Genomic DNA, 116,015 nt, shown 5'->3' on the forward strand with positions numbered 1-116,015 from the left:
GGTGAAGGGCAGCTAATATATGAAAGAAGGGAAAAAGCATGAGGGGAGTGAATCCATAAGGTCCCTTAGTAGTTGGGTGGGCAAGGAGTATAGAAAAAGGACCTAACAATGAAAAACAAGTATTTTGATTCCAAGTAAGGTTACCATGGAAAGGATACAGCGTAACTCTTATTTTTAATGTGCCTTAGAGTACATTAACATTCTGTTTTGGTAAATAATAATAACAATAGTATGATGCAACTTTTAGTTCACAAATTTAACGGGGACAACCCGGAAGGAGCAATGGATAAATATGAAAAGCACATTCTCCCATTCTCCTTTTTGTTTTCTTTTTTCATTAAAAAAATTTTTTTCTAATGTTTTTGTTTATTTCTGAGAGAGAGAGAGACAAGGCATGAGCAGGGGAGGGCCAGAGAGAGAGGAAGATACAGAATCTGAAGCAGGCTCCAGGCTCTGAGCTAGCTGTCAGCACAGAGCCCGATGCAGGGCTCAAATCCACCAACTGTGAGATCATGACCTGAACCAAAGTCGGACGCTTAACCGACTGAACCACCCCAGCGCCCCTGTTTTCTTTTTTCTTGAAGGTGGTCCTTCTCTATCCAAAGTGTAATTGTATGTGAAACTCCATCATTTCTCTTTCTGCCTTTCCAACCCAATGGACGTCATTATTGTCATCATCATGCCATTCATCTGACGTCTTTTGCTAACTACCACAATTTATTAGGTGTTTGGTCTTCCTGAAGGTAGTATGTTTCAATAAAAGACACATTCAAGCTACTTCTCCATTCTCAGTTGAAGTGAAGGCTTGGTAATGAATCTATTATTTAAATTGAGTAATAGTTCTGGGACATTGGTTTAGAACATTGATCTTATTTTAGAATATAAGTGAATATTTTAGAATATTTTAGAATATATGCATAGCTTGGTCTGTTTTTCTCAGGAAAAGTGTTTTCTTCATTTTACAATATAGATACTTGAATTTTTCTTCATCCACAATTCACTAGACTTAAAAAAATAACAGGAGGTGTAAAAATGAACGAGAAAAATAAATAACAACACGCCAAGGCTTTTTCATTTTTTCTTTTTTTCTTTATGGAACTCACCAAAAATAAAAACCCCAGGCCTGATTAGTTCAACATTTTGAGCAAAGAGACATTGTGTGTAATGTCAGCAAAGCCACATCAGCAAGAGACCCCAGGATATAGCTGAAGGGAATGTTTAACAGACAACTGTGTCTCAAAGATTCTTGGTACTTGGAGGCACCTTTCCCACCCCTTCCTGTTTGCATTCCTCAGGGTCAGGTTTCAGCTAAGGGGATGGAAATTAAATAAAGGTGCATTGGAGAAGACATAATTAGTCCTTAAATCGTAGGATCTCAAATTCGTGAAATTTCATTGTAAGTTTAGCTTGAAGTCTTTAAAAAAATGCCTCTGGGGCAATCTCTCCAAGTTTCCTCTCAAGAATTTAATGTTAGCATGCACAAGTAATGGTTACTCAATAATGCCCTTTTGTGCTAGGCTAAGAATTTCCCTTAGCTGACATTTCCACCTGTGGAAGAAAAGAATTCACAGGAACACCTTTACCCTGACCTGTTTCCATGTGATGTTTGCTTCAAGTTTTCTCTCAGAGCATCCAGCCCTTCTCTCAGTTGTTTCTTGCAATGGTTCATACTGGCAAACATGTCACTGAACAACACGATGTCAATCTCAGAGCATCCTTGAGTGTCAGCCCCTTCATGTAAGAACCACCTTGTGAAGACAAAGGATACAATGTGAGTCAAACCTAAACTAACCTTGAGGGAAGCCCAGATTTCAAGTTGTATCATTTAAGGGTCAATTAACACTGTGGAATAGCTTAAATATGCACAGTTTAACCCCCTTCACCCTGGGGGAAAACAAAAACAGGAGAAAGCAATCTATCATGGTCTACTGAGAATTTAGGTTCAGTTATGAATAAAGTATAATTTGCCAAAAAAGCCTGAAAACCTTTATGAAGACCAAGAGCCACTAGTTCTCAGACTCTTTCTGCTTGAAAGCCATTAAATTATATGGAACCTACAGGGGTAGGAATCAAATTCAGCACTGTGCAGATGGAAGCTCACACCTAGCAGCTGTCAATGAACAGCTACAGTCACCCCTGGGATAAGTGTCCTAACACAGACCCAACCTGTGAGAGCTGGAACCACAAGTGACTGAGCTTTCTGGGGGATGGTAGTGTTCCATGTTTCTAAACAGATCTGGAATGCTTTAAATAAAGTGTTCTATAATTATAACTTCTGAGAATTTACCTCAAATCTCTCACTAAATATAATTTTATAAAAGTCAAAACTGGAAGGAATTAACAGTACTTTGTTGCCTTCTTTAGCACTCAAGGAAAACTTTAGGTTGCAAGTTCCCAAAAGAATCTCTTTAGCTGCAAAAGAAACCTGTTACTTATGATTTGGGAACCATCATGTCCCAAGTAAGGCAAAAGCAATCTGTCAAAAGTAGACTGTGACACACAAAATGACACTGTGGTAACATGTGAAGTTAGAAAACTTTCCAAAGCTTGGCTCCAAAGTCATTCTGTATCTGCTAGTCATGAGGACTAGCTAAAATGGGTGTCTCATGCCCTACCATCTCTCTCCCAACTTAATTCTGCTCCTAACATGGTTCTTCTCACTAGTGCAACTAATCTACAAAATCTATTCCCATTAGAAATTGTAATGACAGGGGTGCCTACAGGGGTGCCTGCGTGACTGAGTTGGTTAAGCATCTGACTCTTGAATTTGGCTCGGGTCATAATCCCAGAGTCATGGGATCAAGTCCCATGCTGAGTGTGAAGCTTGCTTGGAGATTCTCTCTCTCTCTCTCTCTCTCTCAAAAAAAAAAAGAAGAAATTATAGTGACAAAGAAATATGGGACATGTAGTTTTTAGTATCCTTAATCCAAGAGTTCTTAATACACTAAGAACATTACATTCTTAGTCATACATTCTTGTCACTCTCCAAGAATGAACTAAAGGGCACAACAATTCTTCAACCTAATCAATCATTGGCCCCTGTTTTTGACAAGCATCAGGCAGGAATAGGACACTGGCCCTCAATTTGTAGCTCTGTGCCCACACATTATCTCTGTAGAAGAAAATACATTGTTTCCTATTTGGGCTTTTGCCATAGCTATCTGAAGGAAGAATTTAATCATCCTCATAAATCATATTAGCTACTGAGTTATGTTAAAAATTGTTTTTGCGTTTAAAGAAATTTATGGCTAAAAGATGACTTTATAACAATTATATGTGCATTTTAAAAAATTTTTTGGAATCATTTCATAAGTTTTGTTTTTTTCCCTAAGCAATCTTTATACCCAGCATGGGCTCAAACTCACAAACTCAAGATGGAGTCTCATGCTCCACCTAGTCAGCCAGCGAGGTGATCCTATGTGTGCATTTTAAAATGAAGGAGTGGACACCCGAAAAACAAACAACCCAGTGAAGATATGCCCAGTGAAGAAATGGGCAGGAGATATGAACAGACACTTCTCCAAAGAGGACATCCAGATGGCCAACAGACACATGAAACGATGCTCAGCATCCCTCCTCATCAGGGAAATACAAATCAAAACCACACTGAGATACCACCTCACGCCAGTCAGAGTGGCTAAAATGAGCAAATCAGAGAACTCTAGATGCTGGCGAGGATGTGGAGAAACGGGCACCCTCCTACACTGTTGGTGGGAATGTAAACTGGTACAGCCCCTCTGGAAAACAGTGTGGAGGTTCCTCAGGAAACTAACAATAGAACTCCCCTATGACCCAGCAATAGCACTGCTAGGAATTTACCCAAGGGATACAGAAATGCTGATGCATAGGAGCACATGTACCCCAATGTTCATAGCAGCACTCTCCACAATAGCTAAAACATGGAAAGAGCCTAAGTGTCCATCAACAGATGAATGGATCAAGAAGATGTGGTTTATCTATACCATGGAATACTACATGGCAATGAGAAACAATGAAATCTGGCCATGTGTAGCAACATGGATGGACCTTGAGGGTGTTATGCTGAGCGAAATAAGTCAGGCAGAGAAGGACAAATATCATATGTTTGCACATATAGGAGGATTAGGAGGAACTTAACTGAGGACCATGGGGGAGAAGAAAGGGGGAAATGGTGGGGGAGAGGGAGAGAGGCAAACCATGAGAGACTCTTGAATGCTGAGAACAAACTGAGGACTGATGGGTGTGTGTGTGGGGCGGGGGTAGATGGGCATGGAGGAGGGCACTTTTGGGGATGAGCACTGGGTGTTATATGGAAACCAATTTGACAATAAACTATTTGTAAAAAAATTTAAAAAAATAAAATAAAAATAAAATGAAGGAGTGGAAAAATTATCAGCAGAAAATGCCCTCAGAACTGCCCTGTATTTTTTCTCTAAACACTGATGAGAGAGTACTCAGTGATGGTATTAGTGGTAAAAATAATAATAATAGGGGGAAAACCATCCCATCATTGCTCTTTGGATTCCTTTCCTGTGTTTAGGCCATTTTTCTTCAAGGAAATTTTCTGTGCTCTCTGGACAGCCCTTTCTGGACACAGTGAGTTGTCTTTAAGTTGACAGGGAGCCCATCAGCGCAGCACCTAATTACTTCCACAGGCCGACTGCTCAGGCATGAAACAGGGCCCTGGGAGACAGGCTCACCTCCTTTGCCTAAAATTCCCTTAAGCATTTACAAATATCGGTCAAGTGTAAGCCAATTCCTTGGTCTTGCCAATGTAAAGGCACTTTCATCCCTTGAGCAAAAATTGCCAACCTTAATGGACTCCAGCTGTTGCATGGTTGAACGCCTGCTTCACCAGCCTGAAGCCTGCCCTGGCATTTCAAAGAGCTCCTTGCGAGCTGTGTCACCCCAAACAGAAGGCAACACTGGCCTTTGAACATGTGGCCTTGCCTGGTTGACGTGCATTGCCTCCATGAGGAAGGAATGGCTTCCTCAGGGCTGTGTGGCCTGGCCAAGGGCTAGAGGCTCAGATTACCTGGATTACTCGGGAAGCCGGCACCGGAAAGCAATGCTGGATCAGCTTGAACAGGGCCCCAATTTCAGCCACACATGCAGTGCTCAGAGGACCTGAGGCAGGGTGGATATTTTTATCTGCAAATCTCTGCAGCTCTTGGGGACTTTTACACTCCAACATATTATGAGGTGAAAATCCTGTAGACATTTGGGCTAAATAGAGAAATGGTCAGCATTTGATATTCACTGCACAGAAAAAGATGTGTGTGTTTAAGGTAAGAATCTAGTTTTATATGTAAATTACATCTAGTCAATCACCAGGGCTACCTAGTTGTGGTAACAGGGAGACTGACTCTGCTGGTAGAGCATCAGGTGAACACCAAACTTCACTCCCGCCAGACTTAGCTGACATTGAACCCTAGGTCTGTATAGAGAAATTGCCAAACAGATATTCAGACACTCCTATACAAGGGGAAAAAAATCTTTGCTCCAACTTACTAAATCATTTTAAGTTCCCAATGAAAAACATATATGTTAACAAGTTTCAACAAAATGACTCCAAGGTATAGAATTCCAAGTTAAACCATCTATTAAAGGTCTCAAACTGTCAGCCCAGAGGCCATATTCTGCCTACGGAATTTTTGGTTTGGCCTGCACAGTGCTTTCAAGAAAGAAAACAACTGAGCCAACATCTAAAAATCAGGAGATAGTACTTTTTTTTTTCTTTTTTAAATGGGAACATCGTAAGTGTGTGTGTGTTTTGAGCCAGAAGAGCTGACAAGACAGACCACATCCTTCACAAGAAGGAAGTGAACAACTGAATTGCTAGGTTCAGTAAATGGGGCATGTGAACTAAACTGAAAACAGCAGATTAATAGATAAAGCATACAAATTTTACTGGTTAAATTTTTTCAATGTGCACAGGATTCTTTATAGAAATGAAAACTCAAAGTAGCAGTGAGACTTGGGGTTTGGACACCACTTATACAAAATACAATATGTTGTAGAGAAGTGAATAGACAGAACGAAGCGGGTCGGGGTCTTCGAAGGCCAATAAATTGTGGGAAGGTGACTAGGAAATATGCAGGGGGAATTATTTAAGTGCTATTAACTATTAACAAACTATTAAGATTTGTTTAGAAAGACTTATGTGCCTGCTCTCAGTCACCAGTGATAAAGGCTACTCTCCTCATCCCACTACAGGAGAGGGGGAGAATTTATGGCTTGCTTTTAGGCAGAAAAGGGGAGAGTGGGGAGTTCTTATACTTACTGTTTCTCAACTGCCTCAGCTCAATACACCAAATTGGCATAATTAGGGGTGGCATATCCTGATCCCCTTCAACAGCAAGGAAATTACAATTTTTGCATTGGAAGGATCAGGAAAAAAAATCCTTAAGTATCTGCAATCAAAGTGGCCCTCATTCAGGTTTATACAATAAATTCATATTATCACTGAGAATTCATTAAAAAATTTTTAATGATTATTTTTTATTTTTTGGAGAGAGAGAGGACACAAGAAGGGAAGGGGCAGAGAGAGAGAGAGAGGGAGACAGGCAGACAGACAGATAGACAGAATCCAAAGCAAGCTCCAGGCTCTGGGCTGTCAATACAGAACCTGACCTGATGCGGGGCTCCAGCTCTGGGGCAGTTGAGATCATGATTGGAGCTGAAGTCCGACCGTTAACGCACTGACCCAGCCTAACATTCCGAGAATTCATTTTAGAGTGGCCTCTGGCTAGAAAAGGGCTCAAGTGCTTTAAAGAATTCACTGATCCTTCTTGGGAATGAACTTTCAACTGGACTTTCCTTTTCAAGCACATATGGAACATTCACAAGAACTGAATGTATATTCAGGGAGCCTCGGTTCCTCTGTTGGTTAAACACCCAACTCTTAATTTCACCTCAGGTCATAATCTCGCAGTTCATGAGATCAAGCCCTGAGTTGGGCTCCGCACTGACAATGTGGGCCCGCTTGGAATTCTCTCGGCTTCTCTCTCTCTCTCTCACTATGTCTCTGTCTCAAAATAAATATATAAACATTAGCAAAAAAATTATATATATAATCAGCTATAGATAAAACTCAGCACATTTCAGAGGACTAATATCCCATAGATTACATTCTCTGGCCACCATGCAATTAAATGAGAAGTCAGTAACAAAATAACTAAAAATACTCCATGCTTTAAGAAATTTTAAGAACCACATATTTTAAATAAATCATGGATCATAGAAGAAATCATAATGGAAATCAGAACATACTCAGAAATAATCAGTAATAGGAAACTTTATATCAACAGTCAAGTGATACACAGCCCCTTGTGTAAGTTTTATCAATTATGCCAAGTTAAAATATTGTGTGTGTGTGTGTGTGTGTGTGTGTGTGTGTGTGAGTGAGTGTTTGATGCTTTAATTCTTTTGCTTGAAACAAAATATCCAATTTATATATACTCTCTTTAGGGGAAGTTCATCACAAAATGATTACTTTCCAGTAATATCTCTGTATCCAGAATCAATTATTATTTCCTGAAAAAAATTATATTTATTAAAATACTTTCATAGACCAGTAACCACCAGTTAATTTAGAGTGCAGACCACAAACATGAGAGGAAAAGCTGTAATATCATAGTTTTGTGGTTATTTTTGACCATTACCAGACTCCCACCTGAATTCCTGACTCTGTCCCACTTTTGACTTCAAGCCCACAGAACTGCATCAACTGTGTTCTCTTTGAATGATACCTTGGTTTCCCAGCTTCTTCTTCAAATTTAGCTTTGCAAAATTTTTCTTTGTCCCTGCCACTCCAAGAGAGGGTAGTCTCAAGCCACATCTGGTTTCATCCTCTATCGTTCTCTATTTCCTTTTCCTGGAAACAACCCCTAAAGCCTTGCACTGAGGGAAAACCAAAATATGGTTTCCATGTTGCATAAATGTACACAGAGAGAAAGAGCCAGGCATCTCTTTTACCTCTTTTGCTGGCTGTGAAGTGATGCTCTTGTATTTCATGGTTCTCCCGACTAAAGACAGTTCCAAATTGCCTAGCACACATCCTGCAGGTTTTTGATATTTCTGCAGCCATAGGCTTTATATTCCTTTCTTCTAGATTTTCCGAGTTGAATTTGTGTGTTTCCATGGTTGACCTGTCATGTAAAGACTGAAAAAAAGTAAACACATAACATAGGAATTATAAGAGCTATTTGAAAGATCTGCTTGTCTTCATCTGGCTTCTCACTAATGCTCCCATTCATGAGGACAGAGATTCTCATTCTGTGTTTTCAAAACATAGCAAAGTCCATTAGTTCTTTTGATATACATAGAAAACTACTCTAGATTAATCAACAAACAATGAGAATCACAGAGCTGGGAAAAAAGATATATATATACCTTCAAGTTTTGTTTTATAAAATCAGAAGAATAAAATCCTGGCTCTTTTTCTTCTATTAGGAGGCTGTGGACAAATCATTTAACCTAATCAGGGCTTTGTTCCATCATTTGTAAAATGAGACGGAGGAAGGAGGGAAGCATATTAATCTACCTCTAAGGTTACATTAAAAGTAAAAATTCTAGGGGCGCCTGGGTGGCTCTATCAGTCAAGCAGCCAACTCTTGGTTTTGGCTCAGGTCATGATCTCACAGTTTGTGAGATATCTCTCTCCCTTTCTCTCTGCCCCTCCCCTGCTTGTGCTCTCTCTGTCTCTCTCAAAATAAATAAATAAACTTAAAATAAAAAACACTAAAAAGCCTAGGATTGTGAAAATCCTATCACTATACAAGCATTTTGGAAAAATAATTACAGTAGTAGCAGCTGCCCTGAATACAACACGTATGTCCAGTGAACTCTGCTAAGTGTCCTTAACAGCAGCCCTACAAGATGGATCCTTTGTAGCAGGGACTGACACATGCAGCTTTAACCACTGCATCCTACCACCTGGCCTAGGACCATGAGTTTTGTTTTAATTTTTACTTTCCTGTTAATAAATCTCCATAAAGAGAATTAAAACCACAAGCCAACAAATAAAAGGTATTGGTATTTTAGAAAAAGTGGGAGAAAACCCCGTTTTCCCCTATTTTTTCCCACTTGTACCATACTGTGACCTTGGAGCCTCTCCCTCAGGACTTCTTGGCCACAGTTTTCACAGCGAACTTTTCCAAAATGCTTCTGTCGAAAGTGATACTTCAGAGCCTTGCAGCTGACAAAATCACTCCCACAGCACTCACATTTATAGTATTTAAGAGCCCACATCCTTTCCCAATGAAGTATTAGATCTGGAACCTACTGATGACAAAAACAAAAAGCATAAGCTCTTTGAAGAAAATCTAACCTCTCATAGTTAGCTAAAATACAGATATTACTTCAAGTATGCTTGATCACATGCATGCTTCCTAAGAAATGTATTCCTCGCTAAAATCAAACACAATATTATGAAAATACCTATTTAGATCAGCTGTTTGTGAACTTATAAACATTAAGGAGGCTGTAACATCAGTAAAAAACATATGCAAAATTGTGTATAGGCATATATGCGCATTTTTCTAAGAAGAATTTCAAGTGAATCTGTGACCCAAAAGATCTTAGCAACCGTTGGTTTAGATATAAATCTGTGAATTTAGAGTACTGGATTTAGATATAAGTCTGCTGATTTAGATATAAAAGTGCTGATTTAGAGTACTCAAGAATTCCCCAGAAGCCATTGTTTCTTTGATTTTTACCACCCCATGAATTGCCATATTTGAAAAAAATATCATGATTTGTACATGCCTTTTGAATCGCTCCCTGGATTTTTAAAAGTAGTTAAAAGCAAATAAAAAGCAGAAGTTTGTACCAAGAGACACAGTCAAGAAGACCTTGGCGATTCCAAGCTCCTGTGCATTGCTCCTGAAACTGTTTATTTTTCGTGTTGCCAAGTAACTCTACGTGCATTTGTAAAACTTATCTGAAGCTTAGAGCTCCTTCCTCCGAGGTTAGAATTATGGGATTTGTAGTTATCAGTTACTTAGTAATCGAATAGATCCAACATTTCCAACCCTACTCATAAATTATTTTGCATCTGCTGCTGTAACACATTGCCACAAATTTTAGTGGCTTAAACACACAAAACTATTGTCTTACAGTTCTGTAGGCCAGAAGTCTGATATAGGTCTCACCAGCTAAAATGAAAGAATTGGTAAGGCCTTTCTGTAGGGTCTAGATAGGATCCATGTCCTTGCTTTTTTCAGCTTCTAGAGTCAATGCACATTCCTTGGCTGGTGGCTCCCTTCTTCCATCTTCCAATGCACCAAAAGCAAGTGGAGTCCTGTGCACACTGCATCTTTCTGATCCGTCTCCCTTTTCCACTGTTTAATGTTTTCTTATTTATTTTTGAGAGACCACCAGCCACCAGCAGGGGAGTGACAGAGAGAGAGGGACAAAGGATATGAAGGGAGGTCTGTGCTGACAGCAGTGAGCCCTCAGCTCAATGTAGTGCTTAAACTCACCAACCATGAGATCATGACCTGAGTCAAAGTCAGGCACCCACCTGACTGAGCCACCCAGGTGCCCCTACCTTTTCCACTTGTGAGGAACTTTGTGATTCCATTGGGCCCAACTAGATAACCCAGGATACTCTCCCAATTTTAACGTCAGCTATTGACAACTTTAATGCTATCTGCAAATTTAATTCTCCTTTGCCATGTAAGGTAACAAATTCAAAGTTTCCTAAGATTAGGACATGGATGTCTTTGGGGGAACCATGTTTTGTCCACAACATTGTACTTCTAAACTTCAAAGAGAAATAGAAATGAATCCAAAATGTATCTGTATGAAATGGAAGAGAGGCAAACTGTCTCCTTTCTTTGCAAAAACATCTGTGCTTAATGGTTTTGGAGACTTGTCAAACACACAGAGTAGGTGAGCACCTGTGCTTTTTGCTGCGGTCTGGTCCATTTCTCCAGCTACAGGTCCTAACACTTCAGCAAGGTGTGAACACAAGTTAGCGGGTTGTGATTAAGATTTTAAAAATCAAAGAAGACAAAAATGGAGAATATTGAACATAGTGAAAGTAAATATGATTTGTGAATCATCCATTACAGCTAATCATAGACATATCTTTACTGGGTTGTCAGGTAAAATGCATTTTTAAAGAATCTCAATTACATGAATTAGTTTATCTCATATTCCCGCCTTGGTCAGCACAAGCTCCATCTCTTGTTTTATTTGCCTTAATTTCCCATCCTCCACTTTCATTTACCTCTTTGTTCCCCCACAGGTAAACACTGTAATGTGTTACATGTATTAACTTTATATACATATATATATGTTTTGGTAAAATATTCCTTACTTTGGGCTCCGCCTTTTTTTATAATTTACATAAAATTTAACAAACTTAAAAAACACTCTCTATACTCTGGTCCATTCCTTTTAATTGCTACAGAGTTACAGGGTAATCCACAGTGATATCTACTATATTTACTATATGTCTTTCTCTGGGTAGAAGTAAAAAACATTTGAAAGTCACAGGTCTAGTGTGAACATCCAGGACCCATTGGAGAACTTTTAGGATAACACTGGAAGTTTTCTTCATCCAAGGCACATGTCTAAAATGTCTGTTTAGTTTTCCTGTTCCCAGCCGTTAAGATCTATGGGTGTTACTGTTCCCAAACTTGGTCCCACAGGAAGACACTGGTTGACATATACCATAAACAGGAGAGTCTGGGCACTGATGCAAAGTTGCAGAATTTTAAAGCTGAAACACCCTCTTGCCCTCATCCCTGTCCCCTCCATCATTATAGCAGACAAGTATTTTAAGGATTGGTTGGTTGCAAGGAATAGAGACCTACTGAACATAATATGGAGTTTATTGAAAGGGTTTCAGATATCTTGGAAAATGCGAGTGGGAAGTAAACCCAGACCTCAAAGTCATCTCTGGCCTTACCAAATTGCCTAAAACAAGATGAATGTTCAATAAACTTTGGTTCAATAAATCGACGGATAGGTGGGTAGAGGAAGGAACCGGAAAATCATCAAAAATCAAGGCAGCAGTTGTCACTGAGCTGATTGGCCCTTAACTGACACCTCTTCTTACATATGTCTGCTTCCCTTGTCTATTTCTGCACGAGTATGTACACTTGCTCTACAATAGTGCCCTTCTAGGGTGAAAAACTCCGCAGTTTGCCTGGAACTCACAAATATTAGAATACAGACCTTACTTCTAGTGTGTTAATTTGTGCTTTATCACATGAATGTCTTCTAAGGAATTTCTCCCTCACTAAAATCAAACACAATGTCATGAAATTACCCATGTTTAAACCAGGGAAGTGTTAAAAACAGAGAAGTCTCAGGCAAACCAGAAGGAATTGGTCACCCTACCATTTCAGCAGAGTATGTCTTAAAAATCAGCTTCATAAATCCAGCCAGACACTGTGAATTAATGCATTGAGTCCCTCCAAGCTCCAATGTTGTGAAGTTTGGAGAACTTGACTGCATCTCCCCAAATTGTGATTCGTTTCCTTTATACCATGTGTTCATTCCTAGTCCAATCAACCTTGACTGAGCTACAGTGAAAGGGGTAGACAGGTACATAACTCATCCGTACGCCTAAGTACCAAGTTCCCTAAGAAAGGCTGTTGAAGCAATGTTTATAGTTCACAGATATGACGTAGCATGTCAGAGATTCCCAGAACAAGCTGTCTGTCTAGGATTAGAAGAGTAAAGAAATGAAGAGAATAGTGGAAGTGATCTATATGTCTGTCCTTACGCCTGTCCCATACTGTCTTGACTACTCTCACTTTGTAGAAGGTTTTGAAATTGTGTCATATGAGTCCTCCAAGTTTGTTCTCCTTTCAAGATTGTTTTGGCTATGCTGGGTTCCTTGAGTTTTCATGGAATTTTGGGATCTGGTCATCAGCTCCTACAAAGAAGACAAAGAAGCCATCTGGGATTCTGATAGAAATTGTGTTGAATCTCTAAATAAGTTTGAAGAGTATTGACATCGTTTTTAAAAATATTTTAACATTTATTCATTTTTGAGAGACAGAGAGAGAGAGAGAGAGAGAGAGAGGTGAGTGGGGGAGGGGAAGACACACACACACACACACACACACACACACACACACACACAGAATCCGAGACAGGCTTCAGGCTCCAAGCTGTGAACACTGAGCCCAGCACAGAGTCCGATGTGTGGCTTGAAGTCACAAACCGTTAGATCATGACCTGAGTCAAAGTCAGATGCTTAACCAGCTGAGCCACACAGAGTGAGTACTAACATCTTAACAATTTTAATTGTTTCGGTGATCCCATGAACATGGGATCTTTCTATTTTTTAAGGTCTTCTTTAACTTCTTTTTGCAGTGTTTTATAGTTTTAAGTGTACATATCTTGAACTTCTTTGGTTAAATTTATTCCTAAGTCTTTTAATTTTTGGATGTTATTGTATCTTAATTTCATTTTGGGCTATTCATTGTTACTATTTAGAAACACAACTGACTTTTGTACATTCATCTTGTCTTCTGTAACTTTTATGCTTGTTTCTTAGCTCTAATACATTTTTTTGGTACTTTAGCATTTTCTATGTGTAAGACCATGTTATATATAAATAGAGATAGTTTTTTTTATTCCTTTCTAATCTGGATGCCTTTTATTATTGTTTTGTTTGTTTGTTTTGTTTTTACCTAATTGCCCTGTCTAGAACCTCCAGTTTGTTCACATAGAAGTAGTAAGAGTAGGTATCATTGTCATGTTCCTGATTGTAGGAGAAAATATTTCAATCTTTTATTATTAAATGTGATATTAGCAATTGGTTATTCATAGATGCCCTTCAGCAGTTGAGGAAGTTCTCCTTTAATCCTACTTTGTTGTTTTATCATGAAAATGTGTTGGTTTTTGTCAAGTGCTTCTTTCTGCATCTGGTGAGATGGTCACGTGGTTATTTTTTAATTCTGTGTTATTGATATGATGTATCACATTAATTTTGGGGTGTCAAACCAACCTTATGTTCCTGGAATAAACCGCACTTCGTGATGATGGATAATACTTTATATATATTGTTGGATTCATTTTGCATATTTAATTTTTGCATCTATAGTTATAAAGGAGATTGACTTGCAGTTTTCTTTTCTTGTGATATCCTCTACTTCTACTATTTTGCTAGGGCCAGAACTTACTCCTTATCCAGAGTAGAAAAGGAGATAAGAGTTACATACAAGGATTTGGGGAACTGAGTAGTACTATTCACTTGAGATGTTACAAGATTTGATTCACCTGTCTCTCTCCCCCCACCCCCATCCCCAGCCAGTGGCCGGCCTGCATCAAGCAAGGGAGAGGGTCCCCTGCCCCAGGGATGCTTCTTACTCTCCTAGGAAAGTCTGCACAAGTGGACTGTTAGTGTGTATGGAGCATCAGTAAGTTTGGTATTCTAAATCATGAAGCGACTGCCTCAAAACATCATGACCTCGAACAAACCCTTGTGAAGACTGGAGCTACAGAAGTCACACAGGTCGTGTTTGCCAGACTGCCTTCTCCAATTGAAGTCTAATGCCCAATACCTTCAAATACCCATCCTTCTTATTAGTCTCGTCTACATGTATCTTCTCTGTTTTTCTACCAACTGTTTGCAGAGGTGGCCTGGTAAGGAGTGAGAGAGGCTATTTTCCCAGAGCAGCTGTGGCTTGAGGACCCTGAGCTGCACTTCTCTTCTGTATACTCAGTATGAAGTCCTTGGGAGCCACATTTCATGGCAAACAATAGGTCAGCCACAGTATGGACTGAGAAGGCTCATGGGCTAACCCAGGACAACCATCGGTAATGCAACCAAGGCACACCTCTGAGGACCACACTCTTGCCTAACCCACGAGAACCCTTATTTCATAGATCCTAGAGAAGACTCCTTGCCTGCGTAGGTCTGGCAGCACTTTCCCACCTGTGGGAGGGGGCAGCCTCCACCCGAGTTCATGCACTGTCTCCTCCCAGATGGGGTCTGATTGTTCTGGGAAAGCACCACCACCAGGGCTCCTGCTGGAGCAAGTCCTACTCAGGAGAACTCAACTGATTTCTTGGCCACTGGAGATTTCTGGGCTGCATAAATCAGATGACAGCTTTGGCCACCTTGAAGGAAGGTGGGATATATCCTTTAGAGCTAGTGAAGCATCTCTTTCAAACAGAGAAAAGGATTTCCTTTTTTTAAAAAAATTTTTAATGTTTTATTTATTTCTGAGAGAGAGAGAGACAGCGTGAGCAGGGGAGGGTCAGAGAGAGAGGGAGATACAGAATCTGAAACAGGCTCCAAGCTCTGAACTGGCTGTCAGCACAGAGCCCAATGCAGGGCTTGAACCCATGAGCTGTGAGATCATGACCTGAGCCGAAGTCGGACACTCAATCGACTGAGCCACCCAGGCGCCCCTCCATTTTTGGCCAGTCTTCATGAAACATTTTTTCTTTCATGTCCTCTCACAGGAGCACATTTTCCAGGATTGCTTCCATTTCACTCAAATTTCCCTAGTGTCTGCATGACTCTGGGATTCCTTCCACATGGGCTGCATGGACTCTAAGCCATCTCAGAGCAAACAAGTCTTCCCACATGCTCTTGGTCACTCTTAATGAGCCCTGGGCAAGGATGGAAGCCACTAGAGTTTTTCACCCACTTACTGCTGGCACTATATCCCAAGCATGTCCTAAGACTTCTGCAGCACTTGCTTGGGCAGCACAGACACTAAAATTGGAACGATACTGAGATTACAATGGCCCCTGAGCAAAGATGACGTGCAAACTCATGAAGCATTCTGCATTTTGTGCAGTACCCCAGTGAACTGCCACCCTTTGTGGATTAGCACAAAAATGGGAGTTTTGGAAAGGTTGCTTAGGAGATCTGCTCCAAAGTGAATTAAGCATTTCCACTAGCAGATGCAGACCCAGCACATCTGCCAGCTTCTCCTGGCCTTCACTGAATCTTCTGTCTTTGGAGGTGAGAGCTCACCTCAAGGGCCCCGCTGCCATCTCCATGGCCACTCATCATGTTACTATTATTAAGTTAACTAGGTAATCCTGATAGCTGCATCTGAAAGCTTGTTCTAATTGGTAAATAAATAAATAAATAAAAGACCTCTGCAGACTGTTCTTAATTTAAGGCAAGGACCTCAGAGAGGTCAAAGATCATAAGTGCCGCTAGAATTGCTGAGGCTAGCGGGCAGTAATAGAAACAATGGAGACACAGTGCCTGTCTTCTGACGTCAAGCAGACAAACAGCGTGTCTCCTGTATGGAGCGTTTAATCAGTCATACTCAGGGACTTCACCTATAGGTTTTCAACTACAGGCAGCGACAAGCCCTCTTCCTTTTACTGAACTGTGGTGTAAATGGAGACTCCCTGATTTAGAATTCTATCTTGAAACACTCTCCTTGTTCTTGCCTAGCTACCCTGAGCAACTCAAACAAGGAAGCATTCTCACAACACGGGCTGAGGTAAGCCAAGCTCATTAATTACTAATTAGAACTTAAGGGAAACCTGGAGTGAAACTGAAACAGGCAATTAACTTCCAGCCTCTTGTCATTCACCTGGAACACCCTCAGGAATGAATACCTGTGTGGTTCCTCAGTGCGAATCAAAAGTGCCTTTGGTTCCCAATCAGTGACATGAGGTGTGACGTGTGGGCACTCACGTGGCATCTGGTGCACCCCTGCAGGAGCAGAGGGGGGATTCTGGCTGGGGAGCCAGCATCCCCTCCCCCTAGCCTGTCCTCTCCTGGAGCTTGCTGTTCCTGAGGTGGCTGCAGAACTACCCACCTCGTAGCTTAAAACCTCCCAGGGGGATGCCCTTCACTTCTGTTCCTCATGAACCCAACTGCCCTCAACTATTTACCACCCACCACGCAAGCAGTGTTTATAAAACCCAGGTGGCATTCTCGCAGCTGCAGCCAGCTGCTCACATTAGAGTCAGGCATCATGTACCCACCTAGCACAAGGCCTGGTGCACAGTGGATGATTACAAATATTTATTGAGTGAATGAGCCATGAAAAACATTTGAGAAGTATGGCCTGGTTTCCTTCTTCTCCCGGTTCAACTTATGGCTGCTTTCTTTCACCCAAAGTCAGGACGTGTTCAGATATTATAAGCCAATCTTCATATTAGCTTAGAAAAACAGGAAGAAATTGGTTGCCAGTCAAAAGAGGGAGATAGTTTCCTTTTATGAGAACAATGTGCTTGTTTGAAATAAATAGGTGATAAGCTGCTTGGAGTAAGGGATAAGATTCCAAGGAGTGTGTCCAAATAGTAAAAGGCCACAGATGGGTCCTCTAATTCAGGGGACCAGCTGCTAACTGTAGGCCATTAGTTTCCTTGAGCTCCTGATGCACTTGGCCATGTGCATCTGGGTGAGGTGGCTGAGGTGCAATGCCACAGAGGAGAGACATTTCAAGTTCAAGGAGATGTCTAGGAGTAACAGTGAGAAGTCAGCAAGGTGCGTGCGTGCGTGTGTGTGTGTGTGTGTGTGTTTTGGATGAGTACAGGAAGTGAAAAGATCCCACAGAAACAACAGGGTAAAGGAGAGGCTCTGGAGAAGAGAAATATCAAGTGATGATGAAGCTGTTTGTTGTGGCATGAGGGAGATACTCTCCTACGTAATCCTGGGGAAAATCTGCATTGCTCAGTAATGCTCTGGCTGTAGTGAGCTTGTGGGAAAGAATCTTAAAGAGGTATTGGGTTCTAAGCCCAATTTGCTCAAGGCAGAAGAGAGTCCACGGGCATGGATGCAGGGCAGAGGAAGTCAACTGACATCCAGGCTATGTCCCCCATCCTATTCCCAATAAAGACTAAATATGTCAAGTGGATGGTTTTAAAATTGTGTTGTTGTTGTTGTTTTTATAATTGTGTGATTTTATTTTTCTTGGTATTTAAAATTTTTTTAATGTTTATTTCTTTTTGAGAGACAGAGAGAGGCTGGAGGAGTAGAGTGAGGGAAACACAGGATCTGAAGAAGGCTCTGCACTGACAGCAGAGCCCGAGGTGGGGCTTGAACTCATGAACCGTGAGATCATGACCTGAGCCAAAGTTGGGCACTGAAAACTGACTGAGCCACCCAGATGTCCTTAAAATTGTGCTTTGATTCTGGTCTCTTTTCCCACCACTGTAAACTTCCTTAAATTTCTGACCTTCTGGCAACACGGATTCTATAGAAACATAGGAAAGGACAGCGGTCAGCACCCACGGTTGAGGAGTCTACAACCCACTCAAGGAAAAAAGGCCCATCTCAGGCTGACTTCGAACTACCTCAGGAAAATGGTTCATTCTCATCTTCTACTTGTAGTTGGTGAAGCTACTATCTATGTTCCTACCCTCTAGTTCATCAACCATTACAGCACTTGGTCCCTCACCATTGTTAACCACACCTTCCTGCTCCCTGATATCTCTCTTAAGGGTGAGAGAGGTCTGTCTGAACCTCACTGACATTAGCATCTTCGACCTGAGAGAGGTTACTTCCTTGTAACCCATTTAGTTCAAACATACAAAAAAGGGTATATGATAACATCCCCACACCTACTCTTTTGAAATCATGGTAGACTGTTCACATTATTGAGTTTAAAGTTAAAATATTAGGATAATTCTAGCTCCACACTCTAAGTTAAAATAATGAAATACCTCTTTCAACAGTAAATTCTAATACTTGTTTCCAAGGAAATGGTATCTTGTAGGCATTTGCACATCCTTTATCCCAAAGGTGACAAGAACGTTTTCTAATACAAACACATGTACAAATTTAACATATAATGTTATATTTGGGGGCCATATCTAAGACAGAGCCTCTGGTGCCTTTTATCAGTAAAATTAAGGAATTAGACTATGTCATATGGAAAGTTCTTTCTAGCACTAACAGAGATCTTAACACATTTGGCCTATTTCCTTGCCATGCCCTAAGTTGTACATAATATTTTCTAGTTAGAATAGAGACTTGTGCATGCTTGATTCTTTTGCATATTGAAGGCAAATAAGTTATTGAAAGGAGAAAAAGGAGTATTTACAAGCACCTATGAAATACCAGATCTATTTCCCATATTCCAGTGCCTGATGTTATTACTGCAAAGTAGGTATTATTACCATCATTGCAGCTTTGTCAATAATCAGGATTTTATTTCGTACTAATTTATAACTAACCAAATTCAGTGACAGGATATTATTTTGGTTATGAAACCTATATAACTTCATGCTTTTCCTAATGTACAATAACTCTCAAATTAAACCTGCATACTTAAGGCTTAAATTTACAAAGAGTATTTCTCTAATTTCCTGACAAGTTATATAACCTTATTCAATTAAAAAACTCATTTCCATCTGTAACTGATGCTGTTAACATTCGTATACCCCAGAAAAGGGCAGGCAGTTTTAACAATGGCAGTTGGTATTTACCACATCATTGTGATATTTACAGGCACTGTGCTAGGTAATTCATAGATATTTTATTTCATTTATTTATTTTAAGTTTATTTATTTTGAGAGAAAGTGCAAGCAGGGGAGGGGCAGTGGCAGGGGGGTGGGGGTGGGGAGGAGAGAGAATCTGTCAGCACAGAGCCTCATATGAGGCTTGAACTCCTGAACTGTGAGATCATGATCTGAGTCGAAAGCAAGAGTTGGACGCTTAACCCACTGAGCCACCCAGGCAACACCATAGATATTTTATTTAATGCTAACAAACCTTGCAAGATAGGTAGTATCCCTGTTTTATTAATGGAGACAACTGAAGCTAATAGGAATTAAGTAACAAGTAGAAAATGACTGTACCAGGATTCAGTTCCAGTCCTGATTAATGCCAGTCTATGTTCCACAGCATTTCAAATATTTTAATTTTTTAGAAATCATCATCTTTTGCTACCATGTAATAATAGTGATATTCCAAGAATTCTGCTCATGTTAACAACCACAAAGGGCTAGAAGCAAAGTAAATGAATATATACTCAGCCATAACCACACAGGGCAGCCAATGTACAAACCTGCATGAAGTACCCAAGGATCACTTGGGCCATATTCACACAGACAAGCAGCATGGGAAAACATGGAACAAAAGGGTTTCCAGTTTCCCACACTTGGCGTCTATACAAATGGCATGTGAATAAGCAACATGCTGACTCCCCTTTATAAATAAGCCTTTCCTAAGCTGATGGGGCTTCTTGTCTGTCCCTGACTTCTTTGAATCTGTTATTGCCTCCTACTGCGACCTGCTCAATAGTTCAACTTTGGCAACATCACCTACTTTAACCACTCTATTTGGTTATGTTATTATGTTACTACATTATGTTTTTCCTTCAAAAAAAAAAATGAGTGGGACAGTAAAAGTTTTTACACATATAAGCAAAAGTCCTGATTATAATTCAGCTCAGCTAACAACAGAAATCACAATCACATAATTGACTGGGTGGCCATCCATAAGAAAAATAGTAAAAATGAAGAACAAGCAGAAAGCACTGGAAACATATCACTAATTATTGACTACAGAAGGTAGGCTGGAATGATTTAAAAGTATGTTTTTGTTCTCTGGTAATAACACTCCTATAGACCATGTATGTCAACTGTTCAACTCACAAGTTTTAGGAAGCACTAGATGCTTGTGTGTGTGTGTGTGTGTGTGTGTGTGTGTGTGTGTGTGTGTGTGTGTGTGTGTTGCAGGGGGCAGCTAGGGCTTTATGGTACAAATTGAAGTAAAGCAAAAAGGAAATATAACCAAACTTTCCTGTGCCATGGATTCTAAAATGATTTTGAAAAATGAAGTTTTTTTAATGTGTATTTATTTTGAGAGAGAGAGAGACAGTGTGAGCAGGTGGGGGGCAGAGAGAGAGGGAGACATAGAATCTGAAGCAGGCTCCAGGCTCGGAGCTGTCAGTACAGAGCCCGATGTGGAGCCCGAATCCATGAACTACAAGATCATGGCCTGAGCCGGTCAGATGCTCAACTGACTGAGCTACCCAGACACTGCTCTTCTCTACATTTATAATGGGTTTTAGTTCAACTGTTTACTGCAGATATCCATGAACAAAAAAGTATAAAAAATGTAACCAGGATGTTTTGATCAAAATCTTGGCAATTCCTAAGAACATTACCCCAGTGTATTATTATTATCTATTGAAGTATAGTTAACACAATGCTACATTAGTTTCTGGCATACAACATAGTGATTCAACAGCTCTATACGTTATGCTATGCTCGTAAGTTTAGCTACCGCCTGTCACCTTACAACATTATTACAATACCATTTACTATGTTCCCTATGCTGTATCTTTCATCTCTGTGACTTACTCATTCCCTAACTGGAAGCCTGTACCTCCCACTCCCCTTCACCCATTTTGCCCATACCCTACCTCTCTCCCCTCCGGCAACCACCAAACAGTTTGTTCTCTGTGTTTATGGGTCTCTTTTTGCTTTGTTTTTTAGGCCCACATATACGAAAAATCACATGGTATTTCTCAGTCTTATTTCACTTAGCATAATAACCTCTAGGTCCATCATGTTGCTGCAGATGACAAGATCAAGATCTCATTCTTTTTTTATGGCTGAATAATGTTCCATTATATCTCTATATTTCTATATACCACATCTTTATCCATTCATCTATCAAAGGGACACTTAATATTCCTTCCATGTCTTGGCTATTGTAAATAATGCTGCAATAAACATAGGGACGCTTATATCTTTTCAAATTAGTGTTTTCATGTTCTTTGGATACATTCACAGTACTGGAAATACTGGATCATATGGTAATTCTATTCTTAGTTTTGTGAGGAGACATCATACTGTTTTCCATAGTGGCGGTACCAGTTTACATTCCCAAAAGTGCATGAGGGTTCCTTTTTCTCCACATCCTTGTCAATACTTGGTATTTTCTGTCTTTTTGATATTAGCCATTCTGACAGGTGTAAGGTGATATCTCCTTGTGGTTTTGACTTGCATTTCTCTGATGATGTGATGTTGATCATCTTTCCATGTATCTGTTGGCTACCTATAGGTCTTCTTTTGAAAAATGTCTATTCAGTTCTTCCCATTTTGATCAGATTATTTGGTTTTCTAGTGTTGAGTTGCAGAAGTTATTCATATATTTTGGATATCAACCTCTTAACATCATTTGCAAATCTTCTCCACTCAGTAGGTTGCCTTTACTTTGTTGATTCGCCAATATATTAATGGATCACCATAGGAGATTTTAAGAAGGTATGACTTCAAGGTTGCTTTGTGTCCCCAGAAACAGGGTTTTGGGTAAGGGGATTAAAAGACACTGTATTTGCTGTAAAATGCCCAACTTTAAGCCCTAACAATTACTGGAAGAGAATATTGGTTATAGTTCCCATATCTGGAAGCCTAAGAAATTCTGAGTTCTCAAGACTACACATGGGGTTAGAACAGAGAAACTCCTTTTGTAGACCTGAGCAGGAACATAACTATGGCAGTGTCCCTTGATAACAGCTGTGCACTCCCACTCCAATTACATGTGAATCAAAGCAAGGGGTGTCCCTTGATAACATTCAGTGTCCTTTCACCTTCAGATAGTAAGAGTTCCTTGGTTTCAATGGCACAAGTAGTTACATGTCTCATACTGATTTACGTGCTGAATTATTACTGTATCAACTGGTACTGAGTGTTATAAGAAGCAATTCAGTCTAAAAAGTAAATACTTGCCCTACAGTTCATGTAACTATTACTGAGCCTCCTGGTCCAGGTGTCCACTCAAAGTTTTAATCTCCACCTCACCCCATCACAGGAGAAATTTGGCAATGTCTTAAGACATTTTTGGTTGTTACACTGGGGGTGGGGGAAGTGTCATTAGCCCATAGTTGCTACTTGCCATTAGAGGCAATCTAGTCAGCATGGAATGCATAGGAGAGTCCCAGATGTCAAATAGTGTGAGTCGGAGAAATGTTGGGTCATAGGCAGTAGAGATACTGGGATACTAGTGGGGTAGAAAGAAATCATGCCAGACAGTGAATATGGTCTTTATCCTGGTAAAGTGTATAATCTGAGAAGATGTACCACTTTATATATGCAAATAGTCCACACAATATTTATATTTAAATACTTTATTTTCATTTCACAAAAAAGAAAAAGCAACAGTGTTTGCAATTACACATGCCTTTCAGTCAGTGCTGGTCATATGCAAAACAAGTTATCAGAAGTATAAAGAAAAATAAGCCTTTATCCCTTTACAAGTGACACAACACAATTTGCATATATATATATTATATTATACATACTGTTTTCAAAAATTTCCACAAAAGACAGGTTATGATACAAATTTAGAATTCCACCCACAAGCTCAGATTCAAAGAAGTGAAGATTCGTATAGGTGTTTAAATACAAAAACGTAATACTTTTACAAGTTTCCAAATAATTACTTTTGAAAGTGTTTGAAAGAAACTCCTACTCTTCATAGCAATGTGGAACACTTGGTTTTAATCAAGACGGCTAGGAGACTAAGTTTTGTCTCAGTGTGAGTTTGCTCATTAATGCAAATGCTCCAATTATGCTGTAATTCTCATTTTAGAGATATATATATATATGCACATACATATATACACAAGTGCATTATTATACTGATGGTTTATACAGTGCAACTTCTGGAGCATTTCACTCAGCTAAGCCCATGACCTTACTTCTTTGAAGTGTTTCAAATTAAGAACTGTTCAGAGATATCGCTAATGACTACCATGACTAATTTCAAAAAGGTGTCCCTTTCTCTCTTATTTATGATCAAAGTTACATGTATCATGAAGAAACTTTTATTTTTTCTACAGCAGCAGGTATAAATAAGCAAAGTACGGGCTAATTTTTGAACACTAGGACCTGAGCGTTTGATACGGTAAATGACATCTCTTTGCAACTGTTCTAGGAGTCCTATCAATTGTCTAAAAAAATACATATATAATAAAGCAAAATAATATGGCAAATCTTCAGCATTATATTCATTATAAACTGCAGAACAAACAAAGATTGCTCAGAAGCTTGAAGGAAAAAAGCAAGGAAGAAAGAAAGGGAGGCAGAGAGGGACTGAAGGATTTTACACATGGATTTTCTTTGATACAGACAAATGTGGAGTCCCTAACATGTACCATGTGATGGCTGAACAGTCAATATGATTCAAGAATGCTGAAAGCGAACACACAAGTCTGGATGTATGAAATGCATGCAAAAACACAGAGCTGATGAGGCAACACTGGCTTACGTGTTTAAGTGTACTTGAGCATAACATCTAATATTGCAGGCACTGAAGAAGAGAAAAAGGACAAGAATGGTCCAGTTAACAGAGAATGGAGGGGGGAGATGCAGCCACACAGACGAGCTCTGGGTAGGAAAGGACCAACTTGCCCCACCGTACGTAGATGGATGATGAAAGACAGAAGGGCTTGCCTCCCCAATTCTTAAGGGAATGATTTTTAGGCCTGTGCTGTTATTCACTAGAACCATGGCAATAACTCAAAAGGTTCATTCCAAAAATCAAAACAATGTCTATTGGCTACACAAGAATATGCTATCTACAGAACTGGCAAGAGACTTTTGTAGATAAATCAGAATGCCAGGCTTCAAGAAGCAGCTAGTTTCAAGGGTCTTCAAACAAGTTCTACGCAGCACTTTTACTGGCTTACGAGTTCCTCAAAGATTAATCAGCAATGAACTTTAAACATACTTTTTACTTAGTATGATCCTCTTGCCTTTCTGGAATTTCCCAAGCACGGGTCCCTTCTCATCCTTTCCTTCAGTTTGAATCAACATAAGAAATGCTGAATCTGATCAGCTTTTACAACTTAACCATATCCAAGTGCCATCTCCCATCTTACTTGTTATCCCCTTGTTGCCATTAGTTACACCACCACAAGGCCTCTCAGGTCAGAGGGCAGGGATCTGGAGGGACTTTATTTGTGTTAGATCCATGCACAGCCCTGCAAGGGACTAAGTATTAATGAAAAATGATGGGGGAAAAAAAAGAAAGAGGCAGATTAGATATGTGCATATATATATATATATATACACACACACACACATATACATATATATATATTTTATACTTTTAAAGGCCTATTTCCTACAGACTAAAACAAAATAACCACAGAACAACTATACTAGGCACTGATAAATGAGGAAACATGTGGGGAAGGAAGAAGTGAACTGTCAGTTTATGAAACTCAATTTCCTTTAGGTCCCTACAAAGATAGCCATGCAAAAAACTAAACACAAAATTAAAGAAAACACATTCATATGTATTAAGAATATTCCCCTGCCCAAAATAGAAATCCCGCCAAAAAAAAAAAAAAAAAAAAAAGCAAAAAAAAAAAAAAAACAAAAANTTCTACTCACTATTGCCAACACAGGCAATAAGGGAAAGGGGAAAAGGGGAGATTTGTCATACACTGATCCTCGATTTTCATTCGGTACCTATACCTATATCCATGCTAAGACTAGGTATAAAATCAATTAATATGAAAACATTTATATACAATTTTTAAAAGTTCGTACCCTATCCTTATCCCTTCCCCACTACCCACCCAAATTATCTCTCCCCCTAAAAAAAAACCACCCCAAATTATAAAATTATTGCCAATGCAGGCAGCGAGGGAAGGGAAGCAGAGGAGATGTATCATACGTATGGACCTCCATGTTTCATTATGTACTTACAAGTCCCAGCAAAGGACTGAGTACTAAGTGAAATAACACACAAAATGTAGCAAACATTTATCTACATTAAAAAAATTTTTACACAAATCCCCGCACACACAAACACACACACACACACAAACACACACACTCAGACTTCCTCAGCCCCCCACCCCTCCAAAAAAAGAAACTAAACATCTATTCTTCTAACACTGCCAGCCAGGCAGTGAGGGAAGGGGAGTAGGGGAGATTGTTCATAGAATCAATCGCAACTTTCATTAAGTGCCTAAATAGTCATGCAAAGGACTAGATTCAAAATGAAGTGAACATCAAAAAGAGACAGAAACGTTTATATACATTAAAAAAAAAAATCACTGTCTTACTGAATAAGCCCATTCCCTGTTAAGAACCTCTAAAACAAAAAAACAAAAACCAAGTCCTAATGTACTCTGATGCAATTGTGCACAGGCTATCAGGGAAGGGAGAAAAGGTTTATCATATCTCCAGATCTGGGCCTCTGCACTACATTTGTCATCTACAAACCCAAACAAAAAAACTGGTTGAAGTAAAAAAGCAAGAAACAAAAACAAGCAAACAAAAAACATGCAGCATTTATATACATTTTAAAAAATGTAAACCCAGAAATCCCCCAACACCCTGACAAAAAAACTGTCTAGACAACTATGCCACTAGTCATTGCCCAGACACGCAATAAGGGAAGGAGACAAGAGAGGAGATTTTTTTTTTTCATAGAATGAACCTTAATTTTCATCATGTACCTAAATATCCATGGAAAGATCTAGGTACAAAATGAAGTAACAGAAAGAAGGAACAAAAACATTCATTACATTTAAAAGAGTACATATCCCCACCCTCTCAGGGGAGGGAGTGGTAGAGTAAAAAATTAATCTAGAACTACTCTAAAACTATTGCCCACAGAGGCAATAAGGAAAGGGGACAAGAGGAGATTTTCATACATCCGGACCTCCACGTCTCATTAGGTACCCACACGTCCAAGTAAGGGACGGGGTACAAAATGGAATAACACAATATAGTAACAAACACTGTATATACAGTTTTCAAAAGTATATATCTTGCCCTTTGTCCCTTCCCACCCACCAAAACTTCAAAAAAACCCAAGCTACTTTAGAACTATCGCCTACATAGACAAAACGGGAAAGGAAGAAGAGGAGATTGCTACCCATCTAGAATTCCATGGTTCATTAAGAACCTACATGTCCAAGTGAAGGACTGGGTACCCAGTGAAATACTGTAATAAGGCAGTAAAAACATGTATATGTATTTTAAAGTATTTACCCTCGAGCCCACAAAAGAATCCCTGAAACTAACTACTCTACTAGCCATTGCCCACGTGGGCAATAAGGGGAGGGGACGAGAGGAGACTGTTATACATCCGGACCTCCATGGCTCACTGGGTACCTTCCAGTCTTGGTACCCAATGAAGTAATACAACTTGGTAGTAAAAACAGGTATATACAGCACATACACATCCCTGTCCCCAACCCCACCCTACCCCCAAACCCCACTTCAACAAGTATTCTACCAGCTATTGCCCACATGGACACTAAGGGGAGGGGAGGAGAGAAGACTGTCATACATCCGGACTTCCATGTCTCATTAGGTACTTTAACGTCCTCTGAGAAGGATGAGAAGGACACAGTATGAAATGAATTAAGTAATACAAAGTAGTAGGAAATTTATTTATATACATTAAGTACATACCCTACTTCCTGCCCCACAAAACCCAAAGTATTAGCTACTGCCCAAGGAGGCGATGAGGAAAAGGGAAAAGAGAAAATCTGTCATACTCTGAACTTCAATTTTCATTAAGTATATATGCATACATGCAAAGGGATATATAAAAATGAAATGTAAAAAAGTAGCATAACATATATATATATACATATATATACACACACCTGAAAGAATGATCTATAAGCCCGAGCCCCCAACACTAGATCAAGGCAAGAGCACCCACAGCTACTCTATTAGTTACTGTCCACGCAGGCAGTTCGGAGAGGGGTGAGTGGGACAAGTGACCTACTTCTGGACCTCCATAGTTCATTAGATAGCTACATTTCCATGAGAAAGATGAAGGAAGTGCAAAATGAAATGACACCCACAAGATAGCAGCAAAAACATTTTGTACACATTTTTAAAAAGAACATACTCTGCCCTCCCCTCAATATCACCATCAACTTCCAAAAAAGAAACACCAAATAAGTACTCTGTATCTGTTGCCCACATAGGCAATTATGGGCAGGGCGGAAGAGATTTTTCATTGGACAGTATTTCACCTTTTATCAGAATAAGTATACAAAATTAAAGAAAATAAAAACATATCAAAACCACATATACACATTTAAAAAAAGTATATACCCCCAAAAAGCCACTCAAAGAAATTAATCAACTATTTTATTAGCTATTGCACATGCAGGCAATAAGGAAAGCAAGAAGAGGAAATTTAACATACTTTTGGACTGCTACTTTTCATTTAGTATTTACTTACCAATGCAGAGAATGAAGCACAAAATAAAAGAATGCAAAAAACCACAAAACTCAAAAAACAAAGCAGTACAAATGGGAGTGTCAGAGGAGGCAGTGAAGAAGCCCTTTATAAAAGAGTTAATTACAATAACAACAAAATGACAAAGGCAAAGGAGAGAAAAAGCTACATCATATCTATGAAATTCGGATCTCGTTTTGCAGACTCAGGCGCTGCAGTTCTTGGTGATGATATGTGTCCTGAGCTGCACAATCTCATGAAACGAATGGGGGTTACATGAATATTCAGAAGTCCAACTGCAGATTATGGGTCCAGGTGCTTTAGTTTGCCTAGACTCTTAAAACACAACTAACTCAGTGAGAGGCTACCAATAACTCAACAAACTCAGCACTTAGTTTTTATTTCTTACTTTGCTATACTCAGAAGGGACTCTGCTCTGTACCCAGTGAGACTGACGCAGCGCAATATCCTCTACATACCCAGAACTCTGCTGACAGCTTTTGTTCAATGAAATGAAAACATGAATATCAAGGAGTATTAACATTTAAGCAGAGTCTGTGCTGGTAAGAAAGTTCACAAACAACAGCAATGCAATTTCACTTAAAGGGATTTATGTGAAACAAGAAAATGGAGGAAGGCATGAGCGTGGGGTGGAGGCTGACACTACCTGTAGTTTAATGAATCCAATCTCTTGCTATTAATGGAACAAACTAGACTCCTTGGATTTCTACTTCCTGATCTCCAAAGCATAAGTTTTTCTTCTACAATTTCAGATTTCCAGTTCTACCTTTCCTAATAACGTGGTATGATGTGCCTCTTCTATTACTTTCACATAGATCGTCTCTCTGCAATGAACGTAATTCTTGAAAACCAGCACTTAGCTGTCAAGGATCTGTGTGCTTACGTAAACAAGCCTGCTGTGACTGCTGTGCTCCCGTCTGTTTGAACTCTCTGAGATTCAGGGGTGAAGATAAGGTTTGGGGTGATACAGCTTCAAAACCTACAGTTATACCTAGTATGTAACATGTTCTACTGGTTACTTAACCTTATATTCTTGACTTAGAGTTAGTTTTTCAAAGTGCCATACAGATGGGTTAGCTTCACATTAAAAATTATGGAATTCTCTGGGCAAACATGAAGGCAGGGCTGTTGCAGCTACATATAACTGAGGTGAGGCCTATAAATAACACTACGACCAGCGGTTCCAGCATCATGGGGATGAACAGCTTTGGAGAACAAAGATAGCAATGGATTACAAGTTACCTCTTTTTTAGCCCATGTTTTGATAAGGATTTACTTAAACATCACCTTCTCCCTATATAATACACACACACACACACACACACACACACATACACTCAGGAAAAATGATATAATTCGGGACAAGATTTGCCATATGTAGAGTTAACATTCATTACAGTAGCCATGTAAAGATGGGCAGGTAAAACTGAAAAGTCTGAACTGCTTTTGAGAAGTAGCAAAATTTAAACTCTGTATCAAAGTGGAATTTAGTAATATAACATATGGTAAAAAACCAGCAACCAAAAAACCCCTCAAAAGTTTGTATTTTTCCCCACTCTAAAAATGTAAAAACACATTAACTTCCAATATCAACTAAACTATCATTCATTTGTTGAAGCAAAAGACAAATAAAAACCTACAATCACCACAGTTTCAACAAGACATCTTTAGAGGATTCTGTGATTCTCAGGACATATTATTTTGTATTCTAGACTAGAGATAAATGTTTAGAAAAGACTAAATTGGGAGAAAACACACTAGGATTAAAGAAAGCTATCTTTTAGCTTGCCAGCATTTTTAATTTTGTTATATAAAAATATTTCATAAAGTAAAATATAATTTTATACACAATCCCACATATTTTCACTTTATATCTGCTAAAATAAAAAAGGTGACCTTTTCCATTGATTCTGTGGTGTGTTTTAAGTGCTTGCAAATAAGTATCTACCCTTTTTATGTACATAGAAGATGTTTTCAAACAAAATACAAAGTACTCAAAAATTATTAGGAAGAAAGCCTTTCCCTTAAGAATCAAAGAAACTCAACAATCTAAGTATTAAGTCTGCATAGCTCAAAAAATTCAAGTACAGGATTTCTCCTTTACAAGGAGTGAAAATGCCATACAGCTTTGGACATCTTCCCTTTTCTTTCTTTCTTTCCTTGGCCATTCCTTTTAGTTAGTTTGGCCATGATAAAGATAAAACAAAATAAAACCACTGATTTTTCAACTAAAAAAAAGTACTGATTTTGTCAGCAGAAAAATTTCAAAGCCCACCATATTAGATCTGAATCAAACTACTACTGTTCCACATTCTCTTTATTCCTTTAAGGTATTATGGTGAACTTCAAATAAAAATGCTCAATTTCTCAAAGGCCCTATCTTAAAATATGCTTCTACTATGCTTCTAATATACCCTATCATATAACATCAAAATCTATACGAGTATGATTCACAGAGAAAGTGTCTATGATCAGGTAATGTCAAAGGTAACTTAAACAAATTATTTTTAGTAATAGTGATAAAGTCAGGATAAAAGACACCAGTATGAACAAAAGGCTTTCCATAAATGTAGACATACTTATTTATAACATAAGGTATATCGATGGTGGGGAGTGGTAAAGGTGTACAGATTTGGAGAATATTGGAGTTCATAAATAAAATACTTATACTTAAAGCTAACTCAGTTTGAAACATTTTCCTAAAAGGTGAAAAAATAAGTATTAAATATTTGGAAAATTTAATCTTTTGTCCTTGTTACTTAGCTTTTCAATACAACAAAAATTTAAAAATTCTGTAGCACCTAGCTGTTCTGCAGAAAAAAAATATAAGTTATAGATCTTATTTAAACTTTTTTTCAGAAAATAAAGAGTTAAAGCCTCAAATCAAAGTAGATCTGCACACCTGAGATCAGTTTTTCTAACAGTTGTATGATTCATCGACTTCATTACCATAGTTTTGAAGCCAAGTTTTGTACCACATTCAAGTAACATCTATCAATAAGAAGCAACAAATGGCCAACAAACCAGCAGCCTGCAAAGATGATGGCTCCCACGGTACAGCTTTCCTTGTTTCACTGTGTCAGTGTTTTCCGGATACCGAGAAACAGAACAGAAGGCCAAAATTTTTCCTCCCCATTTGTATATCTTCAAAGTAGAAAAATTACTCACTGTTTTTGTAGATGTTGGCGCATGTAGGTGACTATAGTTTTGTAATAAATAACTACACACTGCCCAAAGACAATTCGAAAAAGACAGATGGAAAGTACAGACGGGCCCTGAGCTAACTAGAACTCCTAAGAGTGCAAACAACTCGGCAGCGGTTCTGGCTTCACCTTGGCTTTTTGCAAAAGCAGCGGAGCCCAAGTTAACAAGCCCTCTGAATGGGAGACAAGACGAGGTGCAGGTGTGCATGCTACAGCCACCACGTCAGGGTTTTAAGGTTCTTCTCCATCCATTGGATATTCAACTGAATGACTTCTAACGCCTCCTGGACACAATGGAGCCGAAAGGTTGCCTCTGACTGGTTTTCAAAGAAGGCCTGGACCTGGAAGTTGCATGTAGAAATATTTCAAAGGAAGAACAGTAAATCGGAGGTAACTCTGAATATCCGTTTCAAATAAGCTTTAACTTAGTCGTGTCTATGCTGATGTCTTAAAAGAAGTAGAAACAAAAAGTACTTTAATATTCAAAATATTTACAGCAAGTTCCTGATCAAGTATGGTGAAATCTGAAGTAATGTTACAAATGAATTCCCCTTACTCCCACAAGGATGAGTTTTTCCAATTTAAAAAAGAAAAAAAAAAAAAGCCAAGTAATAGTAATGAAGTAGTCTAAAGTTAGAATTCATGTCCACTTTTACCCTTGGAATGAAATTCTTTAAAACAATTTTAGGGGTGCCTGGGTGGCTCAGTCAGTTAAGCCTCTGACTTCAGCTCAGGTCATGATCTCACGGTTCATGGGTTCGAGCCCCGCATCGGGCTCTGTGCTGACAGCTCAGAGCCTGGAGCCTGCTTCAGATTCTGTGTGTGTCTCTCTCTCTGCCCCTCCCCCGCTCAAGTTTTGTCTCTCTCTGTCTCAAAAATAAATAAACGTTAAAAAAAATTAAAAAATAAAACAATTTTATTACCACTTAAAAGAAACTTCACATATGCTGGTTAATTAAAAAAAAATTTTGTTGTGGGGCGCCTGGGTAGCTCAATCAGTTAAGTGCCTGGCTGTTGGTTTCGGCTTAGGTCACGATCTCAAGGTTGGTGAGATCGAGCCCTGCTTTGGGCTAGGTGCCGACAATGTGGAGCCTGCTTGGAATTCTCTCTCTCTCCTCTCTCTGCTCCTCCCCTGCTCGTGCACTCTCTCTCTCTCTCTCAAAATAAACACATAAACTTTATTAAAAAAACAATTATTTGTATCAGGAAGAGAAGGGAATATTGTTGAGAATGGAATCAAAATTCTTCCCGATCAGAATTTTTCCTCATTGCTGACTATTCGCCCTTTGGAAGTAATTCAATGCAGAATCACTAGCATTGATCAAGGCAGACAGAGGAGGGACAGGAAATGGCATGAGAAGGCACCATGTGACTTAAACTGAGCAGCCTAAGAGAAAAGAGTTACCCAGTCTCCCTAACGTTTTATACAACCAACCTCAGACAAATGTGCCTTTGTTGAAAACAGATGCGTTGACCCGGCAACAATACTTTGTATGGTATAGGACCCCAGATGAAACCTGAAGAAACACAAATACAAGAACATTAAAAAAAAAGAGGCAGCTGTTGAGAAGTAAAGTTCCTGAATGCAAAGGAAATACTTTACTATAAAATACACAGGTCAAAGGCAAAGTGGAGTCCTACTCCCAAGGTAATGAAGCTCAGTATATCAGGAGTAATCCTACATATACTATCAGTGGGATAAACAGATGGGCAAAAAAAGGCAGGAGTTAGGGATATCTGGATAAATTATTAATCCAACTAATCTATTATTACTTTAAAAGAAATAAAATGCTCCATGTGCCACTGAGGTGGGTATGAGTTCTTAACTGATTCCCGGGCAATGAACAGGTACTTTTCAAAACACATAACTCAACAGCTATTCTCAGTCTGTGGCCATGTGAAGCTAAGTGGCCTAAGTGTCAAACATGGTTGACCTTAATTAGTACCCAAAAGGAGCACCACCATTAATGGCTCACGATATGGAATTACATTTACCAGGGTGAAAATTTCTGGGTGTGTCAGTTCAACTGTCACTGAAGCATTTTTTTCTCTCACAGCAAATCTTAAATCCTGTGTGTCAACACAACACTGGGAACATTTTCAAGTGCAGAACTGGAGAATACTAAAAATCAGGAGTTATCTGAGGAACTTACTTCTGTACAAGCTTATTCCAGTTCTCTTTGACAAAATCCCATGCCAGCAAATGTCCAGGAAAACGTCGGCCAACTGTTCTAATGATAAATGACAGCTTCTGTGTTCGGATGATATCTCCACTGAGGCTATTTTTCATTAACCTGGAGAGAAAAGCAGATTTAGTTTACAAAATAATTATTTACCATGAAGTGATCACTGAACTTAAAATTAGCATTGGTCTCCTAATGAAGGTTCTGAAGCAGTTCAAAGGAGGTAAGTTTTGGGTCCAAGACTGATCAATAGACTGAAAATTTGTCTTTTTTTTTTTTTTCTTAAATAAAGGGAGAGCTCACCAATGAGATAAGGAATTAAATATATTGTCACATAATAATAAATCATTCTTGATGTAGTAAGCTCACTTACAAAATAAATTCAAGTAGAATTTATTATAACTCTGAAGATTGGCTTTTTTTCTGTTAAAAACCTTATTTGGTATAAGTAGATAGGTATATAACTACTCTTTTTTTTAAGTTTATTTTTTGAGAGAGAGAGAGAGAGAAAGAGAGAGAGTACAAGTGGGGAAGGGGCAGAAAAAGAGTGAGAGAATCCCAGGTAGGCTCCACACTGTCAGTGCAGAGGCTGATGTGGGGACTCGGACTCGTGAACTGTGAGATCATGACTTGAACCAAAATCAAGAGTTGGATGCTTAATCAACTGAGCCACCCAGGCACCTCAAGGAATATTACGACTCTTAGAAAATTGGGCTGTTTGATGTAAAAAGCAAGATACATTTCAGAATATACTCAATATTAATAGCTAACATTTACTGATACTTTATGTACAATTTTATGTTCTAAATACTTGACACAACAAGGCTTGAAATTGGTAATCATTACGTATCTCCATTTTATAGTTTAAGAAACTGAGGTTATATAAAATTGGCATAGTAACACAGCTGATAAATACTAAAGCCTGGTACTTAAATGAATGCAGTTCTCATTTATCATGCTATAATTTCTGCTTATAGTGGGAAAACACATACCCCCAAGAGAATACAGAATGATTATTTTTTAAATTTTTTAAAATTTATTTATTTATTTCTGAAAGAGAGAGAGAGAGAGTGAGCAAGGAGGGGAGGGGCAAAGAGAGAGGAAGGAACAGAATCTGAAGCAGGCTCCAGGCTCTGAGCTATCAGCACAGAACCCGACATGGGGCTCGAACTCACAAACTGTGAGATCATGATCTGAGTCAAAGTTGAATGCTTAACTGACTGAGCAACCGAGGCGCCCCTGAAGAACTATGTTTAATAGGAGGAAAAACCCAAATGTCTCTCAAGATGTGTTGGATTAAATAAATTATGATTACAGCCATACTATGGAATACTTTGTAGCCATAAAAACAAATTAAATAAGCTTTATGAACTGACATGACAAATCTCAAAGACTGTCAAAGAGCTAAAAAGAATGTTACAGAGCATTGGGTATAGTATAAACCTATGTTTAAATATATAAATACACAGACCAGGACTGACACTGTTAACAGAGAAGACAGAATAAGAATGTAAGTGAAGGTCAGATGAGAGATATTTTCACATTTTAGTCCATGTTACAGTATCGATCATATTTTTTACTTGTTTGACTGGTTAAAGAACAGGTTTGGTCCTGTCCTCAGACATCTTGAGGGTTAAAATGTGAAAAATATATATAACAGTTAGGTTCATTTGAATGGGTTCCTGTTTAGTTCTCATTGTTTTTGAATAAAATTTATTATCTTCTATTTAAAAATACATACATACATACATACATATTTTATAGTGGTAATTTATTAGTAAAATACTACTATTTTAGAACAAAATAACTAGTTTATAAACAACTTTTCTCTGTTTGCTTGGGTTAGAGGCCGGCTACTACTTTAAAGAAAATGAATATTTCCAGTGTATCCTATGGAAAGTGGAACTGGGCAGGTGCTGAGAGCATCTCTGGAACACTATTAGGATTTCTCTGAGCAAAGTTATACAAGAGAAGCAATGAGACCCAAGTGCGTCTCCTTTCTTTCCCGCTGATTACTTTCAAGATACCTTCCTATTTCTCTCCATGTTCTTATACAAGCACATCCTGACACTGACTATTCTTCTCCCAGGAAGCCCTACTTATTGTCCTTCTTTCCCCCGTGTGAAATAGCCATCTCTAGCTTTTCATCAGCTGAGTATTAAAAAGGAAAGGTCAGACAAATTCACATGAATGTATAACCCACAAGCTTTTACATGTCACCTCTCACTGGTGTCTGCATTTTCAAAATCATAGCTTGGACAAAGCAATGCCTTGACAAAAAAACTAATATAATAATAAAATAAATAAATAAAAAGAAGCACTAAGTGTGGAATCAAAGACAACATGCCAGGCAGATCAAAATGTTTTTAAGTAGAAGGGAATTGTGATTTCTGGCATCTCCCAATCTCTTCCAGGCAAAGCACTTTCTACCCATCTGTACAGGTCCAACTCCTGAGATAAAGCCCAACACATGCGGGCTCCTCCCCACAACTTCCAAGTCAGGTCTGGCCCACAAGTAAAGGTAGAAAAAGGGTGATCTCAGAGAAAATGAGATCCTCAATATAGAAGCACAATGCTTTTATGCTTTTAGTTTCTATATATCATATTCCTTGGGTGATTTCATACCAGTAAAGTTTCCGTACATCCTCAGAGCTGGCAAGAGCTTCAAGTATTTTATTCTTTTCTGCTTCAGAGCCTATAGAGACATACTTGCTTAAGAGGAATGACCAGCCTTTCTCAGTTTTTGCTCCAACCTTGAACACAGTAGTCATGACATCAGTAGGTAGGCTGTAAGAGAGATACATAAATATGAGAAAAATAAGAAAAAAAATCCTGAATACAAAGGCAAGGAATTGACTAGTAGTGCTTTTGGAGTCAGAGCAGATAACAGAAGAGTCTTTAAAACTAATAGTCAAGAAAATATTTAATTCAGGCGGCTGCTACTTTCCTGGCTCTAAGGAACATCAATCCAATTTAATGCAATAATTATTTACTAAGCACCCACAAAGAACCAGGCAGGCAACTGGCTGGACACTGGGGAGGGGAAGAAGAATGAGACCTAGTCTCTGCCCTACAGGAACTCAGGGGCTATTGCAATGTATTACCATACAGTGTGATAAGTTCCACGGTGGAAATACAGCAGCGAGTGTGGGAAGAATGATGAAAAGAGAGAAAGAAACACAGTATTCTGCCTTTATTAAGGCCTCAGAGCTGAAAAGGTTATCCAAATCCCCCACCCCAACTTTCATCTGACGCTTGAATCTATTTCCATAGTACAAAATAAGAACATGGAGAAAACCAGTCATCATCAAAAACATTTCTACTAACTGCTAAGTCCACATGTTATGTTATATTTCTAAATTAAAAGAGACTTGTTTGACAGCTCACACCTATTTGGATGGGTGCTATCAAAAAACAGAAAAAAGTGTCGGTGAGGGTGTTCAGAAATTGGAACCCTTATGCCCTATTTGTGGGAATGTGAACTGAAGTAACCACTATGGGAAATAATATGGCAGTACTTCAAAAAACTAAAAATAGAACTATCATACGATGTAGCAGTATCACTTCTAGGCATATATCTAAAAGGACCGAAAGAGTCTTGAAGAGGTGTTTGTATACCTATGTTCATTGCAGCATTATTTGTAAAACCCAAAAGGCGGAAGCAACTCACATATCTATCAATGGATGAACGAATAAACAAAATGTGGTATATACACACAAAGGACTACTCAGCCATAAAAAGGAAGGAAATTCTAACACATGCTACAACATAGATAAAGCTTGAGGACACTATGCTAAGTGAAACTAGCCAGTCACAAGAAGACAAATACTGTACATTTCACATACATAAGGTATTTAGAAGAGAAAATAGAATGGTGGCTGTCAGGGATTGGGGGTTGGAGAAAATGGAGATATGTTTAGGTAAAGAGTTCTACTTTGCAAGATAAAAGGTTTTGGAGATTCACTGCTCAACAATGTGAATATATTTACACTACTAAACTTAAAATATGTTGATAATAAATTGTATATTTTATGTATTTTACTACAATTTGAAAAAAAATTCTTGTTTGACAATACAAGTGCATACAATTCACCTACATTAACACTTAGTTTCATAACATTTATGCCCCAGGATGAAAAGATTCTGGTTTCAGTATGTGATAAGAGTTAAGAAAGAAAGAGTTAAGAGAGTTAAGAAAGAGTAAGAGAGTTCATTGGAGTAGAAGCACAAGTCACCTTTGAGTTCCATTGGATGCCACCCAATCATCAAACAGCTTTGTGGCAACAGTGCTGCAGTTCTCTAGGTCATGGGTGCAGGCAAATTCTAGTAAGACTGACCGAAGCTCTCGAGTAGATGGGGTGCCTTCATCAGTCCAAGTTTGCTGTTGGATTTGACTTTGAAGTAATTTAAATACCCTGGACTAGAGAGACAAAATGTTAATAATAATTAGGACAACCAGAAAAATCAGAATAGCAGTATCTTTTTTTCCCAACATTTACCCAAGGAGAAAAAAGGAGGGCACAGTTATTCCCCTATAAATATCAACTGACACATGAAGCCCATGTACAACTGGGACAAAACCATTCAATATTAAAGTCTATACATAGGCTGCTATAGCCAAAGTGGGGGGGGACTCTTACTTATATAACAAAAAAAATGAATGACCTCTATGCGGTAGGGAGACTTTCTTCTGTGTGTACGCAGTTAAAAGATTTTTCCTGCCAAAAAGTATCACCTATAGCCACTGCTAGAAGCAAGTTGAAATGTTCTGACCTCGTGACTTTAGAATCCATGAAGCCATAAAGCAATGTGAGAAAAATACACTTCTTTACTGATAGGTAGATGTCTAAATGTTTCTGAATCTAGTATTAAAGGAATACTTAAAATATCAACTAGCTTGATGATCTAGCAAATCAATCTAAACAAAGAGGCAAGAAAATGAGGCCTGCATGGAAGAAGAGTTGTTTATAGTTATTTCCCCACCACCCTCAACTTTTTAATTAAAAAAAAAAAAAACTCAGATCTATAGTAAAGCAACAAGAATAGTGCAGTGAACACCTGTATGTTAGATTCACTGGTATGTAACACTCTTACACCCCAGGAAATAAGTTCGAGCTCTTCAGAGAGCATTATATTCTTCCAAAGTACTGTTGTTAATACCTAAAATGAATGCTACTTGGAGAGTTTTAACAGCTGAGGCCATTTTCTTAGCAGACCTTCCCTAAGTCAGTCTCTTGTGGAGATACGAGAATGAAAAGAAGAATCTGTGCAAGGAGAAAGACTCTACATTTATGATAACACGTCAACTCGTTTTTGTTTGCTTCAAAAGCAATGAAATAGAGAACAGACACCTTGTGGAATGTGTGAGTAACAAAGCCTGTGAGTCATTGAGAGGACATGAAGTGGAAAAATACTTGCCATGCTGACTGATAATCTAAGGAACATAAAAGCAATGCAGGAGATCCTATTGTATACACATGGCTGCATTGGACATGCTGTCTCCCACTGGCCCTTCTCAATGGCATGAGAGCAAACCATCCCAAATGAATAAAGAATACAAGAAAACTAAAAACCACTCCTAACTGTCAAGTAGAAACAGAGGAAGAATCAGAGAGAGAGAAAAAAAGTTACACGCTTGAAATACTATTAAAAAAACTCAGTGGAGAAAAATGTCAATGTTAATGAGAGCTTACTTAAACATCAAGAAACCAGGAAAAAAATGGGACTTTTTTTAATGTTTTATTTATTTCTGAGAGAGACAGAGAGAGAGAGAGAGACAGCGTGAGCAGGGGAGGGTCAGAGAGAAAGAGGGAGATAGATAACAGAATCTGAAGCAGCAACCAGGCTCTGAGCTAGCTGTCAGCACAGAGCCCGACGCGGGGCTCAAACCCACGAACTGTGAGATCATGACCTGAGCCGAAGTCGGATGCTTAACCAACTGAGCCACCCAGGCGCCCCAAAATGGGACTTGAAAGCACGGGAAGCAAGGGAACCCTGACTCTAGAAGATGCTAAGGCCAGTTCCTGAGCAGTTACTCCACTGGAATTATAGGGTACAATTTTACTAGTTATTTTTGGTACCAAGTAGTTAAGAGAAATTCCCCAAATAGTTGACTTTACATATACTTCAAATGATAAAATAATAGAGCAAAGGATTTTATTTTAGAAATAATTCTGTTTAGAAAATTCTTGCTGTTTTATAATTTTTATAATTTTTAATATTAAATCATATTGCAAATGCTTAAACCTAGAATCTGTTTTTCCATGGATCTAAATTATTATTTTTAATTTAAACTCATTAAACAATAGGATCCCATCCTATGATTTCATAAAATGAAAATGGCAAGTAGGGAGAGAACAAACCAGATGGGTCACACAAGCTACAAACACTGGGTATGCAATAAAATGCAAGAACAGTAACACAAAATGATTTTAAAAATAAAACAGACAGGAAAGATGGTGGCACTTATATTATGTATTACATTTGATTTACTGCTTTAATTTTACACTGATTTGCCGAGGGAGTTCTTTCTTGGGTCAAGTGAGCTTCTTAAACGTGAAGTGTCAGCTTTTATTGCAGAAGGTTTATCCCACCAATCCCTCCTATGTAAAAGAATGACAGCCTTGTAAGTGATGAAACAGGAATATGGCTGGGATCAGATGTTAACATCAGATGTGAACAATTTGACACAACTCAAAAGTGCCTCCAGACTTTATCCACCACAACACCACAGCATACATCACAAAATGTGATACAGAGGTGTGTGTTATGTAGGTATGCACAGTCTAAATAACAAAATGACCAATATATTTATACAATGCTCTGGTGACAACATAAAAAATTAATTAGACACCAGTCTTAATCACAAATACTATCTGAGGATTGGATCCAAGGACCTGGAAATGGCTGCCATTCTAATCTCCAACTCCAGTGTCAGATTTCATATTTTGAGAGTGTTGATGGTATCAGAATGTCCTAAGAATGGAATAAGAATTTCAGAGACACTTTCTCCCTCTTGATGATCTAAAGCTAATCTGACCTTTAATTAACAATCAAGTGTAAGAGATCTACAGCAGTAAAAGGGCCCATAGGCTCACACATACACACTAAGCCTGCAATTGCCCTTTAAGCATCAGTCCCTGGACCCCACCCTGAAGTATGTTCTTAATAAACACACGCCTGCTCAGGAAACTGGAAACCATCATCTGGGATGAAGACACAGAGTTACTCAAGTGTGAGAGTAAGAAAATATTCAAAATGTCTAACTCCTTAGACTGAATTTAACATCTGTGTTCACAGCACGGAGATGGCCTGAGGTAAGTATCAAGTGCTTTCTGACACTAGGCTCCCAAAAGAGTTACTGGAGAGAGGCAGGGGGAAGAATGGCTTCTGCCACAGTGAAATTTAACTAGCTGGGCAGCTTAAAGAATATTCTGCTAACTCTTAAAATATATTCACTACCAAACACTATCCTTCAGTAGTAAAAAAAAAAAAAAGTTAGTGGTATGTACAAATGTTATTTATTGCTATCTATACTAGGTTGAATAGTGTCCCCACCCCACTTCTAACTAAAATTCAGGTCTGCCTAGAATCTTTGAATGTAAACTTATTTGGGAATAGGTTTTTGCAGATGTAATTGATTTAAGATAAGGTCATACTGAATTATAGTGGGCTCAAATCTAATGACTGGTGCCCTTATAAGGACAGGAAAATTTAGACCCAGAAACAAAGGGAGAATATCATGTAAAGACAGAGGTGGAAATTACAGTGATGCATCTATAAGCTAAGGAGTGCCAAGGGCTGCTGGCAACCACCTAAAGCTAGGAGAGGGGCATGGAAGAGATTCTCCCTCAGAAGGAACCAATCTGCTCTCCCAACACCTCAATTTTGGTCTTTTAGCTTCCAGAACTATGAGAGAATATATTTCTATTGTTTTAAGACAACAGATTTCTACTAATTTATTATGGCAGCCCTAGGCAACTAAATAACTACCCCAAATGGTGTTGATTTGATATGGCACTAATAACCTCCAAAGTAGTTATAAAAACTCAATAATAGAAAAATCTCTGTACACATTGAAGTACACTGGTGCTGGACCAACTTAGCCATATCAAAACCATGAATCTTTGTGTCTCACTCACAGCATACACAAAAAATCAATTCCAGATGGATCAGAGACTAAATTTGTAAGGTAAAATAATAAAGTCTCCAGAAGAGAACAATGGAGAATATCTTTGGGTTGGCAGATTTCATACACTAAAATTAAGAATTTACGCTAATCAAAAAGCATAATTAAGAGATTGAAAAAGCAAGCCAGAGGGGGAGAAGATACTTGTAAATGTACAAGAGCAACAAAGGACTCATTTCTTGAAAATATAAAGAGCTCTACAAACGAATCAGAAAAAGACAGAAAATCCAACGGAAAAAACATTAGAGACTTGGGCATTTAACAAAAGTGCACCTCCAATGGTCATTAAACAAATCAAAAGGTATTCCATCTTCACTAGTCATCAGGGAAATACAAACTAAAGCCAAAAGTGTAATACCACTATACTCCCATCCAAATGGCTAAAGGGAATAAGAGTTACTATTACTACAAAGTGTTGGCAAGTATATAGAGCCAGAACTTAGCTCAAATTCTCCTGTGTTGCTGATGGAGCACAGCGCTCTAACATTGAACAATGATTTGATAGTATAGTATTAACTACAAATATGTTATGACTCAGCAATTCCACTTCCAGACACATCCCCATAGAAATGCATACAGATATTCACAAGAGATATGTATAAGAATATTCACAGTATTGTGATTCATAATAGCTCCAAACTGCAAACAACTCAGATGTCCAGCTATGGTTGCTGAAGTGGCTAACAAATGGCCAATTTCTTTCATATACTAACAGTAAAAAGTCAGTGTTGGATTCTAAGTTTGCCTTAAAGAGAGAGCAATATGTTATTTGCATACTTCTTGAAAATTCATACAAACACTGTAAAAAAAGTCATTAACATTTTGGATATAAAAAAATTTCAAACAGTAGGTTGACAACTTTATTTTCAAGGAACTAGGTGTAGGTCTGTCATTTTAAACACACGTGGTCTACACGTTTTCAAACTGTTTTAATTTAAAATCTCAGCTAAAAAAATGATAGCAGGAAAGAAACAGCCTTGATTTTTCAAACAAAAAGGTATCTTTGAAAGATGACATTGCTAGAATACAAATTAATTTAAAATACAGCAATATAATACAAATGATGGGCTTCAGAGAGGAACTAATCTAGCTTTGAAGCTCAGCTTTAAAATTTACTTGGTAAGTAACTTTGGAAAAGTTAGGTAGTCTCCTCGTCTATACAATGAGGGTAGAAATATCTATCTGGCAAGGTGCTTGGGTGGTTCAGTCAGTTAAGCGTCCAACTTGGCTCAGGTCATGATCTCGTGGCTCATGACTTTGAGCCCAGGGTCGGGCTCTGTGCTGACAGAAGCCTGGAGTCTGCTTGGGATTTTGTGTCTCCCTCTCTCCCTCTCTCACTCACACTTTGTCTCTGTCTCTCTCTCTGTCTCTCTCAAAAATAAATAAACATTAAAAAATGAAAGCATTGTGTAAGGATTACACAAGGTTAATTACATTAAGCACTAAGCATGGTGTGTAGACTATACCAAGCACTGAAATGTATCTGTTTCTGGTTTATTTCACTCATTTGTTTGCTCAATATTTATTGAGTAACACTATGAGCTGAGTTACATTCTAAAGACCCTGTTTTTTATTAAGGATGGTAATAGACAGCCCTATGATATACAAGAATGATAAAAATCCTAACAATTAGAAAAGACCTTAGAAATTATCTAACTTACATATCACAGTTATGCATAGGGATAGGGGTGGCTCTTTTGGGGTCAGCTCAGAGATTTGGGAGGAAGGGCACTTTTCAAGCTCCATATGGAGCCATGCACTGCCTCCCTTCACTGTGATGAGAGAACACCTCATAGGAGATGTGCAGGACAGTAAGAGGCAGAAAGGAGGTTGTTTCTTAAAAAAAGAGAGAGAGAGAGAGAGAGATGTAATCTAACCTCTTCCTCTGACCAGTAAGAACATCAAAACCCTAAAAGAAATTCTCATTTCTGGTCCAATACTTTTTTCCTTTATCTTCTTCTTTCTTTTCTTTTTTTTTTTTTTTTAAAGGAAATGTGTTTTCATTGCATCTCCTTTTACTTTTTAAAAAATGTTTTATTTATTTTTGAGAGAGAGAGAGAGACATCGTGAGCAGGGGAGGGTCACGGAGAGAGGGAGACACAGAATCCAAAGACAGGCTCCAGGCTTTGAGCTGTTAGCACAGAGCCCGACTCAAGGCTCGAACCCACGAACTGTGAGATCATGACCTGAGCTGAAGCCGGATGCTCAACCGACTGAGCCACCCAGGTGCCCCACTTTATTCCTTTTTCTGAGAGATTCCTTTTGTCTGGTCCTTGGCAAAACTGACTGATTCATAAAGCAAACCCTACTGTCAGATGCTGATTCAGAGAGTAAGATGAAACAAAGAATTCATCTCAACTTCCCAAGCTTTTAAAGACTCTGTCAACAGTTTAATACTGAAAGTGCCTAACTAACAACTGTTAAGATCAGGAAACAGGTTTTTAAAAAAATAAAGCAGTCACCACTACTAAGATTTTATTTTANCCTCCCTCCCTCTCCCCCGTTTCCCCCTTCTTCGTCCCCAAAGTCCTCCGTTAAGCTTTTAGTGCTTTGCAGATAAATCTGTCCATGAGCACCATCATCCATTAACACAGTAAGGACTCCTAAAGCAGAATGTTCTTCAATACAAACACAACTGTCATTTCATAATAACTAATAGGAAGTCAATGGGGAGCACCACCTTACAAAAGGGCCCATTTCAAGCATTTATTATATAGAAATAAACTGGGATTTGAATAGAGAAGTTTCCTTTTCATGTGATCTCATTTTGGCAGAAGTGTCAGAAATCTGTATTTGGATATTCAAACAATACCATATCATGCTAACCCTTTATCAACTCTCCTGGTAAGCAATGACATTTTGATTCAAAGTAAAGATTTTACAACTAGTAGAGTAAAGAAAAGGAAATGTGACTGGCTGCTTTTGCAACCTAATACTGCTGAACAGAACTGTGAATGACAACATTAAAGGCAAGCAACAAAGACAGGCTGGCAATAAGGTAGACTCACCACTACTCTTGAGGCAAGATCCATGTATCCCAGCTTTTCAAGGAGGTTATAGATGAGGCCTGTCTGGAACAGGGCTTCAGTGATGGGGGCGGTATAGGTCTCATTTCTGAGGTAATCAATCAAATCAAAGGCCCTTTGAAGAGACACCTTGCCTAGACTAAAGGGTAAAAGAACAGAAAAGTCAATATGCTGAGAGAAGCAGATGAAATCTATGCACATGCTGAGAAACATTAGGAATAGATGGTGAGTCTTGAAGAACTAAAATGTAAGCTTAAATGGCATTCTGTAAAGTTAGACTAAATATTATTATCTTTGATTAAGTTCATGCATGGGACTCAAGGTTAAAGATACATTTCATGAAAAAGATAAACAATAGCTCAGGTTTTATTCCCTAAGTCACCTGTATATTGCTACTGAATCATGAAAAGTATTACAATGTCTTAGATGAGAAAAGATGAAGAGTACTAATTTTACTTATTTATTACATATATTTACCAGGTGAGAGCAAGTGGCATAAAGAGGATTTGAATCAAAAAGAAAATATTTTGTTATTTGTATGGGAATTTGTCACACTTGTTAAGTCAAGGTCCACTGTGAAATTATGGTGAGTGCATTTGAAAAATTAACCATGTAAGAGAAGTCATAACAATGATGGCTGAGATGATATATAGTCACTTCATAAAACATGAACCAACATAAGGTCAAGAACAGTCCAGAAGAATACTTCTGAATATTCCATGTGTCTCTAGACCCATTAACAACCTAAGCTGGTACTCTTACTGTTCAGAGGATAGCTACCCACAAGGTCACTGCCATACTTGGTTTTGGGATTCTGTAATGCACAGAGTGGTTGGGAGGCGAGTTGTAACCAAATTAAGAAGGCCCCAAGTCTCAGAGACATCACTCAAACCACTGGGTAAAAACTACTCAAGCTGCTTGAAAAGAATTTTCTCATGAAATAAAGCAAAGCCTGAACTCCTATATCAATATATTCAGCAAACCTGTGTCCTGCTTGTTAATATTGTAATCTTAACTGTTACTGAGCGGTTCAGTATGTTTGTAGCTGATGTTCCTATATAGATTATAACACCAGTGAAGGCAAGGATTATATCTTATACCTTCCCAATCATCCAAAATGAATTATACCTAACAGGTAATACATGCCAGTTCTTTTGAACTGTTTTTCTAAAGTTTTATTTTCCACAATAACACTTTTTTAAAAATAAACAAACCCAAACCAAGCACACTCTACCCTGCAAGTTCAAAGATGTTGTTGATGAGGCTGGCTCGGTCTTTGTCACTCAGGACATAAGGATTTGTTTTCAGCTGTTTGATTAGTGCTTCCCAGTCATCTTCTGCATAGTGTACAATATAATAGCCATTCATGTTTGTATTGACTTTGATCCACTGCACTTCTTCTGTAAGATTGATGACACCTAATATAGACCAAGGAATGAGAGTGAGAGAGAGAGAGGGAGGGAGGGAGGAGATAACAGGGGAAGAAAAACTATTAAACGATGTTTAGTTTGTTTCAAAGTTAATAGAGGATATTTTTACATTTAATTATTCTATTAAGAAACTAAATGTCTGCCTCCCAGTGCAGTTAATATTGGCAAAGATCACCATTCATTCATTTAACAATTATTTATTTAATGGTGAACAGGATAGATAGGTTCCTTCCCTCAAAAATCTTATAATCTAAGATAGTCAGGCAGGTAGACTATCATATAGATGTTACTGAATAAAGAAAATAGGGTGATATTCACTTTTGGGGCCCCTATCATTACATATATAAATGTTGAGAGAACTGATAGAAATTTATATAGAATGATTTCAATTAATAAGGAGCTATAAAATATAGGACTACAAAAATATATTACTATAAAACCCGACTACAAAATCAATGTAAGAATTTTAAAAATCCTTTAAATTACTGATCAAGAAATGTCATTTAAAGTTGGCAACAAAGACTTCTAAGCATCTTAAGATTTACTATTTATTAGAATATAAATCCATGAGCTTACCATTTTGTTTAATCCTAATCCCTTAGTGCCCAGAACACTGTTCTTAGCAGGTACTCAAGCAATACTTGGTGAATTACTAAATAAGTGAACAAGATAACTATGTCACGGCAAATGTTTTCAAAACAAATCTAAATAGTGTTTGAAAGATGTTGATAAGCTTTCCTCCCAATTTTATTTTATTTTTAAAATTTTGTTAGAAACCAAGTTGTTAACATATAGGCTAATAATGGTTTCAGGAGCAGTCCTCCCAATTTTTTTTTTTNCGACTAAGCCACCCAGGCGCCCCAGCAGGCCTCCCAATTTTAAAGGAAGGAGTACGAGGGGCACCTGGGTGGCTCAGCTGGTGAAGCATCCAACTCTTGATTTCAGTGATTCCAGGGTCATGGGATTGAGCCTCATGTCAGACTGTGCTGAGCTTAGAGCCTGCTTAAGATTCTCTCTCTGTCCCTATGCCCCTCCTCCCCCTGTAAGCATGGCCTCTCTTAAATAATTAAACAAACAAATAAATAAATAAAGGAGCACTAACTTTAAAAATTATATAAGAGGAGTAGAGATAAGGAAAATAATCTACAGTCAGCCAGTCTGCCAGCAATGGCACTGTGGGGTATATTTATTTCCTGCCAAGACCATTCTTATACACATTTTAATCCATGTAATATTTCATACAGTGGATACATGTGCATTTATTCTTATACTACTTTTTACCTACCAGATTTCAACCCCAGCCATTTTTCCATTGTCTTCATAGGCAATATTCAAATATCTTCATAAAATTCCTTTTAAAAACCTACCACACTTTAACCAATCTCGTATTTGGAAATATTTAAGCTGTCTTAAAAAATTGACTGTCAAAATAACTGTATGATGGATTTTGCACATAAATTGCTTTAGAAACACATTTAAACCCTTTGGTACCTGAAGTCTCAGGTCTATCAACTTCAAAAGCATGAATTATTAAAATGTGTCAAATTCTCTTAATATCTTAGTTACTCCAATTCTACTGAAACTACAAAGGATGTTAAGATGGAAAAGACTTGTACTCTGATCATGTCTTAACGTGACATATCAGATAATCAGTCGTGTTCACTAAAAATGCCATACTAATTTCTGTTTCATTGCTGATATAGCAGCAGATGGGAAAGATTGATTACATTAATAGGATTTATTTCCTTTTGTAGAGCAGAATGCAGTTCTAAGGAATAATTGTGATGGCAAAGTAGATGCTCCAAGTTGGAGGCATTTTAACAAAATGATGACTAATGAAATTAACTTTATCATTAACTATGGCAAAAATACCGGCATTCTCCAGGTTCCCAAACACAATTTCCTGTAGAGCATTTATCAAGAAAGGGCCTTGGGAAGAAGGGCTATAGGGCTCCAAATCTCCCTTTCCCCAAAAAAGGAGGCAAGAAATGATAAGTATGGCAATTCTTCCACTGGAAGGATGTAGGACAATACTGAAATACAGTGTATTTTGGCTGATAAGCAATTTGCCATGTTATAAACTTAGCCAATTCCAGACGGTAGAGGGGAGGAAGGCAGCTGGGAGTGTACTTAAAATTGTTACTGTCATCTCGATGACAGAATATAAAGCAGTGCAGCCAACAGTATGGAGAGGGGAGTTATCATTTAAAGAATCAACATATTAGTCTCTTTCAGGTCTTCTGAATGATCCAGAATGAAGGACCTTAAAACCACAGGTATCAAAAAATAATAGCTTTGCACACAAGGGAGGTAACTACATCCTGCAGCTCAAAAGTGGATGAGGCTACTCTCATATGTTTTTAATTTATTATAATCATTAACAGATTAAGAGTTCCATTTTCACAGTCCACTGAGTATTAAAAAAGAGTAACTCCAATCTTATATGGCAGAAGCAGATGAAGTAATTTAGTAGTGATTTTAAAAGCCATTTGTCAATGAGTTTTGAAAATCAACTACCGTTTTAAACAGAAACATTAAAGCACAGAAACAAAATACTAGTTTTTACAACAAAGTTGAAAATTTTCCTGTGTAGCTTGCTCCAGAGAATCAGCATGATATGTGCATTCGAACTACATCTCCTCTTGTTCAAAAGCATTCCTTTCTCTAATACCTCTCTATTATCCTTTATTTTATTAGGAAGAAAAAGGCAAGCTCAAAGGATGGCACATGATAAATATCTTAATTATATGCTTTTCCTTATTCTTTTTTTCCAAATGCCTTTCATTCAAAGACAATGACATGTCTCTTCATTTCAGATAAATATTTTTGGCACAGTGATATCATGAATGTTTCAAGTTAGATTTAGTATAAAGATTTCCTATAGTTAAAGAGTTTAGGTCTGAATAAGAGTGGATGAGGGAGGGGTATAGGGAGGGAAAAAAGGAGAGTAAAAAAGGGAATGGAGAGGAAGACACTATTTTAGTGTAATTTCCTCAATATGTGGCTTGAAAAAATAGCCCCTTTCAGACTTTCTCACGCACAACAGGTGCCCAAGCTCACCCCTAGCAAGTGGACAGTGGAGCATATAACTCAAGAGACTGCTCTACGCACTACTTTTTCTTTGCAACAACAGATACTTATCTAGGATATAAAAACACGGTGTAACCTTTTATACTTTATTTCACATGAATAAGAATGACTAATTTTATGTGAGAGACATGGAATCAGTGTCACTTTACTCATATCTTGTATAGATGACTCATAAAACCAGCTCAAAGAGTATGCACTTTGGAAAGTAAAATCTCCTTCTGCGGTTTGGTCAGATTTTTTAAAAATATATTGTTTTAAATTTCTTCTTAGAAAAAGAGTTAATTATAGTCAAACCTGATTTCTTGTCCAATAAAAATACCAATGGATATTTTGAGTAATTTCTTCCCCCAGTGACATAGGATAGTGGAATATGCCAGAGATAGCTGTAAAAAGAAAATATTGGAAGATTATTACTCTGTCCAGTATTTCAGTCAGTTCTCAGTCAGTTACACATAATTTTTTGGGGTCATTTTATGTTTTTTCCTTTTGGCAGGAAGGAGAAATTTTTAAGCTATTTCCAGAAAAAGATAATCTTGTTAGGTTTCTTACGAGATTGTGACTACAAAATACTTTAACCTATGGGTGCAAAAGAGATAGAAAACAGGAAGAGAAAGCAGGAATGCACCTTCCATCTGAAGGCTGAATTTCAGGCTTCGTATTTAAAAAGTATCTTTCTTGTTGTACATGAAGTTCTTTTCCTTTTCTTTGAACAGTCACTAAAGGAAATCCTTTTTGCAGGGTCCAGGTTTTCATCATTTTCTTTACATCTAGTGTTTTGTTTGTGACCTATATAAAAAAATTATTTTTGCTTAAAAACAAAAGTTTTCTCTCTTTGCATACCACATTATATGAAGACTACGTGTAACGTCAACATAAAAACAGAAGTATGAATATGGAGTTAAAATTTTTGTAAATGTTGACATTCACCTTTGGAAGAACTAATTCTGTGCAAGTGCCAGAAAGCAGCAGCAGAGTAAGATATAAACAGGTCGGCTGCCTCGACTTTAAGTTTCTCCAGAGAACAGTGGTGAGCTGTTTTGATAGTCACAGACCCTCTCTCCCAGAAATTGCATCAACTTATCTGCCAAAATCTAGAATCCAGTGTCAGAGGTTCACAGACCCTCTAAAGCCCACCATCCCCTAAAGACATTTTGGAACAACTATCTCTTTAAAGCAGGTGAGGTAACCTTATGATTCAAGTCATTCTTCTAGATTACATGTGGATTTGGATTGCAAGCAACTAAAATCACTAAGTACTTTGTTTAGTAACAGTACCACTGCACTATGGAAGGCCTTACCTCAGTCTTCATACACCCATTTGTTTACAGCAAAAAAGGATGGATCAAATCTATCCAAACTCACTGCAGTATTAATATTACTTTTCTCATGGCTCTGATCTATTAATTCCAGATAAGAGACTGAGAAGAAAAAACGCTTTCCCAAAAGCAAGGCACCTTTGAGTCTTCGAAACAGAATGTATTGAAGAAGCCAGAGCATAATTTGATGTAGAGGCTGACAAACCTGAGGATAGTGTTAGGAAAGAGGTTGGGACAGGAAAACACTATGGATGCTGAAGCTGAAATCAGTCAGAAAGTAAGAAATATACTCTAAATGTCAGGAGATAATATGGGTATAAAGCAAATAATGTGGCTTTTAGCTGAAATGTTAGCATATGAGAAGAAAACCCCACAGTAATTTGGAAGCAACTCTTAAGTATTAAGGACTAATCCATCTTCTCAAAAAGAGAAAGGAAGGTGTATCTTCTGAGCACCAGGGTTAGCAGCTAGAAAACACAAGGTTTGAGATAAGACAAGGAAGGAGAAAGAGTATATGGAAAAGACTTAGAGTTGGAGTTCTTAATTTCAGGGCTCCTAAAACTTTGAAACTTTGTATGATACTGCGAATATATGTGGTTTTTCTGGGGAATATGTCCAGAATTTTTATCATGGTTTTGAATATGTCTGTTATCTTCCAAAGCATTAAGAACCATTGATCTGTATCAGGGAAACAACAAACTAAAATGCTTGTAAGGACTATGCCATTGGCATACATGCACAATGTAGGATGGGTTCATGCACTGCTCTGAAGCCTTACTCATACCTAATTACACTGCTTGTTAGAACATTTGCAGTCACAACAAAATCCAAACAAGATAACGATCCAAGGGCAATATTCAGCCCATGGCAGCCAGCTTGTGATAGATTCTCTACAAATATAGCCTTGTAGGAAGGAATATGGCCACAAATGATAGGAGGATTTATAGGGCAGAGTGTAGGGAAAAAATTATGAATGGGAGGTAAAGATGCAAAAGCATAAGGAAAGGAAAAAAGATTTTTGGAAAAAATAAAATAATGAATATAATAATATATATTAATTCAGAAAGGACAACTTTCCTACTAAATAGGAAAGAAGTCTAAGGTATAGAAAAAAAATGGTTCTACAAGGCTACACACAATAATTTCAAGACCAGTAATTCCATTTTTTGAACTTTAATTCTGTGTTTTATCCACCTCTTTCTTAAATATCTTTGGTACCATAGCTTATTTATATACTTGATAAAAATATAAATAGAAGAACTCTTTTCTTTCTTAAGAACTAAATAAAATATCCAGGTCACATACCTCATTAAAACTATCCCACAGATCATCACTTTTAATGGATCCATAGCTATGATTATGCAGGTAAAAGAAAACAGCATGTTGAAATACATCCTCACTAAGATAAGTTTTCAGCATCAACAAGAGAGAAGCTCCCTGTTAAAAAAAAAAAAAAGTGAGAAGGGGGTGGAAAATAATGGACTACAATAGGTTTATAGAATTGACAATCCAAATTTCAAAATACAATCATACTAAGTATATACTTGCACTATAGAATCTAGTTATAATACACTGTTCTTTAATGTCATGTAATCAGATATGAACTTTGTTCAAATTGTCTTAAAAATTATTTTAAGGGATTTGACAAAAGAATAATGGAGCAGATTCCTATGTGCACTAATTCTATGAGCCATTTTATGTGGTCTATCAGTTACTGTTTCAGTGTTATGTTAAAAAGTTAAGTGTTTGTGAATATATCTTTAATAGAAAAACATGCCAAATTTTCTGTGGAATCCCCATCCCTATCCCCAGTGCTTAAAGTGCCAGCTGAATTCATTGGGGCGCCTGGGNCTCTCCTAGAAATAAATAAAACATTAAAAAAAAAAAAGTGCCATCTGAATTCATGAATTCACTGCCAGAGACAATAAACAAGCAGAACTCTCAAAAGCCTCTCTGCTTGGGAGTGCATCAATTTCCAATTTTAGTATATCATGTTGCTAAAATAACCAAGATCTCTCTTCTTCCTGTAGAGTTACTTCAAATATGTTTGGAACTAATGAATGCATAGGGGAGTAAGCATACACTAGTAATTTAGAATCCAGCATACAAGTATTAAGGTCACACTATATGGTCATTGAAGCACATGCTATCATTTCCAAAAACACCTGCGTGAAGCCATTCCTGATTTAAGACAGAAATGTTTCTCCATCTTCAAGAGCAATTTGTATCACTTCATGCATCTGCTACAGATTCTTGTTCCCAACAGATCCCTTTCGCCCCTGCCTGACCAACTTTCCCTCTCTACTATTATATTCCCATTAACAAAATTATACAACATTCCTCCTTTACAAAGGGGGGATAAAGATGTCCTCCCTTTCTTTAACCCCGTGTCTCTTCCAGTTATCACCCTATTTCTTATTTCCCCCTTTGTAGTAAACTCCTTAAAGAGCTGTCTGTATTTGCCATCTCTGTTTGCTCTCTTACCATTTTCTCTAAAGCGATCTTTCAACCATCATTCTGCTAGAAGTGGTTTTATCAAGGTCTCTGGTGAACTTCATGCTATCTGGAAACCAACATCAATTCCCAGGCTCATCTTAAGCTGCTAGTGGAATCTGATATGACTGATCACCCACTCCTCCTTGAACGTCTTTCTGCACTTAGCTTTGGGACACAAGTCTTCATTGTCCCCTATTCACTGGCCATCGCTCTCAGTCTCTCCCTGGATCCTCATCTTCTCATCTTGCACAGAACCTCATTTGGGTGGCCTCTGGCATTTACTTTTCAGACTTTTTTTTTTCCCCCTTCTTTCTAAGTTTACTTCCTAGTTGATATCTAACAGACAACCTACATCAGAATTAGGCTTGGAGATTAAAAAACCCAAATACAATCTATCTGTCAACACATTTCCCTAGTAACACTTACTTGTTCTTGTACACAATATTGGTAAAATATCCAGTGTCCTATTTTTCTCTGTTATGTGGGATATTTGCCAGATCCCCAATCCTGAAATAAGTAGTTACCACATTGACAGGGGTTAGGTATGCTGTGGAGGCCACATGATAAGACACTGACTTCGGGGTTTAGGGGATAGGGGTCAGAGGATGTCAGAGCTCTGTAAAGGCCACCATCCCCTAAAGACATCTGGTATCAATGACTAAGAAGACATTCTGGAACAACTATCTCTTCGTAGCAGTAGCTCTAACCGGAATATATTTAAGGTAGCTAATTAAACTCCTGATTTATTTGTTAACAACAGTACAAGTTTCCATGTCAGTCAAGCGTGAACCTGAAAAACATGGCTCCTTCATTCTTTACCTCCCTTATCCTATCACTAAATCCTTCAGGAACTTCCCTCCCTCCAAAGTTTTTTTACACTCATCATTTTTCTTCCACTTTCACTACCACTCCTAATTCCATCTTTTTACCACATCACACTTGGACTTTAGCAGTAATTTCCTGACTTTAGGTCTCTTTCCACTTAAATCTGTAAGCTGGAACAAATTAGTTTTCATAAACAGTAACTTTAATCAAGTTAATTCCTCTGTTTGAAAAATCTTCTAAAGCTTCCCAGTGCTTAACGAAAAATGTCCAGATTCCTGATGGCATTCAGAAACTTCTACAACTGCCTCAGCCTACCTTTCTCATCTTTCCCCTACTCCACTTATGGCTTCCAACACAATCAAGCATTTATTCCCTCAACAAAAATTTCTTGCCCTTAGTATTCTTGTTTCTTTGTAGACCTTATTGTCCCATTCCTGCCATACTCAACACTTCCCATTCCTCTTTATCCATATTCTTTTTATTATTTAATTCCCTTCAATTTCCATTTTCCTCCAAAAAAGTTCTCTTTATAAACCTAAGTAAAAAAGTCTGTACCATTCATTCTGGACATATCATCCTTAGTGCTTCGCAAGTACCCACCACCTAAACGTTGAGTTTCTTGAAGATATGAGCTGAATCTCATGTGTTTTGTGTGTTTTCTCTGTCCAGTGGAGAAATTAATTAATTAATCAATTTGGCAGTCAGAGTAAGGAGGCAAATAAGCCCTAACATTCACACCTCCCACCACAACTGTGAGTGGCACTGTTTTGTTCTCTGACCTGTGGTGATCAGGTTTCCAGCTTTCTGTTTTTGCTTCACCCCCAAACCTGGAGTCTGTGTTTCTGATCCTACAATCTAGTTTTCAATTCTTAAAATCTCTTTTTGTTTTTTATTTTTGGCAACTGTGACTTTGAACATCCCTCAATCCTCACTAACACAGCCAAAGGCTTGCTTAGAACCTTCCCTGGACATATTCTATCTGTAGATTCAGGGAATGAAGCAACTTTGTTCTATTATCTGATTAACTACCCAGAATGCCAGTCAGAAGAACTTAAATCAGAGAAAGAAAGACCCAGAAAAAGTTAAAACCAAGATTTAAATAAAAGCAAACATCATGCAGTTTAAAAGTATACCTGAAAGTAATCTTAAAATAATCTTTAAAATATCTAATTTTAATCCTTAAAATAATCTAAATCACAAAGCTTGCTGATGAAACCCACTCCAGGTACTTGGTGTGTAGAGCAGTACCTTAAAATAGGAAAGAGAATCAAACATTTCTTCGATCTGTTCTGAAGACTGAACAGATGATGATGATATTGGATGAGATGAATTCAAGGAATCCTTCTTCATGGTTTTAAATCGCGCATCTAAGAAATCTTCATACTAGCAAAAACATCAAACGTATTATGAAATCATGAACAGTATCAAAGACAAAGGCAAATATAGTAATTATTTGTATGAATTAGACTAATTACTATTTAAGGTCATTATAAAAAAATACCCATCTTCACTAAACTTCAGAAAATAAGCTTTTGGAAATATAAGAATAGAGACCTTCATTCATATTCCTTGCATTTCAAAATAAAATGATAACCTCCTGGCCATGTGAAAAACATTAATTTCCCAAACCACAGCATAAGGATAAATTAAGAATCTATTACTGAAGCAACCAAATGTGCCAAATCCAGATATTCAACATAAATATTCTAAGATGGTTAGTGTGTACTTTTAAAGTAACATTTAAAATTAAACAGCAAAAATAAAAATTGGTCCTTAATCTGATTTCTCATATGTGGTACAAGTTTCTATTAAGACAATATACATTTCCCTTCACTGAGGTTCATTTGAAATAAAATATAACACTTAAATAGAATTCTTTGCTAGTTCAGCAGATGAGCTTCCCCAGAATATATATTAGGAGGTTTTAAACATTCTGGGCACCACCAAGTGGTGAAACTGTAGATCTCATTGCTTAATTAAGAAACATACATGGATTTAGAATACTAGTATTCTATATACTAATATTTAGTATTCTAGCTAAAAATGAGCTCCTTTTACATACCTGAAGTTTCCGAATAGGACTTAGACAAAAATTTCAAATTGAAAGCTCTTAAGGGTATCCCTGTTTTGAAGCAGTCTTGGATCATATATCCAGGAAGTTTAACAGAAAGTCACAGAATTTTAGGGTTGAATGGGATCTTTATACTTTGCCACCTATTGCTTGAATTATTTGGCAATACCTGTCATACCATGGCCATTCTCCAGGAAGTCTAGTAACACAGTAACATTATTATGCTCTCTGTGACAGAATGATGTCCCAAGTCTTTGACAAGGGCACAAATATGGCTGGTACCTTAACACAGCAAATTATTTGTCTGTATCAACCTATGTTATCACTGTTACAACAATGATCACAGTGAAAACAGAGAGATAGTATTGCTACAAAAGGTCTTATTTTTTCTCTCTGTTAATACAAAGGACAAAAAGTTTTGTTTAGCTAAAAAGGTTTTTCAACTTCATCTAAATTCCTTCAAGGAGAAGAGCCACATCTATTGGAAATAAAATATAGCAAAGTGACTTAAAATGTTCATCTTAACAAGGTGTGAAATAATTACACATAATTTTGGCTTTCAATGAAATATGTCAATAAGTAAAAGCTTAATTTTCACTGTCAAAACTCAAGAGGTTTAAGCTATCAGTAACAAGCGTCAATTTTATTGTATCTTTCTAGAAACATTTTCCATACTCCAAATGCCTACAAAATATGTGGCAAATACAATTTATAGCACATCTAACAAACAGTATACTTACACTAGAGAGCTCTTTGAATATTTTTTCCAAAGAGAAATACTCCATGAAAGTAGCAAATCCTTCATTTAGCCACAGATCATTCCACCACTCCATTGTTACGAGATTACCGAACCACTGCAGGGAAAACAAAACAAAACAAAACGCCCTACTAACCAACACAATATTTATACTGTCAAGAATTTTCTAATAATTGAATTGTCAGCTTAATTCCCTTTAGCCAGAATACAATTGCTTAAAAATAGTTAATTAGTGAAAACAAACTATATTCAAATTGAAGACTTTCAAAAATTTGCATAAATTTATGCTAAAATGAAAATTAAACTTTTAACATTTTACCTTGTTGAATGGGAAAACAAGCAGAATACACAATTACGTATTTATCAAATTAACACACACCCGTTCACTAAGTAAACAAAAAGTTTTTAGCCACTTCATTAAAAGTGGTATTTCCTAGATAATGACATTCTTCTACCTACTAGCATCAAATTAGTAAGATTATTTCTATTCTATCTTCAGCCATCCATGACAACTAAAAAATAAATTTCTGTTTTTTATTTTTCCTACACGGTTTTCCTACATGGAGGTTTTCCTACATGGAGCCTATATATGCTTCTCCTTATTACCCAAGTTGAGAACAGTATTTACATGATTCAAAACAGAATTCAAACAACATTCTTTAAGAAAGTTGGCATGCCTATAAATAAATGAAATCAGAAATATCTTTAAATGTCTTCATCTGTGATATAATAATAATAAGGAAAACAATGATAAGGAGACACTCCAAAAAAAAAAAAAAATGTATCTCAAACATCCCTGTAATGGAAGTGGTAGGTTACAGGGTATGCAATTTAGTGTAATACGGGGCTCGTCTCAGATCGGCAGCAAAATAATAAGGTTACTGGGTTATTGAAACAAAACATTTTTGAGCATTACAATAACAAGTTTTTTAAAGATATTATTTTAAAGCTTACTTCTGAGGAATATGATTTATAAGTCTTAAAGTAACTGAGAAGTGGTTATGCAGAGGCCCCAGAAATAACAGACCTAGAGAAGAGTCCCTAAAGGACAACTTGTCTACATGCCTAAAACTGTAATTGTCAGTAAGTATGTGCTTCATATGCAAGCCCATTATGAAGTCTTCACAAGGGCTCTAGAATCACACCCATATAGGTGTTTGCGACAGGGAGCAAATTGACCAGAGCATGTGCACACCCTCCCTCCATCACGGCACCCCCAAACTACACCCAACACTGCTAAGCACCTCATCAAGGGACAAAAGAAAGAAGAAGTGTAGAGAAAGAAAGGGTGGGGGCGGATTCATGTACCCATATAATTTTCTTTTTTTTTCTTCTTGTCATACAAAGAGTACCCTTCCTCTCCCAAATTAACAAAGAACGCACTTTGAGCAAGAGAAGAAAATATAAATCCAGTCCTGACAACTACAGTCCAAGAGTTGTCAGAAGAGAATGCAATTTAGGGGAAGGGTTTCTCCACCACAAAGTTATACCGAGGGGCTAGCATCTGTCAGAGGGGAAACAGCTGTGTATTACTGGCGGTAAAAAAGGAGAGACATCTTGAGGAGACAGTGGCTCTTCAAGGGCCAGTTCTGTCAATTATTAGCTGTATGACTTTGGGTCTCAATTTCCACATCTGTAAAATGGGATTATCACTTACCTCAGAGCAGTTACAAAAAGTAAATGAGATAATGGATGTGAAAATGCTTTATAAACTGTAAAACCCTATACAACTATTAGATAGCAATTTCTTTATGTATGTATGTACCTATGTTTTTAAGTAATCTCTACACCCCATGTGGGGCTTGAACTCATGACCCTGAGATCAAGAGTTGCATACTCCTATAACTGAGCCAGCCGGGCACCCCTAGATAGCATTTTCATTTGATGATCAAGTTTGTGTTAAAAAAAAAAAAAAAAGCACCATTTTATTATGAAAGTACAAAATACTACAATAAAAAGCTGAATTTCTCATTAGCTTTTTCTAATTTCTTATTCTAAAATTCTTATTTACCTTATTTTCTTATTCTAAAATTCTACAATATAAAATATAAGTATTAAATATAGTAGCCATGGCTATTATTACCTGATGGGATAGCTCATGAGCAATGATTTTAGTTACCAGCTTTCTATCCGCCACTGAAGAAGTATTATTGTCATACAGAAGTGTCTCTTCCCGGAAGGTGAGCAAACCCCAGTTTTCCATTGCTCCTGCTTCAAAGTCAGGAATAGCCACCAAATCTGAGCATGTGAAGAAAGAAGTGATCAAATTTCACTCATCTAAGGCACTCCCTAAATAAAAATTTTTTACCAACTGGTTTATCACAGTGAATCAAAAGGCAGGGAGTTCATTTTATACTCTTGGCAAATTGAACCTTACTCTAGTCTTCTATGTTCCCCACCTATCAGTCAGTTGAGAAAGACCCGACCAATCCCTGTGGAGTCACCGTTGCTCTGTCCCTTCACAAAGGAAGTGATACCTAATTATTTCACAATGAATCAACCTCCTAGAGCAAGGAAGACAAAGTACAGGCCCAAGGTTCTTCTATCTAGGACCACCTTGTGCCTTCCTGAGCTCCTATTACTCAGTTTTTTTTTCTGTGAAACAAAACTTGTTAGGAAGTTAGAATTAGTATAACTCCAGACAAAGCCCTAAGCAAATTCCCACTTACACAGAACCTGAATAAGCCCTTGTAACAGCTCCATAAACTTCTGAATGGTTTAAGCTCCACATTTAGCCTTTAAGGAATGTAAATAATCTTAACAAATATAAACATTTTTTTAAAGCTTTAGGTGTTCATTACTTTTCTTTTTAAAATAATTTTGGCAAAAGTTCTTTCTATAAAACATTTGCGAAATGAATCTAGGTTATAAAGGTAATGAAAACCAGAGGCACTGTTTGATTCTTACCCAATTTCTTAAGTGGGTATTGAATTTCAAAGTAGTTTTGATAGAATTCAAGAAGCTTCACAGTTGTTTCCAAGGCATGGTGAACCTGACCAATCTTTTCTGGTACAGCATATATAGAAACCTGAAAGAAAACATACATTGACTGATATATAGATATATATATATAAATCTATAGCTATATATATCTATAGATATATATACACACATATATATAGATCTATAAATATATATATACACACGTATATATATATCTATAGATATATATAGATATATATATCTATATATATACACATACACACACACACACACATATATATCACGTAAAAACAGGTACAACTAAAATGGCATGATATTCAGATGAATAACATGAAGCATATATGAGAAATGCAAAGAGCTTTATGAGATTTTACAGGACAGAAACTCTTGCTTTGAATTCTTTTCTCCCCTGGAGAATTTAGCAAGTCACTTCCACACATAGAACAATGCTCAAAAACTTACTGGTTTTGTTTTTTACTTTTAAGTTAACAGAACATTCCCAAATAAAATATTTTGGGTCTTATTAAAACAGTTTATAAGCATTTGCCTATTAATTTTATGATTCTTGTCTTCTTCATTACCTCAAGTTGCCCTTCCTTACCTATGAGCTATCAGACTAAATTATTTGAAGAACAAAACAAATTCTCATCTTTTTAGCACCTATTACAGTGCCTGGCATCAAGCAGACACCCAATACAAAGGAATCAGTTCTAAGGTAAACACACAAGGCAGAAATTGTACTCTTGTTGAAATTACCCTGGAAAACCTATTACAGACTAATGCATTCTCTTTCAGAAAGTATGGCACAGCCAGATTTTCTTCCAATCATGGGACTGTTTCCTTTTACCCAGTTGTTGGCTTGTTTTCATGGATCATGTTGTATAAAAAATAATCATACCCACAGAATCACTCAGTGAGTGGTACATGGTAACTGAAACCAACTTAGGGATAATGGATTCATATTCACATTGCCCATTCATTCCAGGATTCATGCTTACTAAAGGGGAGGGCAGATACAATCACCAACATTATTTAAGTTGTTATTCTTGTTTTCCTTTTCTGACTAAATGCATCACTTAAACACATAAGCTATAACTAACTGTAAACATCTTATTCAGTAAGTATCAAAAGGCAAAATTTAAGCATTTATGTTAAAAGCAAAGGGTTTTAAAAAGCAATATTTATTGTTTTTGAATTGAATGAAAAAATTTCCATACTCACCTAGGAATATGAAATATGGGCAAGACCTAGCAGAAAATAGACTTCAAAAAAAAAAAAGATCTCAATAGGTGGGAAATGAAGACTTACTGAACAGTTCATCACTTGAACAAAAATGCACTGATGAACTCTAACTCCAAATTAAATTTACTTCTTTCATTAAAGGACTAAAAAGATGTCAACAACTTCAAAAAGTTCAAACGGATTTCAATCATAATTGTCTTAATATAGGGCTTTAGTCTACAGAACACATGCATTAATTACAAAAACATGGAGGTAAGATGGAATAAAAATTAAATGTAATGCAGAAAACCTTTTAAGTCAAAAACCCCGAAAAACTGGGTGTTAAATTAACACCCACTTAGAGAGCTGGGTTCAAATCTCTGCTAGTTGTGTGACCTTGAGCAGGTTAGTTAACCTCAATTTCCTTATCCGTAGAAAGATAATAAAAGTAGCTCCTTACCCTCCCTGGGTTGCTGTGAAAATTAACTGTTCAATACATGCTAATTACTAGCATTATTAAAAAATACAGCCCTGGGGTGCCTGGGTGTCTTACTTAATCAAGCATCTGTCTCTCGATTTCAGCTCAGGTCATCAACTCAGTTTATGAGTTTGAGTCCCACATTGGGCTCTGGGCTGACAGTGCAGAGCCTGCTTGGGATTCTCTCTGTCTCTCAAGAATAAATAAATTAAAAAAAAATACAGTCCCAAAAGAAACAGGGCAAAATATGTGTGAATACAGCATGTGTGGCAATAGTTACTAGAAGAATAAAGTATCTAGGACTGGAGTTAGTAAATCAAAACATGTTGCTTTCTAAGGTAACTATGAATGAAATTTAATTCTCCCATATCATGTGGCCAGGTGTACTCTACCAGCCCACTACCATACCATATCTGCAGCCCTTGGTCTCCCAAAGGAACCACAGGTTCATCTTGCTGATGTGGGTACATCCTGCATCTTTCCTCCTCTGAAGTCAATGATGGGGGGTTGGGGACCTAACATATTCTTTTATAATCTCTAACCACCACTGTAAATAACTATACCAAGATCACTAGGAATTTGAGACAAATCCTTATTATCTCTGCCATTCCTTCCAAACATACATATTTTTACGTTATAGTCAACTCAAACACATAGGAGTTACTACCTCAATGGAAATACCACCCATAATACTCCAGATTCCCTCCTCCAACATCTTTCTGCCACACACACCATTTGGCCACTCCATTTCACATGAAAATGACACCTGACCAAGGGATCCATTTAGTCTCATTTCTGGAATACAATGACTAGTAAAAAAAGGTAGTTTGGTATTTGCTCTTTCCTTCTACTTTTTTTCCCCCTTAAAAGAATATGTGCTATGAGTTCTCACTAGAGATAAATAATCTGGTCTTATAATTATTATCAAGTTGTTTTAAGGGCAATAGAAACATTAAGAAACAGAGAAAACAACCTAGGTCAACAAAAAATCAAGTGTATTGACCAGTATTCTGGGCTTGATAAGAGCCCTGTTGAATGGCAGTCAACTAGCAGTCAGACTGCAGGACTTACAACTTACAACTTTTCTTGCAAGATTCCGTGCTAAGACATTGGGGAGATTTCTAAAATACACAACTATGAAGATACTTGATCAAATATCAAAGGAAAGGGTTCTTTAAGACTGAAGATTTATTAAGTTTAAATTAATCTGTTCCTTAATTTAACAAAAAGCAAAATAAAAGATAAAAGAAGGAAAAAGAATCAAACCTCACCCCCTCAAGGACAATATGGCCTGCAAGATTTATAAATACAGAAAATGCTAGAAGTTTTTGACATTAAGCTTCCTGAAAAACATGAGCTTTCCTAAACAGAAAGCTAAACACACTAAAGTATAAATTCCTAAAACAAAACAAGACAGAAACACACAAAAAACCACACTCACATACCAGTCTCAAGTATATTCAGAATAAATAATTTGATGGGACTTTAGGAGAATAATCTAAATTATATACAATGTCCCTGCCTGGTGAAGGTCTACTTCAGGTAGATGTTGTTCATGGAAATTTATAACTAAGTCATGTTCCTGATTGAATAGGAATAAATCAAAATTATAACTTCATCTGGATAATACTATTGAAGGTTCTGTTTGAATGTTAAATAGGCTTGGTGTCCACATCCAAGTAACTACCATGGCACTCTGATTCTACAGATTAGACCTGTCTATGGTAAAAAAAAAAAAAAATCAGGCAATGGCAAAAACAAAACAAAAACCTGAAGACAAAGCACTGCCTTTTAAAAGAGGTCTAGAATTTTTTAGGTAATTCTGTCATTACTGAACAGAGGTTAAGGAACACTGAAGAATAGGCAGAGAAGGACAAATATCATATGTTTGCATGTATAGGAGAATTAGGAGGAACTTAATGGAGGACCACGGGGGATAAGAAGAGGGGAAATAGTAGGGGAGAGGCAAACCATGAGAGACTCTTGAATCCTGAGAACAAATTGAGGACTGATAGGTGTGTGTGCGGGGGGGAGATAGGCATGGAGGAGGGTACATGTGGGGATGACCACTGGGTGTTATATGGAAACCAACTTGATAATAAACTATTTGTAAAAAAAAAAAAAAAAAGGAACACTGAAGTATAGACATAAATGATAAAAACAAATGTTCCTCTTTTTTTAAAACTTCAACAAGACAGTAGTCTTAATCACTAAAGAGGGCATGTTTAATAGTATACAGTCAACTTTGAAAATTTTAGTTGTTTGGTAAGACTGACATTAGTATGTAAAGCCCTACTGCCTTATTCCTGAATCTTGTGAAATAAGCCTAAAGTCAAATACTACAAAACAGAATCCATCCTAAAGATTACAACATTTTAGTGTAACAAAAATCTTGTGTTAGACTTCAAGTCTAAATTCCTGGTCACCATATATACAGAAGTTATTTATGTCATTTGGTGTGAGCAGCAGTGTATTATAGTGGTCAGTACAACCCTGCCTATTACTTTACTCTGTAATCTTGGGTCAATTACTTAACCTCTCTGAGACACTATTGCTTCCCAGCAATATGGGATTAATGCTTCCCTCCCATGTGGTTTATAAAATGAAAAGATATTTACAAATGAGAGCCCAAGACAGCTGACAGCACAGAGCATAGCTCCATGCAGGTTACATTCTTCCCTCATCCTAACAAAGAGAGAGAAAATTAAGGCGATTGCTTATTTGTAGAACATTTTTTTCAAAATGCATTTTGAAAAACATGGGCTCTGGGTAGCATTAAAAGTCATAACTTTATATTTACAGACATAAAAGAAAGTTCACAATATGTTTGTATATGGATAAAAAAAGAGTGGACATTGTGTGTGTGTGTGTGTGTGTATTACTATCTCCCAGGTACTAAATGTTTTACAAAAAGTTTTATAATTTAATCCTTGAGAGGGCAGGACAGTACTAGATTTGTAGAAGGTAAGGTTTAGATAGGACTACAGAGTAATCTGTCCAAGAGCACATTCTAGTAGGCTGCAGAAGTGGGTGGGACTCCAGAGTCCATATTTAACATGTTGCTTCCTAACACATGTACATTAAAAATTCCTCTCTCTCAATCTCAGTCTCAGTCAATCTCTTTCCCTCTCTCTCCCTTTTCCCTATCCCCTTCTCTCTATGTGAGAATAAGTTATATCTGACCAATGAATAATTCAGCTTGGCTACATGGAAGAATCCATACTGGAGCAATTAGAAATACAGATGGATTTATAAGAGATCCCTGAATATCAGATTGATGAGTTTGAATGTAATCCTATGGGCAGGAAGGAGGGAGGATTGGAGGGACAGAGGGGAAAGAGAAAGCCAAGACTGCATACATTTCGGGATACAATAAAAAGTGCTTGGGGTTTTATATCAAAGAGTGTGATAACTGTAACAGAGATGTAACTCAAGTGCTATGAAAGATCACAGAGGTAATGATTAATCCCAGCTGGGGAAAGAATGAACTGCCTCAAGGAGAGGATGGTAGCCAGCTTGTCTTGAAGCAAACCTGATTCTCCTAGATTGAATCTTTTAGATTTATCCAGGCTGCAACATATGAATCAAGGGCTAAACCTGTGGTGTAACACTTAAAGAAAATTAATTGAATTTTATCAGATTTAAACCACTCTCAATACCCTTTTTAATTAGCAAAATCTAAATAAACTTTGACCAAAATAAAGCTCTTTAGTCTAGAAAGGAAAGCCAAATCCTACTGAATGTGTTCAGTGGATAGAAAATATTCCCTGGGGTGATCAAAAACATGAAAAAACATGAAAAAAATTAAATAATTATATTTCTATCATGAACAGTAATCCTTTTTAGCTTAAAAAAGACCCTTTTCTTCTATATTGTTTGGTATATGAAAATATTAGCTCTTTTATTAGGTCTTTACTGTGAAATTAAAGCATAAAATCTAAACAAATAATCATTTACATGCATGAATTGATGACAAAGAAAAGCAGAGGAGCCTAATTAGAATAATAATTTTCACAAGTTGCTGATACGCAAGATCTTTAAACAATCTTACTCAAAACTCTAAGATGAAGAAACTCAATCTGGAATTCCTCTTTAAAAAAGGAAGATTAAATAAATTTTATAACATGAAGTTTTTCTTCTAACTACATTTTTACACGATCTCTTAAGTATTCACAATGTTTTAGATTTAGTGTGGTCAATAAAATTTTCTGCATTGATGAGAATATTCAGTATCTGTGAAATCCAGTATGGCAACCAGTAGAACACTAGAAATGGTACTGAGACTGAGAAAGTGAATTTTAAATTTGAGCTAACTTTTTTGAAGCTTTAATAATATAATTAATATATAACATCATTAGAGTTTAAGGTGTGCAGTGTGTTGCTTTGATACATTTATATATTGTGAAATGATTACCACAGTAATATTAGTTAACACACCTATCATCTCACATAATTACTATTTCTTTTTTGTGGTGAGAACTTTCAAGATCTAATCTCTTAGCAGCTTCCAAACGTATAGTACAGTACTGTTAACCACAATCACCGTGCTATACACCAGATCCCCAAACTTCTCTTATTACTGAAAGTTTACATGCTTTGACCAACGTTTCCTTATTTCCCTAACCCCTAGAACCTGGCAACCACCATTCTAGTCTCTAAGAGCTCAGGTTTCTTAGATTCCTCATATAAGTGAGATAATATACATAGTCTTTGTCTTTCTCTATGTCATTTAATATAATGCCCTCAAGGTCCATCCATGTTGTTGCAAGTGGCAGGGTTTCCTTCTTTCTCATGGTTGAATAATAATATATAGTACATTTATACTGCACCTTCTTTATCCATTCATCTGCAGACAGACACTTAGCTTGTTTCCATATTTTGACTATTGTGAATAATCCTACAATTGACATGGGAGTCAGAGATGTCTTTGAGATCTGGATTACATTTCTTTTGGCTTTATGTCTATACATGGGATTGCTGGATCATATGGTCTTCTATTTTCATTTTTTTTTTTTTTGAGGAAACTCCATACTGTTTTCCACAGTGGAAAACATCTCACCAACAGAGCACAAGGGTTCCATTTTCTCCACATCTTCGCCAACACTTGTTAACTCTAGTCTTTTTAATGGCAGCCATTCTAACAGGTGTTGGATATCTCATTGAGGTTTTGATTTTTATTTCCTTTGTGATTGGTGATGATGAGTATCCGTTCATGTACCTGTTGGCCACTTGTCTGTCTTCATTGGGGAAATGTCTGTTCAGTTCATCTGCCTATTTTTAAATCTGACTGCCTATACATCTTTTTGCTAATGAGCCATATGAGTTCCTTATATATATTTTGGATATTAATCCCTAAGCAGATATATGATTTACAAACACTTGCTCCCATTCTTTAGGTTGCATTTTCTTTTCTTTCTTTCTTTTTTTTTTTTTTCTGTGCAGAAGCTCTTTGTTTGATGTAGTCCCACTAAATGATTTCTGCTTTTGTTGCATGTACTTTTGGTGTCATATACAAGAAATAATTACCAAGACTAATGTCAAGGAGCTCTTCCTATCTATTCTTTTTAGAGCCTTACCGTTTCACACCTTACATTAATGTCTTTAGTATGCTTAGTAAATTTTTGTGAGTAGTATAAGGGTCCAATTTCATTCTTATACATGTAATTATCCAATTTTCCAGCACAATTATTAAGGAGATAACCCTTTCTCCACTAAGTATTCTTGGTTCCCTTTTCAAATATTAGTTGTCTATTCATACATTTTCCCCCCTGGGCTCTTAATTCTGTTCCTTGGTCTATGTGTCTATTTTTTTCTAGCATCACACTCTCTTGATTAGTATACATACTGTTTTGATTACTATAGCTTCGTAGTACAGCTTGAAATTTGGAAATGTGTATTTCCAGCTTTGTTCTTTCTCAAGATTGCTGTAGCTCTTCAAGGTCTTCTGTAGTTCTACACAAATTTTAGTATTGTTTTTTCTGTTTCTGTGAAAAATGCCATTGAAATTTTTATAGGAATTGCAGTGAATCTACTAATGGCTTTGAGTAGTATGGACACTTTAACAGTATTAATACTTCTGATCCATGAACATCAGATACTTTTCCATATATTTGTGTCTTCTTCAATTTCGTTCATTAAAATCTTATAGTTTTCACTATAGAGGTCTTTCATCTCCTTGGTTAAATTTATTCCAAAGCATTTTAATTGTTTTTGATGCTATCGTGAATGGGATAACTTTATTTCTTTTTCAGATATTTCATCATTAGTATATAGTAATGCAACTGACTTCTGTATGCTGATTTTGTATCCTGCAACTTTACTAAATTCGCTGATTAGTTCTAATAATTTCTTGGTGGAATCTTTAGGATTTTGTATACATAACATCATATTATTTGCAAACAGACAATTTCACTTCTTCCATTCTGATTTGGATGCCTTTTATTTTTTTCTTGCCTAAGTGAGCAAGCTAAGATTTCAAGTACTATTTTAATTTTTTTATGTTTATTTATTTTTGAGAGAGAGACAGAGTGTGAGTGGGGGTGGAGGGAAAGACAGAGGGAGACACAGAATCCAAACCAGGCTACAGGCTCTGAGCTATCAGCACAGAGCCCAACACAGGGCTCAAACTCAGGAATGGTGAGATCATGACCTGAGCCAAATTCGGATGCTTAACCAATGAGCCACCCAGGCACCCCACAAGTACTATTTTAAAGAATAGTGGTGAGAATGAGCCCCCCTTTCCTTGTTCCTGATCTTAAGAGAAAAGGCTTTCAATCTTTCACTGTTGAGTATGATGTTAACTGTAGACTTGTCATATATAGCATTTATTTTGTTGAAGTATGCCCTTCTATACCTAATTTGTTTAGGGTTTTTTTAATGTTTATTTATTTTGGGGGGGAGGCAGAGAGAGAGAGAGAAAATCCTAAATAGGCTCTGAGCTGTCAGTCAGCATAGAGCCCAATGCAGGGCTCAAATTCATGACTCACAAAATCGTAACCTGAGCTGTAGTCAAACACTTAATTGACAGAGCCACCTAGGGGCCCCTGTTTATGAGTTTTTATCAGGAAAGAAGTTGTATTTTGTCAAATGTTTTTTTCTGTAGCCATTGAGATGATCATGTGCTATTTATCTTTCATTCTAATAATATGATGTATCACATTTACTGATTTGTATATGTTGAACCATCTTTGTATCCCAGTGATAAAGTCCTCTTGATCATGGTGTATGATCTTTTTAATGTGCTACTGAATTCAACTTGTTAACATTTTGTTGAAGATTTTTTATGCAGAGACATCTACTGAATCTATATTCATCAGGGACATGGGCATATAGTTTTCCTTTCTGGTAATGTCCTTATCTGGCTTTAACAGGAGGGGAATGTGAACCTCATAAAACAAATCTGGCAACATTCCCTCCTTTTCAATTTTTCAGAGAGCTTGAGGATTGGAATTAGTTTTTCTTTAATATTTGGTAGAATTCACCAGAGAAACCATCTGATCCTGGACTTTCTTTGTTGGGAGGCTTTGATTACTGATTCAATCTCGTTACTCAATACTGATAAGATTTTTTATATCTTCAAGATTCATTCTTGCTAGGTTGTATGTTTCTAGGAATTTATCCATTTCTTCTAGGCTACCCAATTTATTGACCTATAATGATTCATAGTAGGCTCTTAGATTCCTTTATATTTCTGTGGTATCAACTGTAATGTCTCTTTCATTTCTGATTTTGACTCTTATTTTTTCTTAGTCCAGCTAAAGATCTGTCATTTTTATCTTTCAAAACAAAACAAAACCCAGCTCTAGTTTCACTGATCTTTTCTATTGTTTTTTTTTTTTCTGGTAACTTTTTTGTTTATTTAAAAAAATTTTTAAAGTTTATTTCTGTGTGTGAGAGAGAGAGAGAGAGAGTGCAAATGGAGGAGGGGTAGAGAGGGAGAAAGAATCCCAAGCATGCTCTGCGCTGTGAGTGCAGATCCCAACATGGGCTCAAACTCATGAACCCTCAGTTTATGGCCTGAGACAAAACCAAGAGTTGGATGCTTCACCGACTGAGCTCCCCAGGTGTCCCTCTCTGTAATTTATTTCTGCTCTCATCTTTGTTACTCCTTTCTTGTGCTAACTTTGGGTTTAGTTTGGTCTTTTTTTATTTCCTTGAGGTATAAGGGCTGGTTATTTATTTGAAATTTCTTTCTTAATATAGGCATTTATTGCTCTAAACATCACTCTTAGAAGTGCTTTTTATGCATTTTACAGGATGCATATACCACCATATTACAGTGTTAAGAGTATTCTGAATTTGGCTATATATATACCTTTACCAGTGTGTTGTGTATTTTCACATATTTTCATGTTACTAATCACTATCCTTTCCTTTCACCTGGAAGTACTTCTTTCAGCATTTTTAAGGGAGGTCTGGTGGTAAAGCACTTCCTCAACTTTTGTCTGGGAAAATCTTTATCTCCCCTTCATTTCTGTAGGAAAACTTTGTCAGACAAGCGTATTCTTGACAGGCAGTTGTTTCTTTCAACAGTTTAATTCATCTGACTCTCTTTTGGTTGCTAAGGTTTCTGTTGAGAAATCCACTGACAGCCTTATCCCTTGTAAATGACAAGCCTGTTTTCTTTTGCTGCTTTTAAAATTTTCTTTATTTTTGGCAGTTTTATCGTAACATGTCTCATAAGGGATCTCTTTTGGCTATCAGCATTACTTCTTTGAATAGTAACTATTTCTTTGATGGTGTCCCATAAATCACATAGGCTTTCTTCACTCTTTTCTTCTATTTTTATTTGTTCTCTGGATGGATAATATCAACTTTCCTGTCTTGTAACTCACAAATTTTTTTCTTCTACTTGATCCATTCTGATGTTGATGTTCTCTAGTCCTCTTTTTTTTTCATTCCATTCATTGTATTTTTTAGCCCCTGAACTTAATTCCTTTTTATGATCTCAATATTTATTAAACTTCTCATTTTGTTCATGTATTGATTCTTGATTCCCCTGAATCGTCTTTTTGTGTTTTCTTGTAGTTCATTAAGTTTCCTTAAAACAGCTATTTGAGTTCTTTAATAGGTAAATCACAGATCTCCATGTCTTTGAGATTGGTTACTGGAAGATTACTGTGATCCTTTGGTGTTGTCATATTTTCTTGGTTTTTCATGTTCTTGGAAGTACTGTATTAATGTCTTCATATCTGACATAGCAGTCACCTCCTCCAGTCTTACCTAACTGCCCTCATTGATGCATCCAAACTTGTATTTCTTTTTTTTCTCCAACAGAGTGCTGAACTTTTTGGCTAGAAATGTAGACTTCCAAAAAGGTTATTTTCTCCAAGTGTTACTGTCTAAGACAGTATTTTCAGGTGCTCCCAAACCATAGCCAAGAGGGATAGAGCTGTTTCACAGGATACTAGAGGGTCAACAGCTAGGACCAAGGTCTGTATGCCCAGTACCTGATGCATAGGTGTACAAGATGCCTCCCAGGTCATTTGGCATTTAGTGCTAGGTCCCAGAGCTTCCACAAAGGCATTTTTGTCCATGGATGGATGTCAAATTATTGTTGCTGGAGTGGGAGGACATGAATGAGGGACACCTTATTCAGCCATGATGCTGTCTTCTAATTTTAATTAACTTAAATGTTAGAAACCACATAAGGCCAGTAACCACCATGTTGTAAGCACAGTAATAGAAGCTTTGTTATACATATATTGTCTTACTGGAATTCTCTTATAGAAATATACTTTTTAAAAACTTGAATATTATTGACTTTTGGGTATTCAATTCATAAAAGTAAATATAACTAAGCAAAAAGTAACATTTCTGGCATAAAAGTCAAAGTTGTGATCCAAAAGCTTGTTTTCCGTTACCAGAAATCATTAAAGAATTCCTTTTAACTTCTCATTTAACAGGCTTTCGAAACAATTACCATAAAACAACATACCAGGGTTCCATTTACGTCCTGACTTAGGTTCTTCAGCTCCCCAACAATGAATGCAACCAGGTAAGTGCTCATTTTCACACTCTCAGAAAACTCATCCTGAACAAGTCCATCTTCCATAATGACTGATGAATTCTATAAGCAAAAAGGAAAAGATAAAAGTTCTATAAATATGGTAATAAATGACCATAATAAACTAAGAAATTAAAAATTCAAATATGAAACAAGTAGTGAAGATGTTGCCATATTGTAATTTCTCAGCATAAGAGAACATGATTCTTACTCTAAACAGAGCATGGCCCTTACTCTCATTCTGTCCTATCATTGCTTATCATGAAAATATGCTGAGTTGGGGCACCAGGGTGGCTCAGCTGGTTGAGCATCTGACTCTTGATCTCAACTCAGGTCAAGGTCTTAGGGTCGTGGGATAGAGCCTTGTGTTGGGCTTGGCACTGAGCGCAGAATCTGCTTAAGATTCTCTCTCTCTCTCCCTCTCTCTCTCTCTCCCTCTCTCTCTCTCTCTCCCTCTCTCTCTCATTCTTTCTCTTTTTCTCTCTCTCTAAAATAAAGAAGGGGGAAAAAAAGAAAAGAAAATACAGTGAAAACCCTTAAGGAATTTTTAGTTTCAAAAGATAGTTTTAAATAAATGTAACTTAAAGAAAGTAAATAACAGGGTTCTGTTTCTTCCTTTTAAAATATCACCAAAGCCAAAATCCTTCCTTATGACATAGGAGCGTTCCACTCTACTGCTACAAACACAGAAGAAGGAGTTACAGTTGGGATATCCTTCTGAAAGATGTGAAACAGCTTTTTAAAGTACCATGTTGATGATCCCAAGAAAGCTTAGTGAGATCAAAAGTGATTAAGTCACTACGAAGTATGTAGTAGATACAAGATTACAGCAGCCTTTCAAGATTTTCTGACCATGAATTAAGAGGTTTGGGGACACTCAAAGATGCCTACTCAAGTAGGCATCTCACCACTTTTAGAGGAAGATTAAAGTGAAGAGTTGGGCTAGGAATGGGGCTGTTGAAGTCCCTGTTGAAGGACAGATCACATCCTCACCTGCCTACAAAGGTTGACTCCACAGTCTATTAGACATGGCTGCTCCTCTCCCCTAGCCACATGAGTTCTAAGAGGCTTTCATCAGGTTCCACAGGGCCACTCAGGTGTCAGGGGAAAAAAAACCCTAAGTTCTGTCTAGTATTCTGCTTGGTTTCATCTCCATTGCCTCCCACACAGAATTTACATCCAATAAAGAGGTTCATGTTCTTGATAAGCCTCCATGTTATAATAATGATTTTTCAATAACCAATAAAACACCAATGTCAATCATGATTCAACATCATCATGCATCACTGTTTCAAACAGCAAATTCACCAAATCTCAGAAAATACCACTGTGATCTTTAGTATTAGTTCATATGTATTAATATTTGCACACCTTTTATAGTACATACTTCACATTTCCTGCCCACAAATTTCATACCCAGCAGGTCTTCCTCTTTATTCAAGTGCTCCTTGAGCTGACTTCTCAATTAATTCCAACATATATTTTAATTTCTATTTAGCCATTTTAAGAAAGAATAAGAATATACATGATTTTACTCATTTTCAACAGTATCACAAAGAAGAATTCAAGTATTCAGAACAAAGAAAGAGACCCACTCAAAGATTTTATATTAAGGAACAGAACAGTACCTTAGGCATATTTGATAAAGCAGTATATTGCTCATCCCTTATGATTCTGATGATAAATGTGGCTTTAAATCCTGGTTCATCAAAACAAGGAAAAGCAGATCTTGCTGCCAGGGGTTCAAACTGAGTTGCTGCAAAGTACCTAAAACAAATGCAAATCCATTCAATAGTTATTGAGTACCTATTATTCAAGGTATCTTGCCAAATACTAGGGATACTAAGATAAGCATGGTATAATCCCAGTCATTAAAGGATCTGCAATCAACTGGGAGAGACATATGTTATATGATGAACAGAACCCTGTCAGGCTTCAAATCATGTCATTAATATTGAAAACAAAGCAGTGGAAATAAAGGATAGGAAACAAATGCTGAGTAGCAGTTGAGATACTATATGGAAACTGGTGACAAACTTTGAAGAGAATTTAAGGAATATTTGAAAAGGTAGAGAAGGGAAGAAAGTATACTCTAGACAGAGCAGGAAGCACAAGGAAAGACAGCAATGGATACTCAGGGACAGGAGGTGGCTGTCCCAAGATGGCTGGAGATGAAGCCACAAAGGTAGTCTGCAGCTGGTCTTAAAAAGGTTTCAGATGGATGCTCAGTATGACGGGTGGTCATTTACTGCCACTAATCACCTGTACAGACTCTGGCTTCACCACATTAAACCTTAACCTTACTACTTAAACTTTCATGAAGACTAAAAAATCTAGCTACTCTGTAGTATGCTGGTTTCCTTCAAGCTTTTCAGAAATGAATTTAAAAAACTTCCTCCCTCTCCTACAGCACAGCAACAACATTTGAGAATTTAACTCATATGAAAGTTCTTAATTAATTAAAAGTTGGGAGAGGGCACCTGGGTGGCTCAGTCAGCTAAATGTCTGACTCTTGATTTCAGTTCAGGTTATAAACTCACTGTGAGTTTGAGCCCTGCATCGGATTCTGTGCTGACAGTGCAGAGCCTCCTTGGGATTCTCTCTCTCTCTCTCTCTCTGCCCCTACTCCATTTATGCATGCTCTCTTTCTTTCTTAAAATAAACAAATAAACTTTAAAAACTGGGAGAAAGGCATTAAAAAAAGAGGAGAAAATAAGATTTCCAATTAAACAAAGGAGTAAAACAGATCTGCATTGGGGAAATCATCCAAACATGGCCATAGAATAATCAGGGCAAGTGTGGCCCTGTTGTGCATATTTCAGGTACTAGTCAATATGGCACATATACAACCACCACCCTGGACAAGATGGCCTAGCTCGCATAGGGATTAGTTTCCACTTTTAAAAGACAGACAGAAAAGAGTATGGGATTTGAAGTAAGACCCAAACCCTGTACTTTACCAGTCATATGAGTTCAGAAAACATACACCTCAATTTCCTTATTAAAAATTTTTTTTGACATTTATTCATTTTTGAGAGACAGAGACAGAGTGTGAGTGAGGGAGGGGCAGAGAGAGAGGGAGACACAGAATCTAAAGCAGGCTCCAGGCTCTAAGCTGTCAGCCCAGAGCCCGATGCAAGGCTCAAACTCACATGACCATGAGATCATGACCGCAGCCAAAGTTGGACCTTAACCAACTGAGCCACCCCGCACCCTCCTTATTTATTAAATTAGGACTGAGGTAGGATCCTCTGCCAAACACCTAGGGTTTTTGTTAGAATCAAATAAAGACAATTCAAAATAAAAACTGCTTGTATGCCACAACTACCAACATAGATGTTTTATTATAAATGCTAGACAGTCATAACTCTTCATCCACGCTCAATATTGTTTTCCTCATAAGGATTTGCCCAAATAACTGTTTCTATTAAGTAAACTACATGAAAGATAGCAATCAATATATACGAAACAATTCAAACAGGCTATGTTGCTAATATTCAATTTCTTCACTCCACTCCCAAATTCCTACCTAGTTAATAGAAAATTGTGAAAGAGGGGCACAAGGGACCAGGGGATGAAGCTTAATAATATCCATACCATTCATATAAAAAGTCTACTTAGACAATCACTTTGGATAAAAACTGGATCACAATGTTCTGAGACAAAGAGAATCTTAAGTTATTTTTGAAAGAAATGCACTAATAACTATTTTACATCAAAGTCTCTTTGAGAAGGCTGCTGCTTGAGGAAACTTATACTCTATTCTATCTAGGCTGAATACCTTGAAGCTTATTCTTTCATTTAGTGATTTTCTTTGCTTTCAGAAATGCTGGCTGCAGTTTGGTACTACCTCCAGTAGTGCTGAAGACAGAGAAGAGAATTCTGACCACTGGGAATAACAATGGGTAAATGAAAAAGTGGTGTGAACTCGGGAGGCAGTACATCGTAGTGGTTAACAATGGGGTTAACATGAGTTGGAGTTTGTGTTCCCCCTCTCCTACCTGCTAACCATATTATTTACATGCCTCTGCTTTGTTATCTGTAAAATGAATAAAATATTAATATCTGCCTCTTAATAGGTTGACAGGATAAAAGATTAAACATCTAAAATGCTGGGAACAGTTGCTAGCACTTGAGTTCTCAGTACCTATGGGCCATTATTATCACTGGAACTCAGGAAAGTGCACTTAAAGCTCATTATAGCAGATGAGGACAGTGAGATAAAACGAGGGCCAGATCTGGAAGAATCTTGAACTAAATCCCATCAGAAAAGAGGAAGCGTGAAGGCTCTCAAACCAAAGACCAACATGGCTGGACCTGTACTCTAGAAATATGATTTGGCAGCAGTGTGGAAGACGGTGGCAAGAGGAGGGGAAAGCGGCGACAAGATTAGAAGCCAGTTAAGAAGATGCTTGAAGTGTTCAAGAAAAAGACACTGAGACTGAAGGGCAAAGAAATAAAACACATCCCCATCCTAAATTGTTTACTAGTTCTTTTGGCATCAGCTTATTGTCTAGAATCTTAAAAATATAATCAACAACTGCTAGACTGAACTCCAAGGTCACTGGCCATCTCCCCCTCTTATGTGACATAGGTAAAGTTCCCTTACCACAAATACATGGTTGACATTTACATATATTCTGATTTCCCCATCAATAAGGAATATATCCCTTAATTCTTCTTTCTACTTATTTAAATAATTATTTTTATTATAGGTGGTGGAGGGAGGTTACAAAAAGATTTATCTAATAGAACTAAGCAAAACTATGCAAAATTTGGAAAAAGACAAAAAAATTGCTTTGCATTATGGTTTCAGACACCTTGAGAGGCATAAATAATCTTCTCAAATTTATCTTCCATCAAGATATACAACCATGTGGGGCACTCATTTTACTGAAGCAGTCAGATTAACAGATTTATACTTTCTGTAACAGCAGAGTTTCATACACTAATTTATTTTAATAGACTTAATAACACTTATTGGGGCACCCGGGTGGCTCAGTCAGTTAAGCGTCCAACTCTTGATTTTGGCTCAGGTCATGATCTCATGGTTTGTGAGATGGAGCCCTGTTTTGGGCTCTATACTGTTAGTGTGGGACATGCTTGGGATTCTCTCTCCCTTTCTCTCTGTCCCTCCCCAGTTCACACTTTCTCGCTATGTCTCCTCTGTCTCAAAAATAAATAAACATTTTAAAAACACTCGTTAAAGACATTCTACTTCTTATTTTTAAGGAATTATCTTCTCTCTTTTTATAGCATTTTCCACAATTCAATCTAGCCCATGGCAAGAGTCAACAGCTGACCATACTCAAAATCAGCTTTCTCCGCCATACATTTATTCCTTCCATTATATAGTAGTAGTAAGCCCAAGGGACTCCAAGATTAATAATCTGATTGAAAGAGGTGACTACTGGATTTGTCTTAAAGGTGTGCTTGCACTGTTTTTATTTATATCCTCTAATTCTTAGAGATGATGAAGATTATAAAGGGAGAAGTAAAGCTAAGAAGTCATAGGCTACCATTATAATTATAAATTTGCTTTAAACATCAGATCTCATGCAAGAGCCAGCATGCCATTTTTTAAGTAAAGGCAAAGAGAAAAATTACTTATCTGAATAGGTCTACAGATATTGTATTGCTTTCTCCATTTAAGAAGGATCAAACAAGTTCCTTAATATAGATTTAAAATATTCATTTCTATTTTTCTCAATACATAAACATACATTTGCCAAATGGTCAACATCAGCAATTCACAAACTGGTATACAAAGTAATATGAAGGAATGCACCAACGAAATTAAACAGATCTATTAAGAACTTTGTGTACATAAGAGAAATGATATTATTGCTACTTAAGAATAACCTGTATACAACGTGCACTGTATCTTTCCAGAAATTTTAATTACATTCTACGAATCTTAAGACTAAAGTGTAAAATACATAAATTGGGAGAATACTTTTGTTTTGAGTCACTTTTTTAAAACTAAATTAAGTCTGTCCTAGATTTTTTTAAATTCCATCAGAAATCCAAAATAGACTTTTTTTTTAACAAACAGAAAATATTAAGTACACTAAAAATGATAGGTGTAAGCATACAACCGTTTTCCCTGCTCTCTTCTCCATCTCACTAAGCACCTCCTAAACGTTCTGCACATTAGGAAAACAGGTCGTAAAGAATAATTCATACTCCTCTTCTTTGCTTCCCATTGAGATCTTGTAAGGTGACTGAAAGCTAGATTCATCTAAGATATGAAAAGCTCAAAATAACTTAAGATGTGGTGATCGAGAATGTAACTGATATAAATCTTTATCAATTTCCCTCCATCAGCATGCCTCACTCCCACCATGACATATACAAGCATGATAGGTGCTCAAGGCTTTGACTGAAAAAGAAATAGTATATGCTTCCAAATCACCATTCGGCTATTTTGCACACAACCTCTTAAATTAAAAAAATTCCAGTTAATGTATCTGGTATGGACAAAGGAATCCACATTACATAAGTCTTCATAAAGCAAAGAAGTAGAACCATTTAAGAGGGCTACGTACTTTTTCTCATTACTTTCATCTGTGTAGGAGATTCCATAGAACCCATAGTAAGAAGTAGATATATTCGCTGAATACTCTATCTTCAAGGTGTAATTGTGTCCTTCAAGAAGAGCTTCAGGGGCAACAATTGCAATTTGTTCATGAAATGGGTATTCTAAGACCTCAACTTGTTTTTCTTGGCTTGAAACTGCTGACATAAAGGTCACTCTTGAAATATTATGGCCTGTACTGTGAAGAACGATATTCCATGTGGCCTGAAGAGCCTGAAGTGAAATTGTCACAGAACCCCTGAATGTCATCGAGGTTAGGTTTGGATGTAGGTTAAGTTCATAACGTAGTGGCATAATGGCGGTGGGAAGCCTGACTTGTGCCCACGGAAACAACTTTCCATTTGTTGCAACTGGCTGAATTAGTCCTATTGATTGGTTTTTTTTATGGCAGCCTTCTTTGGTAAAGGTACATCGGGGTAGTAAATAAATCACCATGATTATAGAAACGGCAACCACAATAAGAAAAACACAGATTGCCATGGTCCTTGCAGAGGGTACCGAACAAGTCCCATCTGGGCTCGGCCTGTAGCCGGTTGCACTGTTCCGAAGGCCTGAGCTTCTGTTCATGAAGGACATGCCCAGCAGTTTTGCAGATGACTCATAATCCTCTTCGTCTTCATCCATCTCATGCTCACCAAGACCCCGCACCAACAGTCTTGAACCCCGGGGCTCATATTCTACCTCATCAGGCTCTAGAGGATGTAAACAGGGTTCTTTGGCTAAATCTACCACATCTGGTTCTTCCTCAAACATGCTGTTTTCAATCATATTCCTGGGGAGCTGAAGCAGATCTAAATAACCAAAACACAAGGACAAGGCACAGAGTTAGAAAAAAAAAATCTCATAATAAAATGCCTACTAGCAAAACCACATTTAATCTAAGAATACTTTTACCACTAACACTTATTTTCATCATGGAGCTGCTAAATTAAATAAGATGCTTCTAATTTTCTTGTATTATCCATTAAAAACTTAAGCTTAAATAAAAGTATACCACAGTCATGAAACAAGAAATTTAAATAAGCAGGCTAGTAACAAAAAAAGGCAGCTGAGGCTAAACACTAATTTCCTGGGGCACCCGGGTGGGTCAGTTGGTTAAGCGTACAACTCTTAATTTTGGCTCACAGTTCCTGACGTTGAGCCCCATGTCCAGCTGTGTGCTAACAGTGTGGATCTGCTTAGGATTCTCTCTCTCTCCTCTCTCCTCTCTCCTCTCTCCTCTTTTTCTTCCTCTGCCCCTCCGGCATTCATGCTCATGCTCACATGCTCTCTATCTCAAAAAGAAAACTTTAAAAAAAGTTTTCTTTGAACAAAACTTTTGATTACTTTCTAGGTGTGGGTTTAGTTAGCAACCTGCCATCTTTCCATCTGCTGTGAATGACCTAGAATAACATACTGCTTTAGGAATTTAATCTCTTAAACATCAGATAGTGCCCCTACTTCTCATGACGAAGTTTTGTTTTGTTTTGATGGTTAATTGTGTTTGGGTGTCATCTATTTCATTAACAGAGCAAATACTGGTATAATTGAACTTGAATTTTTTTTTAACTTTTAATGAACTCTTAACGGTTAGAAATTTTCTGTGGTAGTTTTTAGTCCTAGCACAGTGCTGAAGATTAGTTGCTTAATTTGCTTTTCCAAAATGTCTAAAAGGCTTTTTCAGACTTTTTTTGTAATATCATATGGGAAAATAAGGTTCTCTTAGCATTTGCCTATGTGTTCTGTTCTGTGTCAGACATGACATAGACAACACTGAGATCTGCACAGTATGCTTTTGTGTAATGAATTTCTAAACTAATTCTAAGTATAATCTCAGTAATATTTAGAACACACCCATTCCTCAATTCATATTCCCATGTGTTTTGATTCTTCAGTAAAGCTTTGTTTAAAGCCAAGGGGCATTCTGTCTAACCATTTTAGCATCTCTTGTCTGCAATTCATTTACTTCAAATATTTTGATAAGGATTTAGTCAGACATCTGCCAAAATCCAAATAACTTATTTTTATTATTTATTACCCATTCAGATTAATGCCTGTGTAGAATTTTAATCTTTTAGAAATGGAATACATCAACTCCTTTGCTATAATTTACTGCACATTAGAGGCAGACTTTTGCATATGTGTACAGTACCATGTTAAATATACCAAACCAGAGGAAATCACTCTTGTTAATACGTAACCCATGAAGACTGTACTTCAAGTCTATTTAAGAAAATGTTGCTTTGGATTCTTACAAAAGAAAAGATCTTAGCCTTAAATTATATACAATGTAACATGATTACCCATTGCTCTAATGGGATTTATTTGTATAGGAAGAAGCGATCCTATAGAAACAGGAAATTTTCTACAACCTCTTAAATCCGCATATACATGCTATCTTTAAGCCAAAAGCAAAGAAATTTTTCAGTTTTATTTTTTTATTATTATTTTTTTAACGTTTTATTTATTTCTAGGAGAGAGAGAGAGAGAGACAGCGTGAGCAGGGGAGGGTCAGAGAGAGAGGAAGTCACAGACTGAAACAGGCTCCAGGCTCCGAGCTGGCAGTCAGCACAGAGCCCGACATGGGGCTCGAACCCACGAACCGCGAGATCATGACCTAAGCGAAAGTCGGACCCTTAACCAACTAAGCCACCCAGGCGGTTTTAAATAACATAGGCCATGTGGGAATAATCTAAGAAAACTGAATACATTGAATACATTTCTTTTTATTAGATACCATGAACTGGTGCTCTTCAATGTTGTTGGTGGATCAGTGTCAATCCACAAACTGTCTGCTATCTCCCTGTGACAGGATACATGTGGACAACTAATATTTAAAAAGTTTTACAGCAATTTGTCAATAATTTTGTGTCTACCAAATTTAATCCTTTAAAAATGAAACTTATAGTTTGCATGTCTTTTTTCATTTGTTTCCCAATGATTCATTTTTTAAATGCTATACAATTTATGCAACAGATTAAAAACTGAAAACGAAAAAACCTTGATTCTTCAGCTCAGAAAACTTGGGAAGCAATGAGTTGCAATTGGGTTGACAATGCAAAGCAATGTCACTATAATGCCAATCCAGGTCGACAGGAAATTCTCAACTATGTCAGCAGTAGAAGTGACAAGGAGGTAATGATTACAAGTCGTGTTAAAAAGGGAGAATGCCAAGGAACTGATGCTTCATTGGGCCGGACAGGTCTGTAAGATGGAGTGATAGGAGGAAGTCTATGTCGCTTCCCAATATACATTCTGGCTTGGATAACTAGAAGAAAGAATGCCATTCATAGAGATTGAAAATAAAGGTTTTCAAATTCCCTCTCTCGATTTTTTTTTTTTTTTTTTGGTCGGGGGAAGGTTGTATAGTGAGACTAGAGTTATAGGATGGCATTTGGTGTGGGATACGACATATTTAATATTACTGTGAGATAGCCGGGTAGAGATGTTTGATTAATGGCATGTTATAAAGACCCAATTTTAGAAAGTACTTCAAATCCTGCCTGTTCCACTGACTGCTTTGTCTCAAATGGGTTACCAAATATCCTTTAGCTTCAACTTCCTCGCCCATAAATGTGAAAAAACATTACTATTTTCTAGGACTGTTATGAGGACTATGTTATATGGATCTGGACTCAAAATAGGGATCTGTGGGGAAGATTTAGATTTCAGAATCATCTCCATATACATCATGAAAATCATGCAGATGAGTGAGACTACTTAGAGGGAGGTAAGAGTCAGAGAGCATCAGCACTGAAGAGGTGGCAGAGGAAGAGGGGCAGAAGAAGAGAGTAAGAAAAATGTACAAGAGGTAGGAAAATTAGGGCAGTAGCATCCCAGAAGATAAAGGAAGTTTTCATGAAGGAAGTGGTCAGCATTACCTGTCTTATAAAGGTCAAGTAAAATGAGGCCTAGAGAGGTTAAGAGATTTGGTAACTAGGGAACCAGCGACGTTCATAAACCACCTTCAACAGAATAGCAGAAATGGAGCCTAACAGCCCAAAGAATGGAAAATCCATATGAGTTGATCAGGGCACTTGAGTGGCTCAGTCATTTAAGTGTCCTACTTTGGATCAGGTCATTATCTCAATGGTTCATGAGTTCAAGCCCCACATCAGGCTCTGTGCTGATAACTCAGAGCCTGGAGCCTGCTTTGGATTCTGTGTCTCCTTCTCTCTGTCTCTCCCCCACTTGTGCTCTGTCTCTCTCTGTCTCTCAAAAATAAATAAAAATATAAAAGCTTTCAAAAATTAAAAAAAAAATCCATATGAGAAGGCAAGGGCTGCAGACTATTCTTTCAAGGTACTTAGTTGTGTATCAAGGAAAAAAAACAAAACAAAACAAAACATAGGATCAAACTAAAATATAATATGGCAGAGAAAAGTTCTTTTGTTTTTTTGTTTATCCGTGGTTAAGATGGGAGTAATGAAGCATGAAGGAAAAGTAAAATGACAAGATGTGCAAGTGGAGGAGTAGATGAGAGGAAATGTTGGAATAACATCCCACAGGGGTGGGAAGATATCACAAAAACTCCAGCAGAGAGATGAACCTGGGTGGGAATTAGGTACTTCTCCTCTGAACCTGGGAGATGGGAGATGAAGACAGAGAAGAAGCATGTATACGAGCATGGAAAACTGAGGAGGTGAACAGGAAAGTGCCTCCATGTTCTCTGTGACAGAGGAATTAAGGCCATCTGCCTGAAGGCAGTTGTGGGGAAGGACCGGTGGCTTAAGGAGAAAAATAAAGTATAAAAGCTAAGGCAGAGGACCAGGGAAAGATGGCCCAAGGACAAGGTATGGCTAAGAAGTTCAGTAAGCGTAGTAGAATTGTCATACTACCAGTCTCCATAAATGCCTTTAGCAGTACTTACCAGGCCAAGTCNAAGCATGTATGTGTATTTTACCATAATTTAAAATGAAAAATATAAATGGAAAGATATTTTTAAAGAGTAGAGAAAGCTGGGTTAATCCAGGGTTAAGTATTTAGTGAGGATGTGGTAAGAAACTACAGAGAAAAAGCACTGAAAGTGCTGGCAAGAGAAAAAGTGATTAACTGAGGGGTTCAATTTAGAAAACACCAGAAAAAGTAAAGCGATGGCAAACAACATGATGAGCAACTTGACTTAAAACAAGAAAACTTCCCACAAACTTTAATCCCTTTAAACTACCATCACAAAATGAAATGAAATGGGGTCTATTTTGAAATCAACAAGCCAAAACAAATTTAAAATAAGCCTAATTTCAATAAGGCTTTTTGGGAAGATGCAAGATTGCTATATTCAATTAGGTAATACAGCAGCTTGCTATATTCAAATTGGGCCTTAACAATAAAGAATTATGCTTCTTCTGAGGCCTCGCAGACATACTTAAACAGAGCTGAAAGCTCCAAGCATGAAACAGCATTTATATTTTCTAGATCATTTCCAAATGGAAACTTCATTAAATTTCTAAAGTGACAGTTAATTATCAAATAAAAATTTGATTATCAAATTAAAAAATAAAAATTATTTCCCCAATAAACAATCCTCTCCCATCAAAATGAAATTTTATTTTTTTTTAAAGTTTAATCCTAAAAAGGAAAGAAAACAACTAGAATTCAGAACAAGGACAGTGATTTTCTATACAGATCTAATCTGACAAACATTAATAAACACTACCTAATCCCCCGCCCCCTGCCACAGACACACTCAAAGACAATCTCTTCCTATTAATCACAATGCTCATGTTAAGTTACAAGTTTGGATGTATCATTTTCTCACCAGAATCTGAAGAATAGTCACTAAGGGGGGGAAATTTTAAAGATGTTCTCAGTAGCCCCTTCCTGATACATCTTGTTTGCTTACACTTCAATGTATGAGTAGTGTCATAAAATATTAACACAGAAAGTACTGCATGCATTCCTTTTACATAGTGCTGCTTCAAAATCACATATAATTTTCCATTTGATAGGCCCAAGGTCACAACCTAGGATGCATGATCCAAGTAGGGTCTTTCTTCTGGTTCCCCTCTCCCTCCTTGTGTCTCTGGTGAACAGAGAAGACGGCAATGAATGGGAGACAACAGGTGGGAGGGAGCAAGATCACAGAGAAATGGTCAGTTCATAAGCAACATAAGCTCACTTTATTTAGTTCTAAGAGACACTATATTTAATTTTTCCTTTCAAGCTATCTCCAAAGTTCATTTCAATACATACAAAAATGCTGTGGGAGACTTCCACTTCCAATATGACACAGTAACTGATACCAGACTTTTCTTTCTCTCATAAACAGCTATTAAACTGGACAAAATAATGCAACTATTTTTAGCTACTGGATAAATGAGCAATACTGTGAGTCTAAATTTGCTTGGTTCTCTGCCTTGGGACAATTTTCTAACTGTAGTATAGTGAGCTGGAGTCCAAGCAGAGCAGGGCTAGTGGCAGAGACAGGACATTGGGCAGGATGGAAATGCACAGAGTGAGGACCACAGAAGTTTGCACAGGGGTTCCCTGAGAGTCCTTAACCAATGCTGAGTGTAACTACATAAGGCTTCCAAAGAGTGGCTGTAATGAGGTTGATATGGAATAGAAATACTAGAGGTCAAGAAGCATAGGGAAATATTGCCAGTTTAAACCAACCTGAATAAAGAGAACTCATTAACATTCTGCACATCAATTTTAAATGCCAGAAAGGCTTCACTTTAAGGGAAAAAGAACATCATAGAATAAGACAAACTCTAGACCCACACCTAAACCCAAGCCCTAAAGCCCTAATAAAACCCATAGGGAAAAAACAATCTGGGGGAAGAGTTATGCTAAGTTAGAGAGGCCTGAGGAAAAAACTGGAGCTTTCCACAGAACTTCCCTAGCAAATCTATATAAAGTGATCAGCCAGTAACTAAACTGCCTACTAAAACAAACAACACTACAAAAAATAAAAATAAAAAAAAAATTTAGCATCTCTACAATGTATCAACCCTGTCCAATACATAATAAAAACATTACTAGGCATTCAAAAAAAAAAACAAAAAATGTGACCCATAAGAAAAAATAAGTCATTAGAGACTGACTTTAAGTTGGCCCAAATACTGCATTTAGTAAGAACTGCGGTTTGAAAAATGTCTTAAATAAGGGAAAATGTTCTTAAACAACAATAACAATAACAAAGGAGAATATATGAATAGATGAGAATCTCAGCAGGGAAACTAAAACTGCAAAAAAGAATCAATGGGGGAAAAAAGGAAATTCTAGGACTGGAAGTTTCAAAAATTAAAATGAAAAACTCACTGAATGGACTTAATAGTAGATTGGAGATTGCAGAAGAAAGAATTTATGAACTTGATAGATTACTAGGAATTACCTATTTGATAAAGGAAAAAAAGACTGAAGAAAAATGAACACAGCAACAGAAATTTGTGGTGCAATATCAGAGAGTCTAACACATATGTAATGGAGCCCCAGAAGACTCTGAAAATAAAGCAGAAAAAATATTTGAAGACATAATTGTTAAAATTTTATTAAGTTTGGTAAAAACACTATTTGCCAGATCAGAAAAGCTCATCATATTCCAAAGACAATAAATACAAAGAAAATCATATCTAGCTACATCATGGTCAAAATGCTGAAACCCAGAGATAAAATCTTCAAAGAAGCCTAAAAACAATATGTTATATACAAGAGAAAACTAATACATAGAATACTAACTTTTCACCATAACACTGGGGGCCAGAAGATGTGAAAATGTTTTTAAGGGGCTGAAAGAAAAAAAAGCGACCAATTCAGAATTCTATATCCAGTGAAAATATCCCTCAAAAATAAGATCTTTCAATAAATAAAAGCTGATAGAATTAATCTCAAGCAGATGTGAACTACACAATAAAATAAAGCTTGGAGGGAAATGATACCAGACAGAAACTCATATCTGCAGGAAGAAATGATGAGTAAGTTTTTAAAAACAAAAATTTATAACCTTTATTCTTCTTAAAATTTCCTTAAAGATTATATATTAAAACTATCTGCTTAAAGCAAGAATATGTGGGCAGTTTTTAATATGACAACAAGAGCACAAAGAAGAGAGGAGGTGAATAAGAGAAATTGTATTAAATTATATTTCTGAATTGAGAAGGGAAAATGCTAAGTGTCCAGTGTAAAGTAGGAAGTATAAAGTAAGAAGAGAGAATGGTCAGGTGTAAAATGCTAAATGGCATAATTTTGACAATGAACACACTTAAAGTTAAGGATGCATATTATTAGCCCTAGAATAATCAATTAAAAAGTAATTTAAAAGATGTATAGCCAAAAAGCCAATGAAGAAAGTAAAACAAAATATTAAAAAATACCCAATTAACCCAAAAGGGGGCATTAAAAACGAAACAAAAACAAAAGGGACAAATAAAAACAATGGCAAAATCATGGTAGATTTAAATACAACCACATAAATAATTTCATTAACTGTAACTGAATTACACATTCCAACTAAAGGACAGAGACTGTCACATTGGATTTTAAAAAGACAAGACTCCACTACACAGTCTATAAGAGATACTTTTTAAATTTAAGGACGCTAATAGGTTAACAAAGCAGAATAAAATTTTATAATGATAAAAGGAGAAATTCATCAAGCTTAAATATGTATGAACCTAATAAGAAAGCTTCAAAATTCAAAACAGAAAATGGTAAAATCAAGAAACAGAAATATCCACAACCAAAATTGGAGATTCTGTTGTCTCTCTCTTCATAATTGACAGAACAGGTAGAAAGCAAACAAGTAGGGCCACAGACTATATAAACAATACTATCAACTAATTTGGCCTAAAAGACATTTGTAGAATATTACACCAAGCAGCTGCCGAATACATATGTAACATTTACCAAAGTGGACCATACTCTGAGCCATAAAATAAATCTCAATAAGCTTTAAAAGACTGAGTGTTTTTGAGACTATGTTCTCTGACTACAGTAGAAATAATGTGAAAATCCCCAAATAAAAAATTATCTAGACAATCTCTAGTTATTTGGAAAACATAAAATCTAAATAATTCATAAATCAATGAACAAAGAATTTAGAAAATATTTAAAATAAATAACATTTTTAATGAGAGAAAGTGACTGCTTTACGTGCCTATATTAGAGGTTTAAAATCAATGATATTAGTTTTTGCCCTAAGAAACTAAAAAGAATAGAACAGCAAACCTAAGAAGAAAAATTAATGAAGAAGAAAGCAGAAACCAATAAAGTAGAAAACAGAAACAAAAGAAAACTAATAAAGCAAAAAATGCTGGAGGGCAGGAAAATAGTATTAATGGTTCTTAATCATATTCTCCTGGAAAGTGGTCTTAAAATCAACATTATATCAGGTCCTGTGGATCCCCAAGACCCATTTTTCACTTCTCAGAAGTCTGGTTAGGTTCATGTAACAGACAAATCAGAATTGGGTCCTGGAGTACAGACAGAGATCCCCTTTCAGAATCCCCACCATCTTATATCTGTCCCTCCTCCAAGAGTATCTGGTAAACAAAATGATTAGGCAGTGATAATGCTAGCTATACCCAAATTTAGAAAAATCCATATGTTCTCCCCCTCCTCTTTAAAATAAAAAGCTAGATGTACTTTTTTGTAAATCCAAGTATTTAAAAGGAATTGAAGAGCTATTTTTTTTAATTTTTAAAAAATGTTTATTTATTTTGAGAGAGACAGATAAAGCGCAAGCAGGGGAGGGGCAGAGAGAGAGAGGGAGACACAGAATCCCAAGCAGGTGCCAGGCTCTGAACTGTCAGCACAGAGCCTGATGTGGGGCTCAAACCCACCAACCATGAGATCATGATCTGAGCCCAAGTCAGACACTCAACCAACTGAGCCACTCAGGAGCCCCTGGAGAGCTATTATTTAAAGAAAACCCCTTATAATCTCTTCAAAGTAAAAAGTATTCTTCTGCAGAAAAACAAAAAACAAAACTGTGTTTAACTCATCTATTTGTGTATTTAGATTTTGGTAAATTTTTTCTTAAAACGAGAAATCAGTCCTCTTCTAAACTGTTGAAGAGAAACTATACATTTAAAGGCAGACTTAAGATCACATGTGTAGACAAATTAATGTAAAAGGATAAACTCTTACTTTATGCAGCTCCTACACAAACAATATTCAAATGCAAATTCAAATTCAAATTCAAGGGCAGGAAAAGGCTGCAAAGCTTCCACCTTTTTTGACACCACATTCACTAGTTTCCAAAAGTGAACTCGCAACACAAAGTCTACAAGAAAAATCTCTTTTCAAGTGTCCATTTGAAATTTAACTGAAACTAACTCAATAAGAAAAAAGAAAAAGAAAAAAAACGAGGAAGGGTGTCTCATTTTTAACCATTTGCTTTCAAGTGCTTATTTTATTTAGAGTAAATCACGACTCTGAGGTTCATTCTGCAGAAATACAACCATCCTGCCATAGTTGAGGTTACAGTTTCATGAAACCAATCTCCATAGCCAGGACCTTTGTTCTGAATCTCGGGGACTCAATTGCCAAACCTATATTTAAACTAACTAAATCATTCCTCAGCTCTCAGCCACGCTTCAACAAATCCCTAAGCACATACAACCACGCACAGGGCCTGCTGTGTCTCTGACCAGTACATGAGACCATACACGTGGAACACGCGTGGCTGTTGTGGCCGTTTCAGGTTTCTACTCTTAGCCCACCCTCTTCACTTGCCTCAGCTCATGGGTCTCTCTTTTCCTACTCCTTATTACCCTACTTCAGTGTAATCTTTTTAAATTCCTAGTTCCTTTCACTTTTTAAAAATCAATTCAACTATTACTAGAACAAATGTCCTCCTGTGACCCAATCCCCTACTCTCCCTAAAATAGTGCACCATAAAAATGACAATGCCTAGCTGTTCTCGTATGATGAAAAGGTTAGAAGGACTGCAATAAAGAAATGCTTAAAATGAACCCTTAAAAAAAAAATAACCCAGCGAGACTTTCACAGATAATACTTTTTTCCCTTATGGTAACTCCTGAGACAATCTAGGAAAAGCAATTTGATTTATAGTAAACTTGACATTATCTAGTCATCATTCTAAAGTAATCCTGCCAACTGGACTGTTTATCCAGGACAGGCTTTCTTCTTTGGTAGCCACTGTCCACAGAGTTGTGTTTATAATTAGACTGTGCAGTGTTAATTATGCTGGCCACCCTGCCAATGTTCTACAGAGACTACAGGGAGAGATCAAAACAATCATTCCCAAATCATGAGTCACCTCACTCTTTCCATACTACAAACCCCTGGCAGCCTCTCAAACCTGGAAAATGGAAGTTGTGCACACTTCACGCTTATACAGCTTTTCACATTAAGGATGAAATACTAAGTTCCAAAACCTGCTTCAGACATTTTTCTAGAATAATGGGTACATTTTAATCTGGTAACTTCTTCCTTATTACAGAATTATAGGTTGAAGGTGAGAAGGCTTAGAAAGATTTCAAGGCCTATTTTACCCTACAGAGAAGGGAATTTCTGCAGAAGTAAACTATAATTATAGCTTTTACTTCACATTTAAACAGCTCCTCCAAAGGAGGGGCTCTTATCTCATTCATCTTTATATCCCTGGTGCCCTTCAGGAAAAAAGCCTGTAATAAATATTGAAACGAAAGTACTAACACTCAACACATTAAAATTAAGTATTAATTAATGAAAATTACCTCCATGGCCACCCATAAATTCACCAAAGGCGGAACCCAGGTTTACTGAAGCTTCGAATAAGATAGAGTTAATATGTTAGCTATGAGCTTAAGAAGGTCCTTCTAACACCTGCTGTGAGGCTAGGTCCTAAGTCAGCAGGGCTTACTACTTCAGTGATTATGGGTTCTGAGTCACTGCCTTTCTTTTCTACTAGACCCGAATTCTTCAGACTTCTTATTACATTTCCTCCTCTTTCTTCAAAGCCAGTAGATAATTTAAATGAATTATGGTTTAGGAGACATCAAGTGTAGTGCTGAGGAGCCTGTGCATTCTAGTTCTAGGTCAGAACTTAGTGTGTTGTTGGGACCTCAGTTTTCTTACCCATGAAATGTAGATAACTGCCCTGTCTGCTTAGACTCTCATAGGGGTTACATAAAATAAGTGGGTCATAACGATTTGCAAACTATGAAGTGCCACATTCATAATTTGTTGCTAATATATTGAGTAGTTACAGTAGGAACTTCAAAATCTCAAGGCAATAAACACATCTATTTTTTAGCCAAGCACACTAGCATTCTGCTTTAAGATGCATCAGTACAATTCCCCCCCTCACACCTTTTACTGTAAAAGATGATTCTGAAATGCCACTCACAGCACATGTCATTAGATAAATTCATAAAATAAGAAAGGTCCAGAAACTCCATTTTGTCCTCTATGCCATAGATACCAAATGATAACATAACCAACAATTCTGGCCTCTTAACGTCTTGTAAGATCAGCAACAGCAATGTCCATAGAGGCTTTCAGTCAGTGTGGAACAGGATAACTTGAGATAATTCTGTATTACAGAGATTTTAGTACACAGGTTTTACATTTTAAGTCATTTGACTTCTAATATATTTGCTAAATGGCTGTCTTGATTATAAAGACACTACAACCTTTCCCAAAATATCCCTAGGGATTAAGTGCATCTAAAGGCCATGCTCATTTACTATAATTACATTTACACAATAAAACTCAGATAACCAATGACAGCTACAATTTATAAGAAGGCAATTTAAATTTATATAATGCTCACATTGTAATTGAAACAACCTAAAGGGCAGCATTACATAGACATCAATTTTACTTTACCAAACTAAAACACTCAGTCAGTAAATATTTCACCATCTTCAAATTGTACACCGCATTATATTTACTCAGTCTAATCACAGTAGTTATTTTCTGTGCAGTTTTGTAGTCCTATAAGCAAAAATCTATACTTCAGTGAGGGAGGGAAGCAGCAAAGAATATAAGTTTGCTAGTTTAATGATGAAGCTATGAAGCACATTATTTTATTTATTTATTTAACAAATAGCTTATTGTCAAGTTGGTTTCCATATAACACCCAGTGCTCATTCCCACAAGTGCCCTCCTCCATGGCCATCTCCCCCCTACCCCCCCCACACCCATCAGTCCTCAGTTTTTTCTCAGCATTCAAGAGTCTCTCGTGGTTTGCCTCTCTCCCCCTCCCCCACTATTTCCCCCCTTCTTCTCCCCCACGGTCCTCTGTTAAGTTCCTCCTAATCCTCCTATACGTGCAAACATATGGTATCTGTCCTTCTCTGCCTGACTTATTTCACTCAGCATAACACCCTCAAGGTCCATCCATGTTGCTACACTTGGCCAGATTTCATTCTTTCTCATTGCCATGTAGTATTCCATCATATAGATAAACCACATATTCTTGATCCATTCATCCGTTGATGGACACTTGGGCTCTTTCCATGTTTTGGCTATTGTTGAGAGTGCTGCTATGAACATTGGGGTACGTGTGCTCCTATGCATCAGCATTCCTATATTCCTTGGGTAAATTCCTAGCAGTGAAGCACATTATTTTAAATATCTATCAAGGAGAGGCGCCCAAGTGGCTCAGTCGGTTAAGTGTGTGACTTTGTTCGGCTCAGGTCATGATCTTGCTGTTCCAGAGTTCCAGCCACCCATGGTGGGCTCTATGCTGATAGCTCAGAACCTGGAGCGTCTTTCAGATTCTGTGTCTTCCTCTCTCTCTGCCCCTTCCCCGCTCACACTCTGTGTCTTTCTCTCTCAAAAATAAATAAACGTTTAAAAAAAACTTAAAAAAATCTATCAAGGAGAACATTTAAGATGAAAAGGAGGCATTCTACTAGAAACTGCCAATGACCAAAAGTATCAAATGCAAACATGAGATATAGCACATAAAGAATCCTGTCACAAAGTGCTTCAGATACGGATTTTAATGTAAAGGATCAAAGACAGGAACAAATAAACACCCACAGTTTAATTCAACCCTTAATTGTAAAACAAGAATTAAAAAATGAGAACAGATCATTTCCTTCAGTAAATAAAGAACATTTTCCACCTCAACAAAGTAGATGATCTTTTAACTTATGTCCACTTAAGCCTCCAAATTAACAAATGTTGTTCATTTCCCCTGAAAGACATTTTCTGATGCCAAGTGTCCAGTGAATGTCTAAAGGGCTACTCTCTAGAAGATCCAAGCACTTATGTCCCCACCAAAGCAGTTGTATTCTTGCCAAGAATTATTGTTCTCCAATCAATTTACACTAGTTAAAATTACAATTGTAGTTATGTAGTAAGTATTGCATTAAATGAAAAAAAAAGAATGAAAGCAGCTTCTATGAAAGCTGAATATGCAGCAGAAAGACCCCACAAAAATGAGTCCCCAAAATAACACAGCTGCCAGATTAGGTATTAGCAAGTAAAACAAAATGATTAGGGGAGGAGGGCCCTACAGAAGAATTTTACCCCCAGGCTTCAAAGTGTCTAAATTCTCAAACAACTTGAAAAAAAAAAAAAAGACCTGTATTTTATGGATGCATCACAAACAGCACATAACATATACAAGAAGAAATATGTAGAACGCTAATCAGTGGACACGTATGCAAAATAAAGAGTTCAGTTAATAAGACAATATTAGTAACTAAGTCTATACATTTTAGTTTATACATTTAGCATGATTTGAAATGCTAAACCAATGTATTTTTTTATGGTTTCCATTTTTATCTAGGTTTTCAAAGTTATTCATTATATTTGAGATCATGTTAAAGGGAAAGTGATCTAAACTTAACGTTCACCCTAATAGTTCATCCTAACAATCATGACCACACACACATCTAAGTTTCCCCAAACACAAATCATAATGGGTACATCCACTTGTGAATGTCTAAAGAGTAATCTTACTACAACACTTAAGAACTTTGTTCTGCAGTTATACTTACTGATAAATTTCAACCACAGAATGTTTAAAATCATGTCTCATCAATACATATCAAACCTAAAATATGTTCTCTGACCAAGTAACTCCACAAGCAAAATGCATCCTAAGAGTAACTGCAGAAAAGATACATGTATAAGAATGTTTACAGCAGCCTTGTTTACAGACCAAAAAGGAAATAATCAAAGTATGTGACAAAGGTATATTCATACCTAATAAAGTATTATCCAGACATAAAAATTATTTACATCATAAGTTATTTATATCTACTTTAAATATTGAAAGGTATTCAAAATATAGTATTTACGGGCAGGTTATAGAATTTTAAATAAATAAATATTCATCCAGTTGGATACACTATAAATAAAAATGTAAATACTGATTATTTCTAGAAGTTATGGGTATGGGTCTGGAAGTTGGATGTTTTAGTATATATATTTTCTACTTCTGAAATGTATAAAAATAGGAGACTCCCTTGAACATGTACAGATCATGTTTTAATCTATCAAGATCTAAAGTTAATAAAATGATGAGAAATTAGCAACACTGTTGAGGTATCTTAGAAATAGACCTGGGGGCACTTGAGTGGCTCAGTTGGTTAAGCATCTGACTTTGGCTCAGATCATGATCTCCTGGTTCATGGGTTTAAGCTCCACATCAGGCTCTGTACTGACAGTGCACAGCTTGCTTGGGATTCTTTGCCCCTCTCTCTCAAACTAAATAAATAAAGTTAGTAATGGCCCTGGATGGTGAAATCTGGAAACCTGGATGCCAGGATGGAATGTGCTATTTATCTCCCATGGAGCCTCCTATTCAGAGGTGGAGGTACCCCTTGAAACTAATAGCCTTATAACTTACTTCAACCAATGGAATGCAGAAGTGACACTATAAAATTTCCAATCTCAGTTTTAAAAGGCCTTGTTACTTTCATTATGTCTCTTTTGCTGACTGGAGAGCCCCATAAGAATAAATCTGAGCTAGTGTCCTTATAGTTGAGGAACCACAGGGAAAGACAAGCCCAGCCAAAAGGCAGCACCAACTGCCAGAAAAGCCAGTTATGCTATTTTAAATCTTCCAGTTCCAAATTAAGCTGTCAAATGACAGCCGCTACAAGTGACCTCAGGCAAGATCAGTGGAAGAAACATCCAGCTGAGCCCAGCACAAATCGTTGACCTACAAAACAATGGGCAAACAAAATGGTTATTATTTAAGTGTTGTCATCTGTTACACAGCAACAGATGATTTATCCATCCTGTACACAGTATACTATTAATATTGTGGTGTACACAATGCCCTAAGATCACACTACACATACTAGTTCTATGATTCTGTAACATCTTGGAAATGGGAACACAAGCAGGGCCTCATGGTTAGACTCCAACTCAGACCCATAAGAATAGAACATCCTGTATTCAGAACACTCAGCATTCTTTCTACAAAAACTGTGTGCATCTGTGGGCTTTCCCTCCAAAGCTCAAAGGCTGTGAGGAAAACTTGAAGTGCATGACTTCATAGTTTCTTACTCCCTCAACAATAGATATGAGGACGCTCTGCCTGGGGCTCTAGTACCAGACCAGGACAAACAATGAAGAAAGTAAGACCAAGTTCATTATCAAAACCATCATCTTAACACCACCATAAATAGTGATGATAAAAACCAACATTCACTAAGGGTTTTAGCATTTGCTAACAATGCACTGGGCACAGCAGAGTAGTTAGGAATGTCTCTGAAACTAAACTGCTCTGTCATCCCTGGTCACCGGGAGCAAGTTAGTTCACCCTTCCAATTTCAGTTTGCTCATTTGTAAGATGGAGATAATAGCAGTAGCTATCTCACTGAGTTGTGAGAATTAAATGAGATATGTATAAAACATTTAGAACAGAGCCTAGCACATACTGAAGTGTTACACAATTATTAGCTTTTGGTATTATTAGTCAGCATTTTACATTATGTCATATCATTTAATTTAATCCCCACAACATTTTATAGATGAAGAAGTAGGAATCAGAGAGGTTAAATAACTTGCTAGTAAGTGGCATGGCCAAATTTCAAACCCAAATTTTTTTTTATGATAGCTATGACTTAAAGTAGGCCGGGAATGTCGAACCAGGTCCCATGTGCCAGAGAAAAGCCTCATGTCTTTGCAGCCTCTGGATCTGGGCTGGGGGTCACAGAGCCATCCCTAGATCAGAGCTGAAGAGCTGTGAAGAGGGTTAGGATGGTGTCAGAGACTGACAAAACTACTGCCATGTGTCAAGCACTGACACTATCTACAGTTTCTACAACTCTCTCAGCCAGGCACTTAGTAGGTATTCAAAAAGTACTATTTGATTTTGCCCAATTACACTCCCTGTTACAACTCCATCCTGGGCAGTAAACTAAACTTGCTCCCTTCTTTCATTAGGATTCTGAAATTATCCAAATACAACACAGTTACCCATTTTACTGAAACTTCATTTTTTGCTATTTTACAAAACTAGAAGCTTTTTATGAGACACTCTAAGCCTGCTATATTTTATAATTAACTTGTGTTCAAAGTTATTCAGCTACTTAGTAAAAATGAACGAAACCAAGATTTTTTTTAATTTTTAAATTTTTATTTTTCTACAAGGAAGATGGAAGTGAAACAACAAGTGAGTTTAACCCACAGAACTGCGCAGCTAAGTTTAGATCTACCCAAGTTCAGCTCAATGATTTTGAAAACAACCACTTTCTCAGACTTACAGGAAATGGTTAAGCAACCTCAAAGAAGTAATTTGCTCTTGCACCACAGCTGATACCCTTTTCTTTAATGAGTTCTTTCCAAATAATAAAACTTTGTAACATTGTACAAGTACTCATCTACTTAAATAGCAAGTCTACAAGATGCTATGGTTATTACTTTATTCCAGTTATTCTTTGTCCTTTGAAAAGACCAAAGAACAATGAAATGCCTTTTTTTAAATGAATTTTTACATTTCATAATAAAATGAATTCTCAAGACTTCCGAAAAAGACCAAACCAGAAAAATAAAAATCATTACAGAAAACAGACAAGCTGACATTTCAAGACTGAGCAACATGGTTCCATTCTGTTCTCAGACAAAACAGAGACTAGATATGAAAGAAAAAATTATATTCTGAGGGAAACTGCTCATATTCTACTACAGAACATTTTTTGAAAAAATCTGTTTGCTGTCTCCTTTTACGCTATAGTACTAGTTGAATCCTAATACTGGAAAATGTGATACCTGGGATGACAGAATCTTTCTAATTATAAACATTGGAGTTTTCTGGCTAAAGGATGAAGTCTAACTAATTTTTAAAATTTGTGGGTTTTTTAATTTTTTTAATGTTTACTTATTTTTGAGAGAGAGAGACAGAGCATGAGCTGAGAAGGCGCAGAAAGAGAGGGAGATACACAATCTGAAGCAGGCTCCAGTCTCTGAGCTGTTAGCACAGAGCCTGACACAAACTGTGAGATCATGACCTGAGCCAAAGTCAGACACTTAACCGACTGGGACACTTAACTGACTGAGCGACCTAGGTCAAATTTTAGGTGCTCCTTAAAATTTGTTTTTTAATGCAAATATTTCTAACACATTTTACTACTTTCCTATCTGCTTACAAAAACTGGTCTCAACATACAATCATCATTGCGGAAAAATAACCGCACTGCTATTTGCTGAGACACAGAACTCGCTGTCCCAAATGATAAAAGAATACTAATATAGGAAATGACACCCCCATACCCCAAACACCAAATTGGCCAATTTGCTTAAAAATACATTTCAATTAGCAACTCAAAATTTTACAGCAAATGTGGGACACCTGGATGGCTCAGTCGGTTAAGCGACCCACTTTTGATTTTGGCTCACGTCATGATCTCACCGGTTTGTGAAATCAGACCCGTGTCAGGTTCTGTGCTGACAGTATAGAGCCTGCTTGGGATTCTATCTCACTCCCTCTCTGTTCTCCTATGCTTGCTTGCTCATCCTCTCAAAAATAACTTCAAAAAAAGTTTACAGCAAATCATATTGTGTGAGATTTTTTAAATTATACTTTAGATTTAGTCACTGAACCAAGTTTCACTGCAGCTCTGTCTTTACTCCAGCTATTTTTCAGGGGATTTATAAGCTAAACTGAAGGTCAATCTGATTATGATTCACACACCAGACAATAAATATTTCCTGAAGATAAATTATTCTGTTTGAAGAACCCAGAGAAAATAAAGATTGAGAAAAAAAAACAGTGCCACAGGGACCTGTAAAAAAAAGTACCAAAAAGACAAACCTGTAAGTAATTGGGAGTCCCAAAATGACAGGATAAAAATATTGAGACAGAAAAATTATTAAGAAGCAATGGCCCAAAAGTTTGCAAACATAGTGAAAGACATACATTTATAAATTCAAAAAATTCAATGATCCTTAAAAAAAAAAGGACCAAAGGCAACCAAACCAAGACACAAACAATCAAACTTATAAAAACCAAAAGTAAAAAAACACTTGCAACTAAATAGGAAAAAGGTGATTTATAGGATATACATATGTAAAGGTTACATATAGGGTAACACCAGTTCAAATTACCATGAGGTTTTGGTTTCGGTGTTTTTAAGTAAACTCTATCCCCAACGTGGGGCTCAAACTCGCAACCCAGAGATCAAGAGTTGCATGCTCTGTAGACTGAGCCAGCCAGGTGCCCCTCCAGGGGTTTCTTAACAGAAAACTATGGAAGCCAGAAAATGAAAGAGTAACATCTTTATTGTTTTTACATATATGTAACTATTATTATATATGCTTGTATAATATACATGATACATGTTATATATTACATGAATATAATTATACCTTTTTGTGTAAACATGTATCTGGAATACATAAACAACTTTTAGAATCCCTAACCATCTCTTGAATAGCCATTTCACAACAAAAGATGTACTGCCAAAAAATAAAAAAAAGAAAAGAAAATACGTTCAACATCAGTAGTCATCAGGGAAATGCTATAAAAACCACACTGAGATACACACTGGATTGGCTAAAATTTTTAAAATTAATCATACCGAATTTTGGTAAGGATGTAGAAAATAAGCACTCTCATACACCACTGATGGAAATGTAAAATGGTAAAACCAGTCTGGAAAACAGTTGGCAGCTTCTTAAAAAGTTAAAACTGACAGCTCCTCGGTAACCCAACCAATCAGTTCCTAGGTGTTTACCTAAGAGAAACAAAAACAAAAGTCTACACAAAGACCTGTATTTGAGTGTCACAACAGTTTTATTTATAATAACTCAAAGCTGGAAATAAATGCCCATTAAGAGGTGAATGGATACAAAGGATGCCATATCAATACAATAGAATACTATTCAGCAATTTAAAAAGAAAAAAGAGAAAAAGAAACTACTGACAGAACATGGATGAGTTTCAAAATAAATTTTTTTTGTTTTATTTATTTCTAGGAGAGAGAGAGAGACAGCGCGAGCAGGGGAAGGTCAGAGAGAGAGGGAGTCACAGACTGAAACAGGCTCCAGGCTCTAAGCTGGCAGTCAGCACAGAGCCCGACGCGGGGCTCGAACCCACGAACCGCGAGATCATGAGCGAAAGTCGGACGCTCAACCGACTAAGCCACCCAGGCGCCCCTCAAAATAAATGTTTATGCTGAGTGAAAGAAGCCAGGTCAAAAAAGACAGTGCATGATTCCATATATACAAAATCTATATAATTTCATTTATATAAAATTCTAGAAAATTTGAAAGTAAACTAATCTATGGTAACAGAAAGCAGGTCAGTAACTGCTTAGGAAAGGGGCTGGAGGGAGGGATAAATTATAAAGCTTTCTGGTTTTGCTTTGACTTTAAATTTTAAAAAGGGAACACCAAGAATCAGGAATATGCAACACTTCAGTGTTCTGATTTTAATTATAAAAAGGTCGATCTGAGACACGTATTGAACAATAACTACTCAGGCTGGACTTCAGGCCTTTGTTCCAAAATTGCTTTTTGTCGACTCACAAAAAAGGAAGTATTAAAAGTATCTGGTTTAAAAATATTCCTGACACTTATTTTAAACACCAAGAAACTTAAGGCTAATTTTGTCTAATATTAATAAGTATTTCAAAGTACTTCGAATGGCTGCATTATGATGGGTGGGTATACCACCTAGTTTTATAGAACTCTTACTCAGTTGGCTGAACTTATGTTTACATGCCAGAGTGTACATGTTTACATTTAATCACAGTTTACCATATGTCTTATTTTGGGGGCAAGACAGTTTTAAGTAGATAGTTCTAGTTATTGATGGCCCCAAAGAGCCCAGAATAAAAAAAGAGGATTGATTCTAGTTCTCTTAAAGATCTAGATCATTCTATGGCAGGGCAAGTATGGGACAAAGGGTTTTATAAATTTCTGGACTCCAGTGGTCAAGACAAGCAGAAAACAAAAATAACTGAACTTTGTAGGCCTTTAATTCATTATAATTAAGTAAGTCTAAGACATCACTCAAGGGCTGAAAAGTTAAATGACGGAAGCATCTATATTAAGTGTTATGTTGGAGGAAGGGGGTATTGGGAAAGAGGGGCAGCTTGTTGAAAACTTTCAATATAAAGAGAATATAGATAAAAATCAATTTTTTAAAGGACAACTGAATATTTTTTTAAACATCTGTGTCCTTCCTAGAACTATCCAGGGCTGAAATAAAATGACCATAGAGTCCTCAAATAACCAAGGCATGAGTGTGGCTTGTCAGATATGCCTGGCTAGTACATTTCCTTCTTCTATGATCTAGAGCTATCTTAAGCCCCTTGTGCCCGATTCCATCAGCTCCACTTTCCACCCATTGTAGACTCCTAAGGTGTTCTTCTCCGGCCCCTGTAAAAGGCAGGTTTAATGTTTAGAGTAACAGTTCTCACGGTGCAGTATGGGTACTCCTGGAAATCCCTTGTATATTTTTAGTGGTCTTCAAGGCCAAAACTGTTTTCACACTGAGACATTATTTGGCATTTTCACTCCCATTCTCTCATAGGTATAGGGGAGTTCTCCATAGGCTACACAACATGTGATACAACAGACTGACTGCAAATCTGAAAATCCAGTTGTTTTCTATTAAGCCAGACATTAAACAGACTTGCAACAATGCAAGATAATTCCTTCCATTAATTTGTTTTAGAGGATAGCTATTTTTCATTTAAAAATGTCACTTAAGGTGGGGCGCCTGGGTGGCTTGGTTCAGCGTCCGACTTTCGCTTAGGTGGTGATCTCGCGGTTCGTGGGTTCGAGCCCCGCGTCGGGCTCTGTGCTGACTGACAGCTCAGAGCCTGGAGCCTGTTTCAGTCTGTGACTCCCTCTCTCTCTGACCCTCCCCTGCTCACACTGTCTCTCTCTCTCTCTCTCCTAGAAATAAATAAAAATATTTTTTAAAAAAATGTCACTTAATGTAACAGGTAGAAAAGGTTTTTTATTTTTACTATGAAATTTACTACTTATTAATTTTTATTTTTTAAAAAATTTTCATTGCTAATTTCTAGTACAGTAAATATCTAGACATATAACCCATATAAACAAAATATCTTAGAGAGTCACAATAGCAAGAAGGTGACCATCTGCAAGCCAGGAAGGGGGCTCTCACCAGAAACCGACCATGCTGTCACCTTTATCTTCGACTCCCAACCTCCATAACTGTAAGAAAATAACATTTCTTTGGTTTAAGCCACCCAATCTTGTGGTATTTTGTTAGGGCAGCCTGAGCTAATACACTGCCTATACCATTTCTTTATTGTAACTCCATAAGTATACTGAGTAAGGTGGGGGGGGGAGGGCAAGTTTTTTTTTAAGAGAAAAGGAGATGTTGAATAAATGTCTTCACAGTTTACATATCATAATTTATGTTATGTGGTCACTAAGGAGTTGTTTAAGGTTTCTTCTCAAAATGTCATTTAATTTTTATCTTTTGATTAACCCCAGGACAGAAACATCAGAATTTTCTTCTTCCTGGTTAGTGTCATGTCTAAAACTCATGCTTTCATATCTGAGCTCATTCTGTAATACACTGACTTAGACTGTTAGTTATTCTGTTGTGTCAGCTAATAAACCCTGCCTCTCAATGGCTTTGCCTAATTGACAGCCATGACGTAGCTTCACCTACTTTATTCTACCCATACGGCCACATGAATGCTTATCCACAGCCAATTCATGCCTTCTTACCAATTCTGGGATAGTAGGAAATTGCGTTTTAAAAGTGGCTTGGGATTTGTTTCTGTGGCTCACTAATGAAGGGTGAAGTAAGTACCCAAGAGCAGGCCAGCCAGAAGGCCCCAAAGCAGTGCAGGAAAAGAAACTGATTTAAATGCATCACTTTGGTCCCAAATGCAAATCTGCTAACCTTCATCTTGCTTCCCCTCAAACACTAAGACCATTTCTCATTTAGCACTACCTTCCCTGTACAAAACACAGGGTCTGCGAAAGGAAGTGCTTGAATGGCATTTCAGTAGAAAAGATAGCTGAATGAACACAAAGAAGAATATTTTTTTAAAAAGTAATTTCAAATCACTCTACTTGCCATAAAAAATTTATGTTAAAAGGAAAAGAGCACTGAAATTCAACCTTACTTAGGGAGGAACCCCAAAAATTGAAAGAGTAAAAACAAAACACAACTGTTACTTAAAGTTTGTTCTGGAGTTGTAAGCAATAGTATTAGTCTCAGATAACATTTAATGAGCATCTAATATTTATATCTAATGTGTGGAGCAATATGTTGGGTGCCAATCAAGTAGGAGCCAAATATAGGACAACTGTGTGCTTTCTGTCATATGTAATTGATGGCTCTTGGCTCAACAAGCATGTACATTTGTACAGAACAGGAAATGTGGCTTTCACCATTCAGAAAATGGAGTCTGAAACAAATGGTACCTCTGCTTTCATAATATACCATTTAGGCTTCTTTGAACATTCTTGGGAAGAAACGTGAACTCTAATAACTTAGTCCTGTGGGAAAACACTATTTTCTGAACACTGAGGTTTCCTAGGAAGAACTATAACTCAAGGAGAGGAATGCCTCTACTCTGTCCCCATGCAATCCAGCCATAAAGCCATTTAAAGGATTATTTCTTACCTCCTTCACCTTGCTATTTGGTCAAAATCACTACCTTATATGATTCAGAAATTCAGGATATTTTCTTTGTGAGAAAAAAAAAAACATCAACAACAGACCCAGAGACTTCTGGCAGGGTGGAGGTAGGAAGGTAAGGTGCCATAATTCACAACAGATTCTCAGAGGCAAAAAGAGGTGCTGCCAGGTTACATTCCTTTAGCAAAAATAATAATAAAATGCGGGTGTCAAGGTACTAGCACAACTATAAATTCACTAGTAAAACTAGTTTCTTATTAAGCTTCTGTGAGGGCACAAACAAAACTGGTATGAATTTAAACACATTATATTATAGACATGTTTGTTTGCATTCCTGATACCTATGAAATAGAGGCCTTGTTACCAGCTAAAGAAGTACCTTTATTCTATACCTTCATGTTAACACTATCCCTTTTGGTCTTGAATTCCTAACTGTTTCAACCCCACCTAAGGCACAAAATATATTTAATACCTGATTTAACACTGAAACAAATTCTACTTGTATGAATAGCGAGGTGTGCTTGTTCCATTTGCTTGACAGAACCAGAACTAAACTGGATGTAGAAATGAATAGTTCCTCTACTCTTAGGCAACACTTCCCTGAAAGTGTTACAAATGCCTAATTGTTAATAAACATGAAATGGAAAGAATCCTTCTGTACCAACCTAAAGCCTTTAGTAAACAAGATACAAGAAACATCATTTGCTGCCCAAATTTCAAAATCTCACTATGGCAGGAATGTACCATATCACCGTGTCTCCTAGACCTCAATTGATATCAGAAAAAGTTTTGAGCTTCTGTGCACATTTTAGTTTTTTAACTAAACATATTACAACATCTTGATAATATCTTTAAGTAAGAGTCACAGAGCCAATGAATAAGGAACTGGGATTTACATGCCAGCAGTATGAATTACTCTGCACTATTATGCTACACGATAGAAGTCTTACAAAAGGAGGTAGATTCATGGATAGATCTCCAAATGAAAAAATAAAAGTATAAAACCAAAAATATTTAAGGAAATAAGTGTGGGATAGGACCAGTGCTCCTCCAAATGTGATTGTTTTCAAGGAGAGTATAGTGTGCTCATATACCTTTTTTCAAAATGTATTCTGCTGGAATGTAAGCTTTCCAAGGGCAGAGACCACACTGCATTCCTACATGCACTCCAGCTTTAGGAATAAAGCTTGGGGGGCACCTGGGTGGTTCAGTCGGTTAAGCATCCGACTTTGGCTCAGGTCGTGATCTCGTGGCTAATGGGTTCAAGCTGGACTCTGTACTGACAGTTCAGAGCCTGGAGCCTGATTCAGATTCTGTGTCTCCCTCCCTCTTTCTGTCCTTCCCCTGCTCACGCTTGTGCTCTCTCTCTCAAAATAAATGAACATTAAAAAAAAAAATTATGGAATACCTGGGTGGCTCAGTCAGTTAAGCATCCGACTTTGGCTCAGGTCATTATTTTCTGGTTCAAGCCTCACATCAGGTTCTGTGCTGACAGCTCAGAACCCAGAGCCTACTTCGGATTCTGTGTTTCCCTCTCTCTCTGTCAAATTCCCACTTGTGCTCTGTCTTTCTCTGTCTCTCAAAAATAAATAAATGTTAAAAAAATTTTTTTAATTAAAAAAAGAATAAAGCTTGGAACAAGTTAGTACATAGTGAAGGTATATTTTAACATATTTATTTAAGAGAGGTATCTTTTAAAAAACAATTATTTTTTTTTAAAAAAGAGATTTGCAGGGACTTGTCAAAAACAAATATAAAAAATACTTGTGAACTGATGCAGTTTAATAAAGGAATGCAAGAAGAATTTGTATTAAAATATTCCCTCTGGGCCTCTTCTCTGATCCCCAGTGCTGACTCCCCAAAAGAAGAATGGAGTGAAGAGACATGGAACACTAATTTTGGTCTGTAATATTTTTAGTCTTGATAAAAATAAGAATTGAAGAAAAGCATTAGCAAGATGAAAAAAAGGAAGAAATTTAAAAAAAAGAAAGAAAAACAACAACAAAAAAGAATAAAGTACATTTGAATCCCGGTATTACCTGGTTTCAATAAAACAGACTTAAGCCAAAGCATTCATCTAAAAAATTTTTTTTAATATTTTTTATTTATTTCTAGGAGAGAGAGAGAGAGAGACAGCGTGAGCAGGGGAGGGTCAGAGAGAGAGGGAGGCACAGACTCCAAAACAGGCTCCAGGCTCTGAGCTGGCAGTCAGCACAGAGCCCGACGCGGGGCTCGAACCCACGAACCGCGAGATCATGACCTAAGCGAAAGTCGGACGCCCAACCGACTAAGCCGCCCAGGTGCCCCTAAAAATTTTTTTATACAATAAATTCTGTGTGTGTATATATATACATATACATATACATATTCATTTCTGTATTTCTCTAGTTGTTAGTTACAATGGAATAAAAAAACCAAGAAAAGTTAAAGTTTACAATAATGTACAAAGTTCTAACAATAACCATTTAATTCTACTGAACAACTACCATTCAAAAACATTGTCAATTCCACAGAAATACTCTACTTAAAATTCTGGCCAGAGGATGCTTAAAACACATGAATTTAACAAGTGCAACATGATATCCCATGGACTAAAGAATACAAACAAACAGTACAGAGTACTGTCATAATGATCAGAATTCACAAAAAAATATGCCATTTTATTCACTTAAAAGTTAGCTAATATTCTTACAGGGGGAAAAATAAACTTATTGTAGCTTAGTTTTCAATTTTCTTTTGTTTTTCTAGGATAAATTATTTACCATAATGTTTATATTTATATCGAACTTGTCCTCTAATCAAATGTATAATCCTTAACATATATACCATTTTTAAAAATATTTCCTTATAACATAGGTCCCACAGTCCTTGACAATTTCTTAGGGCGCCTCTGAGAAAGATTTAGCCATAAAAAGTAATTGAAATTGTCAATGCTGCCTAAATATTTATGCTCATCAATCTCTCAGGTAAATCTACAAAACTACAAATACTTTCTAAATATCTAGAGCTAAAAAGTTTATTTTTAATTTTATCAACTATTTGGATATAGTTTCAAAAGAATCTTAACCTATCATAATTCGTTATATAAAATGAAAAATGGCATTAGGCATTAAAAACTACCTGTGAGTGATTTAAAGAGAATACCTATCACTGAATGAGCTCTGCAAAGAATATTTATGACAACTCTTCAATGTATGCAGAATGCTTTTGAGCTAGAAAACACCTCAATGGGTGAATAAATTTGCTAGACCTAATTGTCAGAGGGATTTGAAAAAGAACTACTTTGCTGATAATTCTGAAATACTTTCCATCTGACTCATCAGACTGATAAAATTCAAGGTAGATGATAATCTTAACTCTTCATAGCAAAAACTCTGCCATCAATTCACAACTTGCTAAGGGTTAGTTTGACTATCATTAACCCATTTAAAAATATAGTGGCGATTATCCTTTTGGATGTCTGGAATTATAACCACATTTTGTCCACCAATAGTCGCTGTCATTTCATTATCTGCCAAGAAAAGCATCTATGCAAGAATTCTTCAAGTCTTTATCTCAATAGTGTTTCATGAATTGGCAGTTAATTAAAACAGAACCAAACTGCAATGAACTGCACTGGAGCAAAGTTAGCCACATTGTAGTGAACATGTGCTTATTTCTACCTACTTCAAAACACTATTATCTATTCCCCAAGTCAGACTGGACCCTGACTGGACTCAGACTGGACCCATCCAATTATTTTTCTGTGTGCTTCCTCCAAATGAAAACGTACCAAGTCTCTCACAGTAACGTGTACTAAGGAAGATGGAAGGGAGGCTGCCGTTCTAAAAAGCAAAGCATTTCTTTTTTTTCTTTTTTTTAAATATTTTTATTTATTTCTAGGAGAGAAAGAGAGAGACAGTGAGCAGGGGAGGGTCAGAGAGAGAGAGGGAGATACAGACTCTGAAATAGGCTTCAGGCTCTGAGCTGGCAGTCAGCACAGAGCCCGGGGCGGGGCTCGAACTCACGAACCACGAGATCATACCTAAGCGAAAGTTGGATGCTTAACCGACTAAGCCACCCAGGCGCCCCTAAAAAGCAAAGCATTTCTTATTCCTACTAACAATCAATACATTCAGTCTGAGTTGTTTTCTTAATTTAACCAGCCAACCTGGATACTGAAGGACAATGTCAGCGGCCTAAAGGGCTTAGGTACTTAGCACTTGGTTTAAAGGGCAGAGAAAGCACCGCTAACAAGCACAAAGGGGAAGCAGCCCAAACTCACGAACATTATTGTGATAAATCTTGGACATATTTGTTCCTCCCACCTGGCTCCAAGGTCCACAGCAGCCCCCCTTGATCACTGAGGGCATTCTGATAATTAAGGAATGAGAAGAAAGTAGACAAGGATCAAACCACTTCTGCCTTCAAAGCACACTATACCAATGCCAAGCTAAAGAATATCTTTAAAACAGTTAGCTCTCCTCAGTCACTCCCACTAATCACCATGCACTTTTCCTCAGCAGAGAACTCAGGAGTGGTGCTATGCTGTTGAGATGATGAATGTTCTAACAGCTACTTTAAATATTAGGAATTAAGTTTTAGCTGTGAGAAATACCACGGCCCAAAGCCTTCCTGCCCACCTGAAAGTTGGTCTAGGACAGTGAGTACCTGAGACAGTTGTCTAAGAAACACTACCACACAGCCCTGGCCATTATTTGCTGCAAGATCCAGGAAGGAAAGGAGCACACCCAACCCACAAAGACTTGCCATTCTCCTTTAGCCCAGTTTATGAAATTCTCCCCAGAGAAGCATAAGGAAGCCTTTAGCTCCCTTTATCCCAGATCACTGGCTTGGCCTCCCCCATAGCACCAGGGGGCTAGAGAAAACTCCTAGTCCGCCCAATCCCCCCATCCACAAAAGTCCAGACAACTGGCTTAAATTTTGTTCTGGTGACTGCATTCTTGAAATATGTGGAAGAAATGCCCAAGAGACCTTCATTAAGCAGTAATACACACTAAAGGAAAAGACTTCAAAGAGTCTTTTACAACTGAACTTGCTTCTCTATTGTTTTTTTCAAACTCCCTTAAAAGCCTGAATTTTCTTTATTTGGTAAATGAACTGTCTCCTCCAAATTTAGATGCTAAAGTTGAAATTTTTAAAAAATAAATTGGTTCATACATCACTCATAAGCATCAGTACAAAGTGAAGCAAAAACAGGTAATAAAAAATAGTGACTACTATCATGATGGTCCTACAAAGTCAATGGCTTTATGGGCACTGGGGTGGCTCAGCAGCTTAAGAATCTGATTCTTGATTTCAGCTCAGGTCATGACCTCATGGTTCATGAGCCTGAGCCTCACCTCAGGCTCTATGCTGACAGTGTGGAGCCTGCTTGGGGTTCTCTCTCCTTTCTCTCCTCTTTCTCTGAAAATAAATAAATACCCCCCCTTTTTTAAGTCAATGGCTCTATATTCTTCACATTCATAAAGAGAACAGTCTTAACTTACAAGTGACTATGCATTTTCTGACTATGATAGAGAGAAGTACATAGTATGATTAAACTTGCAGTAAATGTTTTCTATCTCCTTCCAGGGCTGACAAATGCCAGTCTTAACTCACTCATCCCCTCACCCCTCAATTCCTTTTGTTTAACGAGCCCTTCTGTCTACTTGCTCCTTCCAAACCCAACTCCTCCATCTTTTGACCTTACATGTCCGTGTCCTACGCCCCAAACTAACTTTTCAGCCAAAGATTTGCAACGCTCAAGGTATGACCTCATTTTGGAAATCTCTGCCTTATCAGCTTCCCTCTTTACCTCCAATCTCTACATTTCTTTCATCTTCATCACTAATTCTCTTAAGTCCCAATTTTCCCTAAAGATCTTTGGATTCAAAGTCCTAGAGGTGCCCCCAGGACAATAACAAACGGATTACAACAACAAATTAGGGTGCAAGGGAATCCTGACCATCCTTCCATAGACTCAGGAACAAGAACTATTTTATTTCCGTCATATTTACTGCACAGAATCACAGGGCAATGAGCAAGCAGCTTTCTTTACAAAGGCCACTAGATATACAAGGGGCTGAACTACCACACAGGCTCCAAAATTCCCCTCCATTCCCATTCTTGGTTTCCTATGAACGCTCAGAAAAGGTATATAGCTAGAGACTCAAATTAAAAGGAAAAAAAAAAAAAACAAAACAAACACGTTCTCTGGTTGCTCCAATAATACTATGGAAAGATTTACTCGTATTATTAGCTCCAGCTCCAAGCTCCTACAGTTTTCAAGACATGAGGTAACCAACTGACAGAACACAGCTACACTGTCCTAATCTCTACCGCCCAGAGCCACGGGCCTGATGTAGGTCCACCACAACTTCAGGGGTAATGTTGGCTAAATTCCCTCATATCACAATTTCCTAATGCTTTCACAGAGAGAGTTCAAAACGTTCTCATTTCTTAACAAGAGTGTTACACCAAAGCATTAGAAATGTGAGCTTATTAGTGATAGGTGTTATATGAATAGGTTTTAAGACAGTTTGGTACATTTATTTCATAATTAGAAAACTCTCAAAGTTTTATTGCTTTTGTTTCTTCTTATTTTTTAGTTTTGTATTGGCATGAAAGCAAAACTAGATTCTTCCATTTCATTTCTCTTATTGAGGTCGGCATTATCTGATGACAGGTCTGCAGCTGTGCCCAGCACAGAATACCTACTTGAAAGTGGGCATTCAAAAAACAGTGCTGGAATGAATTACTGAAGAGGAAATCACCCCTGGCTGATTTTCTATATGGTAATTTCCTTATAACCAATCTTTCTGGTTCTATATCTTTCAGTTCTTAAGGATCATCTGTAGAGAAGCAATAATCACTGATTTTAATTGCTCCTAAAATATACTGTTTGTCTCAAGTATATGGCAAGTGTGTATGGCAGGAAAATTGTTTTGGAAATTGTTATACAAAGCAAAGGACTATCCCCCCACTGCTCTCCTTCAAAACTGGATAGTTTCTAGTTATAGCCTTAACCTTAGAATATTAAATCCTGTTAATACTTGATTCCTATTCACTTAAATGAAATTGAAAACTCAAGACAAAGAATAAAAACATATTTTAACTTATATTTCATCACATAGAGAAATTATGATCTTCCATTTTTTAAGGATTTTCTTTCAATACGGTGATTTGTCACAGAACAAAAGAAATATGTATAAACAAAATGTGGTAAGCTCATATTTTTGACAGATGATGCTATTTTTTTTTAAAAAAAGAAATGCATAACTATAGGACAACTGTTATTTGTAAGATAAAAAGATGGGGGCACCTGGGTGATTCAGTCCTTAAAGCGACCAACTTTGGATCAAGTTATGATCCTACTTCCTTTGGCTCAGGTCATGATCTCATTGTTCATGGGTTCGACCCCCACACTGAGCTCTCTGATGTCAACATGGAGCCAGCTTCAGATCTTCTGTCCTGCTCTTTCTCTCTCTACCCCTCCCCATTCACACTCGCTCTCTCTCAAAAATAATGTTTTTTTTTAAAAATATGAAATCACAATGTTATGCTACATTATAATCTATGAATATATAATCTGTTGTCCAGACTTCCCATTTTGGAAGTTGGGTAATGCTTTCAATTGGATGCCAGTCTGAAAACAAAACAAAACAAAACAAACAAACAAACAAACAAAAAAACTAGTTTCTACGACAGGTAAATTCCCCTTGTTTGATCATATACCAGGTGGTAATACCAAAGTGATTCCTTGGGGCTTTGTCATAAGAAAAAATGACCAACTGTTTAACTTAGATTTTCAGTTCTGGGACTTCAAAATATCAATGCTTCTCTATCCTCTAGATACCACAAACTAAAAAGCACAGGGGGAAAAATATATAAATATATACACAAAAACATATATGTGTGTGTGTTTGTGTGGGTGTGTGTGGCAGGAAAAGAAGTCCTTCTCCATCAGTACGCTTCTAAATTCTGAATTTTTCTACCTAATAAAAGTTCTCAAAAGCTCCCTTCTGTTAAATAACACAATAGTAACATAACATAGTAAAATAACATAATAGTAACATAATTTCACCTCTAACTGCCTAACAGGACATAATGGCTACTGCCAAACCAATCTTGAGTACTGGTCCAGTGCATCTTTCTTCCCATAAAAAGTCACCAAAAGTCCAAAGCCAGACTGGATATCCAGTCTTCAGTGTAACAGTCAGCAGTCCCTCCCATGGGCAAGATCAAAAATATCTCCTGAGCCTAATGGGAATTTCTGACACTTGGGTCCCTTCTCATAAACCCTTTCTGGAGGTAAGCATATTAAATAGATTATAGCAGTATGTTAGCTGGACAGGTTAACATAGGATACTCATCAAATGCACCCATTATCAGCAGGCAGAGAGGAGTGCCCAAGAAAAATGAGCCACACCAGCGGCAAGTTTTGACAGAAAACCGGGAAAGCACAGAAAGCCATACTGGAATAGTTAACTACTGACGGTCAAAATGACAAAACAGAAACTTAATGTGCCTCCTTTACAAATTTCTAGGTCAGAGGGTGAAACCTTTGACAAGGTTTTAAATGGAAGATATGTGGTTCTGAACTGCTAAAAATGGTTTTTGTTAAGCTCTCACACTTCTCCATCTATGTAGGGATATATCAGAAAGTGATGAAGATTTTATCAAAAGAGGATGAATGTGCAACGAAAGCCAATATCAAGTTCAATAAATCCTGTAATTATAAATTCTATGAATAATGAAATAGTCTACACCAAAACATCCAGACCAAGGGGAGAAGAACTAGATGTACCGATCCTTTGTACTCAGTAAGATTAAGTATAAAGATAAACATACTTTCCACTATATCAAGTCCTATTTAAAGACACTAGGAAATTCTACAGCTATCCTTCAAAAGTTCTAAAATAAATAATTTTTATTTCAGTCCACCTTAAACCTGGCAAGCACCTCAAACTGCTAGCAGCTAATTTTTTGTTGACTTTAGATATGGTAGTTTCTACTTCTTCGTAAAGGACACTAGACAAGCCTCCAAGGAGTGATTAACACATTAAAATGATGCACTGTCAAACTGTCTCCAGCAGATTCTGAAAATGTGGAAGACAGACGGGAAAAGGATTAAAAATCCAATTTCCTACATAAAAGTTGAAGCACTGCTTCCTTTTTGTTCTCTTTTCTGGGACTTTTCCATTTCCTTTTCAAATGTGACAGTTGGCAAATATTCACATTTAGAGGAACATATTTTAGGAAAGGAGAAAAGGCCCCAGTTCAAAGACTTGAGAATGTACTTTAATTCTGGAGGCACAGATCCACCAAATCAGCTAGCAATAATCTTGACCAAATGTGTGACTCAGCCTTGTTGTGCGGAATGTTTTTTTAAGTGAAAGTTCACATTTAAAATTCTACAAACATGAAAGCTCCAAGTATTCTACCTAGGACAAAGAAAAAGCCTTGGAAAAGTCATTTGAAAGGATTTAATGATTTGTATCAAACATACTTTACACTAAAATACTAGATGGTCTCAAAGTTTACTTTCAGCTCAAATCCCCCTTAATTCTCTTAGTATCTTTATCTGGCTATTCTTGAGCCATAGTAATAACAAATAGAACCTGCATGAGAAAGAAAATTCAGAAATAAAGTTGTCACCATTAAGCCTAATTAGACAGTACAGACAGGAAGATGGCAGTAGAATAAAGCATTCTATTCTGAATTAAGGACAAGGAGAATAGAACGAGTAATTCGAGTAATTCACAGTCCCATGAATGAAGCACAGCATACGACAAAGTTTGGTTAGGGTTTGGGATACAGTGGTCAATGTCTGTCTCTTGAGTGGCAAGTGACCCACCTAACCAAGTAGTAGATGCTGGCTTCTCTTTATTAATACGACAAACTGTCTACCTGAAGTAACCAACCACCCGCAAGAAAACATGTCAACCAGGGAGTGAATCGTCTAATTTTAGTAGGAATTCTCACTTACTGGCAGTTTTCCTACTCTCTGCCCCAAAAGGGAATCCATATACTCAACACCACAAAATGGTAAGGCATCTCACCCCTGTATTGTGACTCTGGAACTTCTGGTCCAAACAAAAGCCATCGGTTTTAACTAGGGTGGGATTTATTCTGTCCATTCAGGACAGAGCTGTGACTGTCTGCAGGGCATCCTGCAGGCTCCTGCTTTGACTGTCCCCTCAAGTCACACTGTGATATCACCATGACGGACCCCTGATATTTAACGAGTCTTCGACTGAACAGTGGTATTATCAGGAGCCCGTGAAGGGAAGCTTGAACGCCCTGCGGAGTGCCTCAGCAACAGAAAGGAGGGTGACAATGCGGGCAGGCAGCTACTGGGCACCGAACGGGACGATGCAAGCCTTTCCGCAAGTTTCCCTTCCTTCCACTAAATTAACCTGCAAAGCCCCCACCCTCCACCCCACCCTATTAGGAAAAGTCACGATGGCAACCCGCGGAAGGACAGGGGGAACAGCTCTCGGTGCATCACAGAATTTTTGTTTGGNGTTATACAAAGCAAAGGACTATCCCCCCACTGCTCTCCTTCAAAACTGGATAGTTTCTAGTTATAGCCTTAACCTTAGAATATTAAATCCTGTTAATACTTGATTCCTATTCACTTAAATGAAATTGAAAACTCAAGACAAAGAATAAAAACATATTTTAACTTATATTTCATCACATAGAGAAATTATGATCTTCCATTTTTTAAGGATTTTCTTTCAATACGGTGATTTGTCACAGAACAAAAGAAATATGTATAAACAAAATGTGGTAAGCTCATATTTTTGACAGATGATGCTATTTTTTTTTAAAAAAAGAAATGCATAACTATAGGACAACTGTTATTTGTAAGATAAAAAGATGGGGGCACCTGGGTGATTCAGTCCTTAAAGCGACCAACTTTGGATCAAGTTATGATCCTACTTCCTTTGGCTCAGGTCATGATCTCATTGTTCATGGGTTCGACCCCCACACTGAGCTCTCTGATGTCAACATGGAGCCAGCTTCAGATCTTCTGTCCTGCTCTTTCTCTCTCTACCCCTCCCCATTCACACTCGCTCTCTCTCAAAAATAATGTTTTTTTTTAAAAATATGAAATCACAATGTTATGCTACATTATAATCTATGAATATATAATCTGTTGTCCAGACTTCCCATTTTGGAAGTTGGGTAATGCTTTCAATTGGATGCCAGTCTGAAAACAAAACAAAACAAAACAAACAAACAAACAAACAAAAAAACTAGTTTCTACGACAGGTAAATTCCCCTTGTTTGATCATATACCAGGTGGTAATACCAAAGTGATTCCTTGGGGCTTTGTCATAAGAAAAAATGACCAACTGTTTAACTTAGATTTTCAGTTCTGGGACTTCAAAATATCAATGCTTCTCTATCCTCTAGATACCACAAACTAAAAAGCACAGGGGGAAAAATATATAAATATATACACAAAAACATATATGTGTGTGTGTTTGTGTGGGTGTGTGTGGCAGGAAAAGAAGTCCTTCTCCATCAGTACGCTTCTAAATTCTGAATTTTTCTACCTAATAAAAGTTCTCAAAAGCTCCCTTCTGTTAAATAACACAATAGTAACATAACATAGTAAAATAACATAATAGTAACATAATTTCACCTCTAACTGCCTAACAGGACATAATGGCTACTGCCAAACCAATCTTGAGTACTGGTCCAGTGCATCTTTCTTCCCATAAAAAGTCACCAAAAGTCCAAAGCCAGACTGGATATCCAGTCTTCAGTGTAACAGTCAGCAGTCCCTCCCATGGGCAAGATCAAAAATATCTCCTGAGCCTAATGGGAATTTCTGACACTTGGGTCCCTTCTCATAAACCCTTTCTGGAGGTAAGCATATTAAATAGATTATAGCAGTATGTTAGCTGGACAGGTTAACATAGGATACTCATCAAATGCACCCATTATCAGCAGGCAGAGAGGAGTGCCCAAGAAAAATGAGCCACACCAGCGGCAAGTTTTGACAGAAAACCGGGAAAGCACAGAAAGCCATACTGGAATAGTTAACTACTGACGGTCAAAATGACAAAACAGAAACTTAATGTGCCTCCTTTACAAATTTCTAGGTCAGAGGGTGAAACCTTTGACAAGGTTTTAAATGGAAGATATGTGGTTCTGAACTGCTAAAAATGGTTTTTGTTAAGCTCTCACACTTCTCCATCTATGTAGGGATATATCAGAAAGTGATGAAGATTTTATCAAAAGAGGATGAATGTGCAACGAAAGCCAATATCAAGTTCAATAAATCCTGTAATTATAAATTCTATGAATAATGAAATAGTCTACACCAAAACATCCAGACCAAGGGGAGAAGAACTAGATGTACCGATCCTTTGTACTCAGTAAGATTAAGTATAAAGATAAACATACTTTCCACTATATCAAGTCCTATTTAAAGACACTAGGAAATTCTACAGCTATCCTTCAAAAGTTCTAAAATAAATAATTTTTATTTCAGTCCACCTTAAACCTGGCAAGCACCTCAAACTGCTAGCAGCTAATTTTTTGTTGACTTTAGATATGGTAGTTTCTACTTCTTCGTAAAGGACACTAGACAAGCCTCCAAGGAGTGATTAACACATTAAAATGATGCACTGTCAAACTGTCTCCAGCAGATTCTGAAAATGTGGAAGACAGACGGGAAAAGGATTAAAAATCCAATTTCCTACATAAAAGTTGAAGCACTGCTTCCTTTTTGTTCTCTTTTCTGGGACTTTTCCATTTCCTTTTCAAATGTGACAGTTGGCAAATATTCACATTTAGAGGAACATATTTTAGGAAAGGAGAAAAGGCCCCAGTTCAAAGACTTGAGAATGTACTTTAATTCTGGAGGCACAGATCCACCAAATCAGCTAGCAATAATCTTGACCAAATGTGTGACTCAGCCTTGTTGTGCGGAATGTTTTTTTAAGTGAAAGTTCACATTTAAAATTCTACAAACATGAAAGCTCCAAGTATTCTACCTAGGACAAAGAAAAAGCCTTGGAAAAGTCATTTGAAAGGATTTAATGATTTGTATCAAACATACTTTACACTAAAATACTAGATGGTCTCAAAGTTTACTTTCAGCTCAAATCCCCCTTAATTCTCTTAGTATCTTTATCTGGCTATTCTTGAGCCATAGTAATAACAAATAGAACCTGCATGAGAAAGAAAATTCAGAAATAAAGTTGTCACCATTAAGCCTAATTAGACAGTACAGACAGGAAGATGGCAGTAGAATAAAGCATTCTATTCTGAATTAAGGACAAGGAGAATAGAACGAGTAATTCGAGTAATTCACAGTCCCATGAATGAAGCACAGCATACGACAAAGTTTGGTTAGGGTTTGGGATACAGTGGTCAATGTCTGTCTCTTGAGTGGCAAGTGACCCACCTAACCAAGTAGTAGATGCTGGCTTCTCTTTATTAATACGACAAACTGTCTACCTGAAGTAACCAACCACCCGCAAGAAAACATGTCAACCAGGGAGTGAATCGTCTAATTTTAGTAGGAATTCTCACTTACTGGCAGTTTTCCTACTCTCTGCCCCAAAAGGGAATCCATATACTCAACACCACAAAATGGTAAGGCATCTCACCCCTGTATTGTGACTCTGGAACTTCTGGTCCAAACAAAAGCCATCGGTTTTAACTAGGGTGGGATTTATTCTGTCCATTCAGGACAGAGCTGTGACTGTCTGCAGGGCATCCTGCAGGCTCCTGCTTTGACTGTCCCCTCAAGTCACACTGTGATATCACCATGACGGACCCCTGATATTTAACGAGTCTTCGACTGAACAGTGGTATTATCAGGAGCCCGTGAAGGGAAGCTTGAACGCCTTGCGGAGTGCCTCAGCAACAGAAAGGAGGGTGACAATGCGGGCAGGCAGCTACTGGGCACCGAACGGGACGATGCAAGCCTTTCCGCAAGTTTCCCTTCCTTCCACTAAATTAACCTGCAAAGCCCCCACCCTCCACCCCACCCTATTAGGAAAAGTCACGATGGCAACCCGCGGAAGGACAGGGGGAACAGCTCTCGGTGCATCACAGAATTTTTGTTTGG

General features: G+C 37.2%; 1 protein-coding gene, 1 non-coding gene and 1 pseudogene across 3 annotated transcripts; 1 reads left to right on the top strand and 2 right to left on the bottom strand.

Moving 5' to 3' along the window:
- Positions 1–15,653: 15,653 nt before the first annotated feature.
- LOC144232391 (U6 spliceosomal RNA) lies at positions 15,654–15,753 on the top strand (annotated as a pseudogene).
- A 7,243-nt stretch (positions 15,754–22,996) lies between these two features.
- On the bottom strand, positions 22,997–78,747 carry LNPEP (leucyl and cystinyl aminopeptidase). 2 transcript variants are annotated; one of them, XR_013335377.1, is made up of 18 exons: positions 77,912–78,747; positions 72,992–73,130; positions 71,295–71,426; positions 59,623–59,743; positions 58,799–58,953; positions 56,699–56,812; positions 55,136–55,270; positions 51,872–52,003; positions 49,876–50,036; positions 49,545–49,633; positions 45,965–46,148; positions 44,713–44,869; positions 37,752–37,936; positions 36,141–36,302; positions 33,486–33,626; positions 32,768–32,849; positions 31,462–31,673; positions 22,997–24,879 (listed from the first exon to the last, which is right to left on the bottom strand). XR_013335377.1 is itself a non-coding variant. In XM_077765211.1 (17 exons), the coding sequence occupies exons 1-17, from the start codon at positions 78,727–78,729 to the stop codon at positions 31,542–31,544; spliced, it is 3,039 nt and encodes a 1,012-aa protein (XP_077621337.1). In that variant the 5' UTR covers positions 78,730–78,747; the 3' UTR covers positions 27,135–31,541. The 2 variants fall into 2 exon arrangements, 1 of the variants encoding a protein (XP_077621337.1); XM_077765211.1 differs by lacking the exon at positions 22,997–24,879 and having other exon boundaries at positions 27,135–31,673.
- A 9,273-nt stretch (positions 78,748–88,020) lies between these two features.
- Positions 88,021–88,167, bottom strand: LOC144232387 (small nucleolar RNA SNORA13). The gene has a single exon (XR_013335379.1). It is a non-coding gene; the product is annotated as a small nucleolar RNA SNORA13 (small nucleolar RNA).
- Positions 88,168–116,015: the final 27,848 nt, after the last annotated feature.

The sequence above is a fragment of the Crocuta crocuta genome, unplaced genomic scaffold, assembly GCF_008692635.1.
Source record: "Crocuta crocuta isolate KB4526 unplaced genomic scaffold, BGI_CrCroc_1.0 scaffold645, whole genome shotgun sequence".
Lineage (NCBI taxonomy): Eukaryota > Metazoa > Chordata > Mammalia > Carnivora > Hyaenidae > Crocuta > Crocuta crocuta.

Bases quoted from the DNA above. Each gene is read 5' to 3' on its own strand.
- LNPEP (XM_077765211.1), bottom strand. From the start codon at position 78,729: ATGATTGAAAACAGCATGTTTGAGGAAGAACCAGATGTGGTAGATTTA. The intron at 71,427-72,991 runs GTACTGTTCTGT...TTTTGCTTATAG, and splicing joins CTTTATCAAATATGCCTAAG to AATTCATCAGTCATTATGGA. The intron at 36,303-37,751 runs GTGACTTGTGCT...TCTCTCTTACAG, and splicing joins GCATCCAATGGAACTCAAAG to CCTACCTACTGATGTCATGA.